Source organism: Phaethon aethereus (assembly GCF_964289735.1).
Source record: "Phaethon aethereus genome assembly, chromosome: 21".
NCBI lineage: Eukaryota > Metazoa > Chordata > Aves > Phaethontiformes > Phaethontidae > Phaethon > Phaethon aethereus.
The window spans coordinates 7,304,703-7,422,495 of record NC_138597.1 but is presented as its reverse complement, the minus strand read 5'-3'; the positions used below and the strand labels follow the sequence as shown (position 1 = coordinate 7,422,495).

General features: G+C 39.1%; 3 protein-coding genes across 3 annotated transcripts; 2 read left to right on the top strand and 1 right to left on the bottom strand.

The window, feature by feature from the left end:
- Positions 1–7,271: 7,271 nt before the first annotated feature.
- GABRD (gamma-aminobutyric acid type A receptor subunit delta) lies at positions 7,272–26,680 on the bottom strand. The gene is made up of 9 exons (XM_082009320.1): positions 26,148–26,680; positions 16,579–16,691; positions 15,935–16,002; positions 14,823–15,043; positions 13,350–13,432; positions 10,960–11,097; positions 9,885–10,040; positions 9,073–9,284; positions 7,272–7,811 (listed from the first exon to the last, which is right to left on the bottom strand). Exons 1-9 carry the CDS (start codon positions 26,213–26,215, stop codon positions 7,512–7,514), a joined length of 1,359 nt encoding a protein of 452 aa, XP_081865446.1. The 5' UTR covers positions 26,216–26,680; the 3' UTR covers positions 7,272–7,511.
- A 4,452-nt stretch (positions 26,681–31,132) lies between these two features.
- On the top strand, positions 31,133–81,485 carry CFAP74 (cilia and flagella associated protein 74; the record flags this gene model as incomplete). Its single annotated transcript, XM_082009243.1, is given in 43 exon segments — positions 31,133–31,168; positions 31,172–31,228; positions 33,882–34,122; positions 36,582–36,672; positions 38,026–38,163; positions 38,903–39,001; positions 40,849–40,953; positions 42,121–42,294; positions 42,844–42,954; positions 44,191–44,293; positions 45,035–45,192; positions 47,166–47,391; positions 48,317–48,499; positions 49,545–49,718; positions 50,651–50,769; positions 52,517–52,583; positions 53,039–53,128; positions 55,126–55,299; positions 57,144–57,318; positions 58,093–58,199; positions 58,576–58,746; positions 59,593–59,715; positions 60,840–60,961; positions 64,503–64,631; positions 67,740–67,827; positions 68,442–68,615; positions 69,929–70,062; positions 70,685–70,961; positions 71,430–71,537; positions 72,222–72,376; positions 73,403–73,537; positions 73,938–74,047; positions 74,433–74,488; positions 75,216–75,335; positions 75,603–75,755; positions 76,612–76,741; positions 77,265–77,419; positions 78,472–78,692; positions 79,057–79,079; positions 79,426–79,553; positions 80,040–80,290; positions 80,776–80,782; positions 81,372–81,485. Coding segments are annotated over 43 exon segments (5,712 nt in total).
- Positions 81,486–88,127: 6,642 nt separating this feature from the next.
- TMEM52 (transmembrane protein 52) lies at positions 88,128–91,519 on the top strand (the record flags this gene model as incomplete). The annotated part of the gene is made up of 3 exons (XM_082009289.1): positions 88,128–88,159; positions 90,144–90,313; positions 90,959–91,519. The coding sequence occupies 3 exons, from the start codon at positions 88,128–88,130 to the stop codon at positions 91,276–91,278; spliced, it is 522 nt and encodes a 173-aa protein (XP_081865415.1). The 3' UTR covers positions 91,279–91,519.
- Positions 91,520–117,793: the final 26,274 nt, after the last annotated feature.

Below are 117,793 nucleotides of genomic sequence, written 5' to 3'. Positions count from 1 at the left end.
CAGACATGCAGGCTGCTCTTCAGCCTACTTTTTTTTTTTGCCAAGCAAGAGACAAGCTGTTGTTTCTATTGAAATCAATGGCAGTGAAATCATTGAATCCAGTGGGAACGAATTTGGGCCAAATGCCACTAAGTTTGGTGAAAAATTATAAGGCAAAGCATTAATATATTTGAACATAAACTGGAGTAAAGCATATATCCTACATGACATCAAAAATCACCATGGTAATTCTTTGCAGTTTTTCTTGCTGGATTGAATATTAGTGTTTTTCTAGCCCATGTTAAATAGACAAAATGAATACTGTTTCCAGACTATTTTAAGTCAACACCTCCCTTACTTCTCTTTCTTACATAAGATAGAAACACCCAGAAACTAACTCACTTTTGTTGATACCACATTAGCCAGGAAGACAAAGAATTCTATGGGTAGCCCAAGCTACATATTTTTAAAAGCAAATAAAACCAAACCTCTACACTTCTGTATTTATTTTTTCAGGCTATTTAAACAACCTGTCTCTGTAAAAACACAGTTTTTGCCCACTATCCTTTTGTGTATGTTCACCACCACACAATACACCGTATATGATAGGAGCTCCTTTCTTCATGATCACAGGGTTGAGTTTCTTGCTGTTTTATGTAATACTCATTGGAAGGTAAAAAGGTTTGTAAACTGAGACTTTTAGTCTCGCTGTTTTTATATCTGTGTGATGAGATTATATTAGTTTTGCCTAATATGTTCTATTGCCAAAGAGAAAGAAAATTTCCTCTTTTTTCCAAAGCGTGAAATACTTTTCAAGTGGAAAAAAGGGTAGGATAACTGAGTATCAAGTGAAACAGAAGTATTGCAAGAGTTTAAAAAAGGGATAAATTTCCAGAGGTTGGATTCCTTTCACAGCTGTTAAATTTCCAAAGCTATTCTGGATTCAACTCTAGCTGACCAACTTGCTACTGTGTCTCCTCCTTACTTACACAGCAGGGATAGGCAATTTATTTCTATTACTCCTTTGCCAGTTGAGTTTTTTAAAATTGTTGCGATAAATATTCCCTCTCAAATGTATCTTTAAAATCCCAGTAAGCTAGAAACTTTAATAATAATTGGGATCTTTTGTAATAAATAATTGTATTATGTATTATTAGTTACACAGTAGGAGCCTGATCCCACTGGCTCTCTAAGTGACCAGCTTTCTGCTGAAGTTGTTATGGATCCTGTGAACATGAATGTTTGAGCTTGTGACTCTCAGGTCTTGAAAGACTGGTTTTCCATACTTTTGTTTCTTCTTACATCAAGCAGTCAAAAAAAAAAAACCAAACACCAACCCCCACCATCTATTTCCAATAAAGCAAACTGAATGAACAAATTAAGGAATGTAATGTACAGTTAACTTTCTATTTAATAAAATACTGCATCCTAATGCAAAGGAGGTATAGAAGGCAATATTTTATTTATTAAAGTTCTCAAGGAGCACAAACTGTATGAGGAATCTTCTTACCCTAACTAGAAGATAATTGCTGTCTATTGGTTAATGTTTTATGGTTACTACAGGAATGTAAAAACTGTTCAAAAGCAATCAGGAAATAAAGAATGCACAGTCAGTTTAATCATATAAATATTTGTTTACATCCCCTGTCCCTTAATGCACCTGTAGGACACTATCAGAAATCCTCTTCTTGTCAGGTGAAATCTGGACTAGTTGCAGGGCTAATTATTGTTGAACAACAAGGCCTGAAAAATATTTGTTACCTATTTCAAATATTCTTTACTTTTCTGAGCGCATTTTGCCTTACTATCTTAAAGTACTCCAATTAAGCATTTAAACAGTTCTGAAAAGATAAGGTAAAATATTTTCTAATATTTTATTTATTTATTTATTTATATTAGATACATAAAATCCCCTCATGGAAATTTCATAGGTTTTGTCAACACAAGGAACTTCTACCATTAGCTTGGGTGCTCTTCTCTGTGTGAGCTGAAATGACAGAAATGCCAAAAGGAGCTTGTGAATCTAATTTAGTTAAATCAGTACAACCTTTTTATGCAGATGAGATCTACAAGTATAAAAGTACTTTTCTTTGGTTTGTAATATTTTCTGTCTTTTCTCTACTTGAGAACACAAAGAACAGTGCTTGTAAGTGCTGAGCATTATTGATCTCTAGATCCTAAATCTAGAGTGGTCTAGAGTGAATATAGAGGTTTCAGATACGTCAGAAATGAGCGATATTTGGATTTCTTTTTCTGGAACAATCTTTTTGCAGAACAGTGAACTCCCAATAACATCTGACTAGTTCTGTTGGTGCTATATTTTCTGACAGCCTGGGCTTGACTGTCTTCTCAGATTTGTTTTTACTGTGCAGGACTTAGTAAAAGGAATAGCCATGACATAAAGCTGTTATAAGGAGAGAACAGATCCCTAATGCATTATGTAACTATGGGATTAGATCCTCAAATTCATTTCATTTAAAAGACAAGCTATAAAGACAGAAAGAGACAGTGCCTTTCTCATTTCAGCTACCAAATCCATCCAAATAGACATATTCATTGCCAAATCAGTTTTCATTAAGAAGAATAAGCTATATATGTTTGTAACATATATTGCACACAGTATTATTATAACATCAAACAAGCTTTCAACCATTGCAAGTGTTTTAAGCTGCAATAATAAAGAGGGCATGAGGGAGTTGCTTCAGATTTTTTTTTAATGAAAATATTCTCATAAACTTTCAATAAGCTTTTTGTTATCTATTCTGCTTCATAGAAAAATATGCAGGGGTGCTGTTTTCCTCCTAATGTGAAGTGCTTTCTTAGGTTAATGACTCTGAGTATTTAAAATCAGAGCAATCGTTGTGTTTTGTTGTACCAACAGTAGAAGCCTCATTGAGTTAAATGGGTTTCACTACATTATCTACTGGATTAGCAAACCGGTTAGGAACTGATGTGAGAGCTTTTACTTTAAGTTGGATAAATGCTTTCATTTCTGTATATTAACCTCTTAGTAGTGCTGTCACTGCCAGCATTACTTTCAAACAAATCATGCAGTATCTTGCTCTTCTTCATCTTGTGCTTTCTGATTCTTTTCAACCTCTTGAGGCAGCAACAGTTATTTTTTAACATAAATACAGTAGTCTGCATAAGTGCCCCACAGAAAGCACTCATGAATACAGAATGGTACTTTCTCTTCCGTTGTCAAGGCCAAAGTAGAGTTTTACAAGCCCTTGGGCACTGAATAGGCAGGATTTCATTATGGGATGAAATCTCTGAGGTCACTTTGATTTTTCCTTCTAATGCATTTTATCTTACAGTTCAATAGTTGGAATGTCTCTTTTGTCCATTTATAGAAGCTCCAATTTCTGTATATCTACATTTTATTAACACTTCACATTTAGAATGATTACATAACACATATCCCACTCTTTTTCTTACAGACACACCAGTCTATAGAGCAACACTGAATTGCAGAAAGGAACACAAATGCTTTCAGGCATAGCACAGAAAAAGTGTCTTCTGATCTGTCACATACTCCCCCCACCCTTGAGGCTAGTACATCCCATCCAAAGTGAGCATTCAACTATCATCAAATTTAGTTTATTTCTGTTTATTAAGGGCATCATGAAATCAGAGCTGAATAGGGCGTTTAATTTAGACATTAATAGGTCTAACATATTAATGTCTGATCATTTTTAAGTATGATGATTTTAAATGGAAAAAAAAAAAGTAAAGCACACCCAAAAGTACAGAAGATTCAAATTTATGCAAAACTCCAATCATTACATCATACTCCTATACTGAAGTTTCTCCTTAAAAGAGTTTGAATGGCATCTGACTTTTCTATTTCTGGATCTGGAAACAGATTTAAGAAAATCCCACTCTTCACGCTGGATGTGCTTTGTCTTGTGCTACTCATGCAAGTGCAGTAACAGTAGCTGAAACACTTGTTCTCCCCCTCTGACTCACCTTGTTGCTGGAATGGGCGCAATTGCCGTATGTACGCTCACAGTTCGCATTTCTGACTTCCTGCAATGTTTTGAGATTTTTTTTTTCCCCTCTTTATTTATGCTTCTGTCTACAACATTGTGATAGTCTAGCGTTCTGGCTTTGGATTTTTTTGAGAAGATTGCTGACACACTTTATTTTGATCAATCGCAACTGAGCTGTGCACCTTGAAGATCTGCAGTCAAACTACAGAAAAATTCACTGAATAAATCTTTTAAAGAAGTCAGCAGGGCATGCAGCCTATGACAGTCTCCCAGATGAAGAAGCAACTAATTTTGTACGATAACCCCATGTGATTACTCAGCTGGCTTCAGTGTAAGGCATTATGTCAGGTGCACAATTACAAACTATTACTGCTGAAGTAATTAGATTAGACACTGCCTTTATAATATCTGCAACTGCCTTCTTGCTAATTATTCTAAATAACCAGCCACTGCACACTAGAGGGACTAGGTCAATGCTTTGTTCTCTGCTCTTTAATAACTTTAATTCCAAAATCATGGATTATTTTCTTATGATTTACACTCCACAGGAACTTGCTGCGAGTATTTCTTCAGCTGGATTTAGTCAATAATTTCACTCCTAGCAGTAGACACTGACCCTGACAGGCAAGGTAATAAACTAATAGCTAGAGAAACCAGCAGGATACAAAAAGGTTAGACTCTTCTTTCACAACGGTAGTTAATCTACTGATTTTAAAACAAAGATTATTTCTGATTTATGCAAGTGTAACAGAGAAGAATAAGTCATTATGGCCTTTCTAAAGGGTGTAGTACTGTTGTGGTGGTACTGTTCAAAGTGCTGCACAAAATATTTCAGAATTGCCTACCATCTTGCCTTGCCTATGAAAGTGCATCATCCAAGAGTTACATTTACATTTCCATTGCTTCTGAGGCCAGACAACAATTAGATTAGGTGTAAATTGAAAAAGCTCAGTTTTAAGCTGAAAGGAGAGGTAGAAAGTGAAGTTAAGATACATCAAGGACCTGACCCAGGATCATGGAAAAAGCAACAACTTGATAAGGAAAAGGCATTGTAAAGTCATGTTTCTGCTGTTTTAATTCCACTCTGCACTTAACCATTACATAAAACAGTAAGAATGACTCAGAAGAGAGCAGGAGGGGTTGAACTTCCTTTGGGAGAAAGTGATTATGACCAAAAGTGCACTTAGGAAAAAAAAAGTGTACTTCTGTAATGTAGCATTTCATCAACATCAGGAATAAACACCAAGAAAAATAAAATAAAAAGAGGAGAAGCAGAAGAAAAAAGAGAAGCCTGATTACCTGCATGTATTGAAGGAAATGCAGAATTTCATTACCTTTCTGGATAAGGTGAAAGTTGAGTGATACTTTGCTTTAATTCTGTATGTGAGAGTCTCAGCAACTATGGTAAATAGCACCACATAAGTACTAGCTGGATGCACTTACCTAGTTAGAGGATAAAAATTTCTGTCTCTCCTGAAGGTTTTTTCTTCTGCAAAACTCAAAGATATAGGAAAGAAATCAGTATCATTATATCAATTTTGCAGATGATGCAGTGAAATGAATTAAGATTCCCCAACAAATCAGCGGCAAGATCTTGGAGCAGCATCCAGATGTCTCAGTCCAGGGCTAGACTGGTAATAACTTTGTGGAACAATTATAGCTTCATGTCAGTTTGCACTTTCCAGCACACTGTTGGCATATAGTTTTTTCCATTATAACAGAAATTAAAGATTGAGGTGAACCTAAGACTGACTTATGATGGGAGCATATTTCCTATTATAGGTCAGTCCCAGATAATTTTCTTCAGAGCATTCTCTTACTTCAGTGATATCGAACAAATCTTATTTTAAGTTATAAATCTGTGTTAAAATGCTCTGTCTTTCAGTGCTGATCATAAGAAATCAAACCATATTTCACAGAGAAGTAAGGAAGGAGGAACATGCACACACTCCGCTGTGATTAAATGCTTGTTTCATCCTTATTGCAATTACAACTATTAATCATCAGCCATTACATTCAAGATTCTCATCTTCAAAGCCCAGAGCAGCTCTTCTCTTATCTACATATATTACATATACATCTTGTTTAATCTGGCACTTCCCCATGCTCCATTCCATCATAGCTTTCAGCCTTGTTTTGCTTCCTTCTTTCCCTCCCTCTCTCATATCACATTTTCTTCTGTGTCAATCCCTATATTTGAAACAACCTCTCACTTTTAAGGCAACAAAATCCTCAACAAAAAGTTCCCTTTTAAACTGTCTTGCATTGGTTTCCTACACTAACAATATTTAAGTTGTTTTAATCCATATCCCAATATATTTACTGTGGAGTTTTTTAGAGATTAATTATGAAACTTGTATTTGTTGTGAATACTGCATTCATTTGCTGAGTTCACTGGAATTACTTACAGAACAAAGTGTTATTTTGCATGAGATGGGTGAGAGGATCTAGTCCTGAATTAAGGAGTGTGTATGAGTACCCACAAATTTCACTGTCAAATAATGGAAGTGAAGAGGCTTAGCATATTAGGTCAGCCTCTGAATAAAAATGGCAAAAATATCCAAAGCAACTGAGTAACTTAAAGCCATTTACGACATTTTTTTACTTCACTCAGCTATTTAGGGACAGATGCAAAAAAGATATTTTCAGAAGCACACATGGTAGATGCTCACTGAAAATTAACAGAAGAAATTCCAAAGTCCTTCCTGAAAATGGAGTCTGAGTTCCTTCATTATCAAACACCTTTAAAATTTTTCCCAATCCAACACAGGAAGCCTGAGCTTTCCCTGTGTTTCTAAATCACTTTTACCTATTTTGGGGCCTATTAAACTAATAAACATTACTGTGTTTAAGTGTTTAATCTTTCATTAGCTTAGATCTGAAATGTAATACAGTTATTATTAACAATTCAGTAGAAGTTTATGTAGGATATTTTATTTCATGCTGTGACTAAGAGCGCTGAAATGTTTTCAATACTTTATCCAAGACAAATAATAATTTAAGAAAAAGCCTCCACTCCCCTCTATTCGCTTTTACTTTGTTAATGAGATTTTTATGATTAAAAACTCCAACTTTACCACTACTGTTAAACCTAGACCATCCCACAGAAGGGCAGATGCAGAAAACACTTGTGTAGAAATGAGGAATTAGCTCTTCCATTACAAAAATGGAAATGTTCTGAGTGTGAAAAGTCAAATCTTCATTACCAATCAACCCTTAAAGTAGAGGAAAACCGTGGTAATTTAAGATTTAAACCTTTGCTGCAAGTATGTACATATCAAAAATTGTCTCATGGTAACACAGGAAATAAGGAGCTGGGATTGTTTGGCAGAGTACAATTGTTACGGTATCAAATCAGACATAATAAATTGCTGCTTTTAGTAGGAACTGATAGCAGGACTTTCTTGACTTCAGAAATGTCTCGAGCTTACTGGAAAATATGTTGAGATGAGATGGACTAATACAGTTTCAGCAAGGGCTTTTTAGTCCGTACGTATTGTTCAATTTGTAGCTCTTCACGTTAATTTTTCTTTTTTTTTTTTACATTGTGTATGCAACCCAGTATATAACATTGACTGCTGCAAAGGCTGCTGGGAACACGGCTCTGGCATATATATCAATGGTATCAGCATCAATGGGCTTAAAGAGGGACTTCAGACCACTCTTTTTATCCAGTTTCATTACTTGCTGCTGTTTTGTCTCTCCAGTTTCTATTTCTATTGTGCCATATGATCCAGGCAGGCTTCTGGGAATACGGTGCTGCCTATTGGAAATGGCCAGTTCCTGGTTCACACCAGCTATGGAAAGGGAAAACAGAACAATGGCATTCTTCACATTTATCTGCAAAGGAAAGAGGAGAACCTGTAATAGCAGTTTATAGGGCAAAGGTAGTGTACTTCATCCAAGCTAGCCATGATCCTGATATGGTGAAATACCTATGAGATCCATAAGTGCTGAATGGTATTTATCACTTGCTTTGGCAGAAGGACCACTGAAAGACTCTGTGCTACCACGTCTAAATTATGGTTATAATTTTACATGCTGTGAATTACCAAGGCACCATTGAGACAGCATGCTTAGGCCCTCCTGACTGAAAACAATTGACTGACTTTAAGGAGACAGTTATCCCATTGTGTGGCCAAAGCCAAAAGGCAATTCTGAGGCTCTTGTCAAAGCTGAGAGAATGTGGAGGTGGGACAGAAAATGAATATGGATCAGTCATATCCTCTACAACTTAATAAAATGAAGTAATAATAAATACCCAAGGTGCCAGAGAGTTAAAAAATATGTAGGCCTGGACTACAAATTGTGAATTGTCAAAAAAAACCCCGTTCCTTAATCAATTCACTCTGCTTCATCACTAACATGCATATATGTACGTGAAGAAAGCAGCAAAGCCATCTGGAGTCCCTGGAACAAATTTCATCTGCAGACTCCTTTGTTCAGTTTCACTGGGCTTCATTTCTACATAACTTACATCCATGCTAATTATACCTGCGTTTACCTTACGCAGCTTGGGTGTAAAAAATATAATCTCCAGGGAACAACACGAAGACTACAGGCCTAGTTTTTGTTTTGCGGAGAGCATTTTATTATGTGTAGCAGAGCTAAAAGAGTCTTAGCAGAAGCATCTACCAAAGAATACCTTCTGAGAAAAGGCCTTTCTTCCCCGTCTCATGTAATACTGTCATTAACGACTTTGCTCTGACCCTACAGGAGTAACTCAAGGTTACTGTAACTTACGCTAAGGACTGGACAAATATCAAAGGATCTAAATGTATTCTCAAAGTATAAGACATACAAACTTGGCTCAAGGCATACTTTGCCTCCCTTCTTATTCATTCTCTCTTATTCTTCATTTCCTGTCTTAAATACAGCAACAAACCATGTAAGAATATGTTGTCTTTAGTGCTAACCATGCTGCAAGGGGAAATTAGCAGTTGCATTTGGTTGCTGGTCATGTTAATGTGACAAAAGAATTAACCATGATTTTTTTTTTTTTTTTTTCAAAAAGGGTAGAAGAATTTGCTTCCATAGTAGAAAAAGGTCATGATGCTGGGTGATTGCTTTTGCAAAGTTATTCAGTATTACGCTTACTTACCTCTCCACTCTGCCTTCTTGCCTTTATCTTGTTCTTTTGCTTTTTCATGTAGTCAGCATTGAAATGTGCAAATGCATATTCTACCAGTGCAGCAAAGACAAACACATAGCAAATCCAGAAGTAAACATCAAGTGCCTTGATGGCAGATGCTCGTGGAAGTGAAGATCGGGCACTGACCATCAGTGTAGTCATAGTAAGAACAGTAGTTATACCTGCAGTGTAGTGTGAGAAATTTTATTTTAGGTTTCATGGTATACACTATAATAAGTGTATTTACTAATCTGAAGCTGAAGAGTATTTTCACAGTAGAAGCCCCTTAATAGTGTGGCTTCTGATTTTCAAAACAGGGGAGCTTGTAAAAAACTGTGCGTTTGTATGACTAAGGCAGCTCTGAACATGTTATCCTTGGTTTTGTTCTAGATCAGGACAAACAAAACCAGAAGACTTAGCCCTCAAAAACTTTTGCATCTGGTCTTGCAACCCTTACTCAGGCAAACATATCCAGAAGCTCTAAGAACACTTTTTTGTTGCTGTCCCAGTTCCTTCAAATCAATTCTTTCACACATCTGCCTCACATGCATTATTGCTTTTAACCATCTTTAGATGGTTATATTCTGTTCTTTACTGAGACAGCTGCTCTGATAGGATGACAGAAATTAAAACATGAGGGAAATCTTGTAAAGGACCCTCTCTTCTGTAAGTATAAACATAGTATTCATAAATGACCTTCACAGAAAATGAGCATTATTAGAGAGCATAATTTCAACTTCAGCATACCCTTCCCTGTTAGCTCCCCAAACTGTCTATTTTACCTAGTGACACTCTGGCAGGCACAGCTGACTGACTGATCCAGAAGGATACCCATGACATGGCCACTAGTAGGATAGAAGGAACATAAGACTGAATGATGTAAACTCCTCGATTGCGCCGAAGGTGGAAGTGGAGACTGAGCCTGGGAAACTGACCTGCTGGAAAAAAAGAGCAGACAAAGAAAGATTCTGACTGTGTGAATTAGAGTTGAACTGATTCAAAATAACATTTCTTATAACGACACAGATCTACATTCTTAAACATATTTCAGACAAGGATCACAAAAAGCTTTTTTGAATGTTGTTCAATTAGTCTTCATAAACCCTACACGAGGTACTGCAGTTCTCATTAGCACTGTTAGCTAAGAATAGGTCAAATGACTTGTCTCAGGTCATATCAATGCCAGATCTGAAAATAAAATCATGAGTCTTCTTGAATAACAGTATTGCTTCAAAATGTGTACTGTCTTATCATCTGCTGTAGAAAGTCCTCCAGATACTAAATTTAGATTTTTTAAAAGGCCAAGTTAATTTCAAACTCAAAAAAGAGCTTAGAGGAGATGTGCAGCATAAATGAGAATCTGAATACATGAAAGAGGATGAAAAATCAGCAGGAAAGAAATTACTCCAGTCTTTCACAAACATTGCAATAAACCCAGTGATACACATACACGCCACTGACTTCTACTGGATAGAATTAGAATGAGCTGACTGTACATCATAAGCCTCATAACATCAGGGCTAATGGAAATTTTTCTTTACCCAAAGTTGCAAATTAGGTCAAGAAAATGTGAGCTATACCTCAAGTGTTTTTTCTCAAGTGCTGTCTCGCTACTCCATGCAGTATTTTGTCAAACATACAGAGCTAAAGGACATAATATGTTACAGTGGCTACCTGAAGGCTCAGCAAAGGTTGGCATTTTTTGCAAGCGTAAGTTAAAGAAAACTCTTATAAGACACCTGACATGTTCTTAAATTAATTACTTAAGAAGAGGGATTTTCTATTATAGATATAGGAGGTTTCCCTATGCAGGAAAAAGTCATATACTGTCCCTGAAATTAAGACAGATCCTGTTACCAGATTTGATGTTCATCATTTCTGTTGTGAACTGGTAACTGGTAATTGTGAATTGAGCAAGCTGCAGCTTATCCAGCCCATGGATCTCCTCCTGGTTTTCTGACCAGTGGTAGACGATGTCCTCTGAAGAGTAGCCATCTGCCAAAAGAAAGCTGAATAAACATAAAGTTTGAGGAAGAAATTAAGAACTTAGAGGACACATAGTGGAAGTCCTCCAATTCCTCTGCTATGCTGATTTTCATCGGTCCCGTTGCAAGCATGCTGTGATTCAGTCTGGATAATCCACTGTCCTGGCAACATCAATGTTGCCAGTGTCACATTGGGGTAGTTTTCCTACAGGGAGAATAATCCAAGTGGATTCACTCTGACTAGCAATATGTGGTATGGCACAATGCACTTCAGTGTCATGAGAAACATTCAAATTATCTCTCAAAAAGCTCATTTGCATACTGACTTGGAGTAGCTGTTACCATGGCACTCGAACTAACCTACTTACCCCTGCACTGTGGTTGGATTTCAGAGTCACAGAAGTTTCTGATAGTAAAAGACAGTAACTACCAAATCTAACCTATCTATGTCTGAAGACAGGTCAGAGTGCAATTCTGTACTGCAAGTCTATCTCCAAGTTCACAAATTGATTTTAAGAGATAGGTGCTCGGTACCAGTCAGGGAAACAGATTTCCTTTGTCAGGGATTCCCCCAGTGTCCTCAAGAGGTAAGCATCCAGTTGGCTCTGTATCTCCCCTTGCAAGCCTTACAGTGCTTTTACAAATGGACACTGCATGAAAGTATACAGCCAAATTGGTCCTATGAGTCCCCACTCTTGGAAACAACTGTTAGGACCCCCCAGGCTTAACGTAGTTCAATAAGAAAACAATGCCTACGCGAACTGCCTATGCAGTGTTTTTCTGTCAGTTCTAACAGCTTTTGAACTTCCTCAATATTTTGAAACCAAAGTGACAAAAAGGTAAAGGTTGCAAAGATTTCAGAGATGCTAGATTCTTGAAAGTTTTGTAAGAAATGGGCGCAGAGAACAGAAAATCAAACTTGTGCATCCAGTTAGAGAACAGCAGTATAACTCAGACCCATGTCCATGCTGAGATGCACCAGCTAGCCTGACAATCACCACGTATATCAGCCTATTAATGACTGCAGTTTGGCATGGGTGGGAGCTGGAAGATAACTGCTAGGGAGAGGTGCAGGGCACCAGGGACGTGAGAGAAGGGGGGAATATGTATGAGGGGATTTATGTAATATGCAAATCCATAGGAAATTGATCTTTGCTAGTTTTGCTGTTAATGGACAACTTGCTACTAAATCATTCATTTGTTTAAAGAGGCTTTATTTCTACGTGTTTGTTTCACTGAATTCAAAACACTCAAATTCAATTAAAAAATTCAACCACCACCAAAACTCCCTGCAGAACTTGCTGGGAAAGAGAATTGATGGCTGGTTCACTGTCTGCTGTCTCTGCATTTGGTGATTACCTAAGTAAAACTGTAGATCGCGATTTTTTACAGGATAAAATGGTATTGTGGTTAATTGCCTAGAAAACAAAGTCAGTGCTAAAAAAGAAAAAGATAAATTTGCATCAAGAGGCCAGTGGATTTGCTCAGAAACTGCTATTCACAAACCTCTGCAACCCTCAAGACCTGTAGACCGCAAAAGGTCAGATTCATTGCCATTGATTAGGTGGTCCCTGCTTGTGTCAGTGGTGAATTTCATTCAAAAGTATTAATGCTCATGGGAATTACATGCTGATCATAGATCAAATACAGGTTGGATAAAATATAAATTCATTCTTCACCCTCCTTTGTGAGGACAAATGAATTTAAGCCGTATTCTGATTGATTTCTGTGTAACAGATACAGGAATGCCTAGGCAAACTAAACAGCTATGTAAGGGTTAGTCACAATGGCATTCATTAAAAGCAGAGAATTCTTTCTTTTTCCTATTTTCTCATAAAGAAAAAATAGCACATCAAATTTTGCCTGTGGGCTTCTCTACTTATTCTCACTGGATTTGATGCAAACCTCAGTAATGCTAGTGACTGTCACAATTGCACTAGGTTTTACATCAAGCACAAAGTTCCAGACATTTGTAGGTTGTTCATTTGTACAATCCAGGACTATAAGTTGTTCATCTTCATTAAATTAAATCCTATAGTTTTGAATTGGATCAGAGCTGAACTGGAATTGAAAAGTCCATTGTCTAATGCCCAAGACAGAGAATGAAGGGATTCATGCTTGTACCCGTTATTTCTGCATCCCAAGGCACCCCTTACATCGACTAAAGCAGAATCATTCCAGCAAGCTCCAGCAAGCGAAGTACCATATATGCAGGCTTTAAACAAAATACAGATTATATGAAACACTGTACTCAGCCCTTACAGCTCTCCAAATCCAACATGCATTCTTGCTCATCCATTGGATACTTGGAAAGGTCCATGTCACAGGCCACTGTTGAGGTAATCCTGTTCCAAGCAACGTGAAGACCAGTTAGTTGCATTTAGACAGAGCCTTTTCCTCAGAACTCAAAGACTAAATGGATGTACTGGCTTTGGCTGGGATAGCGTTAATTTTCTTTGCAGTAGCTCATATGGGGCTAGGTTTTGGATTTGTGGTGAAAACAGTGTTGATAATATAGAGATGTTTTCGTTATTGCTGAGCAGTGCTCACACAGAGTCAAGGCCTTTCCTGCTTCTCACCCCACCCTACCAGTGAGTAGGCTGGGGGGCACAAGAAGCCGAGAGGGGACACAGCCAAGACAGCTGGCCCCAGCTGAGCAAAGGGATATCCCATACCATATGGCATCATGTGCAGCATATAAAGCTGGGGGAAGGAGGAGTCGGGAGATGTTGGGTGTGATGCTGTTTTGTCTTCCCAAGTAACTGTTACATGTGATGGAGCCCTGTTTTCCTGCCTTCCTGGAGATGGGAAGTAGTGAATGAATTCCTTGTTTTGCTTTGCTTGTATGCGCGGCTTTTGCTTTGCCTATTAAACTCCCTTTATCTCAACCCACAAGTTTCTCACTTTTACTCTTTTGATTCTCTCCCCCATCCCACGGGGCTGCACTGAGTGAAGCAGCTCTGTGGTGCTCAGGTGCCAGCTGGGGTTAAACCACAAGGGGAATCTTTGAAACCTTAATACTAATACAGGAAGCTATTTTCAAAATCCTTATGGCTATTGTCTTTACTAAGTCTGTGGGAAACCCACAGGTGGGGGGAAATTGAAGAAAGGTCAAATGTCTAATGTCACGAGGACACTTCAGCTACTTCTGATGATAAAAAGGACTTTTCTGAGTCAATGTTACTCCCTTCCACTGCCTCCAAGATCACCTTATGGGTGACTTCGGACTTACGATTTCAAAGGTGCACACCCATTAATTTTTAGAACATTACACAACTAACTTTAAATACAGGTACTGTGTTCTAGCAAGAACACTCTTCCAAAGTGAGGAAATACTACTTTCTTCATTTGAAAGATGGGGAAAGTTGAGCCTAGATGAGGCTCATAGTTGCCTGGGAAAATAGTGAGAGAGTGGAGAACAGAATCTTTGCTCTGTATTCAGCATCTCCTTGCCTGGTGACCAAATAGTTATGAGATGCTTATCTCCCATTAAGGACATTCTGAAAGCGATCAGTGATGATGAAATGGAAAATGTGTTACTGTTGCAAAAGATACCTTCCTGGCAGTGTAATCCTTTTAAAGCAAAGGGATCTCTGATAGGCATCACTAGTACTTTCATCTGTTTTAAATTAATAATTATTTTAGGAAATCATCCTAGGAAAATTGAGTGATTACTTTATATTCTGTTCAAAAAGTTAACACATGATAAGAGTACTCTTGCACCCTCTCACTCACCTGATGCTGTATAAAATGACTCCATCTGGCTGGAGCCTGATAAGTTTGTTTTCCACGGTCACATCGTGGAACCAGGCAGACTTGGCATTTACTATGAAAGTATCTGGCAACCAGAGCTTGTCCACAAACCGGCTGTCTAAGCCCAAAGTTTCATTGGTGTGGTTGTAAGACAGCCGGTCATCTCGCCAGCTCTGGTGTAAAAACACTGTCATGGTGTATTCCTATGACGAGAGAAATCCCAATTAAAAAGTGATGCTAAACAAACACAATGATAATGCCTTGGGACTTGGTCAAAAATCATTTTATTAGCCTAGAAATGTATTACCTGTTTCCTCTGCAAATAAGTATTTTTATACTTAGTCAACCATAGAGTTGCCCAAGCATTTTAATTTCTGTCATATGCTTCTACCATGGATAAACCCAAGATATCAAAAAGTGATTCAATATCAGTGCTATATATAACATGTTGCAAGAGTTACATATGTCTTAATGAAGAAAATCAGTTTATTTATCTCCACAAGTACAACTTTTGTTTTTGAAGGTTCTTTTAAAGCAAAACTAAAAATTAGCTGAAGTTATGTATCTGTAATAAAGTGAAAGGATGGAGGGAAAGTCAAAGTTTTGGTTTTAAAATTAAATCTATTGTGTTTCAGAAATGCAGTTAATTCATGCTGATGTTTGTTTATGTGACTTGTAAGTTGTTGTACTCCACTGCTTTACTGAAAGGTTTTTACACAAAAAAGAGGAGCCAATTGTTCCCGTAGCTTCTTTTTTGGAAGTATCTGTGATGAAAAGGAATTTGAACAGAAGTTGGAGTCAATGCTTAATATTAGTCTTTCTGTTAATAAGTGCTGCACAAATCCAACCTTGCTAACTGTAGTAAGAAATCTCAGGGACTCATACACGGCTAGATTCTTGTAATTGTCAATGTCTGCCAGAAGAGACTCTGCCTGTGTCTTAAAATACAATGTTTGCGCTTTGCAGTATCTTCTTGTGGTAATTTCTGCACTCCAGACATGCTGGAGATCAACTGTCTCTCTATTTAGTTTTCTACACTTTCTATCATTGCAGTACATACGTTCACAACTTAGTAGGTTTAACTGATAACATACCATGTTCACTTCTGAGATGTGGTCAATGCTGGCTACTTCAATTGCAAGAGCAACATTAACAGGAGGACCTGAGAAAAAATGTTTGAATGGGGTGATTTATGTTATCATAGTACCTATAAAAATAGATGACCCAAGACTGTTAATTCTTTCATACAGAATGAATTCATAAAAGTGTTTTCCATGATAAAATACACTTTACAAGTAAAATCTACCTCAGAGCAAGAGATTTAAATCTTTTACAGATTGTGTCCTCTATTTCCAACAGAACACCTCGCTTCAGTGATAAAGGACATGAGATGCAATCACGACTACTGAAAATTATGGAATCGCTTCAGGAAACCATATTACCTAGTTTAAGACAGCGTGGCTTCAAGCAAATGCAGAAATTATTGCCACTTTATGTAATCCAAAATTCCTTCAACTTAGATATCAGTGATTTAAGATATCAGCAAGAAGACTGTGTTGCTATTTCTGTTGTACAGTCTGTCTTTTTTCAAGATCAAGCAAATTGTTGATTGTTATTATGTCCAGTATCCAGGTGATAGATAACCACAACCTTTAATCATGTAGAGGATGAAGTTCACATAAACATCAGAGGGTAGAAGGATTGTAAGAAAAAAGACACATTATTCTCAAAGTCTCACCTCCAATCCCAGGCCTGAAATTACGTGCATAACCCTTCATTAAGTCATCCAGGTTGGGTAACCAGGATATTTCGATGTTGGAACCTATGTAATCTCCGATGTCATTCATAGCTCTAGGTAAAGAGAATAAGTATCTTTTAAAACTTAGCCATGTTTACAAACAGAAAAATAACAAAAAATGGAAGACATTGACTTCTTTTACACCAGAGACCACCTACAGTATCATCAGCTATATTGGTAATTTCGTAGAAAAATACTGTGTATAGATATGAAAACTATTTCAGATATTTCTGTTTAAATCAAAGCATATTTCAGGCAAGAATATGGCCTCTTCCTAAAATACAAGCACATACTTTTTCAAGTTTTTTTTCTTAAAAAAAAAAAGTAGGAAAAAAAAGACTTAGAAATTTAAAGAAAGCATGAGGGAAACCAAGATACTTTGTATAGTGCATAAAATGCATCTGTGGATGCTGAAATTCAGCTGCCTGGGTAGCAGGACACAGCAGCTGTGACAGCTCCTAGTACCACTGCGGAACAGCTGAGATCAAGAAGGCTGGCATATTGTCAGCTTTGATGGGAAAACAGTAAAAATTACATAGCTGGAATTTGGATTTAACATCTTTGATACTGTGAAAAGTACCATTTGGGCCTCAGAAATATGAAAATAAATGCTAATAGAAGGTGTACAAACACCTGAAAACCACAAAGTTATGGTCAAAAAGGAGATCTCATTGAAAAAGTGAACAGCTGAAAGCATGGAAGCACAAAAGGGGGCATCTCCACAGCCCCTACCCAGCAGAGAGCTGCCTGTGGGCCAGACCCAAACCTCGGAGGGAGTGCGCTGTGGCACTGGAACTTGGGAGGCTGTCCATTGCGCCTGGAAGTTCTCCCTCATTCAGAGATGAAGAGGTGGCTGCCTAGAGTCCAGGCAACTCAGGAGCCTCCAGAAACCTCGAGAGGGGCCTATCGTTCTGCAGTGCTGAGAGTGATGAGCCTGAAGGATTTGGCCGATGTCCTGGAACCTGAGGTGTGCTCCACAATCCTAGAAATGCAGGGGCAAGAATCCTGACTATGGTCCTGGATTTGGGGCCATTCCTGTCCATGGTGTTGAGCAGTAAATGAGGTATCCATAACACTGAAATGTCTCTCCCGCTCCCCCTTCCCACAGGTACCCCAGAGTTTTGGGCATATATGGGTCATTCCACCATGCTGGGAGGGCCTGTGCTCACCTGCTTGTGCTGTTTTGCACTTGCCAGCATCAGCCAGTGTGGGTGCTTGGCCACCTGTCCTCAAGTCAGGAGTGTGGGATGCCATAATGCACACATCCTTTTGTACTCACTCTTAGGACCCGGGTGAGCCACCAAACAGGCAGTAGGTTTTGTTTGGGAGGTAATATTTTGCTTCAGATTTGTGCAGCATGCCACAGTCCTAGAAATAAGGCTCCATCTCTCAGGTGCTAGGCATATGCTTCTTTCTGATCCAGTGATGCTCCTTGAAGACATTAGCACAGTTTCTTGTTGCCATTTTCCACCACCTGGGAGATGCTAGCCCCTCAACCCTCCTGGTACAAGCAGTTATGTGGATATTCCATAATCTCTTGTGAACAAAGGCAAGCTTATACTGTCTTCATTAACTGTTTAAACTGAGCTGGCAGACTCCATTTGAAGCAGATCTGTGCCTGCTCACATAATTCCTCTTGACGGCACTGTGATTGACATGACAGGAATAGATAAATGAAGGACTGTGACGATGTCTACCACAACTATTCACACAGAGAAAATTTGCCAGTGGTTTGAGAGGGCCTGAATCTGAATGCAAGTACTATATCGAAACGATCTGAGCACTATTACGGCATGTTCCACAGAGTCCAGCAATAAATATGGCATTTGAGAGATATATATCGCTAGTAACTGAAGAGAAACTCGTTAAACGTTGATGGAAGGCTGCAGAGTAATATCCATAAACATATTCTGCCTCGGTACTTACATAACTTTCTCAGAGTGTTCATGCGACATTGACCCACATAAAACACATGTTTTTTGTCTCCAACATATGCCAGTCTGGGAATTCAGCTCAGCACATGCAGTTACTGCTAGCACAGTAGCAGAGTACCCTACAATAACCAACTCTTCTTCTCACAGGGGACTGAAAGAAAAATCTTTGATTGCCCTGGTCAGAAAATTCTCACCTCACATGTATGTAGTCAATTATATAAGGAAGCAGTTCTGGGATTACAATGTATAAATGTAAGTCCTGAGCAGCAGGGACACTGAAAACTTGCATTAGCAGAGTTGTCAAAGCTTAAGTGACCTTAAAACATAGGGACACTGCTCCAAAGTGAAGCTTTATTAGTTCACAACAAGCTGTTAAAATTAGGGTTATATACTAAATTGCATTTATAATGTTTCCTTGCCATGAGCACACTTGTGTATGTTCATCTCAAATTACTATCTCAGATATTTCTCAGGTTCCTCTATCTCTTCTGAGTAAGGATCTTGGAAGACTCAGAGCTATATTTTCAGCTACATAAATTGGAATAACATTGATTTAGACAAGGGCTTTGAAGATTTATAACAGATGTTGACAGAGTTTTTGCCTTCTTTATTGGGTGTCATCAACTATATGCTGTTTCCTATGTGCTGGTCTTTCAATCATCCAACTGTCAGTATTAGATTAAATTATAGTTTCATAATACTTCGCAAGATCCAGATGCTAAGGTATGGCATTCTTCTGCAATACCATCAAACACTGAAGTTCAGAAATTCTTTCATTTATTTTCTTTTACATTCACTACCCTACTTCTGGAAATACTGAGGCTATCAGTTAACACAGAAAACAATTTTTTTTTTTTAATTAAGGCCTTGGCAGATTAGAGAATATAAGACTATACTGAATGTATTTTGTTTAAAAAACGTACTTATTTGTAACTTGTAAGTCTCGGCCATAGCGATGTAATGGTATTCCTAATGGGTAAAATATCTGAGCTCCTTTTATAGGTAAAGAATGATACTTATGTCTTTTCCTAATTAGAATAAATAACTACAATATGCTTGAATTAATATATCTGCCTAAAATCTCTTTGCCTTTTCAGTAGAAGATGGTGCTTTTCCACTCATGTTGCTAAAACTTCAGCCAATTTCTGTAGCATTTTGAAAACAATACTCGAGTCAAAAGGTGGCTGCACTGTAGTGACCTATCTTGCGTGCCTGATCTGTGAGGATGGGAGAATCTACCTTATGCTTCCTACATACACAACAGTATGAAAGTGCTAGGTACAAGTCATTGTAAAATTAGAATACCATGTATATTTATAAATACTCAACCTGAGAAAAATAGTAACAAATTCTGCTGCTCCCCTTTCACAATAGGTATTGCTACATGCGTGCATCAAGAACTCATCTCTGGATAACTGACTTATAATCAGTCACTTGCTATAAAAGAAGTAGTGTCACTATAAGAACTGCCAGGAGCCTCATCTGTTTTGAAAAAGCATTTACAGTATGCAGCACTTACCCTGTGTCAGTATTCTATTTTAAAGGCATTGACAAGAGCCATAGAGCTGAAAGGAAGTTAAAGTGACGAGAGTTGGGTTAAAAACTGTGGGCTGTCGCTTGCCATGTGTTTTAAGCAGATTACAATCTAGAGGGAGTTTTACCTAAATATCCATGACACAATTAAAAATAATCTTTTTTCTATTATTAATAAAGCCTTAGGGTCAGATCATCAGTGTAACAAATGTATTGAAGTTAGTGGAGCTATATGCACTTAATACCAGGGGGGGTTATTAAAATATTACAGCTGAAATAATTTCATGGCTAGATTTACTTTGTTGATGTTTATACTACTGGTTCATTTTTAAATTTCTTTGAAATGGGCAACAAAATTACTCTTACTCAGTTAGTGCCATTCTCACACACTAGCATGGTGCTCACAGGATGCCTTCTAGATACTCCATGAGAATATGTGAATCAGAATAACCTACAGTTTCATTTACAAACAGTTGTCACTGAGTGACCAAAAGCTCTTGCTAATATTAGGATTTTTTCATGCAGATTAAGGGACTAGAGCATCTCTCATATGAGAAAAAGCTGAGAGCGCTGGGACTGTTTAGCCTGGAGAAGAGAAGGCTCAGGGGGGATCTTACCAATGTGTATAAATACATGAAGGGAGGGTATAAAGAAGGCAGAGCAGGCTCTTTTCAGCGGTGCCCAGTGACAGGACCAGAGGCAATGGGCACAAACTGAAACACAGGAGGTTCTGCTTGAACATCAGGACACACTTATCTCACTGTGGGGTGACTGAGCACTAGGACAGGTTGCTGAGAAAGGTTGTGGTCTCCCTCCTTGGCGATATTTTAATGCCTTCTGAACGTGGGCCTGGGCAACGGGTGCTGGGTGGCCCTGCTTGAGCAGAGGGGCAGACAGGATGAGGTCCTTTCTAACCTCAACCATTCTGTGATTCTGTGAACCTACATTTTACCTTTAAATTTCCCAGTGATTACTTTGAACACACATATTCTTCAAATTACATTTTGTCAGACTGACACAGAGGCTGATGGAGCAAGGGAAACAATACAGACATAAGAACTAATGTTGCAGGGGCTGTATGCTTGGGTGTACGATTCAGCATGCTGTAAATGAGTCCAAGTTCTGCTTGTGTCAGTCTGATATATGCTCTTTAGGTCTAAAGTCGTCCCACATCCTCCAGCATAGCAGCCATCTCCCATTGCCCTCTTTTATGTCCATCAAGAATATTAAGGGAGAGGAGAAATAACAAACTAAAAAATATTATACTACCTGTAATATTTTCATTTCTTTTTTATCTGGTGAAGACAAAAGTGTGAATATTAGAAGATAGTATAGCAGTCCGCAGTTAAAAATGATGACTTTGTAAAGCAGACCTTTATTTTCATGGCACTTTACAGGCCAGTTTATGATAACTCCTTTGAGCCATTCCTCTAGACTTCTGTACATCAGATCCAGTGCTTTAAAGTTACATGAAAGACAGTGGGAAAATTTCATTCATCCTTGATCAGCAGTTGGGATTATATATGGCCTAAAATATTATTCATTTATTGTATCTGAAAAAGGAAGACCAGCAAGAGACATTGGAAGGGATTAACTTTTCACAGTGTAAGCAGTAAACATGAAAAGAAAGTAAACTACTATTAGTTGATTCAGCATCTTCATTTCCTGACATAAGCTGCTATAAAGCTTGTTTTAGTAAGAAAAAGACTTTGTAAAATTAAGCCATTGATTTGTAAGATTCAAGGGGCATAACAGCTCATCAAAAAGCTTATCTTTACTTTGCACCAGACCAGAGTGGGGTGCCTAGCTGACTGAATGGCAACATACTCATGTAGTAATATCAGTCTGGAAGTCATTCCCAAATCTAAAGCTGAAGAAAATGGTTTTTCATCCACACTCTGACTCTGTACGCATCTCATTTCAAGCAGATATTTTGAAGAATATATTTGTATCTGTCCATATCTGGAGTTCAAGCATTGTGAGAACTTCAGCAGAGTTCGTTATCAGCAGTAGCAAACAGATTACTGCTGTTTGAACTACGAAAAGAATAGATAGTTCTCTTGCACACTAGACAAAGGAGAGAGGAAATCACCATTGATAAACTGGGCAAAACTATGAAGCGCTTCATCCCTAACAAAACTGTCCATTACACAGGTTAGGGAAAGCAACTCCAAGCCATGAATCTCAAATGACAGAGCAAAGAAACGCATCTCTTTCAGAGCTAAGTACTATCAGTTCTAGAATAAAAAGTACATATATCCCAAAATCCTTTCTATCTGAGCTGAAATCTTTCTCCCAGCTGCTGCAGGACCATTGCATTCTCCTAATGTGGAGTGATCTGAAAGAGAAGCATCAATCAACTTGGACAGCAGATCTTTAAAGAACTTGTCAGGCAAGTGAGGTATTAGCCTGTCTTCACTATCTTCCAGCACACTACTTGAAAATGGTTGCTAGAAATTTATCAATATTACTAGAAAAATCTGGCAAGTATTTAAATTCCACCAAGGAAAGAGGCAATCTATGTGTTCTGTGTGAATGAGTGTACTACAGCAGCTGAACAAGAGAGAACATTAGAAATATTATTTTTGCACAGCAGTGCCAAAAGCTCTAGCAGCAGTGCAAAAAGCTCAACAGCACCTTTAAGTCAGTGTCCAATGAGATACCGATTTCAGGTCACACTTGTAGAGAGAGTGCACTAACCTTTTGACAAACATGTATAGCAGTAAGATGTGGAAAATCACTTTTTGCATCTCCTGTTTCTTCTTTATACCTGCTAATGATTCTTTTTGGACTGTGACAGTTGTTATATGAATCTTTTAACCTGGTAAATGGAAATATCATTTTGATACCAATGACTGAGATGGAGTACGTTTCATTTTCCTTGAAATAACCTTTTGGGGGCAAATGTCCCACATATCACTGCCATTCAAGAAAACTTTTCCTTGAGAAAAAGACAAGGAATATCCTGCAAGGTCAGTGAACAATCTGGCCTCTGTCAAACTCCAGGATTATCCAGAGCAGTATCCTTCCCACCTGCCATTCCTGACTCTAAGTGAAGCTTACTGTAAATATGTTTTGTATTTTGAAATGTAATTGAAAAAGCATTAGGCTTAATACATGGCAACCTTTTGAACATCAAAACCCTTATTTCCTCTCTGGGAGTTTTAAGCTACGGAAAATGGACCACTCTTTGCATATATTCACATGTTAAAGCTGCTCTGTTTCCATGAATAGAAGTAAAAGGCTGAGGGAGACACACAACAGAAGGACAATTCTATGCAAATGTATAAAAGTAATTTAACATAATAGAATCTTAAATATAAAAGATACACCTATTCTTAATTAGAGAATTGAAATATCTTTCTGTAAAGAATTACGAAGTACAGACACAGATCCCAAAACTCCTATCAATAGTACTCTTTCCCTGCGCCAATGAAGAAATATTTCACTAGGTGTGTTTCAGCAGATGATCTGATTCACTGTGACACGTTTATTATTGCAGCATCCCCAGCATATCAAACTCTGATAAAATAGCGGAAGCTACAGTCTTTGCCCCAAAGAGCTGTCAATCATATAAATGCCAAATGTCTTGCCACTAACCACTGTCTCAAGCAGACCAAAAAATACTACTTTTTCAAAATGTTTACTTGCAAACAGCACTGGCATAAGTAGGATATGCTGACTTAGGTTGAATTTGGCTCATTCATTTCAGTCAAATAGCACACATGACAGAGAAATTGCTTCAAATACAGCTCTCTAAAGCACCCTGAAAGGGTATTCAAAAATGCGGTGAGGAAGCAGGCTACATGTATTCCCCACTTCTCTCCTCTGACAAACCTTAACATTATTTTAATAGGTAGTTTTGCCTTTGGGAAGTCTTATGTCATACTGCTGAGTTCAGAACTTGCCAAAATATTCTTCCTTTTTTGAATATGTTTTTGCTTACACCTGTCAATATACAGTCCATGGAATTCACAAGCCGAGAATTTAGTGGGTTTGGATCTGTCATCATAACTATGAATCACATTACATTTAGAAAACAAAATCAGAGCAATAAAATGTAGCTATTGGCAGTTTTGCCCATTATTATAAAACCACAGTATTAATAAAATACTGCTCTTCATAAAAGCGTCTCTTACCAAAAATAATTATAGGTACTATCATATTAGAGAACTCCAAGGAAGAAGAATAAGGCAGTTAATGTGCTTCTTGGACCCTTACAAGAGAATTATTTCATAGGTCATCTATGTGTGAGTAATTTTACTGATGCAAAGATAAAATTTTGTTTAGTTCTGTTTAACTCATCAAAATTACACATATAAGCAAGGTTACTCACTTTTTACAAGATTAAACACTGTTCTGGCATAGCCACACTAAATCCTGAATCTTCAGAAAACGGTTGTACTAAACAGATCAGCTTTCTTTGACCATTGAATGTCTTACATTTTGGCGTATTTGGAAAACTACTACAAACTGAACAGTTAGAATTTCACAAGCTAGAATTTGCCTTGCCTTAGTCTCTGCCATGAGTATAGATGTTTCTAACAACCAACTCATCACTATTGTGTAAATGGAGGAAGAAAGTAAAGTAACTAAGTAATCAGTGCAAATATAAAATAATTTATCCAGTAAATTATAGGTTGCACACATCCTGGCAGTTGCTGTGCCTAGAAACACACCTTGAAGACAGAGGCTGAGAAGGCTGACTCTTCCTTAAAAATCTTTATTTTTCATTCTTTTATACCTAGATAGCACTTTTCAACCAAAATACTTAATGCTAGCCCAAGTGCAGATAGAGAAGCAGGATCATTGAAATCATGGGCAAGATCTTGAAGTCCCTAGGTCATAAACAGTATTTTGTCTGCGCTCACTGTAATACTGGATTGATTCAGAGCATGAGGGTGTCAGGATCTGACCCTGGATAACAGATTCAAGGTCATAGGATAAATCATTATGTCGGTCCTGAATAGGAGCAGTTGACTTGACACTTCCTCTAATGCAAGATCCTTCTCCTTTCCAGTGAAAAAAAATCAGATCTCACTAATTAATTCCAAAAACTGTAACAGCAATGTTACATCTTACTACAATTAACACTTTGCATCTTCTGCTCCTCTGAAGTTATTAATAATGTCTATAAAGTAGAAGTAGGAAGACCCCTTTAATACCACAGCCATCTCCGCTCTGGATGATGGAGGTGTGTTTTTACAGGCAGCAAGTTCTGTTTTACTCCCCCTTCTATTTTCATTGCATAATCATAGCAAGCATTCTCCACATACAGCCTCCAGATCTGTAGAGAATATATAGAGAACATAGCTGGTTGCCTAGCTAACACCTTCTGAATAAATGTGACTGAGAATTGCAAACATGTATCTTTACAGTTTATTATTTTAAGAACAGGTTGGCATTCTTCACACATTTTTTTCTAAGATCTCTGCCAGTCTCCTCCTCTTATCTCAAGTTCAGGAGACTTAATGAACCCATTAGAAAGGAATGTCTGTATTTGGAGTTGTTTAATTGTGTGCCTATGGAGGCCCTAAGCAAAGACGTTCGGTTCGTACCCCACTGGTTGTGCTGGGTTTTATGGAAGAGTTTCATGTTCAAGCAGGCCCCCTACAGAGCTGTTTAAGGGGATAAGGCTGGCTGGGATGTGCAGTGCCATTACAAAAAGTGATTGCCCCCAATTTAGAGTAAGTGCCTCGGGAAAAGGCTTCCGCAGGCATCCTGGTAAAAACACACCCCTTGATTAACCCAAGAAACTGCTGCTCAGTTGGCAGAAGTGCATCCTCTGCTAGAAGAAGAAGAAGAGGAAGATGGGGCACACTGAGGAAACTCTTCAGTCAAGACCCCTTTTTCTACTGAACAGTCACACAAGCAGTGGTAGCCCTTAAATGGAGAACATCCATGGGCAAAAGTGGGGGCCAGAGCTATGGGCAGAGGAAAGAGTAACAGCCACAGCCAGACGTGGCATTTTTCACCCCAGCCACACTGAAAGAACGGGTGTCTAAGGCCAGTCAAAGAACGAACGATAAGGCGTTTTCTTACCTGATACACCTGTGCTGTTGGGTGCACAGTAGAACCAAGGCAGGAAAAACCCAGGTAAGAAATTCCATTTTACTCCCATGTATTAGACAGTGGCAACCAAAACCCAGGTTCCCTGGCTCTCTTGGCAGCTCCACAGCTCCAGTAGTGTTGCCATCCCTGCTTGCTGGTATAAGTTGAGGTTAAGTTCAAAGCAATGTATTGTTGCTCAGCAGCAGCAGCCCCCACAATCTCTGCAGCGCCCGGGAGCCATGCAGGCAGCCAGAAATCCGGAGCCGGTAGCGGGGCACTCTCCTCCCCTGCGGGGGGGCACCTCGGCTGCGCTCCGCCGCCTCACTCCCACCCGGCGCCGCTGCCCTGCCTCGGCAGAGCTCCTCCGCGGCTCTCAGAAGCGCTTCGCTCTTCCTCCGGCCGGTTTGACCGGGTGCAAGGCTGGTGGCGGAAAATAACCTCCAGAACGACAGCTTAATCCCACCGAGCGCGGGGGAGAGCAAGCTAAAAGTGCTCCGGAGGTACCAGACATGTCCTGAGCAAATAATCACAGGGAGGAGGCGGGAGATGCAGCTGGAGCTAAGGGCAGAGGCGACTTGGCCATCGAGTGCAGGCAGCCCGGAGTGAGCCGAGATGCAGAGCAGGTTTACTCGGCGCAGGAAAGGGCATGTGGGCTGCGGGAGCCGGCTGTCGCTGCGTGCTGGCAGCGCGCCGCCTCCCCCGCCCCGCTCCTCCCCGTGCAAGCTCCGCTGCACAACTCCGGGCCGACCGCAGCTGCAGCCCGTCTTCCAGCAGCTTTCGCGGGAAGAGGGAATATAAATGGGGGGGCTCCGGTCAGAGGAAACTGCCACCTCCTGGCTTTTCAAAAGCTGTCCCAGGCTGGCGGTGCAAAACCGAGAGAGGCAGTCGGGTCTTGCAAACTTCTGCCTCGTGGCTCCGATTCCTAAGGGGCTTCTCTGAAGTGAAACTTCAGGTCACTTCAGCAAGCGAGCAGCTGTGAAGCTGCGTTTGCAATGCTCCATCCCACGGTCGCTCGGGGGCTGACACCGTTAGCACTCGATCGCGCCGTGCACCTTTCCATTTGGTTTGCACGCTGCTGGGGACCTCTGCTTGCTCTTAAGGAGCGTGAGGGTCAGCAGGGAAGCCCGGCCAGAGTCTCTTCGGGAGTTTGGCTTCATCTTTACTTGCAGGTCAAACTCGATCTTCTCCTCCATATTCGCTCTTTTCTCCTCTCCTCTTCCGCCTCCTCTGCTTTTTGGTGCCGTTCAAGCTAGAATGACAATTTTAAAACCAACCCACAAAGGAAACTCTGCGAAGGAGACATTTTAAAGAAAGTATACTGTAAAGCAAAAATGAATGTGCAGGTATCTTAATCCAATGAAAGGATGCGCCTTGGGTAAAGTGTTCGATTTAACTTTTTGTAATGCTTCATTTTGTGCTATTATTGAATACCAGTATTTCAAATGGCAACTAAGGGGTGATGGGTGAGAGGAATCACAGCCCCGTGGGATCCAGAAGGAGAATAAATGCACGGTTTACCTACAGATTGTGTACAGGTGTACATGATACATACAAACACGTATACACATATAAGAGCATATGCCATAAACGTGTAAGAAAGATGTGGGGGATTATTTTCTTTCTGATCTTTCCCTCCTCTGCACTTTTCAATGGTCATGCCGGCAGCTAATGCACGCTAAGGAGGAAAAGACCTAAATTTAAACTCAAGTAGTTGGATTGTTGCATGAAAACTGTTTTTTTGGAGGAGAGAAACCAAAATATTTCTAATGGAATTGACAGGATGGCATACAGCACAGAAAGATTTTGTCTCTCTGCATAATAGAACAGATTGAGATTTTTTCATATTTTTCCTACTTCTAAGGATGGCGTTCCAATGAGCTATGCACCTGCTCTGAGAATTCCTTGGCATTGTTTTTCTCTGGCTAGACAGCTGTCATCTAATTTACTAGTAAAAAAGGACAGTTTTCTACGTCTTCAGCATACACCTGTAAAAATATCAAAAATCAGGTGAGGCAATTTGTACATTTAGAATGAATGTGTGTATATGTGTCTTATACATGTGTAACACATATGTAAGTGTGTGAGTGTGTGTATTTGTGTGTTGGTATAAGTACATCATGGCAACACATGCTGTAAAGGGACAGACATTACTACAAATTTGACCGTTAAAACAACTTAAAATACAATGGCGATCCTCTAAAAGAATTACATTACCAAAAGAATTGCATTTCTACAACTACACTTTCAGCACTTAGTCACTTTAATCCTATGAAAAAGTTCTTTGCTGGCAGTGGTTCTGATACTGCAAAAAAGAAAAAGAGTATTACCTACTTATTTTCCCTAAATTCATTAAGCTAGTTCTCTTTCTTACTTCTCCTTCTGCCATTATGCTCCTTTTTCAGCAGTTCTACAGCCAAAACCGGTAAGGTGACTTCCCACAAAATCTTCAATGCAATTGTGATGGGAATATGTTTAGCCTCAGGATTTTAATATTTTTTCTGAAAAAAAGCTGGTAATTGAGGTACGTTATCAGCGTTTTGATTATCCCTGGAAAAAATTAACTGTCCCATTCATTTAACTGGGCATTGCATAGGGATATTTATCCAACTGCTGAAGTCATCTTGAATGATCAAGGTTTTATACTATAGATTTGGATTAATAATGTCATCATGAATGAAAGAAATATACACGGGGAGTTTTCTATCACCACCATAATAGTGCCTGGGTTTAACAAAATCTCATGTTATTTTCACAGGTCTGATTTAGCTACACCTTTGTGTCTGTACTTCAGAAGAAGAGATGTTCTAAGATCCATTCCCACAAAATCCTAAAATAAATGTGTAGCTTCTCTCAGATAAATAAATTACATTTTATGTATATGGGCCTTGATTATATTTTCTATATCATATAGAAGAAGGACAAATGCTAGGTCATCCAGCCTTGTTTTTAGCCAATTCTGCATACAAATACATATTTAAGCAAAATAGGATGTTACATGTGTATATACACACACATATATATGTACACCCCAACTCAAAATGAATAATTCCTATTAGCCAAAGGGAAGAGAGGGGATAGGATAATAATGATCAACAATATATTTTATTTCCTACAATTCTAGGAGACTATCCCAAACTCTTTAAAGTTAATGACAGATTAAAATTGCTCAAGAGATAGATTAAAAGACAATTAAGATTGCTATTAAAACATCAAAACAAACCAGAATAAATAAGCTCCCCAAATCTTTCTCATCTAATCCTCTTGAAAATAATTAAAGCTTTCCTTCAGTTACTGGCTTGGAACTGTCAAATATTCTTAAAAAGACAGACCATGATACTGAATGTTTCTTAAGCCTTTTTGTCACTCTGCTAAATTACTACCTCTCCTCAATCCGTATGGCTGCAGGCACTAGATTGTATGAAAATACCCATCCTATGATCTGACCTTGCATATGGAGCTCAGGTGGACTATCGGAGACTGCATGGAATCAAACCATGCTCCAACATGACCAGGTTGACAGGTCAGAGATTACACAGTTTCGAACAAACTTTCATCTTTGCTGTTGTACACATAAAGCTATAGTAGATCTAGCAAAGCAATGTAGTAATGACCAATGTGATACTGAGGTCAGTATTTCCATATTATCTGACCATGCCAGTCAATCAAAAGTTGATGGGCTCTGCCCACATCTGGACAATTTTACAAGTAAATATCCTTTAAACATTATTATTCATTAAATCATTACTTGTTACTATAGTAACAATTACTACTTTTTGAGGTATTTACCCGTTCTCAAGTAGTAAGCAAAGGTCACAACTTTGAAGTAATGTTTTACTGTAATTAAACCAGAAACCCACGTTTCAAAATTTGTCAAGTATTTTTCTTCTGGAACATGTAACAGGTGTGAGTTTTTCCTGATCATAGTCATCCATACTTTTGTAACTGCTACCATAAAATAATTTCTTGCAGAGCATAATTTGATGGGATTGAGGAAAAACATGCTTGGTGATTTGGCACAAATAGCAAGTTTTCCTTTATTACCTCAGGATTTTGAGAGCATATCAAAAGGACATTATTTAGATTTATTTTACAGTTGCACTGCATTACCTGATAGTCTTAATAGATCATTTTCTAAACAGGACAGGTGGTTTTACTGCCAGCAAAGTAAAGATGTCATATGGTCACATATAATTTTTAGAGGCAAAAAGTGTACCACACGGGTAATTAGTTTCACTCTCCCACGATTCCACAGAAACAGCTCGTGAAAGACTGTTGTTGCAATGTCGCCAAATGTCTCTACATATATAAATTACACACATATGCCTATTTTTATAAATGAGATTTGGGAATATCAGTAGCAATCGCATGGTGGAAATATTTAGCTCATTTCAGAGGTTGTACTGTATTTGCACTGTACGAATGTCCCATGGCCCCAACACAAATTTCTATTTAATAAACACCAGTATAACCACAATGTTAATTTTCCTTTCACCTAAAGCACTGTCTGAGAAATCCAGTTTTTATCTGTTTCCAAATGTTCTGTAGAGCATGCAGTTCCTCCCTCAGTCTGCACAGAGTTTTTTGATAATCATGAAGCGCAGTGCGGCCAGACACTTCACCCTCTTTTTCTTCTCTCTGTGCAACAGATTTGGGATGAAATCTGCCACTTTGCCCCTGAGCCAGGGCTAGTTCCAGGACTGGAGAGGATTGTCTCACTCCAGATGTGTTGCTTTCAATGGTGCACTCCCAACTGATGTCGTCCCTGGTCATTCCTCCGCAGAGTCCTCTGATAGCAAATGCCCTCTCTCATTCTTCCTTACTACATCTGTAAGGATGACTTATTGGTAAGATGCTTATCGATGTTTTGCCATTGTTTACAGTCAAACATTGATCTGTATCATAGAATAGGGGCAGAGAAGTTGTTTTATGTAATCTGATATAAACCACACTGCAAAAATTAAGATTCCATTATTGGCATGTCTTCCTGCCTAAAAGCTAGAAAGCTCCATATATGAGCTACTGTCACCTTGGAAACATTCAGAGAAGAAATACCAACCGCCTGTAGGAGCACAGTATGTAGCCATATAGCAAACCGAACTGCCCAGTTTAACGAAGTTTCAGATTGGTCATGAGGTGGTACTAAAGTAGCCTCTAAATTGAACTTCACAGTAAGGAGACAACAAGATTTTAATTCATATGTGCACATTCCATTACCCAGTTTCTCAGAGGTGTACCACTGGTGGTCAGTGCCTACAAAATCTAGAAAAATAGCATCAACTAATGCCTTTTTGTAAATCTCCTGGAGCTTAAAGCTGGAATAGATTCACCGACTTTAAGCTGATAGACATAAACTGTGGATTGGGAGATACGAACTTCTCAGGGGAGCCATAATTTGGCACTTTCAGAGGAACTGCAGATATCTTCTCTCTTCTTGCGTCTATAATGGGAGATAAAGATTTAGATTGCCTTTCCCTAGTGAAAAATTACTCACCTGACAGAAAATCATGACCAGTGGCCAGGAAATCATGCAGTCAGGTGTAACTGGTAGTGTGCACTCTGAAATGACTGGTGCTGATTGGAAGGAGGCTGTTGTAAAACTTCTGTAACAAAACATCTGGAATTTCTGTATTAAGCTGGATTAGCAATGTGAACTTTGTTCCGGTTCAGAGTGAATACTATGTCAACATTTCCTACAGAACGACAATTCAATTTCTAATCATCTCTGAATGCTATGTCTCTGGCTGCAGCAGTGGTTAGAATCCACTGTGGTTTACAGCAAAGTTGCAAATCAGCTATTCTTTTTTGACTCAAGTGCTGTTTAGGTTTTTAGGAAACTTAGAGGTTAAACTCATATTTATTTATTGCTAAAACTACAGCTATCATTTTTTGTTGTTGCTGTTATGAAAATTGTCCAAACAGTTGTAATCTGGGATGGAATAAATACCCTGAATAAAAATAACACAAGAAACTGAAAATCAGTGATATTACCAGGTGTTCTTACAAGTGTTTTCTTGAGGGAAAAAAATGTGCTTGGATCTTTTACATCCTGACTATAGGAGTGTGAGAACTGGCGGGTTCAGAGTTAACAACAGTTATATCTATTCTAGATCTGCAGAGAGAGCTATACAGTTAATCACTGCATATTTTTAGCCTACATCTTGTAGCTCTAATCCTGCAAATGTCTGTATGTAATTTGCTTTATGTAATATGAATAGATGCCATAAAATCAAGATTCCATCGCCTATAGAGCTAAGAATGTCCATATATTTCTAAAGAATGATGACCTATAGCATGTGTAGGACAATTAATTGGTCCCTGTGAGTAATATATACTCTATACTGTGGGTATCAGTGGAAAAAATACTTAGATTAGCAGCATGTGCTTATATGCATGGTATCAAAAAACTAGACCTTACTTCTCATAGCAACTATAAAAAATTACAGAAATATTGCTTACGATTGAGCAACATTTTCAATTAAATAAATCTGAGAATGCCTTCTGTCTCTATGTACAGAACAGTGTTTATTTCGGTATAGAGTTCTGCTTAAAGAATGATGTTCCGATATTTTAATAACTGAATCACTTTGAATCTTTGAAAAGCTGAGTTTCTCTAGCATGTCAGTTAGGCCCAGTGCCAAGAATAAGGGGCCAAGAATCTGCTTTTCTGTCAGTCTAACTGCAGTGTTCCTTAACTTTGTCAAGGTAATACATGGAATAGAATAGAAAGGAAACCCAGTTAATTACCAATTAAGGGCTAAAATCTGGTAAGTGAACGCATGGCAGCAAACATGCAGGTTCAGAAGATTCCTCTGAAAAACAGAGTATTCCAACTGAGACACATTCTATGAATACAGACATTTAGCTTTACTCCGTTAAGTTACTAAAATAGCATCAAAATACTTTTTTATTTAGTGATTTTGTGCATACTTGTAGTAATTATTAAAGAGTTACAAGGAACCTGCAGTTTCTGCTGAAGCTAGAGGCAGCATTCAGAATGTGACATTATAAATGGGCAGCATGCTCAGTACACATGATTTTTTCTGTAATAACCTTTAATTAGTAACTAATGGTGAAATCCTATTGTCAGAATAGTACAGGCTTATTTCTGGAAAGACATTTAAGACAGCTTCATTCTGGATTGAAACTCAGAAATCTTCAGTATTCTAAAACGTGTATACTCCAACCTCAAATCTACACGACTTCTGCATTGCAGAAAGTCATGTGAATTCACTAAAAACCACCTTGCTTAAAATTTTTAAATGTATGTAGAATAAATTCTAAGCTGAAAGCTCACTGAAAATTCTCTGATTTCAGCTACCTGAAATTGTCCGAACTAGGTGCCCAACACAGGCCAAGGAGGTGTCACGAGCACTCTCACCCATGTCATTATTCACGTTAATGCAATTAACGTCACCGTATTTTTGGAGCATCAGTCCTGCTTTTGCATATTAGAGAACGTGTCAAATGTATGCAAGTTTATAAAATGTATAGATGTCACAGAAATGTATAAAAAATCTTGCCAACCAAAAGCAGAAAGACATTGCGTTTCATAGTAGTTCGTATTTTAACCTACACCACTAAAAATAAAACAATCGTCAAGCAGCGAAAAAAACCATCAATTGCTTAGCTGGTTCAAATCTTTGTAGTTCATTGGCTTGAATAAACCCATGAATACCCGCCCTGCATCTTGCAATTCTGCCCACCTGTAGGGCGCAAATTCAGCAGGGAGGACGCGGAACCAGCGGCTCGCTCGCGCTCCTCTGCTCGGGCTTTGGCAGCGCAGGGCGCTGCCGCCCACCCCAGCACGCACCACCCCGCGGGGCGGGGGGCACGGCGAGCCGCCCAAGCGGCGCCGCCCTCCTTCAGCGCCTGCAGGCGCCCCTGCCGCGCGCTCGCGGTGGTTTGCTCCGTTGCCGTGGCAGCGGATCCAACGGCTTACCGGGCGCAGCCGCGGAGATAGGTGCCGGTGAGGCTGCGGGCCGGGCCGTGGCGTGCGGAGGGACGCGGGAACGGCCCGTCGGTCCGGCCCGGCCCGGCCCGGCCCGCCTCCGCGGGAGAGAGGGAGGGAGCGTGGGTAGGTGTGGTGGTCCCCGTGGTGGCGTCTCGTCGCCCCGGCCGCGCGCTGGGGCAGCGCTGTGGGCCGCCGGGCCGGCCCCGGCCTCGACTCGCTCGGCGGGCTGACCCTAGAGCGGCCGTTAGCAGGGAGGCGCTCCGGTGCCGGAGGTGTTACCGCAGTCCCGCTGCCGGCCCTTGGGTGGGCTGCTGGCAGTTGGCATAGTGGTGCCCTGTAGTTGCGCGTGGTATTGCTGGGATACGGCGTGAATCCAGTGTCGAGATGACGTTTGACAGCGCGAGGTGCAGGTGCCATGTGGCGCTCTGTAACATGATGACTCGTGGAAGCAATGGGCTTTTGCTGTCTGGCTCGTGAATTCCTTATAGAAGGCCTTTGGGCCTTCTGCCACACTGTAGATCTTGGCCTAACTTACCCAAAGCTCTGTTGCATTAAGTTTGAGTTGCACTTCTTGACAATGCAGTGGCTTAGCAGCGTGTACATGGGCTACTACTGGTTCATTGGCAGCTCGGTTTATGTTTGTGTTACTTTTTAATGCCACTGGCATCCTTGAATGAACCATAGCCCAGTGTACAAATTGTGTCTTGGTTTTAAGGTGGTTCTTATCACTTAGTCTATTCCATACTTAAAATTCCAATTTTCTCTGTTCCTTAACTAGAGAATATAGATAGTCTCTTCTAGTTTATGTTTCTGAGTTCTGCAAAAGGATCTGCATAAATGCACTCAAAGCTAAGCCACCATCTTCATTAAAATTAATCGTATGTAAAATTTCTGTATGAGTAAGATCGTGATGAAATGCTCAACCATGTGGTAATAACCCATTCTAGATTACCTATAGAATTTACTGAATTCTAATAAATTGTATCAACATTTGAGAACAGTTTACTTAACATGGAAGAACCGTGTAAGACACAAGAGTGAGTAGTGTTTGTTCGAGTTGTTCCCTTATTATTCTAGGTAAAGTGGTTGCCAAAGTGGATAAAATACATTCATAAGGTGTGTTTTATTTTTGAACTGATTGTTATTAAAAGCATTAAAGAATTTGGCAGTGTCCTTTCTTCTCTAAGAGATTTATTAAAGTTGATACTCAAAATGTGTGACTAGTACAAAGGTATGTGTATCCAGTTATTTCACATACATTAAGTATTTACTGAATGCTGTTAATTCATTGCTAGATATAGTCACCACTATTGCAAGTTCTTGGAGATTATATATATAAAATGTGTGCTTTTCTCTTTCTTAGCCCGGGTGTTTTGAAAGAACTATCAGTATGGAAGATAACGAGATCAGTTATAGTAATGAAGAAGAACAAAAATCTCTTCTACGATTTCTGGAAGAAGAAGAAAAAGATGACAAATCTGGTCCATTCTCTAATGTGAAAGAACACTGGGAAGGTGAAAATGATAACTTGTTTTGATAGCTTACAAAAAACTAGCATTGACATGTCTAATTTAATAATTTGGAACAGTACAGTTCTAGGGTAGAATGATGTTCCCAGTAAATGCAATGATTCCAGTAGGTGTTCTCTAGCATTACACTACACAGCTGTAACTAATCCACATCTAACCCATTTTTTCTGTAGCAGTAAATTCTCTGCTTTTTACCTCCATAAGCCATTTTGATTCAGAGTTGTTGATGGTGAAAATCTAATATTTGACCATATATACTTGATTCAGCTGCTCATGCATTGGCATCTAGTGCCACTTGAAGTGCTCTAGACTCTCTCATCTGGCTCCAGAATGGCATAGGTTTTCCACAGATTCAACTCTCTGAAGATGTTGGATAGCCTAAGACATTTAAACTGGCACCAGATACCTCTTAATAGGCAGACAATATCTGTCATTGTGGCCAAAAGTATGTTTCATGATACTATGTGAGGCAACATATCTACCATTTTACAGATTATCGTGTGGTGTACTGCTGAATGTTGATCTTTATGTTAAAAAGAGTTCTTGGGCTATTCTTATTGTCATTTTCTTGATCGTGTAATACTTAAAAAGGTTTTTCTGTCTTCACAGTACAGTAGGATAAGGTAGTGTAAGATAAACAAACTGTTGGCCAAAACCTGTCACTATATTAGACCCACCCTGCTTCTGGTTTCGGTTTTTTTCCCACATACATTGGATTGTTGGTGACACTTCCATAATGAAGGCAGAGAGCATTTCCTGTTTTGGTTTGCAGGTGTACAATAGTAGTCCTGTGTGTTTTGCCAGGTTGTTTTTTTTTATATGCTGCAGTAATGCTATAAAATGTCATCTCTGATTTTCCATGTTTTGACTTGACAGCAAGTATACTAGAGCTTTGCATTTTAAAGTTCAAAGTCTCTATTGAACTGTTGGTTTAATATCTATTAGAATACAAGCTTGAAGAAGAGTTGGCTGGTGGTGGCAAGGTGGGAGACACGGATGCTTCTGAAGGAGATCAAGACAAATCTGATTCTAGCATGTAAATAACTTCTTGTTTTGTTACCAGTTCTAACAGTCATTTTCTTTATCATGTTAACTTACCATTTCAAGAGAAGGTTTGGTTAATTCAACTATGCATTTCTTTCAAATTAGTCATAGGCAATATAGACCTTTCCACAAAAATAAATTGAATTGGTTACTACTGGTAAAACAATGAGCTGAGTAAGATAAAGGCAGACTCTGGACACTTGTTAATCTGAAGCCATTGTAGCCATGTACATATAACACAATGATTACACCACATTAATGTGGGCTAATTGACTCTCCTCAAAGGAGCATGACACTGACCAATTTACACTTCTTCTAAAACCCAGCCAGCTCTTTGTAATAGTATGTAGTGTCGTGTTCATATCCCTCTGTACTTGTAGAACATCAGGAGCTGTTGGAAAAAAGAGAAGTCTGCTGAAGAATATCAGTGTTGGATTTTAAGGGTTTTTTTAATATATACAGAGTTTTGTACCACAGTGTGAAGTCAATTAGCACAGAATTGGTATGGTAGGTTAGTACTGCGTTGATTTTGCAAGTAGATGGTACAGTGCATTTATTCCTGAAGAAAAAAATCTACATGTAACAGAGGTCATGCATGAAAAGGAATTTGGTGGTTTGAATGTGGCCTTAAGTAGTTACTGCTCTCTTCACAAAGATCAAAGCACAGTTCATCTTGCTTTGACAAGACTATTAATCTCTGCCCTTGAATGACCTCGCATAGGGTTATAAGGCATGATGAAAAGCTCAAATAATGCTTATTAATATACGTATGTGGGAAGTTGCATAGCACATATGCCAGTAAATGCTGACAGTATTACCATTATCAACAGAGAAACTCAAAATACACCAAAACAATTAAAAAAAACAACCAACCAAACCAAACCTTCAGACCTCTTCTTCCTACATGTTTAACCAGACCAAAATGATAAAAGAGATTAGCTCGCCCCACAAACTGATCAGCTGTATATAATATGTTTTAAACTAGTTTAGAATGTTCCCTTTAAAGCTTTAAACTATTGTTCAGGAAGACTAGAATTTGCAAACCCTAGGGGTCACAGGCATTTCAAAACAAAGACATAATTAATGCATTAAACCTGGGTATACATGTTCAATGTTAGATAGCCAAGCCTAAAAATCTTGGCTTAAGTGCGTGCATGTAAACTTCTTGTACAGAATATGTTCATTTGTTTGCTGTATTTATACTGGTCGTATTTGTAACAGTTCTGCTAGAATAAAACGGAAGACAATTAACCTACAAATGCATAAGTGGATGACATACAAACTTCACATAACTTTTCAATTTCTCATTATGTTTTCATTGTTAATTGTGTGTTTCAATTCAAAGGGAAAACTTGGAGCACTATTTGGGTGATATTAATAATATTCAGACTATGAAGTATACAGGTATCCTACCCTTACAGAGAAACCTAAAAGATCTCAACGACATAGCCAAAGAAAAGGAACTTATGGTACAAAAGGCCAGGTTAGTGTTAAAGCGAACATAATCCATCAGCATAAATAACCATGAAATACTGGTGTACTTACAGAATTTTTTCATGAAAGTTATGTGATGCAAACACTTGTCTAATATAATATATTCAATATATCCCCGAACCCTTGTAAAGGATTAAGGAATAAGGATAAAAATTAATTACATAATTGAAAAAATGAAACACAATAATGAATGTTAAGAAGAGGTGTTTGGTCTGGGAGATTTACATGCTGATTCTTTTCAGTGTTGTCTAAACAATCCTGCTGGTTCAACAGTCAGTTGGAAATATCAAGTGGAAAATTCATTTTAAGTTTCTTAACTGTGATGGAAGTGGTATGTTAGAATCGCATACTTTAAGACAAATACCTGCTGTGAGTGTTTTGCTATGTTAAGGTCACAAAGAGGTCTTCAGCAGCAAATATATTTGAAGGTGGCTAATGTAAAAAAATTGCTGTTTATATTGTTGTCACCTTTTTATAATATCTGAACTCCGGATAAGGTCAGATTAAACTCTTGTTACATTTTTCTGGATTTTTTTGAGAAAATGCTTGACATGAACAAGGGCTTCTGAAGAACCTCATAATAAGATCTTAAAAAAAAAATGGGATGGTGGTGGGGAGTTGGGAGGGTTGAAGGAATCCTAGCTGTGAATCTTGCCCCCAAAAGGAGGAGTTTCATGGGAAAGAGTAAAGAACTTATAAAATATAAATGATCTGTTTGTTTCTTGCAGAGACAAGCTGACTACCTGTCAGCTGCGGATCAAGATGCTAGCAAAGCAGCTGGAGTATGTAGACATTGAAATAGAGAAAGAGGAGGAGGCTGGCAATGTGTAGGTAGAGAGTATTTCTGCATACCAGAGATTACAGGCATCCACTATGTTTATCTGTGTAACTAATGAGATAAACTTTCCTGTTTTCATCTCTTCATGCTATTGAACAGTTCATGGAATTTTTAAGCACGTATGTTAAAGGTGTTAATGGATCAGTGATGAAACCCATTGCCATTCTTAGGTTAATATGTGACTGCATGAGCTTGGAAGGCAATTCTGATACAAGAGTATTGCACTTCCAGCTAGTGAGCATAGAAATGCATTCACTCCCGTGCTGGTGAACAGTAATGTTGCAGTCGCTTTCAGGCTGACATATTTTCAGCAATAATTCCTCCTTTTGAAATAAAGAATAATAGTGTATTGGCTTAAGAGTCATTGATCTCTATGCTTTCTGGTCTAAAGGTAGTATTCTGTTAGGTAAATCAGTGCAGAAAGAGGTGAAAAATTAGGAATGGGTGGGAAAGAAGCATGTATTTTAAAATATAACAACAACAGGTTATTAAATCAGCCTAGCCTACTACTGTCAATTATGTTTATCAGGGTCTCAATCACTTCTATTCACTATGATAAACCAACATCAATGTGCTATGGCAGTTTTAGAGGCTGTGGTTTTGCTTCTGGTAACTATTACAATCATGATTTTTATATAGATGCCATTTCTTTTCCTGTTTTTTGTTTGGTTTTATTTTAATGTTGTGAAATGCATGAATGCCTTTCAGGAGTAGTCCTGCATACAGGAGCTGTTCTGAAACACACTTGCTATAAAGTGGGAGGCAATCTACTGTACTCTTCACATTTGGTTTAAATAGAAAGAAGTGGGTGGCTTGTATACCAGGAACCAGTGTACTGTGAACAAACTTTGCAGCTGCATTTTATGACCTGTGTTAATCTTCAAGTTAGTATATCAATGAATGATAGAATAATAAAGGTAGGTTAACTGCCAAAATGGAACAGCTGCTTAAACAAAATGATGAGTTGAGTGCTAATGAGACTCCTGTGATGTGTGCTAGTACTCCCTGTTCAGGATCTCAAAGAGACAGTAACAAAAACCACCAAAGACAGAAAAGCATTGTAGAAGTATTCATGCTTATGATGGGTTGAGTTGTGAGGTCTAGATATGCAGAAAAATAGCACTTCTCACAATCTATTATATTTAGTAAGTGAATAGTGGAGTAAGAAGACTTGATAAATTTCTGGCTTATGAAGCTCAAAGGCATCATGTTCTAGCAATAATGAAAATACTAGCTACCATTAGCATTACTGACGGACAATAGAAAAATGTTGAAGTTAGAGTAGTAAGTGCAGGTAGAAGATCCATTTCCAATTTTCATTTTGAGGAAGGGAGCTTATGTTGAATATAATTAGTTCACTGTCTGTTAATTCTGTAATATACTGTCTATTAGTTTTCCTGGGTAGAGAAGACCAAGGAAAATAAACAACTGTATGGCAACGCTGCCATTGTAGGCGAAGTACATGGAATATTGTAATGCCATTTTACAAGCAAAATCAGCCTAGGTTCCCTAAGTTTGCCTAAACTTATTTGCATTAATAATACTACTTTTATCAGCTTGAGAAATGAATAGTCAGCTTAAGCTACTGGTCAGTGCTTTTGAAATAAATACTCCTCTGTAAATTTCAGCCAATGTGTAATAGTTTAAAGAAAGCTATGCCTTTGAATGAAGGATGGACACTTAGAAGGCCAAATAAGAGACTGCATAAATTAATGGAATTCTAAGACATAAATCTCAATCTCAAAGCTGAGATTTATTGTTGCGGGGGGGGGATTTTTTTTTAACCTTTATTAGTTTCAATTTCTTTCTGATTTTTTTTCTTCTTAATGTTAACAGCGCAGCCTTGTCCCGCCTTCAGGCAATGCACAGACGACTGTGCACTGAATTGGAGGAAGAGAAGGATTTTGAGTTGAAAATGGCTTTGACACTAAAAGAAAACACGTAAGTGAGGGAATGAGAAAACAGTGTGATGGGAGTCAGTCTTTATTATGGTCTTCATATGCTGTTTAATGGATTCAAAAGTTAATGACTACAGAAGTTGCTTGTAAATACTGAACTACATCATTTGAGGTCATGTGAGGTTAACTGCAAGGCAAAGGATCTTGAGAGCAATTTTTAGCCTGAACAGTTCATTGCTTAGGAAATTGGTTGCTGTGGCTCAGCTCCTGAGTTAGTTTTGCACACATAAATGAAGTTTTTGTTTTATTTGGCATTGTGCATACATTGTGGACCTAAACAGGTCTCATTTTACATGGAAAATAAGCTGGACTAAAGTCAACCTGTCTGTGATACTGATTTCAGAATGAGCATAAACACTTCTAATTTATGCTTCTTAGTGGTTTTTATGGGGCATAAAGGAAAAGATTGAAATTGATAATGATGGAGACATCGTAGTGGTACTGTGTATTTTTATGCTAAGCTAATATTACTGCTTGTAATTGATTATTCACACACACTAAGTTATTTATTTATATAGGACAGAATAAAACTGTCTTTCGCAGAAGGCAAGCGTGCTTGTATTTTGGCACCAGAGGTACAACTACTAATGCCACCACATCAAAGGAGGAACACAAGCACGAGCTTATAGATGTGATTAACCAGAATACAGTATGTTCTGCTGCAGTGTTGTATAATAGCTTAAAAATGCTTGTTTATTGTGTGATTAGCAATAAGTGTATTAATCTGTTTAGATGTGTCCCTATCATATCTAAATTCCTTCAGCAAAATGTAGAAGAACAAAAGCTATCGCCTGTTCCTGAAGTTATTTACTGTTGAAGAAAAAGCTATTTTTCTAATTTTTCTTGGTTTCCATATTTTCTGCTGGATAAATAGGAATTTGGGAAACAGAACCTTGAGCTTTATTTTTTTACTTTTTTTTAATGATATTTTTGATGTGTTTAAAATGAGATCTACTATTAGATGTGAGCCTTGGTCTGAAAGGTACGATACCTGTGTCAGTAACAGGGTATGATTTTTTAATTGAAAAAAAAAAACTAAAACATGGCTAGATTTTAGTTTTTACTATAGAGCCTGACTTACTCAATAGCCTGAAGTAAGTGAAAGAATGTCAGCATTTCAGTAAAAACAGCTCACACTTCTTTTTTAAAGGCTTGAGATGTGGCAAATAGAAACTGAGCAGGGAAAATATGAAATCCTCCATGAACAACTTAAAAAAGATGAGGAGGAGCTAGAGATGCAATACCAAGAACGAGCCAAAGAGCGGATTTGGAAGGAAAAAATAGCAGCACTGCAAGCAGAAGAAAATCGGTGGTCTAGAGAAAAGTAAGCTCCTATAAGTCAGACTCTGCTTCCTTTCTCTGTCTTATTTTTAGCCAATTCACTATTTAAGGTGTTGAGAAGATTAGCTAATTCAAATACCAGTGGTATTGTGTTTCTTAGCTGAGTGTTGCTTCAGGAATATTTTATGAGGAAATGGAATTAAAATAAGAATTACCCACCGTCTTGCAGTTATGCAGGGCAAGATTTCTGATCTATGAAAACAAACTTACTAAAGACAAAAACTGTGAATACTTTTTGTCTAAGGAAATGAAGTTTATTAGATCAGTCTAACTGCATGTGTCTGTGTTGTGATTGGCTGCCAGGACCCTCTCAACTTAGATCGAGTTCCCCAGATTTCTTGAAGATACCAGTTTATCAATTTGTCTATAGGTTTTGTGAAAACAAGAGACTGGGGGGGGGCGGGGGAAGGGGAGGGAAAGACTAATTTCAGCATATATTAATGAACTCCCCAACACACCCTTAGATGTCATTGTGTTGGAATCGAGGTCTCCTTAGTCCTGCTGCAACTGTAGATTTGCCTGTGTTTTGTAGAAAAGAAGAGGAAGCCCAGAAACAATATGAAGAAAGGCATAAAAAAATGCGTGAAGATGCCAAAAGGAACAATGAAAAAGCAGTCCGCTTCCTGAGAAAAAGCATGGCAAGGTTATTGTTCACTCTTTTTCTGTCCTTGTACATTCTCTGGTGTACAATACTTTATCCTTTATTCTTTGAAAAATGATAATTTTTCTGCTAGGTGTGTCTTCTGTTACACTTGGAAATCTTCTGCCACAGCACCAGTGCTGTAAAGCCTTTAAATCTTACATGGCACAAAAGCACTTGAAAAGAAGAAATACACTTAACTGTCCTAGTATGGTCTTCAGAGTCCCTATATCTGAAGGGACTGTCTTTTTGATGAAATGTAGAGGGGTCTGACTACTTGTAGGCATTAATAATGGTTTGAAACCATTTTATATATGTGTGTTTTGTTAACTGAAGTAGTTTGAAGTAGTATAACTAAATCCCAGTTTGAAACTTGCGCTCTGCTGTTGTATATTCCCTCTGAAATGTGGTAAAAAAAACTTTCTGACTGTCTGGTAAAATTGGTTGATAGGTCATTTCTTTGTGCTCCTGTTCTTTTCTGGTTGATGGTAAATTAAATGTTCTCTTCATAGGTTTATGTTTTTATAGTTACTGTGTTGTTGAATTATTTTGCTGCTAAAGAAGCTATGAACATTTGTTACTTACTTTTACATGTATATTAGGACTTAATTGAAAAATTATTGAAATTATTGTACTCTTTTGTGTTGGTTTATTTTTCATTAGATGGCATGTGCAAACTTACAATAACTAAGAACAACAAACAACTAAATAGATTTTTTTTTTTCCTCTGTAACGTATCAAATATATCGCTCTTATTAATTTTTTTCTAGTTTACCATTACATTAGCTGGAATACTCTCCGACTTGATTCATGCCCACATGTTTCTAGCTTTTAGAGTTTGTAGGGTTTATTTTTAGCTTGAGTACAAGTGGCTGGCTCGTATAAAGTTCACTATGTAATTGTTTAGATATTGGTTATATGAGCAACACCTGAATTCTTACATTGTTTTTAGGAACTAGACATATGTCATAATGTGGGACAAATTCTTCATATGCAAAATAAAAAAAAAAAAAGTTGTTGAGCAAACTACTTGAAAGCCTGTTGGCACTTTTCAGTTGAGCGGTACTGTATATAGAAGAGTCTTCCAACTGTTCCACTTTACCCACACCCAGTATCATAGTAAACACAGAAGCTTACAGGAAGAATGGTGACATTGACAATTACTACTTGTCAGGCTAAACATTCTAATACTAAAAGCTTTCCAGGATACAAGCCTGAAAGATTTTACTTTGCTTACAGAATTCATGAAAAAAATGCAAAGGAAGAAGTGAAAACTCGGGAGCATATGGAGAGAAGGATACAAGCTGTGCTTTCCCTGAAAAACAGCATAACTTCCAATAGGGTACTGCTGCTGTGGCTTAGATGGGGAATGAAGAAAATTACTTGTTAGACTGCTAGATTTTAATGAAGTAATTTCAGTTTTCATTGTAGAATTGTTGTGTGATGCTGTTGGTTCACCAACCAAATCTCTTTTGAAACTGGGGAGAATTTAACTATAGGAGTAATAGCATTAGATTTGTATGGGCAGATTTTGATACTTCTGCTTATGGAGAACAATTCTGTCAACAATCTAGTTGTTCGGGTAGCTCTCTTGAAAATAATGCATACTACAAAAAAGTTCTCTGAAAATTTCTCCAGAAGTATTTCCAGTTATATGGACCCCACTGCAGAAATACTTCATATGGAGAAACCATATGGAAGAAAAACAGTTACTTAAGAATTTAAATAATATAAATTAGGAATTTCTGAGCTATGCTACTTTGCTCTTCTACTTGTGTTCTGTAGAATCTGAAGGAATGGTCTCAATTTAGTACTGATTTGTTTAGAACTGTATCTTTCCACATTGCTTCATTGTGTAGCATTTCAAGGGCAGGCTAGAAGGGTAAAGAAGTAGCCCTGACCTAGTGAGAGCTTTCTGCATCTCAGCACACCATGACTATTTTATATTAAAACCAATAAGTTCTACTTCATAGAAATCTACCACAAATTTATACTTGGATAAGGGAACCAACACTAGATTCTTTGTTTTATATTCTTTAATATGTGAATCAAATGTGTAACTGTGGTTTGTATGGCTTTATAGGAAAAACTCCGAGCTCTCCAGGTTTCGAACAAAGCAATGGCCTTGGAGGCAAAGAAGCAGGAGATGAAAATGAGGGAAGCTATCCTAGCAGAAGGAGGCAATGTTGCCAAGGAAATTTTTCTCCATAAGCGATTGCTAGAGCATGAAAAAAGGAAACAGTAAGTATTCATATCAATATCACTCTCAGCTGCTTACTGATGCTCATGCAGGAATATACTGGAGCTCTTGATCAGATTCTGGAAACATAACACCTGTGATGCCGTGTCAAGGGAGTGAACTCATTCTTATTCTTTGTATGTGTGATATTTGTATAGTCTGTCTTAAGCAACTTGAACTTGTAGCTTAGGTATTGCTCAGAGAGCCCATTTTCTATGATTAGTGCAAAGAAGATAAAATTACTCTGAGGGGAAATTCAGTGAACCTAAACTGTATGCCTGAAGTAACTGTACTTCTGCATTTACCGAACACTGTCCTTATACAAATTGAATAGCTTGCTTAGGCTTTTAGAGACAGTCTCTGTAAGATTGCACTGCAGTAAGGGCAGAAGCAAGTTATTCTCCTTTGTGCTTTTTTTTAAGTTGAAATTAATCCTCTGCCTTTGTAGTAAAGTTGATAGGATTGTGCCTGTATCTCATCTGCTCCAGTGCAAAACTTAATTATTGTTTTTAACCACTTATGAAGATGAATTTGAGCTAAGGTACAAAACAGAGGGTGACTGAGGTATGTGTTTCTGCATGCTGGCTCTGCCACAAAGGCAGTAACCTGTAGCAAATGTTAGATATTTAATAAGTCTTAAGTTTTAACTAAATAAAGCTTCAGTCTTGCTAGCTGCGTAACACCACTTCTGCTATCTCTAAATATGTTCTAAAAATACTGTTACTAAAATAATCATACCAGTTTGTAGAGATCTGCTGGAATACACAACTCTCTTTAAATTTAATCCTTTTCACCTTGCTTGCTTTCTCCCTTTCACTGGTTCCCTTTGCAGGCCAAGGGACAATCACAGTTTGTTAGTCTTAATGTTAATTGTGTCATGTTTCTGACAGCAGGTTTTTTTTCTCTCAAAACATTTATTTTCTAATTTCAGCTGCCATCCTGCTAATCTGCTGAAGAACTGCCTAGTTATTTCTCCCAGGGCTCTGCCTTTCTCCTTTCCTGTGAAGGGATATTCTCAGTTTTCTCAGAGTATATTTCAGCCTGGATATATATTTCCGAATTATCTGCAAAAGAAAGTAACTACTTAGTCATTAAAACCGTTATGTCATTAATCTGTATATAACCTATAAAAAGATTCATAAAGGCAAGAACTGATCACAGGAACAGAGAACGGCTTTATACTTAAGGCAGATAGCACTGGGAGTCAGGATACCATTCCTATGTCTTTGTAACCATGATTAATTTCTTTGTACCATGATTTTTCCAAAAATACATTATAAATACACTGACATTTATCTGCTGCAATGGGGCATCGTGAGGCTAAATTCAGACATTAAAGTGCCTCAATAGGTAGTAACCTGTATTTAAATGAGAGGTGATATTTTCTTTGCTTCTATTTAGAATCAGTAATTATTTATATGGATTAGTTGAAGACATGAAAGTCTATATTAAAAGCCATCATTAGCATGGGTAATATTTGTTGCAGAAAATTGTGTATTAAGCTGCTGGTATTAAAACTGAGATTAAATTATCTACTGTCACTTTTGTCACACTACCCAGTGTGTCGTGGAATTTGTAGTTGTACATAGCTTTGAATTCATATCATCCAAGTTCAGTACTTATGTCCTTATCTTTAACCATCATTCCTGCCTTTATTAAGTCCACTGGATTTCAGATAGGCAGTTTTCTTTAAATAGCTAACTAGGTTAGGAAAATTATTTTAAAACTTTGTTTTCAGTAGCGCTGACTGGTATGCTTTGTCAACTACTCAACTTCTAAAACACTGTAATTGTGTATATTTAGTCAGAAAAAATGTATAAATAGCCTCTAAATTGCCTGGTGTCTTGACACGCATTATTACTGTACCCAGTTTAAAGACTCGCTGTTTAGCTTAAAGGCTCAAAAGAAACTGTAGTTAATATTATTAGTAAACATCCATGGTTGGTTTAATATTTATTAAAACATTGGATTACAGAGCTTGTAGAGAACAGCAGAAGTCAAGAAAAATTGAGATTGTATCTCAAATTTTGCAAGAAAAAGCTTCTGTTCACAAGCAGGAAAAAAGTCAGTCCTGTACTAAGGCAATTAAGAGTGGTGGTAAACTTGAGGATTCTTTACTGTGGAAAACGAAAACGTGGCAATATATTGAGAAGACCTGCAAACAATCATCTGGAGCAATATCACAGGTAAACAAAGGCCATTAACTGTCTAGATTTTTTTTTTTTTTTGTGAAAGGTGCAACGAAGTGAATTCTTTTGCCTGTGAATAGCACAGGCTACAACCAAATACCAGACAGTATAGAACAAGGGGGGAGTAATTTCTCCATTAGATTTCTTAATGACTGTTAGTCTCCCTTTTCTTGATTGTTGATGCTTGTATGAATAAAGACATTGTCCTGTTTAGTGTAGGTGTGTTTTTAAGGGCATTTGTAAGGAGAGGTGAATTTTCAAATACATGAATCGCAACAGGCATCAAAAACCATGCAAAGTACCCTCATTTCCTGTTTAATTACCTTCATCCCTGAGTAAGGATTCAGATCAGTTTGTCAGCACAAGAGAAATGTTTCCACTACATTTGAAAGGAGACAGTGGTTCTCTCTAGACATAAGCTTCCTGGATGTTTGTTTGTTTGTTTTTTTTTTTTTTTATTCTGTGCAGTATTCCAGGGAGTACTGTCCTGGAAAGTGGAGGTAGAGGGAGTTGAATTCCCTGATGAAACTAGTGGCTTCATGCAATCTTTAGGTATTTCAAAGAAAAAGGGTAGGGGAGAGGTGTTGGTAGAAATAGTCATACTACAACAAAACAACAAAGTCCTTGCTTATCATGTGATACACAAAACAGTCAACAACTACAGATGGTATTCTCATGCCTGAGGACTAGTATACAATATATATAGTATACTCCTATAATATACAGTTAATGTCATATAGATGTTTTTAACATAAAATTTTGTCTGTATTCAGTGTCTTAAGAAGGGATTGACCTAAGATGTCATCTTTGGCTTCTGAGCTTTATAGACCTAGCTTTTATGTATTAAAAGATCTTCTCAAAAAATGTTAACTGTTGAAATAACTGTCCTCTAGTAATTTTTAACCATATCTTCAAAACTTATGTTCTTTCACAAAAGTTGTGGTGCTCTCCGTCAGCTTGTTTCTTAGCTGGTGGGAGAACTGCTTCTGTAGGAGAGGTTTCTGAAAAAATACCCGATGATGTGCTCTGTGAAGGTGGTGAAGATGAGAAAGAGAGAGACAAGGCCCTAGTGGAACCAGAGTTCCCAGGACTTTGGAGTCAGGAATGTGACTTGCACAAGGTAAATGTTGCAATATCTCTTATTAGAAATAGGAAAGAAAAAAAAAGTGGATGAGATCCCTTTGTAATGGACTCATTGTGAAGTTAGTCTTTACAAAACTTTAACAGTATCCATGAAAGTATCCTAATGGATTAGAAAAGTTTCATTTGCCTCTCTGATAGTTGTAGATATCTGAAGTAATGACACTGGCAAGTGCTGTCTTAGGAACCTTGCTTAAAAACAATAATTGTCTATTTTGTTTTTAAAATGCATTTATTACATAGATACAGAAATTCAGATTTGAGAATATCATCAGAGTAATTGCTGTTTGACACTATTCTTGTAGAGTTTGTTCTTTTAAAGAGAAAATACTTCAATTTTGGTTCAGAGATATGTGAAGACATATATCACATCATGTTCACTTGTTTGAGTTTAAAAAAAACTAAATGTGAATTTCTGTTGAGTTGGCAACACAGATTTTATATGGAAACAACTTTTTTTGTACCATACTAGGCAAAGAAAAACATACCTTCTAGTAAAGTAATAGTGTTCTATACTCTAAACAGAAGTAAATAATACACTCTTATAGACTGGAATTGTGTAGTTAAGATCTTAAATGTTATTCCAAGGTATATTTGCATATACAGCTTTTTGGAGGTGTAGAAGACCTTTAATAGCAGACTTTATAATCAATCAAAACGAAATAATGTCAGTACATATTCATATACTTGCATGAAAAAAGCACTGTTCCAGTGAAGTTAGCTGATTTTTTTCTGAATGAGTATTTGTTTAAGAAGTTGAGGGGAAAAAACTCTTTAAATGCAGAAGAGATAATGCTGCCATTAAAAACACGATGTCATAGTGTGGGAGCATGATAAGCTACGGAACAGACAGCCAAGAATAAATTAAATTCTTCATACAGAAGTTGGGAGGCTGAGTTTGATCTGGAGAGAAACAAAGGCTGACCAGATACAAAAGAGTCTATTCGCAGACTTTTCTACTTAGAGCTATGGATTCTATGATCACACTTACAGTCATGGTGTTTTTTACTGATGTCCCTTATTAGATATCCAAAGAAGAAGGGGATCCAAAGCAGCTGGCTACAAGGGTAGTGAAAAAAGAAATTTTTGAGAAAAAAATGGAAGAATTCCAAACGGGAATTTTTCACAAGCAAATAGTGTCTGGTCATGGAGGGAAGGGATGTACTTTCTATAGTAAACCAAGTTGCATTCATTTCAAGGTTAGTGGCCATTCTGCATAGGATCTATAAAGATGATGTATGTATCTACTGTATGTATATACTGATGTCGTGACCAAAATTCTGTTGCACTGGGAAGAAAAAAATATTCTTATTGTCTTTAATTGGTCTTTAGTCAAACCTGAAACAGTACATGCCTTTTTCTCTAGTAATCTCTTAGGGAAGTTATAGTCAGATCAAATAAACTACTGAATTTATAATTTAGACCTAAGTAGTAAAACTGTTTCCTTTACTAGGGGAATTTAAATACTGCCAGAAATGTGAGCAAATATCTCTGTGTTGTAATTAACAAGTGTGCTGTGAGAAATTATAACACTATGCCTAGTTCTTCTTTGTACTTGTAAAGATTGCTAGTGGGGCACATTCTGTGTCAGAGAAACATGTTGCCAGTCGGCCTGCAGGACTCTTCTTGTCTATGTGTTAATGAATGTGCCCAGGTATACAGCTTTCATGGCACTCTGGTTTTATTAGGAGCCAGGAGCCTGTGCCTTGCACAGAAACAGCAGACCTCCATTGGAAGACGGTGGCACCTAGGTCTGTGTTCAAAAAATCTCTGTTGTCTTTGCCACACAGTCTACATTGTTAACAACTCCATTAGACCATGGATGTGACATAACGTCTTTGACATTCACTGCAGGAAAAGACAGAGCAACTTGGCACATTAGCTGTGCACAAACCCAGCTAATGTTGCCCCATCCATGAAGCATGAGTTCCCATCTTTATAGGCTGTATGTTTTGAAAGGGTTTGTTTGAAGCAAGGAAATGCTTTACGGGTTTATACAACCCTTTGCACACAGGCCTGTAATCACAGTAGGGACTGTGAGCACAACTTGGTAAAAGCAGTTGGTTTTGTCTTACATGTGTAAATGCTACTTCCTGTAATTCACACCACCTGATATGTTTGGTATTCCAAGGATTTTGATGTTGGTCAAATCTACAAAAAGAAGATAGTTTTGATAAATGCATCCTACAGTGTTAATTTCTGCAGACTAGTGGGAATCAGTGAGAGGCTCAAGGACTTCATCAGTATTCAGTAAGTAAAAGTCACAGTAGACTAGTTGCTTTTTTTACCTTTGTACCACAACAGGAGATGTAACCAAATCCTGTAGTAAATTAAATAGATTTCAATAAATACATCTAAATTATTATATTCCAATTGTATGAGATGAGGAAAGGAACTGTGTCTCAGAGCTGAGAAGTAAGATGCTTACTAAGCCTGAGCTGCATGTCATTGGTGTCTAGAATGGTGATAGCAAGGGACCAGTCCCTAATTTGTGGAAAGCAATACAGACCTGTGGTAACTGCCAGCCCTGAGCAAGTAGAAAGCTTTTTTCAAAAATGTCAGAACCTTTTAAATAGTGTCTGATGAATTAATTCAATTTTTTCAAATAAATTGGTTGCCCATATATTTGCCAGATAGATAGCTAGCAAAAATAATCTATAAATCTTATTATGCATTGTCATATTATTAATAAATTGAACAGCACAGATCAAATTTGTAGACATTGGTCTTACACTGTATAATGCTTGTATCTTCTCAAGTAGAACATACATGAATTGTTTCTTACAAAATAGTTTTACCAAGTATTTTGAAAATACCCAGTACATCTAAGCTCTCCTGCTCTCAGCTGTCCTCTAAAGCATTTGCACAGGTAGTTACAGACATAATGCTTGAGAACTGTTATCGATGACAGACCCTGTAGTTGCTAATGAAAAGCTATATTCTAATGGTTAAAATAAGCACTATTGCATCTCCATGCAATGGGAGTCTATTCTTAGCACAGTGGTGTGAGGCAGCTTATGCTCTAAATCATAAATACTTTAGCAAGGTAACATTTGAAATAGAAGGCACTATTCTTAAAGTCTTTCTCAGGTGAAACTACTAGTGATCTGTTCTGAAGGTCAGTACATAGATGCTTATTTCCCTATTAACATTTTAATCCTCTGAATTCTGAACAGTGTTTCCCTTTTTTGTTTGAAAATATTTCAACTTGCTTTTGGTTTTAATTTTGTTTTGATAAAATCATGATTAGCATGTATGTTCTGTGTTTCAGTATGGCCCAGTTTGCTTAGGTATTCCCATGGCTAACAACATTTAGTTATCTATTTTGTCTGTCTTCCTTTCTGTTTCTGTCAGGCACAATAGGTCTCCAGGAGTTCCTTAATTTCATTTAGAGTGCAGCTGTGAGATTTCTTGTCTTCTGATGGGCATTTTGCTTCCATCACGGAGACCATGAAATGAGGCATTGAAATGAGTGGCAGGTTCTATTCAAGATGATTTTGGTACTGTTTGCAGCAAGGAGCACGTTCGTTCTCTAATCATTTGCAGCTACCTTCTAAATTTCTTTCCTTGTCGTTTCCCGTTTGAACGGGGGAGATGTTACAGAGCAACACTCAGACTGGATAATGGGAGAAGGCTGCTTCCTGGCTGTTAGAACAGGCAATGGGTCCACCCTATTCCTGATGATATTATTGAGCCTCAGCTTCACCTGTTTGGCTACAGCCTCTTTGTCTGGAGCATGAAGGCAATAATTCTTGCCTTTTAAAGCACTTTAAGACTTTCTGTGTAAAACCTCAGTAAATAATCAGCCTTTGTAGTTTTACAATTGCAGCAGGGTTCTGTAGCTTTTCATTAATCCGTCACTCATTCTGACATTTCTAAGTAATTAATCTAAGTGGGAGAAAAAATATTTTCAAAAATCTGTCATTGTTACCAGAATAGGAGCTGAATGTTTCATACATAGCTTTAATTTGGAGTTTTATGTTCATTATATCCATAGTTTTGATCCACCTGGCAAAATGTCTGCTGGAATGTCCTGTGAAATAGTGGTAACATTTAGGCCAATGGTAAGTGCACCTGAGTGCTAAGTTACACAGTGATGAGAATCCTAGTTTAATCCACTAGTCTGATTAAAAACATCACTAATTTCTTAACTGTTAACAAGGAAACAAGCTACATTCCTAGAAAAGGTACTGTTGTACTTGGACAACTGTGTGTATGTTCCAGCTCTGTTAAATTGTAATAAGGCATAGTCTAAGGGCATGCTTTAGAAAAATACTTGTCACTAAGTACTTTGGAGTATGTTTTGAAACTTAACTCCAAACGAAAACATTTATAATACTGCCTAGCTCATGTTCGCCAGGCAGTTACCCAAGACTGTTTTAAAGTGGATATATAGAATCTGTAGAGACATATTGTAATATGTTATTCAAAGAATGAGTGAAAATATTTTTCATCAGACCACATAGACTAAATCTTTGCAAATAATTTGGTTGGGTTGTTTGTGGTTTTTTTTTCCTAGATAAATGAAACTCTGGAAGGAGAAGTCATGTTTATGGCACAGACAGGTTCTTTTTCTGTTCCATTGAAATGTACAGCCAAGAGATGCATTGTAAGTGACTTTTTTATGCTTGTATAACAACAGTAATAGAAAATGTACGATAGCATAAATGTTATTGAAAATATTTAGCAAGAGGTATTTATATTTCAGTATAACAACAGTAATAGAAAATGTACGATAGCATAAATGTTATTGAAAATATTTAGCAAAAGGTATTTATATTTCTTTCTTTTTTCGTTTTAAATGGAGAGTCTCTTTCCAGAAAATGGTTAATTCCTTGGCTTCCCAGATTACACTGAGTTCTATACAAAATTATTTTAATGGATTTACTAAACCATGAACTGTAACTTTAACTTCAGAGTGCAATTAACTGAAGTAGTTCTGTCTAGAAATTGATCATACAATGCTACATTGTGAATGGAGGGAAGACAAATGGTGACTGGAAATGAGCTATCTTTTTCTCCTTGTAATTTTTGGAAATTCCATCCCATCCTTAAAGTTAAGACCTAAATCTTAACTTTAATTTTCGATGTAGACAAAAATCAAAATACCACAATGTCTTTCCTGACATTTATAAAAACCATGTAATCTCTCCTTTTTTCCAGCATCTCAAAATCTTTTGAGATATATATACACACACTGAATTTTAAGCCAAGAACATGATTTTCTTACTGTTAAGAGGTGAAACTACATGCAGCACTAATTTTTTTTATGTACCTTAACTTCCTATGAGCTAACTTGAAGAAAGTATTTGATAAAAGCAGCAACTTTGGTTTTAAATTACTTCCTTTACAGCTAAGAGCAGCTTTGGCTTTACAGGCCAAAAGAAATTACAGATGAGAGTATACAATGCTAGAGGAAAAAGATTATGCGAAGAAAAACCCAGTATCAGAATAAGACTGGCAAATGCAAACTTTGGGATATACTGGGAGCATACTTAACAATAAAAATAAAAAATAATTTTTAAAAGGCTTTGGACATATGAATGTCTTCCTGGAGTTTGTAATATTATGTTTCAGTAAATTGTATGAGTAAGATTGCATGTAAAGTTTTTTTTACTGGACATTGAAACTTTTGCGTGCAGGGACATGAATCAAGAATAATCTGTTACACAGAAAATAGAAGGGGTAAGTAACTGAAAGCTAGTGCACTATAATTATTATATTAGCAATCTAGCGAAGTATTTAAGGATGTGCTTAATTTTAAGCACTTGTAGGAAGCTAGAATTTCACATCAATATTGCGTACTTAAGCCTGACTATGTGTATAGGACTCTTTGGTTTTCAATTAAGTTCTTGAAGATGAGAATGTACAATGCAGTAGAAAGCCAGCACATTAATCTTTGATCAGAGGAGTAGTTCTCTTCACCTAGAGAATTCATGCCATCATTGTGTGCTAATTACATGCAGGAACTCCCATTCTTTGTGCCCTGAAAGTGGGAAGAGTTCAGCTGTAAGCAACAAGCAGCCAAGTTGTCTTCGTCTTTTTGATGCTTGAACTTGAATTACAAGCCTTTCATTATCACATACCCAGTTACAAAGTCATTAAAAGTTCTGTATGAAGTAGTGTATTACTTTTTAAACTGCTTGTAAACCATGGTAGCTCAAAGAAACAAGACAGGATGTGTTAAACTGATACATAGGGACTATATGATGTTAAACGCTGCTTGCTTCTCAGGTTGATGCTCGTAGAACCATTTTACTGTAACACAAGAGCAACAATGTTGAATTGGTATGTAAATATTACCTACTTCCAGAGTAACTACCTGAAGACTTATGCAAGCTGCCACTATGAACGGCATTTAACCTGTTTTTTTCCATTATTATATAGTGGACTGAAAAGGAAGTGGCTCAGTATAATAGACATTGTTTTAATGAGTTGACTGCTACAAAAAGCCAGAAGGATACCCACAGTTCATGTTGTTACTTGCTACCATCTTTGCAATGATAATAAGAACTTTAAATCCTATTCTTGAAAAGGTGGATGCTCATTCAGTTGACATTACTGACTATGTAGGACAGTAGTAATTAATGGTTTATCTTCTCACAGCTGGCACTAGATAAAGAGCTCATTGACTTTGGCAGCCATGTGGTGGGAGAGACAATTTCACGCACCATCAGCCTGACGAACAGTGGAGCTTTGGGAACAAGATTCAGTGTTCAGACGTCAGCAGGTGACAGTAGTACATGCAGAGCAACAGCAAAATCTTCTCCTGGAAGAATGGTAGGTTCAAAAGCATTTCCCTAAATTGATAGAAGCATTCTGCTTTGCAAAAGTGTGGTAGAATCATACAGAATCATAGAACAGCTCTAGGTTGGAAGGCACTTCAGAAGATCACCTGGTCCAACCTTTAGTAGTTTGTTTATGGATGGGGGAACCAACAATGATAATTTTTTTAAACATTTTAGTAGTTTATGTCATGATTCCTATTTTCTTCACATCCATGAAAATTAGGAAAAAATATTTCAGCTAAAAGAGGAGATTTTGACAGAGTAATTTAAAATCCTAACTCCCGGATGTCAGCAAAATGCCAAATGTTGCAAAACCAGCAATAAAGTAATGAGAATTGGGAGCATTAGCCTGTGATCTTCCTTTAAAAATTCAGAGCTGTTTGTTTAATTTTCTATCAAAGAAGTACAGTCACAGTTATTGACAAGCTGTTGTTACAAGGGAAGAAGTTGTCTTAATCAAACTAAGAATTACACTGAGGCTGTTGCCCAGAAACTATAAAAATAAATAGTGTGAAAGAATTGAAGGAAAATCTCTCAATAGTGGAATGAATGCAAATGATTGTAATGTTGTGTCCTGTGGAATGTCCTGGGTGGGAATGAAGCAGAGACTGATGAAATGTACAAAAACTCAGGCACTTGGTGCAGAGCTGAAAAAAATGTGTGGTGTTAGACCTGATACTGATTGCTCCTACAGCATGCCAGTTTCAAAGTTGACAGAAAACTGAGGAATCCTAACATCTGTAGCAGAAAATTTTAAGTGAAAACACTTACAAAGAAAGCATGCATACAGTCGTCTTCGCCTGTCTGCACTGTGGGGCAGATTTTGAGAAGACTGAATAGCTTAAGTCTGAAGACCTACTTGCTCCTTTTCTAAATAAATTGCGGATTTTATTCTTAAAGTGGTGAAATCTTCAGATTTTTAAAAAGAATAAAAAACAAACATAACAAAACAAAAAAAACACAGAAAGCAACAATGAACAGCTACCCACTGCGGTAGGAACTCGTGCTTTGTAATTCCTCTGTTGATGAATATCATTATCATAAATGTTCCTTTTTCTTCAGGCGTTGCATAGGTAGTACCCATAAGTAGATTTCACAGGTCCTTGACCAGAGGGAATATCACTACTAGGTTGCATATATTTGTTAAGAAGTGCTTACATGTTCTTGTAAACGCACTGCAGACACTTCATCTTTGTTCCATCAGTGCACTCTTTAACTTCTTTGATTGTCAAAGAGCAATTGGCTCAGATGGTTTTCAAAATTCTCTACTTGATAATCTAATCCACTTTTAAGTTCTAAGAGAAGGGTTGACCTCTCCTTTTAAACACTACATTAAATAGTACGTACAGTGAAACTGCTGAGCTGTTTGCCATGGTTTTCAACTCTCATACTAACCTCACATTAAAAAAGTGGTTCAAATAAAGAATTTGTGAAAAAACAGTGTCTGCATCCATGGTTTTCCTTCTGTATTCCATCTCCTGTAGGTATGTAATAAACAGAAGTCTAGTTTTAGCAGACTTAGGTTTGACATAGAACTGCTGGTGTTTCCACTAGAAAAATGTTCATTCTCTTAGTTGTAAAATAACTAACACTATATTGTATTGCTCCATTGTATTATTTACCTGTTTTAGGCAGCCAGCAAAAATTAAATCTGCTCATTGATAAAGGTCTAGTAGACTGTGCAGTTTTTAGAAAGAGCAACACATTTCTCCATTTATAATGTGGAACAGTTGCAAGAAAACACAAGTCTGATTGCAACTGCTTGATAAAATTGGAACTGGTGCAAGCTAGATGAACACTCACAGTAGAAAATGCTTTTTCTGTGTTTTCTAATAGGTTACTCGACATTTCAGTGGCTGTGTCCCTGAACAGAAAGTAAGCAATAGTTCTGTGACATCTGTAGTTGAAAAGAAGGAAGAAATTTGTCCTGATCATAGTGAAAAAGTGACCTACTGTGTAGCCCCGCTGGAGCAGCAGAGGACTGGGATAAGCCTGAGCAGTAGTTCTGCAGGTGGGTTGGCTATTTTAGAAAATTGGCAATGCAGTTTCCCAGGCTAAGCATTATCCATTTGTGGAGTTTCCTGTAATGAACTGTGGAATTCAGTTTGCCAAGTTAGTCAATTAAGTAGTTCATCGTTCCAGTAATGTTATATTTCTTTGTATACTGCCTCACAAAAAATTACTAAAAATAACATACTGACACCATTATATCAAAAGCAGCAGAGAATCTCACTTCTCATCAGCAATTAACAATTCAGTCTCTGAAGAATACGGAAACCAACTCGCTTACAGAAACTGCAAAATTGTTATCATTCTTGTCTCTGCAACCGAATACCCACTTCTCAGAATAGAAATCCACATGACAGGTTTATTTTTATAGTCTGTAATTCTAGGAACAAGGAAGCAGAAAGATGAACCTCCTCAGACATTTTCCATCTCATTCCTAATGTTTACTATGTGCTTAATAAAATCCCGTAGAAGGAGGACTTTCTTAATTTCTTTAGTATCTGTATTCTTTAATATTTCTTCTGGATATTGATCATTCCAATTGCAGGAAACTAAAAGTTGCATGGAAAGGTTGTGGTAGGTTTTCTTTTTAAATCTGGGATCTGTATTGTGAAATGGAGTGATTCCATAAATCACGGTAGCTGCCTCCACAGAGCCCATAAGGTCTGAAAACATCTTTAAAGTTAACAAACAAAACAAAAACAAATTAAAAATTCCATTGCTTTGGCACATTAACATATCTCATGACACCTTGATCTTTTTCGTGGTTAATGTGAAGCATATGACTGCCAGTCAATTACTGCCATACAGTCTGGGGTTAGCTTCATCTCACATGATGCATTAGTTTATGACGCTTTGAAGCACTGGTGGGAGACTGTTTTAAAGGTACTTATTATTGCAGTTGTTTTGAAAAGAAAGTGATGAAGCAGCACTTCCACTTGCTTTGTAGGTCCTCCTGACTGCATGGCTTTGTCCCGCTGAAATTGTTCTTGAAGCCCAGTTCACGCTTTCGGCTGAATTTGCGTTCCTTGATGTAACAGTCTCCAATATCTACTTTATCCTACTGAAACATTAGTATTGTTATTCTGCAGTGGAAAGCTCAGGTGCCTTCTGGACTAGGACAAAGTCATATTGCCAAACAGAAATGTCCTTCTAGACACATTTCCCAATATATACGTTACTTACATATGTTGTTGTATTTGCAATATTGACCAAAATCAATGTATTTCTGCTCTGTTTGATAATTTTGTTTAGTGAATAGATGCACACATCCAGCATTTTGTGGATTTTTCTTTGTGGTGGTTTTTTTTTTTCCCCAGAACAATTTGGTCAAGATGTGTTAAACTCCAGATTGGTTCTAGACACAGACAATGCACATAATTTAGTGGAACTTTCTTCTGAAGAAACACCAGTCGAAATTATGCTTGGAAAGGTAATGAATATCCTGAGATACAGACAAGATTTTCTCTAGACTAAGCCTATATCAAATAAATTGCTTTTGATCTAGTGGGAAATACTTAAGTACATGATCAATTTCAAGCCCACTGGACTTCACTGTATCACAGTTAATTCTTAAAAGGAAATTACATGACATATTTGCCCTTTCTTTTGATCGATAAAGATTTATTTGAGCTGGAAGATGCTGTATACATTTACGTTTCTCATAATTTAACTTTTTTTTTTTCAAACTGATTTTTCTGTTTTGTTGCTCCAAGGTTATGCAAAGTCCAGTGACAACACAAAAGATGAGGCAGGAAGAATGTCTGGGAAATGTCAAAGTTGAGCCATATTAAAAAATCTGGGTGTGAGAGTCCAGATATTAGTTCATACTAGCATTTATGGCTTCTACCTATCCATACAAAAGGCAGGTGGACTTAATGCTGGAATCAGTAGAGCAGATCTTTGCACAGTAGCACAAGACAGCTTCTCCATGTTTTAGTTACATATTCACAAATATATGGTGGAAACACTTTGGTAAACCACATTATCTAGCTATCATACAGAGTCTTGCAGTAAAGCGAGACTCTCGGTAAGATTCTGACCATGCATGATTGTGAAACCATGTGTCATGCCAAGTCTTCTCCCCACAATAAATCTCCTAGAGAGCTACTGATACTGATTTTTCCCTTGCATAGTGCATTCAATCTAGTTACAAACCAGGTGTAACAGAGTATTTGTATAGTATGAGTATATGCTGCTGCTTTATTTCAATACAATTTATAGCCAACTACAGTAATACCATCAGATTTTCATTAAAAACATGTTATTTCTTGTTTAGGTTACAGAAGGTGAAATTGGACCCTTCAGCTCAGTCAAACTTCAGATTATATTTGTCCCAGCTATCCCTGGGGATGTGCGGGCAGAGTTTGTGATCATGTTTGACAACTCAGACTGCAAACCAGTGAGTGATTTTTGTGCAAGCCTTGCTTCAAAACACTGTAGAAAAAGAGTTTAAAATCCTGCTACTTCTGCTTTTCCCAAGAATTAAAAGAGCTCAGAACCTTAGAAACAGAAGGAGGTAGAGGACAGATATGTTTATGAACATTATAAGAAATAACAGTGAGGTACCATGTGATTATGTATTATATGGTTTGATGAGACGTAACTTTGTAAATCGTGACCCTTCTTTCTGATGCAGTATGGTTATTAAACGTGTTGATTCTCTTAAATTTCTATGCAAATAATCATGATATTCCCATTTTATCAGACATTATACTGGAAGACATCTAATGTCGTGGAAACAAATACAAAAGTATTCTTCTCTGTTCCCAACCCACGTAGTTTATTTTCTTTCTGATATATCAGAATTGGAATTATTTAGTATGCAGTAGTGAAACTGATGTGTGAAAGCTGGAAGAGATGACAACTTTAGTTACCACTTTAGCATATTTTGATTCCACGCTTTACTGGAAGCCAAATTCTGCCTGGGAACAGTTCACAGAAGCTTGCCAAAAAAATACAGAAAAAACTTCCAAGAAGCTCAGTAGGCCAGTCTTGGCTCTCCCCACGGTCTACAGATGGAATACTCTACAAAAGGAGCTGCAGGAACATACTGCAGGCTCCTATGAGTACCGTCTTTTTCAGGATCGTTTTATCCAAGTCTGAGCTATGTGGTCACTGATGTCAGAACTAAGGTTATTATAGGAAGCACAGCACTCTGCTGCCATTACTGTATTTCTTTGCTGGCTAAACAAGCTGCAGTCTCTTGAGTTTCTGAATTATGGCCCATTCGCTTAAACTAAGTGCACTTTAAATATTTCTTTTCAACATCATGGGCAGCATGCTATGTTCTCTCAAAGAATCCAAACAAAAGTATCATTCTTTTTTCTGCTGGGACACCATAACATTTAGGTTTTATTTTACAAATGATTTTCATAGCTTTGCCTAATTTCAGAACCTGTTGCAATATGAAGAATAAAATACTTTACTCAGCTGTAGTTTATAGCAGAAATTCTTGCTCTGTCTAAATCAGTAAGAATTTGAGACTAACAAAAATAGTTACACTTTTGATTTATGTATTAACAGCTGTGCTTTAGTGCCATTGGAGTTTCTATTGATGTGCCAGTTTGGGTGCCCAATCCCAACATTGATTTAAAGATCTGTATGTATGACCGACTTTATCAGGATTGCATTGTCATTCAAAGCAGGTGAGCCACTCTTTCATTATCGGCTGCCTTCTATAGCTAAGTAATGAGATCTTAAGTCACTCGTGATGTCTTGAGGTTCTATTTTGCCAGACCCATCTTGTCATCATAGGAAGCTGAAGAACAGGTTGGTTTTTTCCTTGGCATTTCAGGAGGACATCCTGATTACAAGCCCTCTGGGTTCCACACTGCTGTGCAAATTGGACTTGGGTATCCTACTGTTCCAGATTCCCAAGACCAACCGTAGCTATGAAGTATGTAGGTTAATACATACCTTTCCACTGCTACAAGATTTCCTACGTTGTGTCTGTTCTGTGGTATAACTGTAAAGTCCCTAGCAAATAGCAACCTCACAGCATTTCATCATGTGTAATTTGAACACTAAGCATTAGGGAGATAAATGTGTCTAAAATTAAGTGCACATTGGGTATAATTGATTTACCCAGGAAATTTTATGAAATAATATTTTGTTATTTCTCAGCAATTTTACCTTTAATTAGAGTCCGTGGGAGACTTATGATCTGGAAGCCAGCCTCATGCCAACTGTTCTTTACTGAGAAGGTCAATCACCAGTCTTTCCAGACTTGGGATATGATGCTGGATAAATCATGTCAGTCCTTTCGCATTTACTATAAATAAAATGGAAAGGGTACAACTTTTCCTAACCCATATAGGCATTAAGCACTGCACTGGAGTGACAGATACCTTGTAATTACACAGGTAGTGACCAAATACCAATTTACAGAGGAAAAAATATCTGGGTGTTTTGGTAGTACAAGACAGTAATGACTGAAGACTGGTTCAGTTTGCGCTGTAATATAAAGGTAATATTTCAGCTCATTGGCTCCCAGAGACTTCATGCTATTACAGAGTGGTTATGTGAACCTTTACTCTCTTAATTGGCTTCAGGTGCTGGGTGTCTTTCCTCTACCCAATGCAGTCACTACTGAATGCTTATTTTAAATATTTGCATTTCTTAGATTCTATTTAAATATGACTGGGGTGGGTTTGTGGGAGGTTGGGGGAGAGATTGGTTCTGTAGAAGGCATCCATTCTAAACCTCTTACCCAAATTACAGACTGTGGAAATTCTTCACAGTTGGAAAGAAATGAGTAAAGCTGTTATCTCAGAAATTCAGCTTACAGATATGACAAGCACAAGTTGTTGTTATATAAGCGATTTTACTTGGTCTAGATAACCCAGGGATAAAACTTACAAGTATAGAAGCAGAATAACTCTCCTAATGAAAACTTAAGATTTCAAGAGGATCCCAAAGATAGAAGCTGTCAAATTGCTTAGGGCAAAACTTCTTAATTGAGGGAAAAATCTTGCTGCTCCTTCACCAAGTTTCACTAAATTAAGAGCACTTAATATGTGGTATACTGTCCTTAGTACCTTGGCAAATCAAGTCCTTGATTTATCACCCAGTTCTCCATAGTCAGGAAAAATTGTCTTTGTTATACGTTGAATTTCAGCCGAAATGACTATATTTCATGTGTAGGAATATCATTATCTACTTTTGCAGGATAAAAAGTTGAGACGATTTCATCATTCAGTTAGATGTGGTGCCTGAGAAGTTTCTTCCTTCAGTAGCTATTGAAATGTTCCTGTAGTATGTATCAGAAAGAGGATTCCTCATTGTTGTTATGTGGTACATGTCAAACCACTTCTCAAACAGAATTAATTTAAGCTACTGAAAATAGCTGTAAATTACTCTCAGTCAAAAACTATTTCAGAGGTTAGTCCATAGCAGTATTTTAATTGCACTAGTGAAAAACTGGGGAAAGGTGATCTAGAAATATGCACAAAGGATCCAGAGCCAAGGGCAATTATCAGGCTAGCAAAGAAGTGTCCAAACTGCTGTCATGTACAAAGAAATATAATAATTTGTTACAACAGCTTTACACATGAACTGTGTATCAGCTCAAGAGTTACTGCAATGTTGTCTGTGAACTAACGCTTATAGCAACCGTTCACTGAAGGAAACCAAAGACAAGGTTACCATAGCGCAGCTGAAAAGACTGCTTGTCTGACAACTGCTGAAATGCCTTAGCTAGTGAGAACTAAAGTTCATATCCAGTAGATGTGAAATCTTATTTAGTATAACTTCTAGAACATAGATTCTTTAAATGTTAATTAGATACTTAAATAATCCTACTACACAGGAATATTCTTACAAGTTTCTGCTCCAAACCCTAAGTAATTATTGAAAATAAAGTAAAATAAAAAATACCTAAGATTTGTAGAGAGAGAATTCTTTAGATTTTCAGGGCAAAATCTAACCCAGACTTGAGGGAGACGATGTGTTACAGTGTCCTTTCGTTCACCACCAGTACCACAAACATCTGACAGAGCAGAAAGAACGTATCTTATTGCTGCTGCAATCTATGACATTGTAGTCTATAGCATAAGTAGAAGATGAAGTTTTCTAGTTAGGTAGCTCTGGCACTTAAGTGCCCCAGCAAGCTCTGTAGAATTGCAATATGTTAGTTAATACTGTTTTTGGCTTTGGTTTGGAGTTTTTTATGGGTTGGTGGTTGTTTTTTTTTTCCCTGGTCATGTAGAATACAATCATCAGGAAGCATAAATAAGCAGCATGAAGGGTGAAAGTGTCTTAGCAGAATCCTGTCCAATATAAATCACTTTGAAAAGTAATTTCTTTGGCAGGTTATAATCTACACTGATTTAATGAAGTAGTATATAGTTCTCTTAGATTGTCAACAGTCAGAAATCATTCCAGGCTCCCAGTGCAACATGCTATAGCTGTTGATTTAGAGCAGACCATCTGGACTGACAGCTTGTAAACCAGTCCAAGAGAAGGAAAATGACAAGCTGAAATATTTGTAAATTGCTTGGCAATTTTGCACATAGGCATAAAATTCCAAAGCAGGGTATGGTTTGTGGCTATCACTGTATTATAATATGGCCAGAATTCAGTAAACAGGGAGATGTTTCCTGGCTTCCAGTATGCCATTCATAGGGCAAATTGGTCACAAGTTCTAGCAGAGGAACTGGTGCTACCAGCTTAGCCACACTGTGACTTCTAGCCCTGTAGAGTCCCTGCTGTTAGAGGAGAAGTTACAAGAGATCTGTGAATTCACAACTATTTAATTCACTCCTTTTTCATCTTGAGTCATTCCTGTTGATTCAGCTAAAGCGAATGTATGTTAGGAGCAAATAATGAGCTGGTGTTTCACAATAATTTGGCTTTGACTTTCCCCTGACCTGACTTACCACTGTGCTGCACTTTGATAATTATATTTCAATCAGCTATGTACATTGTTTGAAATACAGCTGGGTTTACTTATAGTACTTCCAAAATCTTGTTTTCTGTACTTATCTTAAATGAGAATACAACTGTGTGATTTTGCTGCAGCAGTTTTACATGCCCATCATTTTCAAAGGAATGTTTGGAATAGTTGTAATGTAGAGTAGAGATACAAGGGTGGGGGCGGCGGGAACATCAAACTCCAAGAGCAAATGTTGCTGAGGTGGCAGTACGGGTAGCTTCAAAGCCACCTAAGCATGTCTGATCTATTTGCAGAGCAAAAGCTACCCTGCGTTTGAAGTTTGAAGTATGCAAAGAATTGAGTAAGCACATGGAGCTGCTTCCAAAAACAGGTTACATTCAAGCTCAGTCATCCTTCAGTGTGCAATTGAAGTTTCTGCCCAGGTAACCTAACAACATTAATCTTTTCAGTATTTAAGACAATATCTGTAGGAGGCTGTCAGTCGAAAATCTGAGCAGGTCAAAGTTTTTCTTCCTTCATGCTGTAGCAGGCTGGACTTCACCCTGCTGGTGTCACTGCAGTCCTGGTCTCCCCCCTCTCTCTCCTGTAAAAGTTGCCAGATGCTCAAGGAGGAAATTAACTTGGATCACCTACCTGTGAGGAAATGCTTTTCCTGTGGTGACAGCAGTAGTGTGAAAATCTTAGCAGTTGCAGTCCTGGTAGGCTGCTCCTCTTTCTGTGGGGAAGCTATTCTATTCTTATACAAGAGAGAGGTTATCTAGGCAGGTGGCTACTTCATGCATCACTGATTAAATAATTTCTGGACAAGAACTCCTGTGCTTGCTAATTAAGGTAAGAATGGTTGGGCTTCCTGTTCATCTCTCTCCTACCCATGTACATTCTTCTCCAAAATATGAATGTATTGATCTTGAATTTCATGTGGCATTTTATATAACATCTTGTAAGATGCTAAAAGCCTTGTTGAGGCAAGTTTCGCTTCCCCGTTTCATCATACATCTGCATATAGAAATGTAACTCACTTATAGGAAACAACGAATTCTAGTTTTTCAAAAATTAAATACAAGAGTTCCTGTTGACCACTGTTAATTTTATTTACCCTATCATTGCCCTCCTAAAGAATTTAGCAGGACATTCATTTTCAAATATAAATTAAATTGTATAGATCTTAATTCTGGTGTACAGCCAATTACTTTGGCAGCTTCTGCACTGATTGCTGCTGCAAACCTGCTGCTTTTTTTATATAGGTTATCTAGTTGCATTGATGTAAGTATATTTGGATCTTCACTGATGTGCCCAACATCTCTGGATTCTAAACTGAGAGTCTATTCACTTATTTTGAAATTTTTTCCAGGTTAGTATTCAAAGAACTAAAAGTATTTACAGTTCTTCCAACAGCTCAAATCCTATCAAATGACAACAACAGTAACCATTATTATTACATTTTTCAGTTCCTAAACTTCAGATGCTGTAAAGCACTGTTACACTTTCTGAATGGATAGAAGCATAGCTTGGATTTAGGACATTAATCTTCCTCTGAAAAATGGAGAAGCTTCAGAAAGGGTATTTGATGAGATTAAGGCATTTCTGACACACGAAATAAGTATCTGGCTGTTTCAGTATACAGATCGGTTTTAAAAGACCTAACACACGGGGAGTGCATGTATGACACAGAAAGATGAGCTTGCTACAAGCTGGTGTGAAGTACTGAGCTAGTGACACATTTCTGTAATGCCTCCTCACTGACTTAGTATTACAAGCTTGGTTTTCTCAGAAGAAAGAGTAGCTTTATTGTAAGTAATACAAAAGTAAAAAGAAACAGTCATTCAGTGATACTAAGTGAACAGATAGATGACTGAAGGCTTGGGAAGCTCTCCTGAGTATTTTGTGTACACTGAAATGCTTGGTCAGATGTTACAATACTCAATTTTCTGGGTGTTTGAAGCAGACATTTTCTGTTTATTTGAAGGCAAGTTCTCTAATCTGCTGACTTTCGGAGTTCCCAAATACCACATCTTTTTAGTTTTTCTGCATTTGGCACTAGGTCTGCAGATACTGGCAGTCTAAATCTGATTTGTCTCTTATGCTTCTCTTTCCTTGCTTTTAAGCTTGAAGATGCCATTTTCAGAGAACTATCGGAAGGATTTCAGTATCTTTTCCCCAAGGCATAACAGCTAATTTAGAGTCCATTACTGTATGTGCAGTTGCAATTGATTTTTCCCTCTCAATTATTTTGTAATACATTAATTTCTTCTGCTATTCTGCCGTCCTGTGACAAAGTGAAAGCTGATGCTTTATTCCTACTTTGTATTTAACTACAGTTCTTATCTTTAAACAACTTAGCAATACCTTTAAAGATCACCTTCTAAAGTCAGATTTCAGACTTGCAAAGTAACAGCCAGCAAGATTTCAGATCACCATGGTGATTGAGTGGGTGCTATTTATTCATTAACTATTCTTTAACAATACATTAAAAAATTGCATGTAATTCCAGTAGTAGTAGTAGGAACATTATCATTGTAGAGACCTAAGAACAGGAAGCAATTCATTCTGATGCTGTAAGACACTATAAATAGACCAGCAGAGCTAAAAATGCTAGAGCTTTTGTATTGTCTTGGCTTGCAGCTCTGAAATTGAGCTTATGATAGCAAGATGCTTCAGCTACAGAAAACCCTCATATTTCTTACACATTACTAATGTGGTATATAATCAGACGCTTGCTCGCCAGGTTTGTTTCACTTCATTTATGTCTCTGTGCTTTGTGGTACAATTGGTTCTGCCTCAAACTGTCTGGTAATTAACATCAGTGTCAAAAGGAAACGCTTGCCTAGGTGCAGTTGGTTACGTGCTGTGGTTGCAGCAAAGATGCAGAAGGCTTATATTCTGATTATAAAGTAAGCTTTAAATTTTTCAGAATATTAAATGACTGGATGGCATTTTAAGAAGGGATGCAGACCTCTGTGAATAACTCCCTTAAACTTCTGTGTGTCCAAAATCCTGTCTTTAAAAAATGAAAAATGCAACAACATACAAGGTCAACTATTATAACTTCGTTGCTAGGTACTCTTGCAATCCATGCATACCTCCTGAGAGGAGATTGTCTGGAGGTATGCCCTTCTGTAGGAAATCTGTGACAAGTGCATAATATTTCTGATCTGACTGCATCTTCTTTTTCTTGGTCAGAGGTGGAAATTCATAGGTCACTAATTTTTGATTGGTATTTTCTTCCACCATTCTTCCACCATTTTCTCTAATATTTGCATATACCTTGCATACAAGATTTTAGTTAGTCTAGACTTCACTGAAGCATTGGAGTTGACGCTTAACCAATTATAGATGTGAATACTCCTGTTTGAGCACAAATACAATGTTAAGATTAAAAGCTGTGAATAATAAAAATTTTAGGCCTTAAGCAACAGGTTTGTTTTGGGGTTTTTTGTTCAGAAATACATCCATCAAAAATGTATTATTCCCCTTAGCTAGAAAATAGTAAAAATATTTTTATGAAACTGAACGTACTTTTTGATTTTTAGGCATTCTCTTCCTGAAGATGCAGGGAGTTATTTTAATGAAGAGACAAGAGTCCTGGAAGTTCCAGTGGCAATACTGATTGTGGATAAGGTTGGTGATTTTGTTGTGCTCGTTATCAGACTGACAATAGATGTAAACTATTTTGGTGAACGTTCACTTAATGATACCTGATCTTAGATTACTTCTTTAGTAGTTGAAGTCCTATGATAATAGTAAAAGGTGCTTAAAGTGACGATATAGATTGATAGTTTCTTCTTGTCAGCTTGTTTACAATACAGAAAATTAAATCCTTTCTAGTCAGTGCTCATTTATTCCCTAGTAGTTCATTTTGTACTAGAAAGTTATCGGATACCATGGCACAATCTTTTTTTTTACTGATCTGTACTGCAGATGTAGCATACTCTTAGAGTTTACATTCCTGGACATGCAGGTGTGATCCCATTCTAACATATGGAATTTGACATACAGATTTTTTTTTTTTTTTTCAAAATTTTGCTTAGCAGACACATTTCCTGTTGCTTATTTGTGGAGAACAATGAGGCTGAAGTTCAAGATAAATATGTTATCTTTACTTATGTTACTGTCAAGGAAAAGAGTAGGATAACTTTTTTGCAGTTATCTTTTTGGATAACATTTTACTTAAATCCTGTCCTTACAATGCTACAGATGGAGGATTGTATCCTGTGCTCTCACATTTGTTTCAGGCTAAAAAAGTTAATTTTACTGTCCATGCAATTGTTACTACTTCTGATTTGGAAATCAGTCCAGCACAAATCAATTTTGGATACTGCACAATCTATGAAGCTGTGCAGGCAAACATCGTGCTTACAAACAAATCCATTTTGCCACAAGAGTTTGGATTTGTGGGACTTCCAGAGGTAAGTAGTTATCCACCACACACACCTTCTTGTATAAAAATATATTTAATTCTTATGAAAACATGTGAGTGTAAATAAATCATGACTGTTTCTTGCAAAGCCGTGGACATACTTCTGCATGAAGCACTGTGGAAACACGCAGATTAGTTCTGGTACTGGTTTGTGTAAATTTCATCTTATACCCTAAGCAGTTTCCAAGCAGTATAAACATCTTTGAGGAGATTTTATTATTCTCACCTACATAACATTACTAGGCTAACTTTCTCCTATTATAATACCTATTTTTTACACCAAGAAATCTACTAACAGAATACCTGGTGCACTTTGCTTTCAGACTCACAGGTTGCTTATACTACTAAATAAAACAGGCTTAGGGATGTTGCTTTGGCCTTGAGGCTGAAGAATATCACCCAGTTTGCATCCAGATACCTAAACACTTTGTCTTTAAAGCAGGATGGCCATGTCTTATTGGGAATCATCGCCTCAACCATGCCTAGGTGTTTTCTGACTGACTGTAAGTTGATGTGGAAGCTAAATTAATCACAGGAGCTGCCAATTTCACATGGGCTAGGTCTACTGAAGTATTTTTTCTTTTTTGCAAAAAGTTAGCTGTTCAAAATTCATAATAGCATGATGATCACAGTGTGAAATGGTTTGGCATATTGGAATCAGAGGTAGAGGAACCTGACATTTAATTAGGCATTCTCCCTTTCTCTGCTGCTTTAGGGACTGCAATCAAGGAGTTAGCTGAAAGAAATTGGAATCTTCAGCTTCGTTAAAGCTTTACTTCACAGCATTTGTTTCATGATTAGCTTAAAATGTGATGGGGAGACATTCTTGAATCATCATCAACTCATAAACACAAACATATATATATACATTTGTAGATATTAAACTGGTACCTGTCACTACGGTATCTGCACACCATACAGCAATCAGCTCTTCAAAGATGCAGGGGGAACTGCTGAGATTTTTATCACATTTCATTCAGTTGTTTATGAAGAGTAAATAAAAGAGAAAGGTGATGACCATAGATGGTAAGAAGCCGGGGAAGAGATTCTGCTGAAGTCTGGGTTAATGGATTTAATGCCTTTCAGGTTACTTTGAGTTGAGAAATCTGCACGTCAGTCAGATGCTAGTCGCTAACTCTAATGAAAGCTTCTCACAAGAAGGTTTCTGTTTTCCTGACATCTGTACATTTAATAACAAAATCTTCTTATCTTGCCAGTAGTGTCTTGTCTTTAATAATTTGATCATTTAATTAATAATTTCTTGTTTTAATAAAAACAATTTCTTATCCTGCCATTTTGAAGTTTGTTGAAGTTCAACCCAATGATGGATTTGGAATTCTTCTTCCCCTTGAAAGCCTGACATTGGACATAATCTTTAAAGCTAACAAGGCAAAAGAGTACAGCTTTGAAATAACCTGCAAGTCAGAGATTAATAGGTATGTTAAGAAACTGATTGATTAGTAGGTAATCTAGAAGTGTAAATCACACTGGATTTCCACTGTTAATCTAGTTTAGAAAGTAAATCCCTGCCTACTTTGAAGAGGTGAGGCTAGGATAAAAATGTGAGGCAGGTAGGAATTCTCCTGTTGTCAAGAGTTGCTCAATGCCTGTTAGTTTCATCCTTCATTTACGTGTCTGTCTTTACTGAGATGACGTTTCCTATCCCACCTGAAGTTTATCCTTGTCACATATCCAAGCTGCAAGTTTGCCCCAGGTCGTCTTAACCTGCAATGTTCTGCTTGCTTTTTCAGCAGAATTATGGAAGGATTTTTTTTTTTAATGATTTATACTATTAAGCTAATGCTACTAAAATAATGATGGCATAAACTTTGATGTGACTGGATATATTTCCAGAAGTTCACAGAGGAAGAATTCAAGTAGCGACTCTAGCCAACTGTGCATTAAAAATAGATAGTATTATTGTTCGTCTTTAGGCAAAATTCCCATTGCAAGCTTGAAATTCTGCTTAAACAGGGACTACAGGATTAGTTCCCTATTTTCCGGGCTGATTAAGAGACTATTTTATGCTGAGACAATTCATCATGTGTTTATTTTTAGACAATTCAAGCTGTCATGCAAAGCAGTTGGAGTCCACCCACCTCTTGAATTGTCTCATTCCTTAGTTCAGTTTGCTGCAACAGCTTTAAACGGTGTGTCTACAGCAACACTATATGTGATGAATTCCCATGTGAGTGTCGACCACCTTACTCATGCTGTCCCAAGAATTGGCAATGGGGAAGTTGCCCCTGTTGGACCCACTTCATTTGAATTCTGTGTGCCAGGAGACTGTCCAGTGACAATTACACCTTCTGTTGGAACCGTGTTGCCTGGGAAGGTAAATTCTCTTTAAACATCGAGTGTTCTGCCAAGTCGTTTGATCATCTACATCCCTACAAATGCTGTCACTTGTAATTGAAACATAACTTATTATTAGAATAGCTGGGATATTTTGTATTGTTTGAAATAGTGTTTTAAATCAGACATCAGGGCTTAACCATCAAATATGGCTAATGCTTTATGGGAGTTTTCGCCCTGGATGTTCCTTCCCCAGTGTTGTCATTATTTATGATTTATTTGAAGAGTGTTTAAATATCAAAAATACTGGTCATGTAAAACTAGCCCACTGTAACACAGCTGCAAGTGACCTTACGCTTAGGATCACCTTATTCACTTGGAAAAAAATTATGTTTTATTTGTTAATTTTTTGCTGTCATATATATGCTGCTATTGAGCTTTGTAGGTATACACATGTAGGAAGGCTGAATTTTGCCTATCATTCTTGTGTATGCTCTCATGCTCCCAGAAAAGCTTGATTCAAGTGTCCTTCAGACCAACATTGTCAGATCAGCTAATCAGAGAAGAGGCAATTCGGAGGCTTTGCAGAGCAGCTGCGGCAGGGGCAGAAATACAAGTAAGGAATGCTAAGAACTAGCATATGCTGTTGGTCTGTTACTTCCAGATATTTCTTTCTCTGGATGATATTTTTATCACAAAATTACTTGCATATTAATGATGCCCAAACTCATGATCCATGTAAGACTTGCCTGTAAAGGACAAGTGTATGACTGTACTGTTGCACTAAACGTGTAGTCTGTTCACTGAGTAACAATTTAATTTCATTCTAACAATTTCAAAAGCATTCCTAGAGGATTTTCTTGCAAATGCTAACTACAAATACTCTTTAAAAAAAAAAGTTTCTACACTTCTTGCAGATTTACAGCATACATGGACTTTATATGCAATGCTGTGTGTTAGTTAATTTATGTGAGCACCTATCGTTGTCTTTAATTATGAGATAAATAGGTAAAGTTCCCACGAAAGACACCGTCTTTCACTCATCTGCTCCAATAGGGGAACTCTTTTTTTAAGATGAGGTAAAATATGTCCATGTCAACTTAATTTTACAGTATTAGAAATGTATGTAATAACTGCTTGTGTCTATGGCTCGTTACCATAATCCTACTGCTGTTACACTGTTTCATGCACTCCTATCACCTCTGTATTCTCGGGACAGGGACTGTGTATTTGTAAATTGATGTCTTGATTGGATTACCAGTGATCACCCTCAGCGTATAATGTCTTTGTGTATTTGCAGAAAAGGAAGAAAGATGAAAAGAGAGAGGGAAAGAAATTAAGCGTTTCCATTACCAGACAACAGTCTTCCAGACAGCTTGTAAGGGATGGAGGCAGTAAATGCCAAACGTCTTTATATAGTTCTGAACAAACAAAATCTGAAGAGTTAAAGCCTGAGTAAGTCAGCAAAAGCATCTTGTACTACATAGAAAACATTCTCTTTATAAGTAGTTTAATAAATGTACTAAAATCTATAGGTAGACAAGAAAGCAAACTGTAGAGAAGAAAGAGCTTTAGCTATGTTGAAAGGCTGTTTCCAAAATTAGACTGCTTTTAAGCCACACAGCTGTACCCTCTCATGTAAGGCAAAGAATTCCTTTATGCATCAGAGGGATTGAAGACTTCAAAGAATATATCAGAAAGCATGAGATGTGGCTGTATGGGTAAATTCCACTGAACCAACAAGGGTATTATTTTAAAGAGCACCTAGAAAGCTGAACTTAGTTACCAAAAGAAACTACTACTAATATACCTTTTCTGAATAGGTCTAACAGAGATGAATACATTCAACCCAGAGGGAAATCATCTGATGGCCCATATCCGCGGGTCCATGGGTTTGGATTAAATTTTTTTTTTTTTTGAGGGCTTACATAGTCCATCATATTAGTCCTGGAAATATAATGATGCTGTAAAATGTGTGTTTTAAATAGTCATTTTACAATATGTGTACCTCAGTGAGAATTAACATTGATAGCATGAGCAATCTAGAAATTTTTATACTTAGATGCAAAATCTGGTACTTGAGGTCCTTGTTTTAGCATATAATTCAACTTTTTAGAGCCACACTTCTGCCTAATCTGGGGAATTCAGAAGTGTTTGGGAGTAAATACATGCTTAAACACCAGGCATTTAGCTGTACTGGTTGTTAAATATTTTTGACTAAAATCCCATATTCATCGCAGTCCATTAATTATAATTTTTAAATTCTTTCTTAGTAGGGTTATTTCTTTCTTAGACCCACCTAGTAGGGTGGGTCCATTATTGTGCATCAAGACAGTTGCTTAGTTTCACTGTTATATTCAATTTTGATCATCTGACTAAGAAACAGTAAACACAAATAGCTCAGTACATATCTATTTGATTCCCCCCCCCCCTCCTTGGTCTCTCACTTACTAAGATGATTCTTATTCCTGGATTTTCTAGTTCTGATGCTTATATGGCAGCCCAGGCTTTTCTGATGAGGAATTTCAGTGGGAGATTTGAAAAATACATCATACCATGCTTTGTTGCAAGTGGACATATCGATGAAAAGAAAGGCTCTGAAAACCTAAGCTGCAGGTAATTTGCGATTAGATATGTGCAGTTCATGATAGTTCATAAATTTGAGGGGGAAACAGTGGGCGTGTTCATTCATTTGGGGAGGAAATTTATTTTCTAATCTTAATTACTTCATAGGTCAGTGGTAAAAACTCATGCTTACAACCCACTAGTTGGTTAAGAATCAAACACATGAATATCAAAGCAGTTTAAAGAATAATTGTACAAAAAATTAAAGCCAGATGTAGTTCATGTTTCTGCTTAGGCATACACAAAAAAGTCAGCCACCAAAAATTATATATTGTTTTGTAATACCAATTTAATGATATCCTGTGATAGGAACAGAATAAGAACCGATTTCTGACAATAGTTTTTATTTCAGTATGATCCAAGAGCAAATATCTTTTTACTATCTCTGTAGCCCTTACAATACCTTGTATTTGGAGTTGCACTGTCCAGCCGTAGCACCATCTGTTGTGGTCACTTCAGATAATGGAAGAAACACAGTAAATTTTGGTGATGTTGCAGTAGGTATGAAATTGGAATTCAAGTTTTGATTTTTTTTTTCTGTGTGACATTAATTTCTTCTGAGCATAGTTTTGTGTTTTCTTTTACATTGTTTAGTTCATTTTCAAAAGTCAATATAGAAATTAGCCCTGTAATAAGTACTTAGGTGGAAAATTAGGAGCCTACCTGGCCAGCCGAGGCATGCAAAACGCAGACTCGATCCCAAAACATGGAGTTGGGAGCTCTACAAGTGACTATCCAAATTTGAAAGTATTTTGGCGAGCTATGACTAATGTAGCCATAGGAAGGGAATGAATGTTTGGCTCATGTAGAAGCATGAGTGAAGAAGAAGGAATGGTAGTGCATGAGTGAGCATCATCACTTTTTGAAATGTTTTCATTCATGTTAGGCCACAGAATGATGAAGCAAATTACAATACAAAATCTCTCCCCAGAGAAGCTGGCAGTATCCTTGTCTGGAACATGTAAGTTAGTGTGCCTTTCAGCTTCTGTTTAGTTTGAGTCTTTATCTGTGGGAACTGTTGTTTGACACTGAAGCACAGAGGAGGTAGCAGATTTCAGCCCATACACTCACATGAGTGAGGCAGGAAGTGATGTGAAGAATATATTGGACAAGCCGAAGTGACCTACTAGAAAGCTAATTCCATTCCCCCTTGTTAACTGGAAATAATTCTGCATAGAACCAAACTTGAGAAGTATTTAACCACTTTCTAAAGAGTGCAAGGTACTGATGACAAAGTTAGTTTCAGTATAGTATTATGTACATGTGAAACAGAACCAACAACTGAATTTTTGCAGTTGTTTTGCATGCTTCTCTGAATTTCTGAATTCCTTGTAAGAAGGGGCTGCTATACTGGCTTGTTAAGCTGTGTGGGAGAATATAGGCGAAGGCATGTCCTGGATGTTCGGGTGTTAATTACCCATTCTAGGCAAAATCTGGAAATGGAGTTACATGAAGATCATATTAACTGGCAAAAGATCTTGCAGCTCTTCGAATTCTGTGGGGGGAAAAAAAAATTAGTTCTTCTTTTCTCTTAGTTATTGATCTCTGAAAAAGCTTATAGATGGTTCATTTTTACATCTTTTGTCTGAACAATACTTAGAATCTGTTCTTAATTTTTTTTCCCCAATCTCTGTATATAAACTCTTTTCCTTGAGTTGTACTATTTTAGCTAGGATTCTCAGTTCTGAATCCCAGTGGTCCCTTCCTGTTGGTCAGACCAGTTGGAATGCTTGAGCCAGGTGAAAATAAAACCTTCCTCATCTCTTTTTGTCCAAATGAGAATAAATGGGTGAGTAAGAGATACAATGGTAATGGGAGAAAAGAGGAGAGATGGAGAGGTGTAACGGGCTGTGTCATGTAAAAATATTACTGACTGGGATGAGGCTGTATAATAATACAAACTTTGTTGCCTGTGCGTAGCTCCTCCCAACATTTTATCTTTGTCTGTGCACTAAATCCAGAAGTTCAATAGTAATAGCCATTGGCGGGGGGGAGTGGGGCAATTGAGGGGAGGTGTCCTTCAGCAAATGGGCTAACACAGTCATTCTTTTGTCAGTTTTTTGAAAAGCTGGACATCCAGGCGGCAAAAACCAATCTAACCCTAAGTATTACTGGTCACGGGGTGTTGCCATCAATTGTTTGCTCTGTGGAAGAAGTACTCAATATGGGATATGTCATAGCCAGAGAGAAGGTGACTTCCACGTTCAAGGTGAATCCCTCTGTGCTGAACTGGAAAGCACATCAGCAATTTTTGTAAGGAGGAAGAGGAGTTCTGTAGTTTCTAGTCTGGCAGAACGTCAGGTGGAGTGGCAAACTAGACAACAGAGCTTTAAAGCATGTATGGCAGAGTGATTTGACGCTGAGACAGTTTCAGGCCAAAGGTAACAAATGCCTGAGCGGGGAGGGTCTTGTTAGCTGCTTCTGTCCGCCTGCAGCCTATACAAAACCAACAGAGATCCAGTAGCTTCTATAAAAGAAAACAAGAAATGGCCTGAGCGATTTTTCTCTGTAAATCAGTATGCAGAGAGATTTGAAGTCAGAAATGGCTTTTCTTTTACCAATGTTAGAAAGATTTGCCCTCTTTATTCTGCCTATTACTGCTATCACAATTGAGGCTGCTCTGTGTCCACACAAAGTAGTGACATAGGTACATGTGTGAAATGCAAAGTTGGTCCTGCGAAGAGCACATGAGGGTCTGCTGTGGTATAGTCTAGGGACGTTTAACTGATTCACTCATTCATATACTGCAAATTCCCAGAAACTCAGAAACAGGCCAAGATCTAGGCATAATTTTTCTCCTCTCAGATTTTGTCTAAGTATGTCAATAACCAAAATACATCACTTGCTGTAAGACTCTTAAAAGGAGCCTGGTCCCTGTTGGGGGGGGGGTGGGCTTGACATGGCTCGTTATGGGTGGCAATAACACATGCTTTCGGTGGCATCTGGGTACACAGTAGTGCAGTAATGCAGCAAAATAAATCCAGGCAGTTCACAAACTATGGATCCTACAGGCTTGAGGATAATTTTCTTAATGAAAATGCTGTCATGTAAATTAATGTCATCAGATACAGAACACTTCCACATTGACCCTGCAATACTCCATACAACTAGATTCTCTCTCACCAACGAGGGACAAAGATCAGCAGAGACTTCCATCCTTTATTACGTCCTCTTTGCAAAGAACAGAGTTTGTCGGTAATTTTTTTTCCTTTTTCTTTTGTTAAAAACTCATGAAGTATAAAGCAGCATTACTTTGTCCTGCTGAATCTACACCAGTGTCAAAACCTGGGACATCCCATCTCTGAAATTAAAGACATAATTTTGCTTCCCCGGTAGGACCTGTACTAATTCTTTCAGTATGGGTAGCTGTACACTTATGCAGCCTGAGCAAATATCCACAAGTAAGGAGATTCTAGTGTATGAATCTAAACAAACCCACACAGTAATTGCGTATTAAAGATTATATTTAGGGATGTCCATGTCTGTAAAAACACGTTATAATATAGCAAGGATTTGTGATGCTTCTTCAGTTCCTCTAGAGATGAGTGCATTAAACTGATAGATGGATTTATCCGGCATTTCTAACACCCTGTTTTGCTGCAAAACCATATATCAGGGGTTTGTTGTTCCAACAAAAATAAAATGGGTTTAAAATATGTGAAGAAGTAAAGTAGAGCTGTCCTCCTTTCTTATTCATATCCTTAATTTTATTTACCAGGAACACAGAACTATAATGGCTTAAGTGTGTTCAGTGTCCTTCCAATAGAAGGAGAAATTGCTGCTGGGAAGAGTCAGGATTTTATTGTTACTTTCAGTCCTGATCATGAAAGTCTGTACTATTCTGACCGTCTCAAGGTTGTGCTCTTTGGCAAGGTGAGACAATCAAGATACCTGGATTATGAAATCAAAGTCTAAATATGACCTACAGTGATTTTTATCAGCATGGGTCTTAGTAGGAGTTTCAGATAATTATATCTAGTGGACAGCATTTGCAGGCAGAAATACTATCTTTATTAGATTAACTGATGTAGGTAGGAGATGGCAGATTTGGGGCCCACTGACTTTTTTTCAAGTTTTAAATATTCAGGTATTAATTCATAACAATAGTGACTTGGGATTCAGTCCTGTCTTCTGCCCCATCACTTCCGTGTAAACGAGAGGTTATGTGAGCTAGGTTGCTGCCACACTGCTGAGCACAGCGCCAAGTGGGTTCTCTGCAAGTAGCATTTAATGGCAGCAGAGAGTAGAGCTACGCCTGCACAGTGCAAACTGGCAGGTGCCCTGAGTACCGGGGAGCTGCTTCTGCAGTCACTCAGCATGAGGAAGGGATTTCCATCTGTAGAGCAGCAGCTGAGCTCAGATGGAGCCCAACTCAGGACATACAGGCTGGTGCCATAGCAGGTGGCTTTATGCCGTGTTCCAAAAGGGACTGACCAAAAGTTAACGAAGAGTGCCAGCTAATGACCATCAGCAGGCACTGCAAACACAGAGCAGAAACTGGTAGTGAGCAAGTACGTACTGTTTTTCTCCTTGCAAGTTTTGTATCTCCAGATTATGTTTGAGTTGTGGTTAAGAATGCAAATCGGGATAAACTGAAGACGAATGGAGACTGGTCCTAGTTCACAAACTTTAGCCGAGTTTGACAGCAGATTTGCCTCTTTTAGTGGCTTTAGTAATAGAGAGTTTGTCCGGTCCCCTCCTGAGGCACGTTGCCCAAGAATGAAAGGTTGTTTAAAACAGAGTGCCCGAGTTGATAAGACAAGGGGAAGGTGCAGGATTCTTGCGTTGAGAGTACAGGGCCTCTTGGCATTTATGTAGGCAGATGATGTAATAATTTCTCTGTAACTGATGCTGTTGTGTCAGTATTCCAGTTACATTGGTACTTAAGCTGTAACCTGCATTTGAATAATTCTTGTCCTACATAGAAAATAGCCCATGTGATCCACCTAAAGGGTGCAGCAAGAGATCACCCAATGTTTGTGGAAGGGGGAATTCCACTAGATGTGCCCATTGAGTCCTTGGCTGTAACATTACCTGTGTCGTCACTGGAAGCACTAAAAGGAGGTAACGTGCTACCACTTACACTTTCTTACAAAACAGAGGGAGTGATAAGACATTGGGATGTTCCTCATCCTGTGAGAAAAAAGTAATTTAAAGATAGCTTTTCCAGAATCAGAACAAATAAGTGTTATGGTATAGCCTATATTTGTAAAACAACAAAAAAAAATGCAGGAAACTTTCTCTCGAGGAAAGATTTTTCTCTTAATTTTAATGCAATTATATCTTAATGATGATCTTCTATCTTTGCAATTTACCTTGCAAAAATGGTTATAATTTAATACTACTACAATGTATTGAGATGTATTTGCTTTCTGACACTTCTCTGACTTGCATTAAATGTTTATAAAATTATTTCGTGTATGATAACATATCCTGGACTCTCCCAGTTGTACTGTTATGAAACAGACACACTTTCAGGGGTTTGAGTTTATCCTTCCCTAATTTCTTAGGACAGGATCTGTGTTCAGAAACAGTATATAAGCAACTCTTAGCTCCTGAGCTACAAATAAATCCAAGCACGTACCATACACAAGCAGGAAGATAGTACACACAATGTATGTGCCATGGGGCTAGAAAATTAGCATGAAACTTGATAAAACAATTAACAATTACAGTTAGCAATTGCAAATTATGCAAAACCTCCTTTTGCTTAATTCTTCACTGACTCTGTAAGGAGGATCTCCTTATCCACACCAAATCATTAATTTGCCACATCGCCACTTCGTTTTGAACCATCGTCATGTCATTTATGCTTGCTTGAAACTGATAATTGCTCACTTTTGACTGTCTCAAAGTTTACTTGATTCATATTTGTTTAGAGCCACAAGAACCAGTGAAGTCCATACTCCTCATTCTGGAGTACATCGAGGGAGAGAGTTCTCCAGTGCCAGCGATGACAGAACTGAAAGTTGGAGCTATACAGACGACTCAGTTTGCATCTAAGAAGGTGAAGGAAATAAAAAGTGCAATTTTATGTCAGATACCGTAAGGAATACTGACAGTGTACAAATGGCTGTTAGTTCTTTCTGTCAAAAATTGAGTCTAAATTTAAAAACACAGCTTTCAGGGTTTCTGATACACTTCACGTTATAAAAGCATCAGTGTTTGCAAAGAAAAGGTTATTTTTCAGGGGTTAATATGAGGAATTAGCATTATCATATTAAGTAACAAAGTTAATTTAGCAGTTTGCTGCCCTAATTCTGAAAAACAGAAGTTTGAGCACAGAACTAAATTACAGATCTGATCCTGTTCTGTTCGTATAGTATTTTGTGACAACCTGGCACAATGAGCAAGACAGATACTTGCAGTTTCAAAGGGCAGCAATTTGGCAAGCCATAGGCCCACGTACAGCATCTGGGCAATGCAGCCAGTCGTTGTGTTTGAAGGAGCGGAACCGGGTGTAATGAGGGTGTGTTGTGTGTGTCTCTCGTAGAACATGGAGTTCAGTTTTGATAGCCTGCCACTCTTGCAGCAGAAGGGATTCGCTATCGAATCTGTGAAGGGAACGATTGAGCGTGGTCAAGTAAAAAGCATCAGTGTTTCCTGGGTGCCACCTGCTGACTTTCATGTAAGTTACAGTTGCTGCGGCGCGTTGCTGCCCCAACTGGAAGTGTGTGGCAGCTGTTCTCACCGGCTTGTAGGAGCAATGCAAGAGCTGATCTTAAGATGCCAGCAGTCCGGGCTGCTTTGACACATTAGGATGATGGAACACATGTAGTTACCAAAGGGGTATAGGCTGGTATAAACACTGTTATGAGAATAAAAGCCAGGAAAAATATGTATGACTTGCTACCTCACCATGGACTTCCATTCATTAGCGTGATGAAAAGAACAAGCCTTAGTCACTTGCATCTTACAGAACTTAGAATAAGTTCTTACAGGTCACTGCATTATTTAGTGCCAAAAGGCCAACATGCTGCTGCTGCTAACTACAAGACACAGTTCTGATCACACTGAAGTGAGTTTTTTAATGTCCCTTGTGGAAGAAAACCTGCAGTCCTGCTGACACAGAACTAAGTTTACGTGGATCATTCTGCTGTAGGGTTCACACTTCTTTTGGCTGTGGGCTGCCTTTCCTTTGGTGTATTCCTGGAAGTCAGTGGAGCCCTTTTGATTTTCCACTTTATGAACACTGTTTGCCTGGCTACTTCTGCCATTTTGTATGGCAGATTCCAGGTGTGAGGTCCAAACATCTTTACAGGGCTGTGATTGCCCTTCCTGGTTCATCTTCTTGGGCATTCACGGAGACTGAAAGAATTTACTCCCCTGCTTTTTGTTGTGAGCTGTGTGTGGGATGGCAGAATGAGTAGCTTGTTCCAAAGTTAAAAGATTGCTGCTATCATGTGCAGAATGAAGGCAGTAGAGTTCCTGGCGTGATGCATCAGGTTGACATCGTGCATCCTGGTAATCACTGGTTGTTACAAAAGATTTAACACTATCTGATGGCAAAAAGGATCCATTTCTTTCCCAGCCCTCACTGCAGTGTACTCTGCTACTGCTGTGCCCAGTTGTCATGGTTGTAATGTGGTGACGATATCTGTAGCACTCTGGAGATAGAATGCTTAGTCATTGCTACTTAACTTGCTGCAGTATGAGCATTGTGTGAAAACATAAAAGAGCCAATACAGTGGGAAGAGAGGTCATCTATAGCTATAACTGGTACATCTTACAACTGAGGTGTAAAATACATAGCTTAGAACTTTAGCAAGTATTCGGTCCTATGTGCAAAAAAAAAAGGTTGGTTTTATGTGTGGATTTTTTTTAGGCCGATGACCCTCTGCTTGTGACAGCCCTCCTGACCTTAAAAGGTGACGTTAAGGAATCTTACCGAATCCTCTTCATGGCAAAAGTTGTGTCTGCACATGCTGCCACTAAGTGAGGTACCCTAGCTAAATGGACAGGAAGGTGGCAGCTTATATTACTGGGAAACCATTGGATCTCAGTTGAAACATGGAAAGATGTTGAGATTGTTGCAAATATGTGAGGGGAGCAGGGAAGCGGGAGGGAAGGTGACGTGTAATATTTCTGCTCTTCCCCCCACAAAATTCTATGTAAACTCTGGTTCCACTAGTTTCATTTTCAGGCTGACTCTGTGGTAGAAGAAGAATTAATAAGGGGCCAAGTAGACGCATCTGCTGTTAATCAGTGTCTTCCAAAGGTGGGCATTCCCTCAGGAGCAGTAGCTTTTTCACACTTGCATGGGTGAGTTTCAAACAATGTATCTTTTTCCAATTTCAGATGCATTGTAATGGATTTGCAAAATCCTTGGGTTTTTTCCCCCTCTTAAGACCAGAATAAAGCTTCTTATTCAAGTCTCCTTCAAATTGTTTGTGCAGTCGTTTTTACAGCACGCTATGAAATCTTTCCTAATGACACATGGTCAAGGAGGAAGTAGCGACCATGCAGTTCACTGACTTGCTGGGTGTGGTTAGTCACTTGCCCTACATCATGGCTGTCCAGGAACTCTCTGTTTCTACATTTTCTTTCCTCTGAATTTTGACTAAGAGTAGATTTCTGCCTGTTACTGGGGAAGTTGGAATGCCCTGCAGGTATAACTTCTGTCAGGAAGCAGTGGCTAGTGCAGGGAAGAGAAGAGTAGGGAAGCATGACACTATGGGGAATGAAGGGACCAGGAAGTTAGCGGAAATCTAGAAACATAGATAATTTTTTACATCTTGTATCCTGCTCTTTCTTGAGTCACAGTAAGTCTGTGGCAAGATTCCCTCACCACCACTCCAAAGGCATATTGCCATTTGGCCCTGTGTAGCTGTTAAAATTGCTTATTTAGATTATGCAGTGAGAAAATAGAAACAGAGTATTTGTAAATATCCCTAAGGTAAAATGTGCCAAGCTAGTTGAACTGCAGGAAAAAGCAGTAAAGCAATTGTCACAAGAAATACTTTTAACTAGTTTAGCCCTGTTATAGAGGAAGCTTGTATAGCTTCCTTGTTTTTCCAAAGGCAGTATGTTTGATCCATTCAGATCTGTTCTCATTTAATAATGGATCAAGTGGCTGCGAAGTTACTTAACTCTTCAGCCTAAAGCACTACAGATGCTGAAGAAATAAACAGTCACCATGGGAGTAGGCGGGAGCTGGGAGAGGGGTGGCAGTGCTAGCCAGAGACAGCTCTGCCCCTGTAAGAGCTGCACTGAGTATTTCTGCTGGCACAGCTGGGGCAGTCAGGTTGAAGTTGAGGACAATGAAGTTTGTGTGCTGATTCTCTTAGGGCTGCAAGGACTGTAAAAGGGAGATTAAATACCACTACATAAAATGAAACTGTTGCAAATAATACCGCACAGTTGACAGTTACCTACTGACCGGGAAATTTGCAGAAAGCAAGGAAGAGCACAGCATGTTGGGAGTGAAGGTGTATGTCAGACAGTTAATTTGGGGACATCCATTATGTGAGGATCCTTTGGATTTCACTCTTGGAAACTGAAAAGTAATGGCTGAGAATAAATTAGTCTCCAGACGCTCATAACCGTGTAAAGTGCTGAAAGTAAGTGTAAAATTATCTATCAGGAAACACCACCTCTGTCTTAGAAATCTTCCACTTCCTAGAAGTCAGGTACTGTGAAAAAGCATCCAAAGGATTAAATAAAAGTAAAAAATGTAAAGAATATATTTAAAGAATGTGACGATGTTGAAAAAAATGTAGAGATTGCTTGCAAGAATAAGAAAAAACCTTAGTAAGCAGAAGGAAGGTGTATACGCAAGGACTAGCTGCTTCCGAGCAGTAATATTTTCTTGGACACTGAATCTGAATGACTCATAACAACTCCGGAGGGTTCCGGATGTGCCCATTCAGTTGTAGAAGTTGGAGGGTCAGGCACATTATATTAGTGCCTTCAGAAAGTTAAGCTGGTTATAAAAAGCAGCTGTCACGGACCGGTTTAAGTAATTGTCTGTACTGACTAGCTTAGAAGGTAAGCAAAAGGTGTGACCCATTTGTATCTGCATTCTTTGGACTTGATCTTGAAAACTCATGTGAATAATTTCACAGACTTGAAGTGAGCATAAGGTTCTGGGTTTCACTGGTCAAAGTTTCTGTGCTTAAAGCTAAATGTGTATTCATTCTCTCGAGGGGGAGTGTTGAACCATGATGATAAGAATAGGTTGCTATTTCTGGAGTACTGAAAATAAAGGAAACTATGCTTGCAATATACCAGCTGACATTCTGTAAAGCATTTAGGGAAATCTGAATGTTTTTTATTCTCTTCCACGAGAGAAAAGCCTGGTTTTTTACCTTGATCCTCAAAAGTAATCATATTTGACTTCTTGGGGACTTATCGGCTGATCCTTGCAGGATTGGGTTTTCCCTTCTTAGTGGATTGGTTTTGTTCTTTTGGCCTGCGTGCCCAGCTCTTGCATGAAGCAGTACTTGAGCACAGAGAGACAAGGTGATGTGAAAAGAAAAAAACAAATTGTCTGATGTGGGAAAGCAGATGCACTGTAAAAGTGAACGCAGGCATGCGGCCTATACTTCTTGATCTGGAACACAACTAAAACTTAAAATGTGAAAGCACAGTTACTTCTTGTGCAGAATGTAGTCCTTGGGTGTTCCAATATCGTTCAAATGAGAATTACCACATTTCACCAAGGGATAGAAAACAGTGTGATCCTTTCCAGGATGAAACAACTAATCCTCTGGTACATTTGCTGCAGTTCTTGGGCTTGATTTAGCATTTAACTGAAGTTTACCGATCTATAGCAGAGTGGAATATATAGGCTTCCCTTACTAGGCATCTGACAGAGCTTGTTTCTTTGACTAAGCTGACTCTGGAAAACTGGAAAAAACTCGTTTCACTGGAAAAGTCAGTGCCTAAACCCTGTGACAGTTGTGTGCTGTTTCATCACTGGGACTCTTCACTTGCCTCAAAATAACTAAAATAATTTCAGTTAGATTAACATAATTACTTTTGCTATACCTTTTAATTGGTGCTGAGCCTCTTTACAATCTTCACAATGCAAATTTGCAATGATCTGAGGTGTACACTGGCAGGCTGCTGAAAATTTGAGAATGCTGTATGGATGCTCCTATCTAAACAGTCCTTATGTATAATGCATATGAAAATAGTTCCTTCATTTTTGTCCAATATAGGAAATGGAAAATTGACTGAGATGACTGACTACTGGAAACAATTCTCCTGCTAATTTAGACACACCAAGCAGAACTAGAAATAGGGGGTTTGCAGGTAATTCCTTGAGGATGGAGCTGAGCGCGCTATTGCATTCTACTTGCATGTCTTAGTGCCAAGTTCACAACTACCAGAAGCAGCTCAACACAGCAGCTCTAGCCTTCCTGCAAGTTGATCTCTTGAAGAAGCAAAAAATCCAGTTCAATACCGTGCTTCCAAAGCAGGTTACCAACAATCATAGCACATTTGGTACCCTAATTGCCAGGAGATTCTAAATATGTAATCTGACATTTCTGTTTCCATATTATAGGACTGCAATAGGGATGGAGCCTTTATTGTGAGGAGAATATGGAAAATGTAACCTCAGAAATATATCGAAGTTTTCCAGAAGCTTAAGTTTTCTGCTCTTCTAACTCCGCTTCTGAACATTATGCTTTCAGACTGAGTTTTGCAACTGTGATTACTCTTGGATCACTGGACACAAACTCTTGTGCTATCAGATTTGGATCTAAATGCAAACATATACTTCTTGGCTCTGATGGAGCTCTAGTTCAATAAGAAAGCAATTTGCATACATGTATGATCTTTATAATCCTTAAAAGCTATATCTAGCTCCTTTCTAAAACAGAACGGAAGTGAGAGAATAAGTACTAGTGCAATACGCATCTTATTAATACATGTTCTGCTTATCCAGTGACTTCAGAGATTGCTTCACACTTATGAATGCAGCTTTTCCTAAATGAGCAATGGTCCCATGACCCTGAGCAGTCCTGTAGGAAAATACTTTAGTCAGTATGCCACATGGCCATTACAAAATCCTTGCATTTCATCCCATTCTCATTACTGGAGGAGCTCTTACATGTGCACCCAAGGCACATCTCTGAGGATATCAGGGCCCTCAACAGATATGTCAAAATGCCATTCTTCTTCTTGAAGAAGAAGTTGAACGCCATTTCAACCTTTCTTCTCCAGTTGAAATCTTTATAATCCATTAATTAGCGCCTTGCTTTTCAGCTCTAGATGTCGTTTGTTGCTTACCCAGTCACGTATCATGATCACCCTGATTCTGATCATCGCTTATATTGACTAATGTTTTCTTTTGCCATGTAGCTGACCTCTGCTATATTAGTGCTTCAAAGGTGTCCAACCTTTAAGTCACCTTCTACTCTGAAGCAGAAGTAACCCTTGCTCATTCACATTGTCGATACAGTTGACCTTTGGCACACGTTTTGTTCTTCCCTGGTTACCTTAGACTTTGGTAACTCGTAGCACATCCTAACTGCTAAACGGGCTCCGGGAACCTTTTAACACTATGGGCTTCATACGATCCTCTTGAAAGAGCTCGAGTTCACCCCAAAGAGAATTACAGGAAAGCTGTCACTTAGAGATGGGCCAAATTGCTGTAATGGTCAGTATAATCACAGCAATGACAGCACTTTCTCCATGAAATTTCTACCAAAGAGTATCAACCCTAGGGATTTAGGATAACGATGTGCAAGATAGCCGTAAACCAACATGCAGATATTTCAGTTGAATTTCTACATTTGAAACGTTGGGCGTAGTTAAATTACTTTGGAGCAACCTGATCTTCAGAGAGCAGCCAACACCTTTTCATTCACGTGCCATGTGTTTTAACAAGACTATGTTTGAGAAGGGAAGTGATCTTCTTTTCGAAACCTTTGTTTCCTTCTAGTATTTCTCATACCTAGTTCCTCGCTCCTTTCCCATTTCTTCTTCAAAATCTCTCTGACACTGCATAGGCACAGGGCGCGTGTTCAGCGGACTGCTAGCAAGCCTGGTATGTTACCTTCTCTTAAGAGCAGCATTGCGCGGCAGTCCCGAGCCGCTTCAGGGAGGTCTCCGAGAGCCGAGGGCTCTCCACGCCGGCTCCCCTTGTGCCACCTTCCGAACTGAAGGAGGGGAAGGGGCGTCTGGCGCGCGGAGCGCTGCCGGCTCCCGGGCGGGGGAGCCCGGCGGCTCTGCCCCGCCTCGCCCCGGCACCCTCCGGCCGGGCGGGTTAGCGCCGGTCCCGCGGCCAGGCCGGCCGTGCGCCGCGCCGATGGCGGCTTCGCCTCCCGAGCGGCGGGGCGACCGGCGGAGGGGCCGCGCCGCGGCCCCGCCTGGCGCTCGCCCCCGCGGGGGCGCGCCTCTCCCTCCCTCGCCGCCGCTGGGCGACGGCGTCGCCCGCTCGGTCACGGCACCCGCGTGATAATCGCCGGTTATTTATTCGGCTGCCTCCGCGGCGGCCCCGGGCACGGGCGCAGAGCTCGCGCTGCCCGAAGGCCTGGCTGTCCCGCTCGGCGGCGCGGGCGCCCCGGCCGCGTCTCCCTGAAGACGCGCCTGCTGCTGCGCTCGCGCCCGAGGCCGCGGCCCCGCGCGCTCGCAGCGCGGGACTCCGCGGAGCAGATGCACCGGCTAAACCAGGCGCTTCTCCCCGGGCCGCCCGCTTAGCTGCCGCTTCGGGGTTTTCTTCCCCCTTCCTCGGCATCGCTCTGTTCTTCTGAGAGTAACTGCACGAACTCTGATCAGTGAGTAATCGAAATTTTTCAAACGTCCGTTACCAAAGCTGTTCCCGTCACGATCGAGTGACATTATCAGATCAGAATGATGACGTGCTGACGGCCATCCGTTACTGCTACTTTTTTATCTCTTAAGGTCGTTACCAACTTAGGGATTTGGCTTGGCTGGCCTTGCTCTGTAGGCTAAGGTGAATGATCTTCGCTTTCAAAATGACTCTGAAGCGTCGTCTTCTGAAAAGTCAGTTTGCAGGTTCTCTTCTGTGGCCAAAGGCATTGTTCTGTTGCGTGAAATCCATTGTGTGCAATTCACTACGTACAACACTTGTGGCAGCTGCACTCCTGAAATGTAATAGAAGCTGTTCTCCTTTTTTTTGTGTGTGTGCTGAAAGTAGATCTGGAAAAAGAAAAAACCCACATTTCTGGTTGCATTGGAGCTATGGGAAAGTAATTTAAAAACAACTGGGGGAAGTAGGCAGTTGTTTTCAGACAGGCCTATGGTATTAGGTACCTCATCTCAGTTAACTTTACATAACTCTTTGATTCATTTTTCAAGAATCCAGCATGTGTAGTTCTCTCCCCTAAGCAACAGTGAAGTCCCACTTTGTAAAAACATTTATTGACTCAGAAGCCAGCTTTTACAGTGGGATTTTTCACGTGTTCTCAGCTGGAGCAATTTTCCAACTACAAAGAACAGTCCTCTGAAACGAAATCTAAAGTGTTTTTGCTCCGTACTCTAACCGACTGGTTTCCCTTTTTCACGTCAGAAATCGTGTGAAATTTATTCGCTGTCATACATTCCCTGTTTGACTGTAGATATTTAAATCAGTGAATCATCTACCTTCCTTCACAGATGCCCTCAGAACATGTCTAATTGGACAAGTCTGTGGTATGTCTGGTAAGTTTATTATTAATCTTACTAACCCAGAATAATTTGAAAGTTATTATAAACAGTAATTGCAGTAAGGTAATGGAAAGAGTCTTCTCTCAGGCAGGGTGGAGGAAAGGGTTTCTCCTCGGTTTTATGAGAGCTGCCGGTGGAATATATTACGGATGAGACCACAGGGGAGATAAAGTGTCAGGCAGGGTATAGCATTCGTCTGGGGATACGTCATCTTTCCTTTCTGAGTACACGGCAGGTTAACCGTAGGGCTTGTTTGTTCTTCCTAAATAGACAACTTCGCTGAACGCAGTGGCAGCTACATGGCATGGACTTGTTGGGGCTTGGCACTGCATTGCCTGATGCACAGTCCTCAGCTCCTTCCCTTCTATGGGTCAAGACATGGTTAGCTTGTAGTCTTACGTTTTCATGCTGAACTCAAGCTGATTACAAGCCTGATTACTGGCTGCTTGAATGACTGAAAGGGGAAATAGCCATAAGTAAAATGGTAAGCTCTTGCCACAAGTGGGTTTGTTTTTTGCCTAACAAACACGTGCGTTATAGGTACCCTAACATGATTTTTATAGTTTGTGTTCTGTCAATACATTAACTTTGACGGTAGCACGCAGAGTTCAGTTGGTTACTTTTAGCTGTCATTCAATCTGGACTAATTTTAGTTGATATCCTTTGCTTTCTTAGAACCTGCTGATACATAGGGCTGTTTAAAAATACATAGTTCCATAAAATATGTTAAGGCAGCGTATGTAATTAGGCAGTGTTGAAATCATGAAAGCTAACGTGCTAGTGCTGAGATTTATACCGCTGGGATGCCTTTACCTAGGTGATTTCTGCCTTCATCAGAGGGCAGCAGCATGTGAAGGCATGATGATTTTGCAGAACACACTAGCACGCAGCTCGCAGAGTGTCAGGAAATATTGATTGGCTAGCGATGAGGTAATACTCCTCGCGCTGGAGGAATGTTTCACTGCAAAGTTCCAGCAGGGCAGCATGGTGCCTGAAAGCATTTTTCGAAAACAGTAATTTGCAAAAAAATGCATGAAATGTGTGGAAGTTTGAGGCCCTCAAATCCAACTTTTATCCTGAGCGTAGTCTTTGTGTTTATCTGACTCTCATATTAACAGAAATATACTCTTGTATAAAAATAAATTAAATAAACCAGTTATTAAAGAAATGGGTTTTTTGAAATCATGATTCTTATGGGCAAGTACTACCTTTGGTTTGGAAAAAAGAATAGAATGCTACTGAGGCCTTTTTTACACATCTTCAGGGTGGAATATAATCCTAACGAGAAATTCAGGAGCATGATCTGTCACACAGTAATTCCTGTCAAGCCACTACGAATGTCCTTCAACTTTGTCCTTGGACCTACTTCTTTACAGGACTTTCAAGCATTTCTTATCACCTCATCTTCTCATGACATGTCTTACTGCTCACCTCATGAGAAGAGTGGATTCGTTTGAGAAAAGGGGGGCAGGAAGGTAGAGTTGCAACTGAGAGGAGAACCTGAAACACTAGCATGTTGACCTAGGTACACGACGAATTGTGAAACAATAAACTTTGTTAAACAATAGCTAGAGATAGAACTGCATTTTCAAGACAAACTGCAAAATTTAATTTCTGTGCTCATTTATAAATATAGGTCCTAGACTTCTCAAAGTTTGTACTTGTATTTCCCTCCATGTATATACCCACTCTCACTGTTGAAAGTGGAGCCATTCTCGCTGCGTAATAGCTGAAAATATAAACAAAGGTAATTAACATTACGGTATCTGTGAGCCAGAAGGTATTGTATTGATGGTCACTAGTACTTCAACTCGTGATTGTTTGTGATCCAACTTTCTAATTAGGGATCCAGCACCGATTCAGAACTAATCCTAAGAGGTTTGGCCTGTCTTCACCCATGTAGAGTGAAATTATGTTCAGCTCTGGAAGAAGTAAAACAAAAGCAATGAAATTACAGTATTCTCCCTCCTTCTCTAAGGTTAATCTTGCTGACTGTGTTCTTCCTCCTGCTCTGTGGGATCACAGCAAGCTGCATCAAATTCTGCTGCCGGAAGAAGAGGCCTCCAGTTGAGACCTTCTCTAGGCACCCTTATGATATGACAGTTATTGCTATTGACAGTGACAGCACTGCCCATAGCACAGTGACCTGTAAGTATCCTCTGGGAGTCAACTATTCAACAGTGCTTTGCTATTGAATGTGTGCCTAGAATTCTGTGTCTAGCGCTTGCAGTAACGGGGACTTCCTGATGTACTCCTAGAACATATAAACAATAAAGGAAGGTCATCAGGGCAACACAGTTAAGTAAGTGCAGAAGACAAGTAGGATTTCATGCTAGAGAGATTAAAATAAAGTCCATGGTAGGCTAACCTCTTACATGTTGTCTCACACATCTGTTCTTATCACCATTCCCTTATCTTTTTAACTTTTCTGCCCCCCTCACTGTCCAACTGTTCCAGCCAAAGCTATCTCTAATGTGAGGAATTGTTCACAGCTGTTCGTGTACGAACGCGACTGAAACTACCTCTGTTACAACATACACGTCAGGTATTTCACAATAGTTATTGGATGGTGACATGCAAAGACATTTTCACTTCTGACTGCTTTCTTTTGGAGAATGTATAGATTCCATCACGGGTAATTCTATACTGACAGCTTTTAGTATATATTGCATATGTTCTGACACCACAAAAACGAGTCCATAATTCCTTGGAGAAAAGCAGGATTAGCCCTTTATATATCAGCATTCCATGCAAGTGTTTGATTTTTTTTTTTTTAATTCCTTTTCTTCACAGCATATAGCTCGTTGCAGTACCCTCTAAGTGCCCCTATTCATTCCATATTTGTGGATATGGATAAGAACACTGTGTCCCCTCCAGCTTACAGTCTCTATGCAATGGAGTTGCCACCTTCTTATGATGAAGCTGTCCAAATGGGTAAACAATGCATTGAAGTAGCATGGATAAGCCAGAAACTCACTGACATCCCTGGACTGGTGACGCCAGGTGGGCTGAGTCCCATCCAGCATTCACCTGATGCAATCAACAGAAATCCAGTAACACAGGCAAATTCAGAAAATTCAGAAGACGCAACACAAGAACAGCCGCAGCTCTGACTCATTTCAGATGGGGCATGAAGGAAGGGAAGGACTGTAAGAGTTAAAGAAGACATGAAGAGTTTGATTTTATAGGCAGGTTATGATAGAAAGATGTTTCTTCTCATGCCCTTGTAATGACCTGTCAGAAGAAACGTTTTCTGTGACTGCTGTAATGTCCTGGTAAAGCTTCTTCAAGGTTATGAAATTAAGTAAAAGGGCAGCAGTTTAAAAATGCCTGTAAACATGGGACATGAATGCTTGTTCATCTGATTAAAAAAAAAAATTTCCTTGTGTCCAGCATATGGCAATAAAAAAGGTCAGGGGAATTTTGCCGTCTTGGCAGCACACGTGAAGAGTCGGAACAGTATGAACAGCAAGTTGTTGTTCCGGAACAGAAGCTTCCCAAACTGGAGTTGAAAGAGGAATCCTAGCAAGTCACACTGAATAGCCTCTGTAGTTTCTCTTCTTTTGTGGAGGTTAAGTGTCCAGCAAATTGCTGGAGTGCAAATTTGGCACATAATGGCACATGTTCCTTAAACGGCAGGAAGCGCAGATGAGGACGGGAAGGTGTGTGGCGGGAAATGCATAATGGTGTGTTTCACAACTAGAGACAAGGAATGAGACCGATAAGACACTTTTTTTGGGTGGTCATGAGATCTGAAGGGATTGTTTTTGAGGTTTTTTAAATCTTTAAACTTCTATGTTCAAGATGAGCTGGCTTATGGGTGGGATCCTTTTACTACTTATTTTGCCAGTTAAAGTACGAACCAGTCTCAAAGAGACATTTGCACACATGGTTAAGTGTTACTAATGTGTTTCAAATATTCATCAAATATTTCAAAGACGCCTTTATCCTCTGTTATCTGCCCAGGTGTCAGGTTCTTGGGCAGTACAGAAAAGAAAAAACCCAAAGATTCCTGGCAGCTTTCACCAATGTAGTACGTAGATGAGCTCAGGACTGTGCAAGATGAAACAAACCATGCTCTAGCTGTGCCATCTAGAATAAGTTATAAATACAAAATACCATAGTACAGGCTGGGCAATAGTCCAAAGAAATTAGTCTTTAGGGATGATTCATCACGAAGTACTGCTAGCAAGGATAACTGCTATGCATCATTTTAAAACTGGGAGCTTGGAGTTGATTACAGCGCGCTCAGCCCAAACAAAAATATGGGCTATGAGAGGCTTTTTTTTAAATGACAGCTCTTTCCCTTTCTTGCCCCTCCCATATTCCAAATAATATGAATGTTGTCCACTCCTGAGTAGTGATTTTCTTTGAATCCACTTTAGCAAGGTGCTAATTTGGCTGCCTTTAAGAACATGAGCAATCTACAGGATTGTTCATTGCTATGGGATTATCTATGGGATAAGAGCAGGAATGAAAGCGTGAGCACTAGGTGCTGTTAACAAATGTAACATGAAGAGTGGAGTGCTAGGTTAGAGTTAATGTTGACTGACCTGCTAACAAGAATGTGCCTGATGGTCTTCATTTCTGCTGAAGCTGCTTTGGTAGGTGTGAAAAGGGGCTACCTTCTGCAAATATTTAGTTATCTGTCATTAATAAGCACCCCAAGTGGTGGGCACAAAACCTCACACAGCTTCTAGAAGACTATTCTCTGACAACCATTACTGCAAGAACTACCCTGGAAATGAGCACTAATGATTTAAAAATGAAGAACTCTCTGCCAGCCAACAGGACTGAGACTAGAATCTCTGCTGCACATTCATGGTCTGTGAGCTGTCGTGAGTCTGGCTCCCTAGAGAAGTGTTGGTTCTGTATTTAACTTGCATATAGCTTACTATGAGGGTTGCAGGGAAAGATGGGTTTAATAAATCTGCTTCTCTTCTGTCTCTTCTCTGTCCTTCTTAATTATACTTTTCCTGTTTTATTTGCTCCTCTGCCTTCTTTTTCTGTGTCAAGAAGGAGACTAGGCATAACCCAGTGTAGCTATTTGGATATCTCTAGCTGGAAGAGCAATATATGCCCAGTCCTGGGTGTCTCCAAGTCACAAATACAGCAGATGTATTTTTATTTATTGAATTTTCCATCAGGATAGTACTCAGAAATAAATCCTATGCCTTTCCAAAGAAGAAATATCTGTTGGAGGGAAATAGCAGAGTCCTCACTCACTAATAGAAACAGGAATATAAAACCAGGCAAATGAAAAAATAGTGACTGACACAAGAGGGCAGTCCTTCACTTTTCAGTGTATTGCATTATATCAACCCTGGGAACAGTTTTGTAAGAGACAAGTTCGTGGTGGTGTAAAGAGGCGAGGTCGCTTCCAAGGCTCGGTTTTGTTCAGTACTTCAGAGATTACTCTGCAGTGCAAGGACTGAGTTTGCTTGAGGAGGACGGGGGAATAACCGCAACGGTTGACTTCCTTTCCCTTTCCTCATTTGTTTGCACAAATCTTCCATCTTTTGAGTTTTGAGCAGTACCTGACAGACCATCTACCAAACTGCAAAGAGAACTGTTTCTATTTAGTTATGGGGGATGATAGTTCTACCTGCAAGACCCCAATCAAAACCCTAAATGCCCGTGGCGTGCTTACAAATCAGATCTGACTCCGTTAGCACCTGGATTAATAGAAAAGCCTGTCTCCTGTCTCACTCCCGAGCACCTCTGTTGCCAATCTAGCCGAATTAATCTGTCACTTAATTGCATACTTCCACAAGCCGTTATCCAGACTAAAAGCAAATAACTGGACTTGCCTCCACTTTACGAAAGTACAGGGTAGGCAAAGAGGGAGCAACACTGCAGGAACTGAGTTTCTGTGTGTGTATGTAGGAAGCAAGGATCATTTGACACAGCATAGAGAATAAAAACACTTTTAGGTTTTTTTCCTGACTTCCTAGGAAGAATGGCATAATCTGGTGTTTTCTTTCTAACACCTAAGGAAAATCTTGTGTTTTGCCCACGCTCTTGCCTTATAACATGGTTCATTAATTCAAACAAAAACTATTTGTTAACATAAAATACTGACCCAATCAGCCCACAGGAACACAGAATTTTCTTTGCACATCAAAAGCTATTCAGTTTGCTCCTCACAATGTTTTCAATAGTGATGTCTCAGCCCGTTATCAAAATCATCTGACTCCTCACAGAAAGCTGATAATCAAAGCTGGCCCTGGCCCTCTGTCTTTGAAGAGGCAGATTACCCTCACAACTGTTCATTATTTACATCTCCACTTAACAGGTTTCTTAGCTCAATAGCACTGTAGAAGTTATACCCCTCCAGACAGAAAGATCATGACTAAGGATTTACAAATTCCATTTAAATTCCTGCAGCAAACAGAGCGCTCTCTTTCCATCTTGAGAACAGTTTATATTTGTGTAGAAAGTCCGGCTCATCAATTAGAATCACTGTTGCACGTGGGAACACAGTGAGAGAAGATGACCCTGTAACAAACTGATGTCAGAAAAAAGAATTAAAAAGGCGATCTCCCGAATCCTGGTCTACAACAGTAACCGCTTGACAATGTTGCTCCCATATGCCTTACATAATGTTAAGTAGCAGGAAGTAGAATGGAAAAGAGTGTCCATTGATCATCTGGGTCTTTTTTGTTTAAAGCCAGAGAAAGACAGACTTTCTTGTTGTTAATATCTATAAAAACAGGCTTTGTAGTTAGCTTCTACTCAATGTGCATTTTTGCAATATGACTAGGAAGAGGACATTATGAGCTCGTAGCTCTACTGCATGGTAAGTTAAAATGAACTTCTTTGTTTTAACTGATGTTTTAAAACTTCAAAATGTTTTAAAACATTTAAACCAAATCTAAAAATGTGGGATGGAGATTAATGCTCTGTCTTAATTTCTACTGCTGTTTTCCATTAATGTTTCTCTTTTGACTTTTGCTTTGTGTTCTGAAAAAGCTCTGTTTACTACTCAGTGTGGGATCTGACTTTATAATCCCAGAAAACTTTGTTTTGTTGTTGATGCTCTTAATGAGGCTCAAACAGCCAGTGGGACACTTTGAAAAGGCCCTAACCTAGACAGATATGGTGTTCCTTTGTGTTTGTTCTACTGAGTGTGTAAAGGGGAAAGGAGGATAGGACTGTTCTTAAACTTTACCAGGTATGATAAGTGGGTCCCTGGTTTTGTCAGTGAAAGTATTTGGAATGTAGATGTTTAGTTTCCCTTTAGATTTGGGTTCTGCACTATTAAAGTCAGAGGAAACAAAATGAGATTCTGCCAGAGGAAAAAAAGCCCGGTTTGCATTCAGTTTTATTCCTCTTAGCCACATATACCTTCCTTCTTATATTTCCAAACAGGTATTGACATATCTCAACTTCTGCACAGAAATCTTGTACAGTGTAGCCATAGGCTCTTTAAGAGCCATCAAGTAGCATCCAGAGGTGGGTGTAGATCAGTGAGAAATGAAGTGACCTCTATGGATGTATTTCTTGTAGCCAGTTTTTAAAGTACACTGAAGTTTCAAAACAAGATACTGACACTGATACTATTTATTAGTATTCTGGTCATCTAAACTGTGGAGGTCTAAACCAGACGCCTTTCATGAGAAATGTGCTATCACTGGTGGTGGTACAGAATAGCCTCTCTGGAAGATCCAGGATCAGCATATTTCCACTCATAAGGAATTAATCAATACATTTCCCCCCCCCCAAAAATGCCTTAATAATTAAACAGGTTTTAAAAAAACTTTTCCGGAACAGAGACATGAATTTAAATGGACAGCTTAAAAAAAATGTAATTGCTTTCTAATAAGGTAGTTATTCAAGCATGTCTAAACAACTATAAATGAATGTTTAAATAATTTTAAATTGGGCAATTTACCAAATGGGTTTTCACTCAATGTTAGATCTGCTCAGGGTTGCTCTGAAATCGTTTGTGTTTGACAAGTGTGTATCACAACAACTTTTTCACACAAGTCTTGTGGCATTTGTGTAAAACATATATGTGTAAAAGGCACATAAAGAAACTGCAGGAGTTACAATGTGGTACGGCAAAGAAAGGCAATATATTTGCCAGCTTCGTATATTTGAAGGCTGCTCAGATAGAAGATCCCTAAGCTACTGTTAAGTGCTGTCCCCAGAAAGAAAATGAACTTTCCCTTTCATATTCAGAAGAGGGCTAGACATCTAGAAGATTAAGGGAAAACTTGTGTTGGATGTTTCCTTCCCTTGAGCCTTTTGAGTAATAAGAAATAATCCATTGATGATACTGGTTGTCCCCTGGTACACAGCTGGTGTAAAAAATACTTCTACCACTTACAGGGGTAAGAAAAGGCCTATTGCAACAACATACCAAAGATCAGTCTGCCCTGTGCTGCAGAAATCTGCAAACCCTTGTCAGGATTGCTTGCACTAAATCAGCTTCAGTGGTCCTAGCTGTACTGGAAGCCACAATCTAGCCAGGCTGCTGACGACCACAGTTAACTTGGCAATTTTTAATTGCAGGGTCTTTCTTACCTAGAGCTACATTGACAGCATATTGATCCAAGTGCTCACGTTTTACTATTGATTTTATCAGGTTGCTCCCACCTGTGTAGGAAGGCACTGAAAAGTGTGAACTCCTGTCAACACTGCTATTGAAGGGATTCCCCTTTATAATGCCGAAGGCTTCTACTCCCTGGCTAAGGAAATCTGCCTGCAGCTGCCTGGGCATGTGCTGTTGAGATGTGTTCTGTTTAGAAGTCTGCTAGGTGACCTCAAGTCACTTCCTCTCTTATGTCTCTGTTTCTTTTCTCAGCCTGTCAGTCCAGTGTTTAAGACACGTTCTCTGGTGCAGGAAATTCTCCCACAGTATCTACCATAGTGGGAATCTGGTCACAGAGGGATCTTCTCCGTATTCAAATAATAACAACAGCTGGGAGCGGGGGGAAAACCCTGCAACTCACAAACCAACCCTTCCCAAACCCCTTTGAATTCCTTGAGCAGTGAAAGTAATGGAGCCTGGTTTTCTACACTTCTAACTCTTATGACAAAGTTCCCTAACGTTTAAGAATATGTCACCTTCACCAAGAAACTGTCCTTTTAGTTAAGACATATGTAAGATCTTTCTTGTGTGCATTCTCCAGTGCCTAATAAGGGTGAGCTCATGCTGGAGTCTTTCTTGCAACGGGGGTATTAAAAGATCACTGTTCTCTACCCAGCTCCTGTTTTCATAAAACATTTAGAAGCTTCATGTCTCTGAAACCTCCAGTTCTCCATCACCTTGCTTGAAATTGGCCAGTGGGTTCAGAAATTATCAGCTGGCTGGGGAGAGTGGAAGGAGAGGAGACAGGACACAGATTTGACAGTGTGATTACAAAGCCTCGCTTCTATAAGCAACCAGGTTTAAAAAGGACATCAAGTGGGAGGCTTGGTCCCACAGCAGGTTAAATGCTCAGCTGGATGGAGGATCCAAGAGTTCCAATTTGCCAGTCATGTTTTTCACCACCACTAGATCCACCTGAGTCTGATTATAGCCACACAAGCTTTGTGACATCTCTAAGGGAAAAGCCCCTCTCCGTAGTTACCCAAAATGCATTTTTAATTGTGATTTGAATTTGGTGCTCATTTGGCACTGTTCAGCATGCAACTTTTCTTCTCTCATTTGTCCAAAATGATTGTTTTGCCAGTTATTTTCTGTTGTTATTCACTGGCTGTGTGAAGGAGATGTACTACTAGAGAAGTTGGTGCTTACATCACTGTCAGCAGCTTGCGGTCCTGTCTCTCTGCTCTCACACTCGCATGTGCTCATCATGAGCACTTGTGCTCAGAAAGAAAATGCAGACCTGGAAGTAAATTGCCTCAATAATTCATAGGCTTTGTCTCTCAGAGCAAATTATACTGTGGCTGTTGTGAAATTCAGGTTGCAAATCCCTTTATAGCCAAGCTTGTTAACAATATAAGTGGTACATCTATAATGGCTTTTGTAATCGATGCGTTATAACCTTGTGGAGAGTGGTAAACCTGCAGCATCCAGAGTGAAACATTAATAGGGTCTGGATACTGTAAGAGTTGGAGAAAAAACATTTCTTTTTCTGCCTTGCTGCCCCCAAATAGCTTAGGTGGTTTGGTTTTTTTTGTTTTCTAACTGCATTTCAACTTTCAGTCAGATGTGTTTTTTAAGGGAAAAGAGTCACTGCTCTTGCCAGTATTGATGAGTGGGACACTTAGACACATGTGCAAAACCTGCTCACTTATGGATAAAATAGCTATCGCAAAATCGCTTTCCAGATTCTTGCTGTTGGCTGTCTCCTGGCTCTGATTCTAATAATCTTTACCTGTTGGAACTATTTTTGCTTAGGGAGATATTTACTAATTTTGCTGCAAATAGCAAAGGTTCTTTCCTTTACCCACAAATAAAATTCAAACTGTGAGAGAAGCTTTTGAATCATATTCAGAGCAGACTATGAAAACAAAGTATCATAGGGGAATTGTGCTCTATAAAAATGGAGAAGACAATAAATGTTTTATGAAATATTACATCCTAAGGTTAAATCCAATGCACAAAAAAAGCTTAGGTGAAAACCACATCACTGGGAAAACATTTTGTTCTGGTCAGTCAAAACTTAGAATACAAAATGCCAGAGCTCTTTTTATCTTACTGGGGGGAGAAAAGGGGGCTGTAGAAAAGAATGCACACTTTTGAAGATATTTCACATCTTTGTAGAATGACAAAACTTACTTTGGGTACTTGGAGCAGAGAGAGAAGAAATCTCTATTTCAAATCTAGAAATGCCTGAATCTGCATTAAAATGCTTAATTTTTACTCACTTTTTTACCCTGCTTTTCCAAGCAGCTCAAAAAGGAAACAAAAAATAAGAGCCTGATGTTGAGCTGTGTGCATTCTTTTTTCTCTTTCCATCCTAACAGTTTATGGCATAAGCCACTTCCTTCCCACACGTAAGGACGTATAGTCCTGAGGCCAAAGTTACTGACCTGGGAAACCCAGCTCAGCTACTTGTTCTGCCACAGACTTCCCATATGACTCCGGGAATGTCACTTGGTCACTGCTGGCTGCTGTCCCTGGTCTGTAAACCAGGGACTGTAGCACTATCTTATCCAGTAAAGAATTTTGAGGATGAATATATTGAGTGTGGGCTGCACTGTCATGATGAAATACAGATGCACAGTCAGAGCATGATGAACTTTGTGTGGGACATGAAGCTCAGGAAAAAAAAATCTCCCTGTTCTTTCCCCCCTCTTAAGTGGGAGGGGGGTGATCTAGAGGAGAAACTCAGGTGAAACAAGCAGTGTGAGATTTAGAAATAGCCTCTGGACTTCAGGTGTCTAATCCAGTCAATCATTACAACATTCTTAGGTAGAGGAAGAAGCAGAGGGGAGAGAACTTTAAAAGACAGAACCAGGATCAGTGCGAGATGCCTGATGAGATGATGGTAGGAGTCTTGTGACAGCAGCTTATCTTGCAAGATTGCTGACCTGGGGATCAAACGTCCTGAGAGATACCACCTCAGATGTAAACATGAAAAAGAATGCTGCTACTTTGTCAGTTTGCACAAAAACTTCATTTTTATAACTTTCATTTATCTTACTGAAACTTGGCCTTTGTTTCGTTATCTGTAATCTTTTGGTCTAGTTCAGAAGTCTCCGTAATTTGCTTTCCACCCTCCCCACACTTATCAGATCAGACGAGGCGATAAGCTTTGTTCAGCTCCATGGGGCAAGAAAGGCTATCCTTTTTACCCCTGGACAGCACTTGCCAAGTGGCTGCATCTCTTGTCAAAAGGCAGTTGTCAGACACCAGTGTTCTGTGAGGAAGGTAGAAGGAAGCTGTTCTGCGCTGCACATAAGGGCACTTCAGCTCTTGCTAAAGGCAATATAATCGTGATTATTTTTATGGCCTTCTGGTTAGCTAGCTAAATACAGCATGTCTGTTCGTAGAACTTGTCCCTCCGCTGCCGTTATTCCGGCTAAGCTGCCCTCTTCCACAAGGTGGCACACGTGAGCCTAAGCGCCCTATGTGACTCCCGGTTTTTCAGGCACGGTGCTGGAAGGCAACACATACGAAGTCAATTACACTCGTGGGAAGATTATTTGGAGGAAAAAACTTTATACACCTTTATTCCTTACTTCAGAATTGCACATATAGAATAGACTTTTTCAACTTGGTAAAAGGTCACCCACACCTGCTGTAAAATACTGAAATTCGACTTGGGCCATATGGGAAGTAAAAAAGCACATATTCTGTTATTTTCACCATAATATTAAAGAAAAATTCTGTGATAATGGGAAGAGCTATCCTCCAATCACAAAACATGCTGGAGTGTGACAGATTCCAGCTCTACCACAGATATCCTGGACATCTATACATGTGCCACTTTCAATGTCTTTGCCTCTATTTTCCACTGGTAAACAATTATAGAATGACAGAGGTTGGAAGAGACCTTTAGACATCATCTAGTCCAACCCTCCTGCTCACTAGGGGGTCAGCTAGAGCACCTTGCTCAGGGTCCTGTCCACTCTGGCTTTGAATTCCCCAAGGATGGAGATGCCACTGCCTCTCTTGGGCAACCTGTTCTAGTGTCTGACCACCCTTAGAGTAAAAATAGTTTTATTGGATGTTTGAGTGGAATTTCTAGTATTTCAGGTTGTTCCCACTGCTGCTCACCCTGTCAGTTGGTGCCCATTGAGAAAAGTCTGTCCGTCTTCTTTATGCCTTCCTATTTATACATTGATAAGATGCCTCCTGAACGATCTCTTCTTGAGGCCAAAGAATCCCAGCTTGCTTGTCCTCTCCTGATACGTCAGATGCTTCAATCCCTTAATCATCAAAATATTTAATCTCATCTTTTGTCCAACTTGTCTAAATTGTTCAGGAATTTCACCTGAACTTCTGTGATATTTAGTAAATTTCTACTGAATGTGGGCCTAGAACAAACAGTTGCATAAAGCAGACCATGGGAAATATCACGTGAGCTGGATACCTAATCGCTCTGTTTACCTCCTCATACTGTGCTGGCAGGCTGTAAGCTTTGCTGATGCTACCTATGCAACGTTTTTTATTGCACTACTTAGACTGACATTGCATCATCTCATACAGTGTGAGTTCAACACAAGCTTGCGATTACAGCGGTCAGCTCAGAATGCTGCTGATTTGGGTCCCAATGGTAAGATGAAAGATGAAATCAGACAATGAGCAGAGGGGAGAGAGAGAGGGGATGCATCTACATGAACTGTTTAACCAGAAATGTATAAGCTGCTTGAAAGCAGGAAAAATAAATGCAATCTCCTTACTGCTTCGCATGGTGCTTCTGGGTGGAAGATGCTATATAAATACCCCTCCTATGGGAGATCATGCTTTAGAAGTACAGGAAATTGCCTGGATTAAAATAAGAACATAAGGAATAATGTTCTTCCAGGCCAGAAAAGGAAGAGATATTTCCTTTCCTTTCTCTAGTTTATCTCATTCTCACCAGCAAGAAAACCATATTTCATCAGAGCATGCAGTTGCTCCCACAGGTTTCAATCAAAAGCATTGGTTATTGACAAAAAATATTTGCCCTTGTTTTCTTATGTGAATTGTAGCTATAGTGATCCTGTAAACCTCCGTGCTCTGCTATAATAGTAAAGAAAAATCAAAGTTTCTGATTGATTCCTACCTCTTTTTTTCCTGACATACCCCTCTATTGTAGGTACAAAACCTATACCTCAAAATCTCTAAGCTTTAATCTATGTGCAAGATGCTAGGTAACACATGTTAACACAATTAAACAGCAGGAGAAAAAAAAAAGGGGATAATTTGAGGATCTGTGGGATTAGTTTGACTTCTTCATCCTTTTATAGTTATAAACCATAAAACTGCAAGTGTGTACATGTGTCTGTGGTGGGTTGACCCTGGCTGGGTGCCAGGTGCCCACCAAAGCCGCTCAATCACCATCCCTCCTCAACTGGACAGGGGAGAGAAAATATAATGAAAGGCTTGTGTGTCAAGAAAATGACAGGGAGGGATCACTCACCAATTACTGTCATGGGCAAAATGGACTCAACTTGGGGAAATTAGCTTAACTAATCACCAATCAGATCAGAGTAGGATAATGAGAAATAAAACTAAATCTTAAAACACCTTCCTCCCACACTTCCCTTCTTTCCGGGCTCAGCTTTGCTCCCAAATTCTCTACCTCCTTCTCCCCAAGCGGCACAGGGGGATGAGGAACGGGAGTTGTGGTCAGTTCATCACATGTTGTTGCTGCTGCTCCTTCCTCCTCAGCGGGAGGACTCCTCAGACTCTTCTCCTGCTCCAGCATTGGGTCCTTTCCGCAGGAGACTTCCACAAACTTCTCCAACATGTGTCCTTCCCACAGGCTGCAGCTCTTCACAAACTGCTCCAGCCTGGGTCCCCCCACGGGTGCCGTCCTTCAGGAACGGGCTGCTCCAGCCTGGGCCCCCCACGGGTGCCATCCTTCAGGAACGGGCTGCTCCAGCCTGGGCCCCCCACGGGTGCCGTCCTTCAGGAACAGGCTGCTCCAGCCTGGCCCCCGCGGGGTCCCAGGTCCTGCCAGCAAACCTGCTCCAGCCGGGGCTCCTCTCTCTCCCCACGGGGCCACAGGCCCTGCCAGGAGCCGGCCCCAGCGCGGGCTGCCCATGGAGTCATGGTCTCCTTCGGGCATCCCCCTGCTCTGGCGTGGGGGCCTCCCCGGGTGCAGGTGGAGATCTGCTCCCCCATGGAGCTCCATGGCTGCAGGGGCACAGCCTGCCTCACCATGGGCTTCCCCAGGGGCTGCCAGGGAACCTCTGCTCTGGCACCTGGAGCACCTCCTCCCCCTCCTCTTCAGTGACCTGGGCATCTGTAGGGTCTTCCCTCACATATTCTCACTCCTTTCTCTGGCTGCAATTGTGCAGGTTCCTCCCTCTTCTTAAATATCTTATCCCAGAGGTGGTGCTACCACCACTGTTGATGGGCTTGGTCTTGGCCAGCGGAGGGTCCGTCTTGGAGCTGGCTGGCATTGTCCCTAACGGACACAGGGGAAGCTTCTAGCAGCTTCCCACAGAAGCCACGCCTGTAGCCCCCCTGCTACCAAAACACTGCCACGCAAACCCAATATAGTGTCTAATCAGTTGATAGTTGTATTACGTACAGCTCTTCTTACTTCTTACCTCTTCTGTTTGTCTGCTTAGACCTAGTCCTTCAAGATAGCCTTTTGGTGCCTGTTTCTTTTGTATCTCAGTTTGTGCAGTCATTTACCCGTGTACCCATGATTAATCCAGATGCCCAAATTGGCTACTTTGCAAGTCTAAAACAACACTCAGAGAAATTAAACTAAGAAAAAAGAGGGAGTTTCTCATCAGTCTGGAGATGGCGTAAGGGATGGAAGAGGCAACTTCTAGGTCCAAAAATCGGTCAGATTGTTCTTTATGGACTTATAAGATACACACGAATCCCTAATTACAGGTGTGGATGCAGAAGGGCCTTTCTTCAAATCCTGCATGTCTGCAGTTCTAGTGATTCATATCTTAAGCTGTTGCTACACTGTCTTGAATTCAGGGAAGGCTCCAATACAAAAATCTCTGGCACAGGAAGTTCAGCTTCCTCTCCAGATTTCCTTCCTCTACCTCCTTATATGGGGAATAGCAGGGAACATATTTAAGCCTTGCCTGTGCTGAGTGAAAACTTATGACTGTAGAGCAGTTTGTGTTTATACCCAACACCTTCAGCTGAAGTGTTCAAGACAGGCAGCACAGAAGACAGTGGTTCTTAATGGCATGACTTAATCCCCAAAATATCCTGAACCGTTGAGTCGGATTTTGTAACTGCACACTAAGCTGCACCTAGTCCCTAAAGCAAATATGATCAAAATGGGTGATAAAGGTGACTCTCATTGACATTCCATCCCACTTACTCTTATTAATGACAATGGGGAATTTAGTCATAATGTAAATCTGTCACAACTGCAGAGTAAGAACAACTATGGAAAACCAGGCCTGGATCAAGTAAATGCCTAAGCAATCCCTAATTTTAATCGGCTAATTTCACTTCCCAGATTTTTATCCAGGCTTTCCCTTTAAAAACAACTTGCTAGACTCCAGGCTGAGGCCCAGTCAGTCCAGTTGTCCAGTTTGAGCCTCAAACCAAAACAGGTAGGGAAAAACGCAAACCACGTTGTAACTAATCTCTGGAAGCGCATGTTAGGTATGCTAGGAAAATGACAAAGTTTAAAGTGTGACACAATGTTAAAGTCCTCTGAGCTAGGTCTGTAGAAGCTGGCACTACATTGTGGAATATATGTATACACACAAAGATCCTCTCTAGGATCACAGGAGCAAGACAGCTGTGGTAGCGAAGCACCGTGCGCCAGGGCTAAATTGAAGTATGGCAGTACATGGACCCTGATGCTTTCAGTTCTGGAATTTGCCCGTTGAGCTATCTCTGGGATGTGTGGCTATGCTACTAGTGCTTCAGTGTACGGTGTATATATTCCCTACAAGAATGCTCTCTTGGTGTAACAAACCCAGCATACTGTATCTGCGGAGTGTACACAACTAAGCTCTACCAAGCATAGTTGATCCCATTAGCAGCCTATCTCTAGGACAGAACACGCTATACTGGTGAAAAGAACGGTAGCAGCACCTGCTTCAGGACCTTTCGGCAGCGTAGCTAGAATTGACATCTGTACAGCTGCAATATGGATGGGGGAGAGAGGCCCAAACTGCCCATCACTCATGTGATCCAGCATGCAGGCTATTCTGAGTAGTTATGCTAGGAGGACAGGCATATATAGCTATAGCTTTTCTAGCACCCCTCAAACTGAATCTTTCTGTCCTAAGATCTCCCCTCGCTTCTCTGACTGCCATACATACACAGGCAGGAGTAAGTACACAGACCTGGTTTTAGCTATGGCACAGGTGGAGCAAGTATTGACAATAGACTAGTGCAGTCCGTGCAGACAAAGCAGAACACTGCCCTTGAATCATATTTGACAGCTTTCTTACGAGACACGTGTTACTAACATGCAGCCTACCACAAGGCTGGCAGAAAGTAAAGATCTGAAAGCATCAGAAGTAGAGTCACCTCAGTGCCAAATGCAACTTCTTGCTTTGGGAAGCAGTGAGTGTTTAAAATCCATACCATGTCACCTGCTTATTCATACAAGAAAAAAGAATACAAAAAGAATCATTGAGTTTGTCACCTTCAGATGCTCAAAGTAACAGAGATTAATAAATAATAAATAGCAGTACTGTCAATAACAAATGCCAAAGGGTGATGCTGTATCTAGATGTGTATCCGCTGACTAGTGCATATTAGTAAACCACATAATGCTTTTAGCTTCAACTCCAACATTAATTTTGGCAGTGGAAAGAGGTTTTTTTAAAAGTACTGAAAACGTCATTAATCTTTATTTGTATCACATTTGTTATGAGGATTTAAACCCCAATATACAAACTATGGGGAGATGCAAAAATAACTGAAATTGACTTGCCTGATCATACAAAATAAATGAAATCCAAACAAGAATCTCAAATTTTTAAATAGTGAGAAGTACGTTCACTTCTTATATTTCCAATACTATAAGGTGTTACTGATAGGAATTGTTTTTCAAGTTTTGTTTTTTGTCTAAGGTGTTCTTTTTAAATCCCTTGCAAACTAAGTTATTTGTATGTACCTTATGATGGTAGCCCACAATCCATAGGACCAAAAAAATTAAATAGAAGGTAGGAACGTGGAGAAATGATAAATAATAATAATACTAAATTCAAAGGAAACAAAGCTATTCTTTGAAGTACTATCCAGTAATCTAAGCTGTTCAAAATAGTGCAGTAAGTTCAGTTATTTGAAATTGTCACCATATTTTTTTGGCATTTTTGTAAATTAAGTGCAGAATAACATGTTGATATGCCAGTCTTTCATAATGCTGAATCTTTTCCAGCATGTTCTAAAGCTTTCAGGAGTCATTGAAGTTAGTGGGGAATTTTACTTACTTGCAGGCTAGGATCCATAACCTCAAAACAGGATGCATCAACAATTCTCTAGATTGTTCTGCTGCTGTTATATTACCAATGCAAATCCCTACTGGTACCAGTGTGGTAGAAGTCACAAAAGATACAATGGTCTTTATGTTTTATTGGATTAGTGTAATACACATCAGTAATATAACGACATAACTCAGCCTAAACACACATAGGCAAAACTATAGCTCTCTTGCTGAGCTTTTGTAGGTAAGAAATTGTTCAGCATGTTGCTCACAGTATAATGTAAAACCTGGTTTCCAGGTGTTACAGTTCTCAAGTAAAATCAAGCATTGAAACCCAACACACAATAATCACCTATGAATAGAATGTATTATCAGTTCTGAAACTAGTTTGTTCAGTTAATTAAAAGTTAAAGGTTTTTGGAGAACACTGTTTCTTTATGGGTTTTCCTCCTAGTTTTGTGTTTGTTCATGGAAACCTGTCACCATTGGAGAAAGTGGGTGGTTTATGTTACTTTGACCATCTATTTTTTTTAATGCATTCCTTGACCCTTCAGAACTTCTTGGTCTAAATCTGTTTGTTTTTTAAGGTTTATCAAAATATTTCCCATCAAAATTATTTCTTCAATAAATATTTTGGCCTGACTAAGCAAAAATATACATGTAGAGGGGCTTATTTTTTTTCCATTACGTGTAATTGTCTTTGCATAAAAACTCAGTTTTGCTTGCTGTTTATTTACTAAAATGTTAATTCTTCCCAAGAGAGAAACTTCCTACTGGCTCAAACACACACAGATATTTCCACATCCAAATCTCACAAAATACAGGAGAGGGATTGTAACTTTTCTCATCCCACACCCCTGCCAATGAATTTTGAACCCTATTTCCAGAGCTGAGAGACAGAATTCAGTAACAACAGCAAAAATAGTTACAATTTCTTCATCTCTTCATCCAAGAATCTCAAAGTACTTTGAAAGCGTTACTGGATTAAGTTGTGCAATACTGCTGTGCGTTACTATGTCCATTCCTCATTGGCGCATATAAAGCAAAGGAGCTAAATAATTCATTCAAAATCAGCCTCCACAGCTAAGCCAAGAATAAAACTCAAAAGATTAGAGTGCCACTCTGGAATTTCAAGCCCGTCTTCTTGAAGCAGCCATAACCCTTTTCTTTTGTGCTTTATGGGGGAACTATCAACAAAACTGCTCTGCAGACAAGATAAACTGTAAGTGGATTTTTCTTTAAACAAGATAACCAACTAAGGTAGCGAACCATCTATTGACATCGCTTCAGGGAGCCGAAGAGTTATATAGTAGAAGCACGGGTAAGAAGAAAACGGAAGTTAGATTTCCTTTAAAGTAAATGACAACATTCATAAACAATTGTTAGCACCAAGGAAACGCTAAGATACAGTATTTGAAATGCATGGTATGGAAAGGTCTATATTGTATACAAAAACAATACAGCCCACATCTTATTTCCAGTGTTGTCAATGGGAGTTATTTCCCTAAGAAACACAAGCCAGCAACTACAAAACAAAAGTACATTTTATGGATTTCAACACAGAATTTTGGATGAAGTGAATTTGTGGATATTGGGGAAAGGTGGAATGAAATGAGAAAGTTATGTTACTGCTTTATACATTTCTAAGTAAAATTATGAGAAACTATGCATGTTCCTTTTTACCCAGTGCTGAGTAATTGAAGCTGCCCAGCTCATGGGAAGTAAGGCTGGAGTGTATGCTTAGTCTCTGTTCATGACTGTATTTGCTCTTGTGTTTTTTAAAACCAGATTAAGCATTCAAGCATGCACATTGAAATTCTGGCTGTTAAGACAGGGGTAAAACTCCTGCATATCATGTGTTCATTTAACTTAAAATCTCCTCTGAACTCTTGGAATAGTATTGCTCAGCGTCTGAAAATCAAACTCTACTAACTAGGTGTCTCGTCAGTTCTCTTGAGTAGTAGCTTGAGAAACGTTTCACTCATGTTTTGTTTTCTTGCTCGGAAACATGAATTTTATAAGCACTTTTTTTTTCCAACAAGTGCTTACAAGACAGCGTTTTGCAGAATCAGGATCTTTGCTGACAAGTGGTTTGAGATTTGGGATGTTTACTGTAACAGAATCCTAGAGGTCACAAGAAAGTTCTCTTTTTGTAAATTGGAAGACTCACTCCACCCTCTTGTTCAAAAGACGTGAATTTCTAGACATACAAGAAATACAGACCTTTGCTGCAATTTCTTTCATTCTTAGCAGCAACTGAACAGCAAGATAGATAGGGGTCCTGCATGCTCACCCTTTGATTCCGTTAGCTTCATTTTTTGCAACTCAATTCTGTGAAGAAACTTCCTCACTTTTGCTCCTTTCATGATCTTCATTAATTTCTCATACTAACTCCTTCTGTTCTGCGGAGTAAGGAAATGCAATAGGCAGGTCTTTCTCGGAATCACTGTATCATTTAGTCTGCTCAGGTTCTGGTTTAATGTACCATTAGAACTAATTTTCTCTTCTAGGTTTTCCACGCAGTGCTTCCCTATCCAAGACCAGCACAGCAGGGAGTACATGTAACTAAACCCACACACCATGGGACTTCATGACTGGTGATTCTTACTGCTTCTCTCGCAACTTCACGACCAGCCGTGCCATTTAACCATTTTGTATCTTCAGTCCTTAAAGCTCTAAGGGCCACTTAAACAGCCTACATTTTATACAGTCTATGAATAACCCCTACACAGCTTATATAACCTTCACACAGATTTTTCTGGGGCTGCTTCTGAAATAATAAGATTAGCATGCATTTTCTGTTCTTTCCTGAGCTCTCTTGACTGCAAGAACAGAGTGGCTGAGCTGAATTCAGTTGTCAATTTTGTTTGATATGGATGATGGAAGTCTACCCATTTTTCAGGCTCTCTTTCAGCACTGTATTTTGCTCAGTCCCAGTACACTTTCCCAAGTAAATGTTTACTTTTAAAGTACAGGATGTAACCATTATTGAGCCTACTCATTTTATTACCTATTGCAATTAAATTAATGACTACTGAACTTTCTAAGCATGCTTTATCCCCTTCCTGTGTCACAAATAGGCTTTGTTTGACTAAACATACTCTGAGGATAGTGGTACAAGTTCCTTTACTCCAAATATTTTTGCTTTATGAATGCAGTTTTCTGGATTCTGGAATCTGTAGCAGCACTGAAGCTTTCCTCTAACTGCAGCAACTGAAACAAGGTAAGGCTCTTTGAAAGAACAGTGCTCTCATCAGTAATTCCAATGTTTGGTAGCTGCTTCACTAGGACACACGCCTGTTCCCGCTTTCTGAAACTGCTATGTCAAAGATGGAAGAATGTTCTATAGGAATTGTGACACATAGCTAGGTAAGCAAATTCTTCCTTGTGTTTGGAGGTATTTCTCACAGGCAAACTTCACTGCAGGTCTGATGCATTTGACATCATGGAAAGTTTAGTAGCTAGGTTAGATTCTCCATGTGGATTCTAAGTTCTCAGCATCTCCAGGGTACCAGTTGTTTTTCTGTTAGTTGCTCAATAAGACAATGATTCCCTTGAGGGAAGTCTCTTTAAATGGAGACTTTAAGCTTTATGCTTTTACTCGAACTGCTTAATCAGCATTCATGCAACTGAAATGTTACTTAAAAGACTACTTAAAGGAAGGAAGGTGTGCAGGTGTGCTGCATGTGTGTATTTATATTTATATGTACACACACACACTGTAGAATCCGATCTTTTAGATTATTATAATGATGCCCTTTGTCGCCATTATAGCTGCAGGGTAGGTGTTCATACAGGAAAACATACCTTCATTTACTTCCTTCTAAATATCTGCATACTTACTCCTTCAGTTCTACTTCTGCTCTGAACGACCTATGCTCAGTACAGGATATGAGATTTTGAAAAAGGTGTTCATGCCCTATTTTACTTTCTCCCCTGTTCCTAGCAATGCTTGCTGTGATTCAAGACACTGCAAAGCCAGCTATGTTTGTTCCATGTCACTAAGGGATTTCATCACGTTGAAAAAATATTCATTGGCCCAGGTAGGGCAGCCTCTCTGCTGGGAGCACTAAAGGGCTTTTAAAAGCTGAGCTGTGGCTTGCCAAGTTTAAAGGCACAGCAACTATGTAAACTAGTAACACACACTTGAATATGAAGGAAAAACAGAACAAGACCTTGTACAATCCCCAGCATGTGCAAAAAAAGCTCTGGTACAATTCTGATTGTAAGGGAAAAAAGCACCAAAACCTTATTCTTCTGCCTCTCTCAAAATGGGTTTGTATGAATAGAAGAAAAAAAAAAATGGAGAAGGTGGTTGGTAAGTGTACAAACAGGGTTGGTCTAACCTTAAGACACCCATATATGTTTCAAGGTTGTAAGATGAGCATACAGAAAAATTCAAGAACAGAGCTTACTCCCAGCAGAGAAGTTCTGTTATTTTGTTGAACAAGTATAAATATAATTACAAAATTACATATTTGTATCACGGTATAAAATTATGGCACTGACTGCAAGGAATATTAGATCCAGGTTCAAGCAACCCTAACATTTCATCTCACTTCTTTCCATAAACTGCTAGGTGGTTGTGGCTAAGTAATTTTGCATCATTATGCATCAGTTTCCTATGTCTAAGACAACAGTAGTGATATTTTTTGGAAAATTCAAGGTATGCTAAACATAACACACTAGGGAACTAGGCAATAAATTTTTATGATTGTTTTAGTCACAGATGCTTATGGCATTGATTTTTAAATGGGTCACAAGGCAATAGGAACAAGGCTTTCCCCTGGAAATAACACTACCTCAGCCAGAATTTATGAGGAAATAAGACTACATATAATGGTCTTTAGGACATACACAGACCAGCATATACTCTCCCCATGTAGCTTATTCTGCCTTTGTCAAGAATGAGATATACGAAGACAGTCACGTAGTAGATATGCTTATTACATTCACGGTAACGTATTTGTACAACGATGCAGTAGAATGAAACCTATAGGAAAGCTGTGGGCCTTCACAAATCTGTTCTACTTCACTTACAGACAACAACGGATTTCTTTCAAAGGATTTTGAAGGAACTTACAAAGCTTCTCAACAAGCTTGAATTAACTGTTCTTGAATCCATTTCACAGATAAACCATTCTAATCCATACCATAAGAAGTTCAGTATCATCTTCCAAGACTGTATTAGTTAGGGAATACAGGTATATGGGTTTTCCTGCCTTTTTCTCCTAAATTACATGAAGACTCTTAAACTAGTTCCCCCTGCCTTACAATCTTGTCAATTATATTCTCTTCAGACTAAAACAGTTCTCCTAATTTTATGCTTTCTTCTCAGAATTCATTTGAAGTAACTCTATTGTTCCATAGTAATAGGCAAACTGAAAGAAACTGTGAGACTGCAGAATGTAACTAAGGAGACTGAGTTACTCCTACTTTTTCCTCTGCCTGGCTTCACTGGGTATTTCTATACAGTATGCTTTTATTTATATATTTTCTTTAATGAACAATCTTGATACTCTGCTACCTAGGTCCTTCCTCGGAAAGTAGCAGCCACAATTTTCATTCAATTGTTAAAGAACTGGCAAATAACAGCAGGTTGGAACAGTTCTGAATCAGTTAAAAAAAAATTTAAAAAAAAGACTTCTTGATCCTCTGAATAGACTGAAGCATAGCTGAAACTGAGACATTGTATAAGCTTCATTTAATTTTGATGGAAAGACTGAAAAAACAAGGGTTCTGTGTTGCTTTTGGGATCAAATAGAGTGAGAACTTCAAACAGGATCAAAATTGTGTGAACATATCTATGCATCTCTGCAGTTTTATATAGCAATCAAAGCACACAAAGGCAGACAAAATATTCTGGAATGGGAAATAGTGCTGGTGTGATTCTGGAATATGAGGTGGTCCTTTGAGTTATTATTTTGGGTAAGTCCTTTAGAAACACTCACCTGGGAAGTCACAAATAGAGAAACAAGTAAAACATAATTATTTATTACGTCTGTAGCATTTTTACACCATCGGAGGACCTTCGCAATCTTAAGAAGTGCTGATTTTCAGTCTGTCTTTAGAAAGCATAATTTATACCTGTCTGGTGACAGTTAGTCTTTCAGAGTCCAGGACCATCTTGAGTTAGCATAAGAACAATGCAGTATATTTACTCAGATAACAATATGTAAATTTTGATAGTAACAATGCCATTTGTATGCAAAAATGAACTACTTTATAAGAAACTACACCAATCCTGACAAACATTCAAGAAAACATGAATATCGCATATTTCTAAACAACATACAATGGCAATTTCACTTGCAAATAAAACCTGTACTCATTAATACATTGGGGACCAAGTTACAACCTTGCTCTTCCTGTTGAACGAGAACACCTTCTCTCACGTCTATGAAATGTTTGGTTTTTTTTTTTTTTAACAAGACTTCCTACTCCTGCAGCCTAAGAAAAGCAGGAGTTGCCTTTTTAACTATTACACAGATAAGGATCTGATACGGATGCCTCCAAAAGTACTGTAGTATGGTATCATTAAATGAGTAAATGTCACTGTTTCTAAACAATGCAATAAGATCTGAGAGACAAATTGCCTTACAGATAGATTAGCCAAGGGAAAAAACAAGCAAATTAATTTTAAGGGGAAGTTTCCACAGCTTTCAAAGGATATTACGTGGCATGGTCACTTATCATATGAGCTACTGGACTGAAAAATTCAACAGTACCCTCTAGCTCTGTATTTCTAATTGCCTTACTATTAAAGATACAGCCATACATCTGACAGAAAGTAATAGCTGGGATTCCTGAAGAAGTTCATTAACATCAACTGTCTAGTCTGCACATTTGATTGAAGGTTATTGGCTCTGAATAGGAGGAGATGCCTGAATAGGCATAACACACATGGTTACTTGAGCCACTGAGTTTCATCATGGGGCATCCTGCAGATGTGAAACTAAGTTTTACAGATCTGACGACCATGACACATGAGTTAGAAGACCAGTATGTAGGTCTTCATTTCAGGACTTCCACTCCCTGGAATTATGCCTTCTCTCTTATGCAGTGCAAGACCTCTGCAGATGAGAGAAGAAAAATGGCACTTTTGGTTGTCAAGATTCCTAAGGCTGTATTTCACAAATATTTTAAAGCCTCTGAAAAGCCTTCATTTTCACCTGTTGATGGCAGACACACACATGCAAGAGTGAAAGCAGAGCCTTGAGGATGAAAGCTAGAAAGCAACTTTTGATGTATATGCAATCACTGGCTCTGTTTAAGCAGATGCCCTATTAATGAGGATTGGTAAAAGCATAACACTATGCATGGCATAATTGTTCCCCATTTGGAAAAGTTTCACAGTAATACTAAGACAGCCATTTTTCATTTTAACAACCAAATTCTTTGTATTCCACAAAAGGCTTGAAACAATGATTTTTCACAGCCTCACCACCAGTGTGCTATAGTGGTGCAGGTTTTGAATGGCAGAGCAGCCTGCAAAAAAAGGTGTTCTAGTAGAATACCAGGTATGACAGATTCTGGCTGGTTTTGTCATCATATTTGAAATAGCTGAAGAAACACACCAACTAGTGAAACTGCCTAAAGATTCATCTAATTCAGTATGCTCTCTATAAAGGGGTTAATATCAGCTGATTGAGAAAAAGATGCAAGAAATTTTGCAACTGAGAACTATGGAGCAACCTGCTTTACAGGAGAGGTTTTCTTTAGATCTAAACCAAGCTTCAGGAGAAAAACTTCTATTTTTGCTTCAGATGACAGAGTCGTAGCCAAGCCTCAGGTTTGAGAATTTTCACGACTTTGTGAAATTGTGAGAGTTATATTTCCCCATCTATTTCAAGTATTTTAATTTGCTTTGGCTATACTAGCTACCTAAAAGTGGAGTGACAAAAAACCATAAAGGCTTGGGTTTGTTAATCACATATATTAGATCTTCAGGTATTAGCAGATATTTTCAGCTAAATTTTTAGTTACAAACAATATTTTTATAATATACAGAAGCAGATAAACTCATACATTGAATAAGTCCACTTATTTCTGGTGATTTGCACGCTCTTCCACTGAATATTACAATCTAAAACAGTTTCTGTATGTATCTGTAGGCACATACAGGAAAAAGAAGATTAAAAATGAAAAAGAAATTTAAAAAATAAAAATAATGCATATACAGTAGGCTCCAGTACAGAACTATAGGAAGACATCAGAGTTAAACACTGCATTGCACAGAGTAATGTGCGATTCTTCTGAAAGATTTTAAAATGCAGCAGAACTGATTTGTCCAGTGAGATTTACAAAACAAAATTAAAAAACCTCATCAACCCCACTTGAAACAACCCTCCACCCTGTAAACAACCATTTCCAATCTTCATAATCCCTCTTCATACTAGTAGTATAACTATATATCAGTCAAATTTTTCACTGGAGAATAAGATATAATTAAGTCACTGGATCAAAAACAGGAACTACTGCAACAGCTGTATTTTTAAAAGAATATGTGTGGTAAAGCATTAGTTACATGTATATGTGGTTATACTCAACATGTATAAATACATTTGGCTGGTCCAGTTTCCTTACCCAAATTCCATGGATTTAAAGAGGTGGCAGAACACAGACCTGTGGACAGAAATTCCCTTTAGCTCTCATAAAACAGAGAACTCATAAAAATTAGAATACAAAAAAAAGAGTAGATATTCCTAGGAGAGGATACGATCTGAATGTATACTTTATTTAGACAAAACCATTTGGGTACTATAATTGTCCCACTACTAAAAGCATGTATGAGAATTGTAAGGAAGAAAAGCAGTAAGTATTTGTATGACAAGGCACATGCAATGGGAAAAAAGCATGCATTAGTTTATTGCGATATTGTTAATTCACACAACAAATCTTATAGTCTAATAACAAAATCTCAGTGCCACTATTCTCTTGAAGAAACAAAATGTGATTTACTATTTTTTATGAACCTCAGAACATTATTTTTGTTCATTACACAGATTTCTTCTGCATGATCCAGTGTTAGCTGAAAATTTTCCACAAAAACTCATAGGACTTATGAATTTTCCTTAGCAAAACAAGGCTTTTTTTTTTTAATCCTTTACATATCATACTTCCCCCCCCGCAATGTAGGAAGTGGTCATTCTTTTCCACCAAATTGTGGAAATGCCCCCCAAAAGGGCATTTTAATCTCTGCTATGCATAAAAGCAATCTCTAACTTAAACAAAACAAACAAACAAACAAACAAACCCCCAAAAAAGCAGCAACTTGACTACTACAAATCTCCTGAGGCTTTTTGACTTAAATATTGCAGTAATAACTGTAACTGCTTTAGAAATCTCTAGAAAATTTTGCAACTGTCTAATAAAATTGTGGTGTTCCTTAAGCACTTATATTTAACCAGTATTTTGCAGAAAAAAATGCTAGATGAATCTCTAGCTCCAATCTCAAGAACATCCCCAACCTGCATACATGTGGTTCCACAGATTTCAATGGGGTAATTCCTGTCCATGATGTACATGCATACGTATTTCTTTCAGAGGTGGAACAGAAATTATTTCCGCATGGTTATTACTGAACAGAATATAAGCAATTGGGGACTATAATTCAAGAATCCTTTATTCTAATTTCAGTACGTTTCTTATATTGTTATTTGTAAATCTCAGGGCAAAGAATGAAAGCCTTAGCACAGCATACAGGTTATTTAAAAACAAACATTTGATGATTATAAAGGAAAGGCTTCACCACACCAGGATCTAATAGTTATTCATAACGAACAACCTGAATAATAGTCAACCCACTTTCCTACAATTTAATTGGCAAACCTGTTCTTTCTCTTACTAATTACAGGTAACCACGCCTACCTTTCCAGAAAGCATGATGGCAAGTAACTGTTTTGAATTCTGGAGAAGCAAGCAACTACTAAGGGGAGAGTTTGCAGAAAAAGTATTGGTCTCTCTAACCTTTTTTGGTTTTTTAAAATTTTATTACAACATATTCTTTCTGGATAAGTTTTTAATTCAAAAGTTGCTATAATGCTGCGGGCTTTTTTTACCTTTTATTATAAGCCTACTTGGGTAGTAAAGTACTCTTACCTCTTAACAAAGTATAAACAAATAGAGGTGAAAAAAAAAAACCCAATAGACTTAGACCTGTTGATAGGAGAAAAAGTGATGCAATACTGTATGTACACTTACTTTCCACCATTGAGTAATCATGTTTTAGTATGCGAGCACTGGTGTGAAATGATTCCATCTTGGTATCATCTGTCCTGCCTGGCTTACATGAGGCCCAGTCTGTAAAATAGAAATTGCGCGTTTTGTTATGTTCCCTTATTTTTTGTTTGACTTGCTCTTTTCTGCAATGCCCTCCAGAGCAGAGATGGATGCTCATCCTGTGAGAAGAATATGAAAAGGCGGCTCTGGAAACTTTGGCCGTGCAAGCACCCCCCATGTAAGCGAGATTAGAAAACTGAAGCTGTAAGCCTACTGAACTGTCCCTCGTTGTCAGGTTCCCGAGGGAAAGCCGGTAATGCGAAGGTATCTGCTGCTCGCCAGCCCTCCTGCGAGTCGCCTTTCAAGACCTCCGGCCCTCACCCGCCCTGACTCGTGCTCAGCCGCCTCGCTGGGTTCTTACACTCGACACTGTCCCGCGCTGGTGAAGGGGTGTCTGCTCCTCCCCCGAGCCCTGCAGTCTCTGGGAGGTTCTCTACTTAAATAACGTCCTTTGTGGCGTTCTGTCTGCCTTTCGCTCACGCCAGGCTCTTAAATGCGTGTTTTCGGCCTGCAGCGGCGGGGCAGAAGCGAACAACTCCGCCACCACCGTTCGCCGCCCGCGGCCTTTGTTCGCGCTCGGGCAGGAAGGGCCCGAACCAAACCGCGATGGGCGGGAGGCGGCAGACGGGCGGCCGCGCGCGCTCCCCTTCCCGCCGGCCGGCCTGACTGGAAGGGCGTTGCCCGCCCGCCCGCCCGCGCGCGCGCGGGGAGCGCGCGCCGCGGCCCTCCCAGCCGTGCCGGCCGGACCCCGTCGAGGCACCGAGGCCTCGGGCGCGGCGCGGCCTGCGCTTGCCGTGGGGGCAGGGCGGGGCGGTGCCGGGGGCCGGCGGCGGGGCGGGGCGGGGAGCCGAGCAGCCGAGCCGAGCCGAGCCGAGCCGAGCCGGGGTTTCCCGGCCGGGCAGCACGGGCGGGGCGGAGGTTGGCCGCGCCCAGGCTCTCGCTTCCCGATGGCTGCGGGGAGCTGAGCGGGCACCCAGCGCGCGAGGAGGAGTCGAGACCCAGCGACACCCCCCTCCCCCGCGGCTCTCTCCTTCCGACCCGACGCCCCGGCCGGCGCTGCTGCCTTCCCGGGACCAGCCGGGCAGAGCGCGGGCAGCCCCTCCTCCTCGTCTGCCCCCCTTCCCCTCCCCAGGCCGGCGGGACGCGGGCAGGAGCCGCGGGCGACGGACGTACCGGCCCGGTTAATGATCAGCGGCCGGAAGGGCAGGTAACCGCCGGAGAGGAGAGGAGGGGGCGGGGGGTCCGCGCAAAAGCCTCGCCGCCCTCCCCCGGGCCTCCCCGCCGCCGCCCGGCTCGCGGAGCCCCCGGCCCCACCCTGAGGCCATCTTCCCGCCGATGGCGGCCCCGGCTCCCCCTCATCCCCGGTTCCTTC

Bases quoted from the DNA above. Each gene is read 5' to 3' on its own strand.
- GABRD (XM_082009320.1), bottom strand. From the start codon at position 26,215: ATGGAATTTCTTACCTGGGTTTTTCCTGCCTTGGTTCTACTGTGCACC. The intron at 16,003-16,578 runs GTGAGACTTTGA...ATTTTTTCTCAG, and splicing joins TTTCAGGCCTGGGATTGGAG to GTCCTCCTGTTAATGTTGCT. The intron at 15,044-15,934 runs GTATGTTATCAG...CTCTCGTCATAG, and splicing joins ACATCTCAGAAGTGAACATG to GAATACACCATGACAGTGTT.